Source organism: Vanacampus margaritifer, chromosome 4 (assembly GCF_051991255.1).
Source record: "Vanacampus margaritifer isolate UIUO_Vmar chromosome 4, RoL_Vmar_1.0, whole genome shotgun sequence".
Taxonomy (NCBI): domain Eukaryota; kingdom Metazoa; phylum Chordata; class Actinopteri; order Syngnathiformes; family Syngnathidae; genus Vanacampus; species Vanacampus margaritifer.
This window is the reverse complement of record NC_135435.1, coordinates 10,637,501-10,742,501: the sequence shown is the minus strand read 5'-3', so window position 1 is coordinate 10,742,501 and position 105,001 is coordinate 10,637,501. Positions and strand designations below refer to the sequence as shown.

At 39.1% G+C, this 105,001-nt stretch overlaps 4 protein-coding genes and 42 non-coding genes across 46 annotated transcripts in view; 44 read left to right on the top strand and 2 right to left on the bottom strand.

Moving 5' to 3' along the window:
• Positions 1-235: 235 nt before the first annotated feature.
• On the bottom strand, positions 236-18,149 carry nr1h3 (nuclear receptor subfamily 1, group H, member 3). Its single transcript, XM_077563661.1, has 11 exons — positions 17,985-18,149; positions 14,698-14,892; positions 11,841-11,921; positions 11,412-11,648; positions 9,717-9,983; positions 9,403-9,608; positions 6,981-7,160; positions 6,584-6,683; positions 4,555-4,668; positions 4,345-4,439; positions 236-2,857 (listed from the first exon to the last, which is right to left on the bottom strand). The coding sequence occupies exons 3-11, from the start codon at positions 11,881-11,883 to the stop codon at positions 2,711-2,713; spliced, it is 1,389 nt and encodes a 462-aa protein (XP_077419787.1). The 5' UTR covers positions 11,884-11,921; positions 14,698-14,892; positions 17,985-18,149; the 3' UTR covers positions 236-2,710.
• Positions 18,150-19,605: 1,456 nt separating this feature from the next.
• On the top strand, positions 19,606-23,347 carry arl14ep (ADP-ribosylation factor-like 14 effector protein). The gene is made up of 5 exons (XM_077562669.1): positions 19,606-19,783; positions 20,559-20,754; positions 20,839-20,973; positions 21,658-21,698; positions 22,619-23,347. Exons 1-5 carry the CDS (start codon positions 19,713-19,715, stop codon positions 22,845-22,847), a joined length of 672 nt encoding a protein of 223 aa, XP_077418795.1. The 5' UTR covers positions 19,606-19,712; the 3' UTR covers positions 22,848-23,347.
• A 3,653-nt stretch (positions 23,348-27,000) lies between these two features.
• Positions 27,001-27,073, top strand: trnaf-gaa (transfer RNA phenylalanine (anticodon GAA)). Its single transcript has one exon. It is a non-coding gene; the product is annotated as a tRNA-Phe (tRNA).
• A 559-nt stretch (positions 27,074-27,632) lies between these two features.
• On the top strand, positions 27,633-27,705 carry trnaf-gaa (transfer RNA phenylalanine (anticodon GAA)). Its single transcript has one exon. It is a non-coding gene; the product is annotated as a tRNA-Phe (tRNA).
• A 237-nt stretch (positions 27,706-27,942) lies between these two features.
• Positions 27,943-28,015, top strand: trnaf-gaa (transfer RNA phenylalanine (anticodon GAA)). The gene has a single exon. It is a non-coding gene; the product is annotated as a tRNA-Phe (tRNA).
• A 246-nt stretch (positions 28,016-28,261) lies between these two features.
• Positions 28,262-28,334, top strand: trnaf-gaa (transfer RNA phenylalanine (anticodon GAA)). Its single transcript has one exon. It is a non-coding gene; the product is annotated as a tRNA-Phe (tRNA).
• Positions 28,335-31,083: 2,749 nt separating this feature from the next.
• On the top strand, positions 31,084-31,156 carry trnay-gua (transfer RNA tyrosine (anticodon GUA)). Its single transcript has one exon. It is a non-coding gene; the product is annotated as a tRNA-Tyr (tRNA).
• A 3,944-nt stretch (positions 31,157-35,100) lies between these two features.
• On the top strand, positions 35,101-35,173 carry trnaf-gaa (transfer RNA phenylalanine (anticodon GAA)). The gene has a single exon. It is a non-coding gene; the product is annotated as a tRNA-Phe (tRNA).
• Positions 35,174-35,416: 243 nt separating this feature from the next.
• On the top strand, positions 35,417-35,489 carry trnaf-gaa (transfer RNA phenylalanine (anticodon GAA)). Its single transcript has one exon. It is a non-coding gene; the product is annotated as a tRNA-Phe (tRNA).
• Positions 35,490-35,701: 212 nt separating this feature from the next.
• trnaf-gaa (transfer RNA phenylalanine (anticodon GAA)) lies at positions 35,702-35,774 on the top strand. The gene has a single exon. It is a non-coding gene; the product is annotated as a tRNA-Phe (tRNA).
• An 8,051-nt stretch (positions 35,775-43,825) lies between these two features.
• trnaf-gaa (transfer RNA phenylalanine (anticodon GAA)) lies at positions 43,826-43,898 on the top strand. The gene has a single exon. It is a non-coding gene; the product is annotated as a tRNA-Phe (tRNA).
• Positions 43,899-44,114: 216 nt separating this feature from the next.
• On the top strand, positions 44,115-44,187 carry trnaf-gaa (transfer RNA phenylalanine (anticodon GAA)). Its single transcript has one exon. It is a non-coding gene; the product is annotated as a tRNA-Phe (tRNA).
• Positions 44,188-44,549: 362 nt separating this feature from the next.
• On the top strand, positions 44,550-44,622 carry trnaf-gaa (transfer RNA phenylalanine (anticodon GAA)). The gene has a single exon. It is a non-coding gene; the product is annotated as a tRNA-Phe (tRNA).
• Positions 44,623-44,838: 216 nt separating this feature from the next.
• On the top strand, positions 44,839-44,911 carry trnal-uaa (transfer RNA leucine (anticodon UAA)). The gene has a single exon. It is a non-coding gene; the product is annotated as a tRNA-Leu (tRNA).
• A 246-nt stretch (positions 44,912-45,157) lies between these two features.
• trnaf-gaa (transfer RNA phenylalanine (anticodon GAA)) lies at positions 45,158-45,230 on the top strand. Its single transcript has one exon. It is a non-coding gene; the product is annotated as a tRNA-Phe (tRNA).
• Positions 45,231-45,327: 97 nt separating this feature from the next.
• On the top strand, positions 45,328-45,400 carry trnaf-gaa (transfer RNA phenylalanine (anticodon GAA)). The gene has a single exon. It is a non-coding gene; the product is annotated as a tRNA-Phe (tRNA).
• Positions 45,401-45,500: 100 nt separating this feature from the next.
• trnaf-gaa (transfer RNA phenylalanine (anticodon GAA)) lies at positions 45,501-45,573 on the top strand. Its single transcript has one exon. It is a non-coding gene; the product is annotated as a tRNA-Phe (tRNA).
• Positions 45,574-45,673: 100 nt separating this feature from the next.
• Positions 45,674-45,746, top strand: trnaf-gaa (transfer RNA phenylalanine (anticodon GAA)). Its single transcript has one exon. It is a non-coding gene; the product is annotated as a tRNA-Phe (tRNA).
• A 950-nt stretch (positions 45,747-46,696) lies between these two features.
• trnaf-gaa (transfer RNA phenylalanine (anticodon GAA)) lies at positions 46,697-46,769 on the top strand. The gene has a single exon. It is a non-coding gene; the product is annotated as a tRNA-Phe (tRNA).
• A 216-nt stretch (positions 46,770-46,985) lies between these two features.
• trnaf-gaa (transfer RNA phenylalanine (anticodon GAA)) lies at positions 46,986-47,058 on the top strand. Its single transcript has one exon. It is a non-coding gene; the product is annotated as a tRNA-Phe (tRNA).
• Positions 47,059-47,303: 245 nt separating this feature from the next.
• trnaf-gaa (transfer RNA phenylalanine (anticodon GAA)) lies at positions 47,304-47,376 on the top strand. The gene has a single exon. It is a non-coding gene; the product is annotated as a tRNA-Phe (tRNA).
• A 216-nt stretch (positions 47,377-47,592) lies between these two features.
• Positions 47,593-47,665, top strand: trnaf-gaa (transfer RNA phenylalanine (anticodon GAA)). The gene has a single exon. It is a non-coding gene; the product is annotated as a tRNA-Phe (tRNA).
• Positions 47,666-48,578: 913 nt separating this feature from the next.
• trnaf-gaa (transfer RNA phenylalanine (anticodon GAA)) lies at positions 48,579-48,651 on the top strand. The gene has a single exon. It is a non-coding gene; the product is annotated as a tRNA-Phe (tRNA).
• A 245-nt stretch (positions 48,652-48,896) lies between these two features.
• trnaf-gaa (transfer RNA phenylalanine (anticodon GAA)) lies at positions 48,897-48,969 on the top strand. Its single transcript has one exon. It is a non-coding gene; the product is annotated as a tRNA-Phe (tRNA).
• A 216-nt stretch (positions 48,970-49,185) lies between these two features.
• Positions 49,186-49,258, top strand: trnaf-gaa (transfer RNA phenylalanine (anticodon GAA)). Its single transcript has one exon. It is a non-coding gene; the product is annotated as a tRNA-Phe (tRNA).
• Positions 49,259-49,503: 245 nt separating this feature from the next.
• Positions 49,504-49,576, top strand: trnaf-gaa (transfer RNA phenylalanine (anticodon GAA)). The gene has a single exon. It is a non-coding gene; the product is annotated as a tRNA-Phe (tRNA).
• A 216-nt stretch (positions 49,577-49,792) lies between these two features.
• Positions 49,793-49,865, top strand: trnaf-gaa (transfer RNA phenylalanine (anticodon GAA)). Its single transcript has one exon. It is a non-coding gene; the product is annotated as a tRNA-Phe (tRNA).
• Positions 49,866-50,778: 913 nt separating this feature from the next.
• trnaf-gaa (transfer RNA phenylalanine (anticodon GAA)) lies at positions 50,779-50,851 on the top strand. The gene has a single exon. It is a non-coding gene; the product is annotated as a tRNA-Phe (tRNA).
• A 216-nt stretch (positions 50,852-51,067) lies between these two features.
• Positions 51,068-51,140, top strand: trnaf-gaa (transfer RNA phenylalanine (anticodon GAA)). The gene has a single exon. It is a non-coding gene; the product is annotated as a tRNA-Phe (tRNA).
• A 245-nt stretch (positions 51,141-51,385) lies between these two features.
• On the top strand, positions 51,386-51,458 carry trnaf-gaa (transfer RNA phenylalanine (anticodon GAA)). Its single transcript has one exon. It is a non-coding gene; the product is annotated as a tRNA-Phe (tRNA).
• Positions 51,459-51,674: 216 nt separating this feature from the next.
• trnaf-gaa (transfer RNA phenylalanine (anticodon GAA)) lies at positions 51,675-51,747 on the top strand. The gene has a single exon. It is a non-coding gene; the product is annotated as a tRNA-Phe (tRNA).
• A 246-nt stretch (positions 51,748-51,993) lies between these two features.
• On the top strand, positions 51,994-52,066 carry trnaf-gaa (transfer RNA phenylalanine (anticodon GAA)). Its single transcript has one exon. It is a non-coding gene; the product is annotated as a tRNA-Phe (tRNA).
• A 245-nt stretch (positions 52,067-52,311) lies between these two features.
• Positions 52,312-52,384, top strand: trnaf-gaa (transfer RNA phenylalanine (anticodon GAA)). The gene has a single exon. It is a non-coding gene; the product is annotated as a tRNA-Phe (tRNA).
• A 216-nt stretch (positions 52,385-52,600) lies between these two features.
• On the top strand, positions 52,601-52,673 carry trnaf-gaa (transfer RNA phenylalanine (anticodon GAA)). Its single transcript has one exon. It is a non-coding gene; the product is annotated as a tRNA-Phe (tRNA).
• Positions 52,674-53,586: 913 nt separating this feature from the next.
• trnaf-gaa (transfer RNA phenylalanine (anticodon GAA)) lies at positions 53,587-53,659 on the top strand. The gene has a single exon. It is a non-coding gene; the product is annotated as a tRNA-Phe (tRNA).
• Positions 53,660-53,875: 216 nt separating this feature from the next.
• trnaf-gaa (transfer RNA phenylalanine (anticodon GAA)) lies at positions 53,876-53,948 on the top strand. The gene has a single exon. It is a non-coding gene; the product is annotated as a tRNA-Phe (tRNA).
• Positions 53,949-54,193: 245 nt separating this feature from the next.
• trnaf-gaa (transfer RNA phenylalanine (anticodon GAA)) lies at positions 54,194-54,266 on the top strand. Its single transcript has one exon. It is a non-coding gene; the product is annotated as a tRNA-Phe (tRNA).
• Positions 54,267-54,482: 216 nt separating this feature from the next.
• trnaf-gaa (transfer RNA phenylalanine (anticodon GAA)) lies at positions 54,483-54,555 on the top strand. Its single transcript has one exon. It is a non-coding gene; the product is annotated as a tRNA-Phe (tRNA).
• Positions 54,556-55,468: 913 nt separating this feature from the next.
• Positions 55,469-55,541, top strand: trnaf-gaa (transfer RNA phenylalanine (anticodon GAA)). The gene has a single exon. It is a non-coding gene; the product is annotated as a tRNA-Phe (tRNA).
• Positions 55,542-55,757: 216 nt separating this feature from the next.
• On the top strand, positions 55,758-55,830 carry trnaf-gaa (transfer RNA phenylalanine (anticodon GAA)). The gene has a single exon. It is a non-coding gene; the product is annotated as a tRNA-Phe (tRNA).
• A 245-nt stretch (positions 55,831-56,075) lies between these two features.
• On the top strand, positions 56,076-56,148 carry trnaf-gaa (transfer RNA phenylalanine (anticodon GAA)). The gene has a single exon. It is a non-coding gene; the product is annotated as a tRNA-Phe (tRNA).
• Positions 56,149-56,365: 217 nt separating this feature from the next.
• trnaf-gaa (transfer RNA phenylalanine (anticodon GAA)) lies at positions 56,366-56,438 on the top strand. The gene has a single exon. It is a non-coding gene; the product is annotated as a tRNA-Phe (tRNA).
• Positions 56,439-57,351: 913 nt separating this feature from the next.
• Positions 57,352-57,424, top strand: trnaf-gaa (transfer RNA phenylalanine (anticodon GAA)). Its single transcript has one exon. It is a non-coding gene; the product is annotated as a tRNA-Phe (tRNA).
• A 246-nt stretch (positions 57,425-57,670) lies between these two features.
• trnaf-gaa (transfer RNA phenylalanine (anticodon GAA)) lies at positions 57,671-57,743 on the top strand. Its single transcript has one exon. It is a non-coding gene; the product is annotated as a tRNA-Phe (tRNA).
• Positions 57,744-58,185: 442 nt separating this feature from the next.
• LOC144050303 (gonadotropin subunit beta-1-like) lies at positions 58,186-59,681 on the bottom strand. The gene is made up of 3 exons (XM_077563427.1): positions 59,596-59,681; positions 58,490-58,673; positions 58,186-58,380 (listed from the first exon to the last, which is right to left on the bottom strand). The coding sequence occupies exons 2-3, from the start codon at positions 58,646-58,648 to the stop codon at positions 58,186-58,188; spliced, it is 354 nt and encodes a 117-aa protein (XP_077419553.1). The 5' UTR covers positions 58,649-58,673; positions 59,596-59,681.
• A 12,336-nt stretch (positions 59,682-72,017) lies between these two features.
• Positions 72,018-105,001, top strand: part of kcna4 (potassium voltage-gated channel, shaker-related subfamily, member 4) — a 58,922-nt gene continuing 25,938 nt past the window's right edge. Inside the window, exons 1-2 of the mRNA XM_077564699.1 lie at positions 72,018-72,548; positions 72,708-76,214. Of these exons, the coding sequence (XP_077420825.1) occupies positions 73,140-75,215 (2,076 nt within the window). The 5' untranslated portion in view covers positions 72,018-72,548; positions 72,708-73,139 and the 3' untranslated portion in view covers positions 75,216-76,214. The remainder of the gene's footprint in view (positions 72,549-72,707; positions 76,215-105,001) is intronic.

The window sequence follows — 105,001 nt, the reverse complement described above, 5'->3', positions numbered from 1 at the left end:
GGGCCTACCATCGATCCTTCAAATGTCTCGAGTTAAAATAAGCAAAAACCTCAGCATTATCAAGTCATTGTTTTTATGGGGGGTTAGTCCACTTCAGTGTGTTGGACACAATATGTATCTGTACGAGACAAAATTTAGAGGTAACAGTACATGGAAAGGTTTCCTAATAATATAAGACAATACTGTACTTCATTAATTTGAAATGTATGATTACTATACCAAAAATGTGATTCAGTTCCAGATTCTTACTACACTTTTAATTTAATTTACATACAAAACAGACAATTCTCAGGTTTTACATGTATTAAAATATAATTGTGTATATGCAGGAGGTGCAAAAGTAGGTATAAAGTTGTACATATATGATGGATGTATTTTTTCCTGTTGATTTTTACTTTACATAAGCAAAATTAAGCATTCTACATGTTTTCTCTTTACGTAGCTGCATAACTACTTTTGCACCCCTCTGTATGTATATGTATTCTATATATATCTCTTTACAACCACATCTTTTGAAGACAGAAGAACCATTACAAGATTAGAGATGACATTTTTAAACAACACAATTTGCTATGCAGTGTCAGTACTTTAGCCAAACAGACGTGCTTTTGTGCGTACAATTGGGTCAATGTGTGCATACAGCACACAGACTAACTTGAAGACTACTTTAACACCCAAGACATCAGGAATTCAGCTATTCTTATCCACTGTCTTGAATCAAGCATTTGCTTATTTAATACAAGGATTTGTTTTACATATCAATTAAATGTCCATTACATCCTAGGAGGTTAAATCGACAGTGAATACTTTCACTTTCAAGTGTTATGTTAGTTAAGTAGTACTGCTAATTTCTTTTGATTTGTTTAGGTTTGCAGCACAAGAAACCCCCCCCCCCCCCCCCCCTCAGTAGTGGACAGATACAATTTAAGATCTTTATCATAGTCGGCTTGTGAAGTGCATTACTGCAAATGGAAAATTTGACTAAGCCACCTAAATTACATCGAATTACGATGCCTGTTTGCCTATGAACCTGAATAAAGCATAGCCATCAGTTTGTTTTTTAATTTATAATATTTGAAACATCTATGCTTTTCCCACTATGTAAGCACACGTCTATGGAAAAAAAGCTATAAACACATTTTAACCATCCAGGAGATCATTATAAAACAAACAAAAAAGTCATTCAAAAATCATGTTAATTGGCTTAATCACAAAGCCAAAGCAGGCCTGCCTGTTACATTTGAGAAATACAGTGCCTCTTTTACTGCAAGTGGTGCAATACATTATGTGCTTATGTGAAAAATGAATGTCTTTCTTTTTTCTTCCTTGAACATTTCCATCTGTACAGACGTTCCATCATTTAAAAATCGCCAGGAACTGTAGCTCTGTATTGCTGTTGTCGGGCCAAAACCTCATACGTCACCATTTGGTAACCCCCCCCCCCAAAAAAAAACAAAGTAAAAATAAATTACAAAATATATACTATTGCAACAGTGCAGTGAGATGATCTCCCGCTCAGTTTCCTGAAGCATGTGGAACTCATAATGTAAAAATGAACAAATGTTTAAATGTATAGGCTGTTATTTATTTTAATTTCAATTCTTTACTGCATTGGAGAAACAAAATACATGCAAGTCAGTATCTCTTCATTATTAAACATTCTAAACTAACTAAATTCCGGTTGTTGGCCACTGCTATCATGTCACACGGTTAATGAAGATCTTACCAGTAGGTGTTGACAATGTGTTAGTACATCAACCTTATTCTCAAGTATGTGGAATAAAATTTCAAAGTAAGTCTTAAGCCGGTTGCGTTCCTCTGTAAGGAAGTGGCATATCTCATTTTTGATGTGTGAAGTGGTAATTTAACTTTATTCTACACATGTCTTATGTTTTTACATTTATAAGGATGTTAACATAAAGTTAATTTTAGGCAGTAGTACCACCCATCCAACATATTGGGAGATCTTTTTCCACACCCTTGTTCCCTTAGACGACACCACTTACTGTATATGGATTGCTATTATTAAGGGTTAGTATTTATTTGTACAATCTTGTGGATACTTGTGCACTCCACACATGTCTTATGAAAATAAATAATTTGTGTGCATCATTCTTGATAAAAACGATCCCTTTGGGCACTCAAGTGATCTAAAAAAGGATGCCTCTAAATCACATTAGTTTACCTGAGTAACTACACCAACTTTGTTCTCTGCACTGTACGTCCTCAAAACATTTTCCATACCTGGATTCAGCAGTATGACCTAACAACGTAAACTGCAGCTGAAAGTCACGCCTAACCAAGTTTCCAATTCTCCTATGGCAAGACTACGGAATAAATTAATTTGAAAGCAAAGCAAGAATCATGACATGAAGCAATAGCAGCTATATGCCAAGAGCATTCAGAATGGAAAATAATAGAACTGCACTCAACTTTTAACACGTTGAATCAGAAAAATAATTCAAAACCATGAGCTCGCATTCCATCCATAAAAAAGGAAGAACAGGTCTAATGAGAAAAAAAAACTCCTCCTGAACACAAACCATTTCAGAGTCTGACAGCAAAAAGGCATTGAGACACTCCCACAAAAAGCCCAACAGCACAATGCTGGAAGTAGTCCATGAGCAGATGAGACCGGTTCAAGGCCATGCCTGATGCCGTGCCTGTCTTAAGATTCAACACGCTAAGGAGTGTGATATTGAGACTGCAGTCATTCAGTGACATCCCATATTTCAGAGAGCAGCGGGGGGAGCTTCTTGTCCTGAAGACGAAGGGCAAACACCTGTTCAGAGTGCACGCTGCTCAGTGTACGAAGGCTCACCAGCTTCATCAGCATGCGTGGAAACATCAAGTGATCCTGAGAAAATTAATCAAAAGGCACACTTTTACAACCAAAAAAAGTCAACAAAATCCCAACAAAAATCTTTGTGTAAAACCAAGAACTCAGCTATTATGTAGTGATGTAACGATAATGGCAATATCGTGATATTAAAACTGCCACAAAGTCATCAGCAGCGTCATGTCACGATATTAAAAGCAGCACATCTGTTAAAAAAAGTCAGGTTGATTTCCACTTGTGCAGTTCTACCACCCTCTGGTGGCAAGTTTTTTAGTGCAGTTTAATTTTCATAAGGTATGTTTTGGCCCGTCTATGTTTAAAATCCACGCTAATCGTCAGTTGAAGGGTAACGTAATATCGTTGTGAACAGAGTCAATATGTGGAGGAACTCAATGTGTGCACACAATAGCAAGGAAGTGCCTCAATATTAAGTGATTATTAGTATTAGAGATTGTAGGTGGTTTATATGCATTGTTGTTATGTACGAAGCACTTTTTTTGTATGAGCTAATTAAAAATATATATTGTAACCTTTTTTTTTTCTTTTCTTTTTTAATATTGCCAACCTCCCCACAATATCGTGATAATTATCGTATGGTGAGCTTCATATCTTGATAACATCATATCGTGATGTTTGGATATTGTTACATCCCTACTATTATGTAACTCATAAAACGGTTAGCTGTACTTTACACACAGTCATTAATAGCATACAGTATCTCAAATTCTGAAAATTTTTGGGTGAGGTGTGTGATAGGCCAACTAACTAACAATTAAAAATTGACATATTAGCTCCAGAGAGGATGCAGAATTTTCAGATTTACCACTATATCATACACTTGTTAATCACATTGTTAGGCACTTTACCACAATTGATAGGACTGTGGTAGAACATTAAAGGGAAAGTCGAGTAAAAAATTGTGTTACAATAATATTATCTATGCACGGTATTTTGATTTTATGTTTGTGGAATACAAACTAAGCAACAAAATGCACTCTTTTATATCCATCTCAAGTGGCGGCCATTTTGGCCATTTGATGTTGACCAAAAATGACATAACAGTACCTATGGACGCAGCTTGTGTCTGCCACATGACCAAACCCAGAAAACAGGTGAGCCATGACAGTGGTTACCTGAGCCTTCAAACCTTTATCTCACTGAGCGGCGCAGGCTTCTTGCGAGGGTGTGCGCAAGTAGCGAGTGTTGCTTTTTCGGCAGGCTTCTTTCAGTGTTGCAAAACATGGCAAAGCCACTTGCACACTTTCCCATACCGTTTTTCTCATCGCAATCACATTTTGAACATGTTTAAAATTTCGCCGCAAAATTTACTGTATTGCTTGTCTTTTGGTACAGTATGTTGATGTGTAAGAGAATATTTTATCCATCCAATGCAGCCAAAAGTTACCCCGGTCATGACCCAATGTGCTTGTGATGACAACAACAAGGTCATGTTGACACACTGTGGGTAACAAGAGAAGAGGTTACATAAACTAGTGGGCACTTACATTTGGTCTCTTTATCGTGATGTAAGAGCGCAAAGCGTCAACATAAGGTTGTTGCAGCCTCTCCACAAGATCATGATCTTGCACATTTGGACGATCTAAAAATTTGTAAAGCACAACAAACATGTCTTTAACAAAAGGGCAACAACATATCCAATGTCCTTTCAGTAACTTAAAGATTTACAATGTCTGCCAGACAGGATGAAATCTGACCTGCAGAAAATATGTTGATGGCAATAAGCAGAGCGTATTCAGCCTCGTCCAGCTGCAGGTCATTCATTCCTTTAGAAAACTCAAATATGGGATTAATGAACTCGAACTGGAGGCCTGTTGAGAACAGGGGGATATATGGAGATATACAAGTTGCAGCCTGCAGGCATGGTCAGATTTTTTGTATGAAATATTAAAATAACCTTATTAAATGTTTAGTCATACCCCAATCTACAATGCTGACATTAATAATAATGGACTTGAACAAAAAGAATGATAATATTGTCATTCACTCTTGAGCAAAAGTTGTTGATTTAAGAAAAAAAATCAGATTTCATGGGTGCAAAAGTATGTGAACTTCTCACTTAATCAGACATTGCACTTCCTTTTTCAATGAGAACTTCATCCAAACACTTTCTTTAGTGATTTATCAGTTTTTCACATCTACTTTAGGGAATTTTTTGCCACTCTTCCCTGCAAAATGCAGCCAATTAAGAGAGGTTGGGTGGGTGTCCCGCCACAGTATTTTTGAAAGAATTTAAGTCAGGATTTAGACTGGGCACATCCAGAACATGAATCTTGTTGTTCTTCAGACATTCCTTGGTTGTATTGCTGGAATGATTTGGATTATTGTCATGTTGCATGATCCATCGTCTACCAGGCTGTAACTTCACAAAGGAAGGCTTCAGGTTATGTCCTAGGATTTAACAATATTCCTCTGAATTCATGATTCTCTGGACTATGTGGAGTTGTCCAGGTCCTGAGGATGAAAAGCCAGCCCAGAACTTAACATTCTCACCACCCTGCTTCACTCTAGGGTGAAGGTTCTTTTGCTGGTATGCAGTGTTGACTTTTCACCAAACATGACTGTTTTAGTTGTGACCAAACAGTTTAATTTTGGACTCATCTGTCCACAGAAGGGACTTCCAAAAAGCTGGTTTGTCCAGGTAATCTCTGCAAAGTTGAGATGGGCAGCTTTGATCTTTTTTGTGAGCAGAGACTTCTACCTAGCAAACGTTCCATGAAAGCCTTGTCGATTGACTTTTCTTCTGATTGTTAAAGCATGCACGTGTCCCAGATGCAGCAAAAAAGGTCTGCAAATCCCTTGATGTGATGTTCGAGTTGTCTTTTTACCTGAATTATCATTTTTCTTGTGGTTATTGCTGATATTTTAGAAGGTCGTCCACTTTTAGGCAGGATTGTAGTAATTTTCTCTAGTTGTTCTCGAGTTGCAGATGATCTGCTTCACAGTGGAATGATTAAGGTCAATTTCTTTTAGATGACTTTATAGCTTTCCCCAGACAGATGTGCTGTCGCTACCTACTTCCTGAATTCCCGAGACGTCTCTTCCTCTCAGCATGACTGACCTCACCTGTATGGGTTCACCTGGGTGAGACTAAAGTGATGTGGTTTTGTCTCTGTTTCAGTCAGTGATGCACAATTTCTTTGCTAAACCTCTCATTTAATTGGTCCATTTCAGTGGTTAGTTTAGCTACCAATTTGTCCTACCTGATCCTACTTGACTGCTTACTTTAAGCAATGCTCAGGGTTCACTTACTTTTGCACCTACATGAATTGACCAAAACCTATTTTTAATTAAGTTTTGACTAAACAATTGATTAAAAAAAGAACAATGCTTTGAATTGATACACCTTCACGTGTTATTTCATATAAAATGTAATGGTTCAGATTGAACAACAAAATCAGGTTGAAACAATTGGAAAGTCCAAATTGCTCAAGAGGTTCACAAACTTTTGAGCAGCACTGTATATATATATATATATATAAAAAGAACCGTTGCTTACAATTACATATGCATGATATTAACATTTCTGGAGGGAAGCATCTGTCTGAGCGAAGTTACACAAAAGTCTATTAATTTGTATACTTTTCAAGTAATAGCTTAATTTACACTAGAACCTATTGCTATTTGCACTTTTCTTACATTATGAACTGTTTATGAGGGGAATGAAATCATAGACATAAAGACTAGCAATCATTCATTGTCCATAACAACCCATTTAAAAAGTACCTGCTTTTGCGAAATCCTCCTTATTATAGCTAAAATCCTTCAGAAATGTAATGCTGTCAATGGCAGGGTTGTATCGACGAGACGTCTCCAGCAGCATAATCTGATGAAGACAAACATCATTGTTAATTTCTTATTGTAATGAAGACAAACACAAAGTTAATATATTGGGAATAACACAGATTTCATAGCATAACTGAGCTCAACTACTATCCTATAAAAGCCTATGTATGTTTTGAAGTGCAGTGTGTTTCATATGTGTTTGTTAAAATCAGCAAATGATTATAATTGTGTATGAGAAACAAAGAGATGATTTAAAATAATGCTTTGTAGACCGAACAAAACAGACATTTCATAACTTGAGCCACAACAACAAATCTAAAATAGAAATATGACAAACTTCTATGGTTGAGGTCTTCAATAGAGCAATCTGGTCTTCTCTTGTCAACTCTAAAAATCCAGGAAGCTGCTTGGCAAAATCCACAATTTCCTGGACCGACATGATCGCCAGCTCAGTGAAGTGGGCGAAACGCTGCTGACGCACTTCTCGATTCTGTAGATCCTGATTCTGCGGCCATGGCTGTGGTTGTTTTGTTTTTTTAAAACACAGAGTCACAAATGATTAGTCATTTGCACACCCACCAGGCTGACACAATGGACCTCACATATTCGGGGGTACGGCACCCACGGATTCAGGTATTTTCATTTCAAAATAGTTAAATTTTTTGGGGGTGTTTACTTGGGTTTTGGGTTGCCCGCCCACATTCTCCCCATTTTTTGATGGGAAATACATATTGAATGCCTATGATTTTATTTTTTTCAAGAATTTGAGGGATTAAAAAAAAAAAAATCTATTATTATAACTACTATTATTATTTACCTCCTACCCCTACATGCATGTCAACAAGCATAAATTGCATGCAAATTTTCGCTGATCCGGTCCCTATCCACCGCAAATAGTGGGATCCACTGTACATAATACATTGTTTCTTCAGCATAAAATTTGGCATCCCCTTATACAGTATTACAGCTCAAATTTTGGTTGGACAGCAACAGTGTGATGCTCAGAGTATGACATTTTAATCAACTGAGATACATAAAGTTGAAGTACCACTGATTGTCACAAACTGTACTGTAAGTGGAAATAGTACTACTCGTCCAGGATGGGGTACTTTTTCTTAGACTGGAGACACATATCAGGTTAAGCCTCACTCACAATCTGACATAAGTGTTTTGGATTAACAGGTGTCGCAAAATTTGGTAGCCCATAGCTGCAATCACGATACACAGTGAACCCAGAGGAAAGTTGGATTTAAGAGTACTTGTCACATTTAGGTATCTTGCCTGACGCAAGGAAAAATAATCCATTAGTAGAGCTGCCAAACTATAGAAATTCCCTGCCAGTATTTTTCGCTCGGATTAACCATATGATGTTAAGGATTCGCTCTTTGAAGCGTTGTGTAAGGCCACTGGCCAGCGACAGATGCCTCACTTTGTGAAGGTCCACACCCGTACGATCAAAGTTTATTTATTAAGTTAATTTGCTAAAATGTATATTTACTTGTACATTTGTTTACAGAATTATTACACATTCATACATTTTAGTATTTTTTGTGTGCAAGTATATAAATTGATGTGTCCAATCTGCTGCTCTCCGTCATTCACTAGCATTTATCTTAAGTATACTAGCATCTGATTGGTTAGTGTTAGTCAGCTGATAGGGGATCAGGAAGTGTTGTCGCTCTAGCTGCGGTCAATGTCGAGTAAAGTTTAAATTTAAGAATGAATCAGTCTCCAGCCTGCCTTTTCATTTTCTAAACAGTGTCCCATTAATCACCAACAAATCCTCACATGATTAGACTATAGCTACGCCACGTGTATTTCTCGTACGTTTCTGTTTTTTTCTTGCAAATTTGCCACATTTGCAGTTTTCTTCTCAGAATATTGCCCCCGCCCTCTAAAAATATATATTTATACGTGGCCCTAATACACTGTTGTATTTTAGCAAAGATAAAATGATTTTATTTTTATTTATTTTTACTTCAAGAACATGCATTGTGCAGATCTCAAAAGTCAAAACCAAAACAACCATATTACATTACTGATACAGTATTATAAATACTAAATATACTACTATGTTAATATACATTTAAGCTTGTAGGTCACAGTAGCCACGTCTTGCAGCCATTCCGGAAGTTTGTTTGTTGTTTTCCCCGCTCGGAGGGCAAGTTGTACTGGTGATGTACAAGATTGGCACATGATGATGTATTACAAGCAAACCAAAAGAACACTTTGTGCCTATTCTCGTCTTGCAGTATCTGCCGGGAGAGGTCCAACTCCCTTAGTCGATGCATTGGTTTAATGACAGCCACTGTCTTCTCTTCTAAAACGCTAATAGGACGTTGTTCCCCAGAACACGATAGCGAGACATAATTCTATCATGGAGGCCACATAAATAGTACGAAATGTGAAGTACTTGAGTGTGACTCCTGTGGCACACCAATCATACGACGACCATGTCACCCATTCCCTTCTACGGTCAGATGAAAGCTCCTGTTAACCGTGCTGATACAAAAGGCGTAGGGTGCCATACGCATATTAGATTTGATGAATTTGCATGTGCAGAACCAACAGTCTGTCTCCACAGCCAGTCTGTGACCATCTACAGCGATGAAAACATGCAACTAAGTGTCACTATTTTTCCAAATTTTCCACGATACGCTCCACATAGAAACATGTATGGTGGGATGTGAGTGAAGCTTAAGGAAACAAAACAATAACAAATGGCATTGTTGCAATAAAATACTGAGATATGAACTTACCGTCACTTTTGGTCGATCAAGAAAGGATCTCTTGTTGCATTGCTTCTGCATGGCCACCAGCTTCTCAATCATTTCCTGCTGCTGTGGATCCAGTGAAGAGACTTCCTGTGGAGGAGTGGGAGTGACCACTGTGGACGAGTGCGCCGTTTCCTCATCATGCTGCTTCTTCATCTTCTTCAGACGGATTTGCTCTTCAGAAAGCACACCTGTGTGCCAAAAGGGACAGAGTTTGCAACTAATGCAAGGTCAAAAAGTGACTAACTACTATACTACATTGCTAATATACACAATACAGTGAGATTTCACACACTCACACTGCTCTAGCATGCCTGCCTCGCGGCACTTGCGCAGGCGGCACTGCTGGCACTTGCGTCGCATGTACATGTCCATTTCACAACGTCCATTGTTCTTGCAGGAGTACTGGGCACTTTTAATGACACTACGTCGAAAAAAGCCCTTGCAGCCCTCACAGCTTAGTACATTGTAATGGAATCCAGAGGCCTTGTCACCGCATACACTGCACACCTCATTTCCCAGCATCTTCGGGGCAGGACCCTTCTTTCTCTTCACTGGCTGTCCATCTACACAACATGTAAATACAAAAAAGAGGTGTTAAGGCAATTAAATGTCATTTTAACAAACAAAACATCTATTTTATGGGAAATTGAAAATTCCAGAAAAGAAAGAAACTCACCCCTCTTTCTCTTAGGTTCAACTGACAATAGTCATAACAAAAGACACTAATCAGAACGCCACAGAGCCTGTCGCTGTGACTTCTAAAACTTAACAGTATATTGGACATATGATATCAACAGTGTCAAAATACATGGTGGAGGAGAAACCGATCACGGCCATCGCAGATTCTGCTAAGATCACACACTGTACGATTAACAAACTCAATATTTAAAAACAAGAATGAGACCAGATACACTTATGTTTTTTCTGTTGCATTGCATTAGCAAAAACAATGTTTAAGTGAAGTGACTACTACTACTGCATCCAATCCACAAACCACAGATGCCACATTTAAAACAGGTCACAGACTCATTTTAACATGAATACAAATGGGGGAAAAGATAAGATTATAATTAGGGGTGTCAAAATTAGTGTGTTAATTTTGAGTTGATTTAAAGTTTATTCAACGGCAACGCCACAAATTTTTCAAACACACGATTAATGACCACCCCTTACCTGGAAAGCCAGTAATGGGGGAATTCCAGTCGCAATGCAGCATTTCATACATACATACATACATTTCCACGTCAAAAATTAGCAGCAATAAATTTAATAATAATGCATATATTTGGAGAGACTGGGGTCAAGTTGTATTTTACAATTTTAGAAATGTGCAGAATTTCAAAAGCTACTTCATGTTAAAGATTAGAAAGCTCTTAATATGAAAAGAAAAATACACTGAGCGGTCACAGACTTACAAAATGCAATTATGCCAGCTTGTGACCTCAACACAAATCAATATCACGCTCATTTTTTTATAGTACAGAAAATGTTTTTAATTTTAACTCAACTTTATAAATTATTATGAAATTACTGTATCAATGACTAAAAGATGCAGCCATATTTCCCACTTTTATGTTAACAAGAGTATGAAAACTTAGGATTTTTTTTTTTTTTTTACTGTACATTTATAATATAAAATTTGTGATTAATCATGAGTTAACTATTAAAGTCATGCGATTAATTACGACTAACATTTTTAATTACCTGACACCCCTAATCATAAAGTAAGGCCGGCCACCTTTAAATAATCCCTATGAAACAAAGGTAAGTCTTTTGTGAAGAACGTATTACTAATTTCACACTTCAGTGACATGACATATTAGACACTCCCATTTCACAGTACGAATACAGGTTAGCTATTCAATTCAATTAAAAAAAAAAGATAAAGGCTCTAAATTCAAATTAATGTCCAAAACAATCAAACTTGACCAAATATCGACTACACAAATAAAATCCGTATAGTGGAACTATTTTCTTAAGTTATCAGTCACCTGTGCCGTTGGATGTATCGCCGACATCGGGCTTGGTATCACTCAGCTCAACTGGTAAAGGGCTGCTCATCCCAGTGGCAGAAGGGCCATTATGAGGGGTGGCAGGGAAGTCATCTGGCTGGGACAGGTCACCAAGAGATAGTAGACTTTCTTGCTTCATTGTGGTGCTGCAGTTGCTCTCCTCCACCATGCAATTAAGTCGCAGCTCCGCAGCCCCGTCGAAAACTTTACTCTCGTCTGGCCAGTGGGACAAAACTGTCACTACTTTTCCACACATCAAATAACTAATTTTTATGTTTGAGCCTGTCAATTTAGGGAACCGTCATACTACATGTCTAGCATAATACAGTTAAATTAGGTTTAGAATGTTTTGAAAAAGACCATGATGACATTTGATCTTAGCCAAATAATTAAGGATAAACATCTTACCATGACCAACATCTGGGACATCAGTCACAGGCAGCGCTGACATCTTCTGTACAGCTGGTTGTCATAACGAAATCTATGTACCTATGTAAAAAAAAATATATATATAAAAATAAACAAGTAAAGAGGAGGTGCAAAAGGTGGCAAGACTCAATGATGATGGTAGTACAATGTATTGTGATAGTTGCTCAATGAGTTAAGTCATTTTCATTCTCTTTGTCATAAAAATAAATAAATAAATAAAAAGAAGTTCCATCATGATTAACAATTTTGTCAATGAGGTGAAATTTCTCCAGTCAACAGCAAGGTTATGTTGTCTTCACCATCGCCAAGCAAGCTACTTCCAAATTGAAACGCATTATAAATACTAGTTACTAGGGGTGTTAAAAAAAATAATAATCGATTTGCCGATATATTGCGATATTACAGTGTGCAATTCTTGTATCGATTCAATATGCGGCCGAATCGATGTTTGAACATCCATTTTTTATGTAAATATTCAACAAAACGTCTTACTTAGGCTTCACACTTAAAGCATGGAACAATGTTATATATAACATTAAGCCTTAATATTTTATTTCAATGCAGATTGCAACCTGTTTGTTAAATAGTGTCTCACAGTTTCAGATAAATAAATAATCGTACAGTGTATATGTACAAGTTTACAAATAAGCATTTTCTAAATTTTAGTAAATCGCAATCATCGACTTACTGATTCGTATCAGGATTAATCAGTATCGAATCCAATCGTGACCCATGAATCGTGGTACGGATGGAATCGTCAGGTACTTTGCAATTCACACCCCTACTAGTTACCATGTAGCCACATAAGACTATAAAGCCCGTATCTCACTGAGCGGCGCAGTCTTACGAGGGTGTGCGCACATAGCAAATGTTAATTTTTTGGCAGGCTTCCTTCAGTGTTGCAAAGACACTTGCCCGACACTTTCAAACTCTCTTTATACTCTCAAATCGTTTTCTTGTCGCCATCAACTTTTGAACATGTTCAAAATTTCTCTGCGACAAGAAAAACGGTTTGAGAGTATAATGAGAGTTTTTGAGAGTGCGTAACGACTGGTGAGTACCTTTGCAACGTTTTGCAACATTGAATCAATATCATTAGTTCCACTTTTCCATCCAAATGAATGGAGAGTACTGCATGCCTAGGTGGCGCTATTGAGTATTTTTTATTTTTTATTTTTTTTGCATTTTTCAATTGGATATCATTAGTTTTACTTTTTTTATCTAAATGAATAGAGGGTACTGCATGCCTAGGGGGCGCTATTGAGTGATTTTATTTTATTTTTTGCATTTTTCAATTGGATATCATTAGTTTCACTTCCATCTAAATGAATGGAGGGTACTTTCAGATGACACTTTTCCATATAAATTTCAACTTCAAAAATTGCCGCCTTCCGGGTTCAAGTGTTCTTTTTATTCATATATTTTCCAACTACAATTAATAATTTTCACATAATTTATCTTTCAATTTACTTTATAAGCATTCATCTTAGCAATCATCTATTAGCATTCAGCTATTAGCATTCCCATGCAATTTCTGCAGAAATCTCACTTATTCTAGTTACATTTGTTTTTTTCTGTTATTCTTGAATGTTTTTGGGGGGTGTTGAATTTTGCTGACCAACCTAGCTCAGTTGTGGTCAATAACGCACTAATGAGCTAGTTTGACAACCGACATTGACTCCTACACAAGAAGAAAGGAAACAAATGTGATGTCACTGTTTGACACCAGAGGCGGTGGGGTGGGGGATGATCACTAAGATTGTGTGAGAAGAGTTGGGTCTTCCGCTACTAAAAAAAGAAATTAAATTAAATATCAATAATATTATATGCAAATTGTCCGGTGGCTAGGGACCACTACACTAACCACAACCCAATTTTATATAATCTTTGACCACAATTATAAAAAGACATGCAGAAAAGCAGAAATGAAAGTTGGTCATGTGCCGCGTGTAGATGTTGTCAGGAAACCAGCAGACCCAGACATGATCTTTGCTTTGCTGAACCAAGCTTATAAGAATATGGGTTTAAAGTATCTTAAATTATAAACATGTTTAAATATTATGATAAGAATTACATTATAAACTGCATCTACGACATTTGCGTGATGGCCTCACATGAAATAATTTGGGTAGAAAGACACCTGAAAAATCTCCTTAAGAGTTCAGTTCATCTTAATTTCTATCACTTCCAAAAATTACACTAATAGGGCAGTTTTTAACATGCAAATCAATCTTGAAATAATATTACAATATAGACAGTCTTATTTGGAGGAATGGAAACAACTTTTTGCTGAATTAAAATCCATATTATGCAAGACTGCTTTTTTTTTTTTTAATTCACGGGCCTATGACGTCAAAGAAAATCATTTAAATATATACTGCTCGAATTCACTTGAAGGCTTCACAAAAGTCAACATTGTTGTCATTTCTATTCACAAAACTAAACAAATCTTCATAAGCAATAGGCCACATTAGAATTGCCGGTAGTCAAAAATGTCATTATTTAGATTAAAGCATGAATACCTGCTTTTATTTTTCATTTTATATTTACATTAAACATGTCAACATGATTTACCAGTGACGCCAGAAAGCAGAATACCTTTACAGCCATGATTAAAGTAAAAGTAAGCATGCAAATTGTGCTGTGAACCTCTTCATTCATAAAGTATTCGAGTTTACCATTCGGACAAAATAGCATCAACAACTATCAATTTAAGCGTCTAGTAAATTGTAGCAATACATCAAACTGTGATTTTGTAGGAAAAAAAAGAAAGTGTACATTTTGACAATCACAACACTTTTTGCTTAAGTTAGCAATGGCTCCAGACTAAGCTTACCTCTGATGCTGATATCTTATTTCTCGCCTCATGCATGCTAGTCCATCATGGTCTCAGTCTGCCAATATCATTGTGCCAATGGAGGAGCTGGTTGACTGATGAGGCTTGAGGGTGCCAATACTTTGTGACTTATTGGGCCCAAGTTTGCTGTCTTGGTAAGAGAAGGGGTGAAGATGAGTTCCTTCCTCCACAGCTCTGTGGGAGACAAGAGGGAAAACAGGGTAAAAGAAGGGGGAGGGAACACAAGAGGTCACTATTGGTCACTTGCACAGCTCTTCAATCCCCAGCAGTGCTCCAGTCCTTTCCTGTTCGAGCAGCTTATTTTACAAAGACACACAACATAGTAGACAACAAATGATGAGCACCCCCACGAACCCGCTCACAGCGAAATGAGTTCCACTGACACACGAAAACAAAGCTCACCTGCGTGAAAGCCGGTTCGCTCATAAAATGTCTGACAGTGCTAACTCTCACAACAACTAACCTCACTTGGATGTGATACATTTTAAAATATTGATAGTTCATGCACAATACCTATGTTAAAAAATAAATGAAGATCATTGGAAAAACCCTTGTTTTTGCTTATAAAAACCTTTCTACTGCCGTGACCTTATGTCATCCCCACCCTGATTTTTCTGTTCAAGTCCAATGTCCACTACATCTTATCGGTCAGTCACCTTTTGTTTTCATTGAGTGCTGGGAATTAAGCATTTAAAAATGAAAGAAATAAAAGACAGACTGGATTAAATGTCAAACATGACATTATTGTAATCTACTCTAGTCACTACAACCACAAATAACAGATTTTTAGTTTCAAATACTGGAGCATTATATCCAATCCACCAGTGTTCATTGGCAGTTGTTTTTGGGGGGTAACTGTCAGATTATTTTAGCACTTGTATCAACTGCAAATATTTAAACCATGTCCAAATTTTATATCCTGGAGTTAACATAAAGTATTTTTTATCACAATTGTAATGTTTTATTCAAAGAGATTTCTGCATTTTCTGAACACAATTAACAATGTCAAAATGGCAGAGGTATTTTGAGTAGGGTGTTGTCTCATCACTAAGTAAATTGGGCCAAACAGAGATAAAACAACCCGCAAATGTGTACAAAAACAACATATCCTTTCACTTTATGCATTGCCAACTACTACATCTTTTAAATTACATAATGCGGAACCTCAAAAGTTAAAACGCCTGAAAGCTCTTTAACTTAATTTTGCAGGATACAGACTAACTTTTTTTCACTAGGAGCACAAACTAAAATTTTAGAGGCACCCGTACACAATTTAGGGGCGCATACGCATACTAAGTCAACTTGTAAAGCAAATATTCACTTCACTTATTTTCAGAATTTAAAATATACATTAAGAAGAATTGTCGCACAGGAAAAAATTACTTGGCATCTCAAATATTAGCACTCACCGTAAAAGCCCAATTTTAATCGCCGTCAAAGCATTATGTGCATACATTTGGCATTTTGTAACACTTTTTTTCTGCAATCTGTAAGGGGGGGGGGGGTGTCAGGTCAACCAGCATCACAAGTCAATCAGTGTTTTTTGACATTAGCTGCTATACTAATTTTGCTTTGAAAATCGAGGATGCTCCGGAACTATCAATGACTCTGTGAAAAAAGTGTAAGTCTGCAAAAGAAAATTACAGTATTGCTATTTTTTTATGGTTTTGGCTGGCACACCCTTTGATGAAGCAAAAGTGGACAACCATACTCAGCAACATCTTGGTGCGAAAGCAAAGAATCAGGGCTTTCACAGGGAGGGGCTGTCAACAAAATAGTCAAAGTTCCCACAAATATGCCTGGAAGAAGAAGTGCATCGTTCTTACACACCATTTCACACACTCCTAAAACGTTTTCACTTCTCTGACCAGAAACAGAGGCTTGAGTAACAAACAAAATAATAACTTCAAATATTTCTGGATGATGATTCACTATCTAAATGAATATAGCAGTTTTAGGGAATTGTGACATTATGCTTCAAGTGACAAACTAGTACAAACACAAATAGGTACGAAATAAAAAATGGCTGTGCAGTCAGTTCAGACCAGAGGTGCAGGCCAGAATTTGGACAATCACAAGGACTGCAACCTGGCCAACAGACAAACCTTTTATGTGAGAGAATATTACTGGATAATTTTGAGTATGCAAAAATAATATAAAATGTAGATATGTAACCATCCACTTTGATATATATATATATTTTTTATTGAATTAAAGCTATACGTTAACAGTTAATATTTGTTTTTATTAAATCTACTGTGGCGTTGGTGTATAAAGTTAAATTCCAAATGCAGTACTGATAGACATAATTATACACAATTTACATAACAAATTACATCATTTTAATACATTTGTACAAAAAAACGTACTGAATGGCAAGCCAAGGTGATTCATTTGACAGTGACCTGGCTCTGTTTCTGTTCTGTTTATTATTGTATAGCAACGTATCTGTCTTGACCCAAATTTTACATTATTTGTTGTGCCTGACTGTTCGGGGTCAAAAATCAACATAATACTTGCCTGTGTGAGTAATTACAAAAGTTTTACGGAAAAAATAACTCCGCAAATCTTTTCAATATGGGGAGACGTATTGCTTCCATATTATTCAATTTAGCAGGTGCAAATTCTTATAAGGACCAAACTGATTCAAACTTAAACGGACCAAAGCATTTTGGGTCCAATTTAAGACAAGACTGTCGCTCGATTGTGCTGCAGTTATAAGTTGATTTAACAGTTATCCTACAGCCTCTTAGACAATATATTGTTTGGAACATAAGCGCTATTTCGCAATTGCGCAGAGGTAACCGTGCAGAGTGAGCGTAGGCCTTGGTAAATACAGTAGTTACCTGACAAAACTCCGACTAAGTTGTACGTGTTTTGAAGAGCTAGACAATGCTATAATATTCCCATACAACGTGTCGATCTTAGTGCGACCACATGTTGACAACTCTAGCAAAGTTAACAAGAAGTCATAACAGTAAACAAAAACACTGTATGGGCGTTAGCTTTAAATGTAGCGCAACTAAATGCTGACAAATATAATGACTGTCATAGGCGCTATAAAGAATTGTGACACTGGCCTTAAAACGCTCGATTATTTGTCTAAATGAGATACACAAAGCGAGCGAGTTTTGTTTGATGGGTAATCTAACCAACGCCAACATCTACATTAGCGAGCCGCATTCGAAATTAACTCTCTTGTAACACCTTTAACTTCGTGCTCCCAATACGACAAACCCGATTCAAGCGGAAATTTGTAAACTTGCCTGTTAGTTTGCGAATCTGTGGCCTATTTTACTGAGGTTGCGCTGGACGTTTATGTCTACTGACAGCGGTTTTGACAACCGAAGCGAGCTAGTTAGCATGCTAGCTAAACATCGTAGTTGCATCATATGATGCAGCAGAGGCCCCGGAGCCGACACAGGAAGTGCAGAAAACTCGTTCATATTCAACGGGTACAACAACAGAGAACACATGCTTCAACACCTGTTCGTATGAAAACAACTAATCTGAAAATATTTGAATATCGTGGAAATCGTAATTAAGGAGTTCAATTCAAAAAGTGAAACCTATAAAACTCCTAATGTAATGATAATTATCACGTAAAAGCCATATTGACAATATCACATAAACAATCAAAAGCATTTGCAATATGGACATTAGTTAGGATTTGGCCTTCTAAAATGTAGTTTTCTGTGTTTAATAAATGTGTATACATGAGTTTTATTCTGTGAATTGAACTACTGTAATAATAATTTGCTCAATACTCTAATTTAGTAAAATGTCATATACCAGTTAATGGATCCCACTTAAAAATGAATAAATAATACATCAAATGTTTTAAACCTGCTGTACATTATAGCCTACGATACAAATCCATCTGTCTTCACTGTTTCTTGAAACAATTAGCAATTTCCCATATACATATACAGTATAGACTTTTCAGTCATGGTAGAGTATTTGTTTGCCTGCCATGTTGTAGGTTAAGATCAGGAGGTTTTGCAAGGCTTCAACATCTTCGTCCAGTTGAGAGGACACCGCCCACACTCACGCAGCTGCTGATCAACCAGCTCCACTAATGATTGTCCAGACCCCAAGAAAGGGAGAATTTATTACTTTATTTCATTAGACACGCAATAAGTTCTGGACCAACACAATGTTTGTCCAGCATGGCGGCCACAGCCATATCCAGGTGTGCAGTGAGTGAACACAAGCAGGCACGTAGGTCTACGTGGGCAATTGGTACTGGTAATTAAGCACGTATATGGAATCCACATCACAGACAGTTCCCAGGTTTGGGAATCCAATCTGGGTTCCAGCCTTCTGAGGAGATTGCATGTTCTCCCAGACTCCCACTGTGTGGATTCATTTGGGTTAATATGGCTCCCTCCCACATAACAAAACATGCATTTTAGGTTAAAGTCTACATAGTACAGTATATGAAATGTCTATATGTGCACTGCGATTGACTGGTGTTCAGTTCAGGGTGAACCTCCTTGCTCTTTGACAACTGAGATTGGCTCCTCACAACTCACCTGCCATTCAGGAAGGGAAATGGACTGTGGTTGGTGGATGAATGAGCACAATTCAACTAATACGTGTTGAACTGTCAGCAGTAAGTAAAGTTTAGGATCAAGTTAATGACTACTTGCCAGAAGCTATCAGTAAGAAATATAAAAAAAATCTGGAATGACCACTAAATGAAGCGAGCTAGATAACAATGTTAATTATTACTTTGAGTTGGCATTAGAAATGAAAAGTACAGACAGTACAAGACTACAAGTACAAAACACTATACACAGGCCTACTGAGACAGATGGCAGACAAGTAAAAACGCCTCTAGAGGTCACTGTTGCATGGCTTACACACCTTTATTGCAGGCGGAAACAGGAAAAAAGCAACATCACTACTGGGTCATCCGGAGTTTTGAAAACACGAGTCTCTGTGCACAAACAAACCCGTTTGTTTGACATCGTTTAGTGTACAGCGAAACCATGCCCGTCACTTGTGCGTCATTGGGATGCAATAATAAGTTTGTGAAGGGATCGGACATACGATTTTATAGGTAAGTCTGTATCATGATATTAATGAGGTATTAATCGCACACATTGTTTCAACGTCAGCGTCGCTCCTATATAAAGGGGAATATCGGTCCATTGTCTTTTCACGTAATCACTTTGATTTTACTAGTTCCACCTGGGATGACACAGCTACGTAGCCATGTAAGGCTAACGTCAGTACGTGTTATCATAACAACGACGTACGTCATGATCTGGTCGTGTGTACATTGATTACAACTACAGGACTGCTTACATACGAACTTTATCCTATTTGTTTTGAATTGAGTAATCAACGTATGTGACAGACCTCAATGATAGTATCAATTTATGTTGCCCAACTGACGTTAAATGTCTTCCTGTGAAACAGGAGCATAGCTCAACTGTCCAAAAGGAATGTTACGTAAGATATTGTTTTTAACAAATTCAATATTGATCATGAAGATGATTGCCAGTTTTATCAGTACAGTATAGCTTATCTTCCTATATCTATCTTAAATTCAAGGTAATAATATATGACATATCTACTGAAATAAACATGCTAGATAACGGTTTCATGTAAGCACAAATTATTGTATTTTTTTTTTTAAACAATTATCAAAAGTAAAATTTTCACCATGTAGCTCATGAAATGATTGATAGAAATGATACAAATATTTTTAAATCGTGCTACCTGCGTAGGTTTGCTTCATTTCCCTGTTTTAATACAGTCTATTGAATCACAATCCCTGATGTAATGCTACAATATTCTTAAAACCACCTTTTCAATTTTCTTCCTATCAGGTTCCCATTGAGCAAACCTTCACTTTCTGCCAGATGGGTTCAAAGTCTAGGGTTGAGAAACTTCATCCCAACTGCCAACACCTGCCTGTGTTCAGAGCATTTTTCACCTGACTGCTTCAGGGACTACAATGGGAAACAGTTTCTGAGGGAGGATGCTGTGCCGTCCTTGTTCCCTCATGGGCAAGACTCTTCAAAGGTCTGGGTCCAATATGTTGTTTCCCCAAACAAGTCATCCTCTCTATTACGGTCAAATGAATGACCTCTTTAAAATGTTTGACAGATTGAACTACGGAAACGAGCAACATTGCCACTACCTAAGGATACCAGCGTCACAAATAACATAGGACCACAGGCAGAGAGGGACAAACTGAGAGAGATTGTTGGTCTACGCAGAGAAAAAAGAGGCGGCGGAAGAGTAAGTTTTCTATTTTGTTTACTGGTGCCATCTAGTTTTCTTTATTGCTGAGGCGAGGTCACTGGACCAAGAATTTGTCCCATATGGACCCAGGTTTACAGCCAAAACAGAAGATTTATTATTCAAAACCATGTCAGTGTGCTTTTATCTAAGTGTTGGAGATTTTTCGTCTATTAGAGATAGTGTGAGAAAGGGTGAGAAGCTCTGTCATCTAATGTCTGTAATATGGAGTATTGTCAAAATGTTCTAGCAATTGCAACTCTACAGCAACATTTTTTTCTCCTCTGCTGGATTTTGTTTTGGTTATTTATTTTTATTTTTTTAATATATCATCTTTGGTACAGGTGCTCTACTAGGCTCCCATGTAATTTATTACAATGCTCCCTAGTAGAGCCCGACTGTATGTATGTATGTATGTGTATATATGTGTATGTATATATATATATATATATATATATATATATATATATATATATAGGAATCATTTGGTAATTCCAACCCTTAATGTTGAGTGTCAAGCAGAGAGGCAAATGGGTCCCAATTTTAGAGTCTTTGGTATGACAGGTGTGCAGTGAGTGACCTCCCAGTTTCAGGGCGGACACTCTACCACGAGGCCTGTCTCGAGCCAAATGAGGGTCCTTTATTTCATGATTTCATGTTTAATGATACTTATTATTGTTCCAGGGTGGACGAGGTGGCCGCGGTGCCAAACATCTGTCTGACAGGTGAGACCCCTTGGGTTTAGATAATGCAACTATTGCCAAAACAGAATTGTTGTTGTTTTAAATACACTTCTCCTCATCAAAAAAAAATAGCTTTCTGAAATGTAAAAAAATAAAAATAAATGCCAATGTATTTTCTCCAATGACAATGTTTTCAGTTCAACTCACATAAAATGTGCCATTCTTTTGTTTATGAAGATTTCCCCAGGGGTTAACTAATTTTACCACCTGATCTGAAATCATCCCTTTAAAATGTTCAAATGTCTCCAACAAATACAGTCGCCTGATCCATGGTCAAACAATCATAAAACCAGTGTTAACTTTTAAAAGTCCATTTTGACGATTGCCCATAAGGATTCCCATTTTGTAATGCGCATACAAACATAAAAACGTAAGTTACATATCATAAGTAACATTTTTGTTTGATAATAGAATGTTTACTAAACTGCTATGTTATTGCATCACCGCTGTCGCTAAAGTATGAACTATCCAAGTCTAAATTCATATGTTTTTGAGCAATTCTGTGGTTTTTAAAACTACAATTTTTGCTACCACTTTGTGTAGTTTGAGTCTGTTGTGTGGGGAACATTGACAGAAATCTGTGTAATTCAGTTTAGCATACAAAAGTAGAAAAAGTTGAAGTAATTTCATTCATTTGTGGGCATTCTGGGTACACGCTGCCAGCCAATCACAGGACACACACAGACAATCATATATATATATATATATATATATATATATATATACTGTATATATTTTTATTGTTTGTTTTTTCTTGATCCTTTAGATAATATATTTTGTATTGTAGAAAGAGTGTTTGTAACTAAATTAATAGTACCGGTACTTTAGTTCAAAAGAGCAATCAAGAGGCTATATCACAGAGCCCGGTCCAGTTACTTATGTCTTTTCTATCTCTCATGTAGGCAGAGCTTCGGAGGCAAGAACAGAGTTTACGACAGCAAAGGTCGACTGTTGTCCAACGGCAAGGATATGTGCGACTGTTTGGATGTGGACTGCATGGGTTGTTTTTATCCCTGCCTCGACTGCAGCTCACGCAAGTGTGGATCTGAGTGCCGCTGTGACAGGAAGTGGCTTTATGAACAAATGGAGGTGGAGGGAGGAGAGATCATCCGCAACAAGTTTGCTTTTTAATAAAGCAAATTGAACTGTTTATACTGTACGACGCTAGTTGGCCACAATATAATGAGATCCAATGGAGCGTTATGAACAATTCTACACGTACAAAAAGTCATTATTTTCAAAGGCACAGAAAGAGAAGTATACACTGCATATGCTTAATGGCTGTGGCCTGCATTACATCATACAAAGGAGTTTTTACATTATTTAGCTACATGACAGGGCCGGCATTGGATCTCATTGATGGACTCATTCTGAAAGGCTACATCAAAGGATGCTCGGAACCAAATCACGTTCCTTTTACCAATGCAGCTTTTATCCACGTGGGAGTATGAAGGACTGTTTTTTTTAATACAACTTGACATGATACATCATGCCCAGGAAGGAAGCGTATTCATTATATAGTGAGAATTTTTATTCATTTGGGTTTGCCTTCTCTTACTTTTAAGCCTGTTTTGTTTACTGTCTATTGTGCCAATTCATGTCAATAAACTTTATCACCACTTTTAAAATAGTGATGGTGGCACTGTCCATTCTCTTAAGATGCTGAAATGATAACTTAAATAGATGAGAGGTGTCAATTACAAATCCAAACCACATCTGAGCTACCCTGGCTCTCTTGAATAGTGCTACAATATTATAGTATTGTAATCTAAGATCATAATAATAGAATTTGTAATAAGACTGTGACACAGGACAGTCCTCGATGTGGCAAATACTGTATAATTCAGCCATTTCAATGTACACCCGTGTTTCACAGTTGGGATGGTGTTCTCAGACTAAACAAGCTTCCCCCTTTTTCCTCCAATCAAAACAATGCTCTTTATGGCCAAAAAGTTCAATATTATTTTCGTCAGAGCATGCTTCATGTCTCCAAATACAGTACAGTATTATGGTCTTTGTCCCTGTGTGCTTTTGCACGCTAATCGTTATGTGTTTGGACCATCTCTTTCATAATTAGTATGATGGCTAGACAGTCCAGTCCCATGGTGTGTGCCTATACTTCTGTATAATTGTTGGAACAGATGAACGTACCCAAGGATGAAACAGACTCATGCAAGTCCACAGTTCTCTTCCTTGGACTTTCCCATGATGTTTCACAAACAGTGCGTTTCTTGATGCGTTTGCATATATCCACAGGTGTGTCTCTAATTAACTCAAAATGTTGCCACTTAACATGTCAGAAGCTTCCAAAGAGATGCTGTCATCTGGGTTTAGCATAGTCATATTCCTGTATGTGAACTCAAAACTGAACGAAGTAATCACAAAAATTCGAATAAAAATCCTTCTCGCATTAGTCTGGCATTCATGAGTCACAGCTAGTTTTCAGACAGGTATCAAATCTGGCATTGTAGTATTTCTGTCTGACATGAATTAAACAATGTAAATATAAGAGATGATAATGAAAAGCTGCTCCTTAGTTTGACCTGTTAAATGAATTCCCTATTTACGAGTATTGGTTGCTGTTGAAGATAAGGTAACTCGGTATGTTTGGGTCGTATGCCGATTACCTCAAAGAGTATGCAATAAAGTGCTGTCAAGTTTCCATAGCAGTCTGACATTTTCTACAAACTTTTCTGTCTCCCTCCAAAAGAAGCACTACAATTATAGATTTGTAAATACACCTGATTGAGTGTTTATCTAAATATTGACTGTTGCAGTCATTTGTGGGGAAAAGGAGCATAAATCTCATTGGAGACACATGATTTTTTACCAAGTCCGATGCGCTATTAATATAATGACACAAACACATTCAATCTACAGTATATGTATGAACCAGAGTGTGTACACATCCTTCTTGTACTGTATATGACATCTGTAATGTTCTTATTGTACGTCCAGTAATAATACTGTAGCAGACCTTTTGGAGTTAAAAAAAAGAAAAGAAAAAAAGTTTCACAGTGCATATGATGAGATTTACCCCACAACTCTCTTCACTCCTATGCAGCGCATAAAACAAAGCTTCCCCTAACTTTGACCAACACTAAATTTACTCTATAATAAATGTATGAACCCTCAACTGTGTAGCAGCTTTAGACTTATTTAATTGCTGAACGTGGACTATAATGTCCTTGCCAAGGTCGAACTGGCCTGAAGAAAGAGAAACAATCCATCAAAGAACAAGCACAGTGGGCCGATGGTCTTGCAGTTTCCTCATCTTCATCATTCTAAAGGTCAAGTAAAGGATAAACACATTCAAGTCTGTCTTCTACAAGGAAACAATAAGCAGCATCAGAATTGGCTGCTTTGAAAGTCTTAGATGAAATGGAACGTGAAAAGCAGGGAAATGGTTGTGTTTCCCTAAAAACAATCATTGCATCGCACATTGTTCTTAATATTAGATAAGGCTCTAGTTGCTCTGACCAGAATAACCAAAGTTCCCAAGACTTGAATCATCAGCAGTTGTTGCTGTCCATATAATTAAGCAACTAGTAAAGTAATTGGACACAAATGACCAGAAACTTTTACTGGTCGTTCTCAAAAGTTGTTCTTGGATATACTACAAAATGGCAGTACTGCATCCACCGTATCATGGGCTAGAGACCTATTGTCACTGTTGGGATTCTCATTCTTAAATTGCAAGAAATACTGGAACACCTGGCGATTGGTAGGAAGTTGAGAGCCCCTGATGCTGGAGCTGTGTTGCCCAGTGAGATACACATCACTAAATGACCTTGTGGCAGTGGTTGCCACCTTTCTTGTCTTCTCAGTTGGTTCATCCTGTTCACTTGTATCGTTGACCAATTTCCCGGAGCGTAGTTGTCTTCCAGGTGCCATGATTTCAGCAGTTCACAAATCTTAACAGATAATTCTTAAGTGATCATCTGTAGTGAAGAGATAAAACATTATTAGTGATATGTGATATGCAGTGGTACCTCGGCGTTTGAACATAATACGTTCCTGCAAAGTGTTCAAAGTCTGAATTGTTCAACTTCCGAATCATTTTATCCCCATATATCCTAATAATGTAAATGCAATTAATCTGTTCCCAAGCTCCAAAAACAGAAAATTCCTATTTTAATTTCTATTTATGTTTTTTTACATTCACAGTACAGTATTTAAACAAAAAATACCTTACCTTGTTGTGGTGTGATCATGGCATCAGTGGATTATAAATGCTATGTTAATGCTTGCTCTAGTTCAGTGCTGAGTTTGTGTATTTTACATTGGGCATATTGACTACTAAGCGGTCCTTGCGTGCGTGTTGTGATTTTTGTCCATTTTGATAGCAATATTAACCAACACCCTTCTCTATTCACCAGGGCAGTGCGAGCGGGCGGGGCAGAGCTGTTGGAGAGCAGGGCTCGTTCTGCACACCTACAAGTCATCATCAAACGCTCCACCTGTGCCAGACGATTTTTGCTCCACAGTGTGTTGTTTAACGTCAGGCACGTTGTTGAACAGCTAAGCTCGGGGGGGTCCTCGTGCCAGTATTTACAGAAGTAGTAACGGTAGTTACAACGTCGCGATAGTCTCCTTCCTAATTCCACTGTGGTTCGTAGAAATGTATGTTTTTCTTTGCTGCCACTGACAATGTTGTCTTTCTTTGAGCCCATAGCGAAGAAAATTTTCGTGGAAAAATCAAAATGCACTCGTGAGTATGGCGCACTTCTGGGAGTACCGTCACGATCTGACTGGAAATCAGCAGTGCATCGTCTCAACTACCACAGCGTGAGCATTGGGCATCGCCCAGCATCGCCCGGCATCGCTTCCAAGGTATGTTTGGCTTAGCTTGCTTTGCTTGGGTGTTCGAACTCCGAAAATGAGTTCAAACTCCGAGGCATTTTTTAAAACTTTTTTTTGTACCAGTTCCGAAACGTTCAAACTATGAGGTTCCACTGTATGTGCATTAAGAGTAACATTTTTAGATTAGGTTTTATGTACCATATGGTGTCATCTGCACTCCACATTGTCCATAGGTGTGATAGTGAGTGTGGATGGTTGAGGAAACATTGTGGGAGGCCCACAGCAGTCCTGACATGTCCCGCTGGTAACGAGCTTGCTCGGCCAACGCAGTGCCCAGAAGGCCGGAAAACACTCCAACTCACTAGTACACTGACTTTGTGATTTATACTTTAACAAAGTATTATCTGTAATCAACTCATACACAATTTCCCTGTTCCAGCCGTTTGTTGAGTGAGCCGCTCAGAACCAAATTTTCTCAGAAGCCGAAATATCTCAGTTGGGAGAGCGTTAGACTGAAGATCTAAAGGTCCCTGGTTCGATCCTGGGTTTCCGCAGATAAGAGCAGTGGTTTCACATGAAGCCTTAGTTCTATGCGAAGCCATTTAGACACTTGTTCCAGTTTATTTAATGTCTTTATAGTAGTAAGCTCTTCTTCCTAAATAGAAATACACTTCAGCTCACTAATACACTGACTTTGTCCTTTATACTTTAACAAAGTATTATCTGAAAATCAACTCATACGTAATTTCCCTGTTCTAGCCGTTGGTTAAGTGAGCCGCTCAGTGACAAATATTCTCAGAAGCCGAAATAGCTCAGTTGGGAGAGCGTTAGATTGAAGATCTAAAGGTCCCTGGTTCGGTTTGGGCAGCTAAAAGCAGTGGTTTCACATGAATCCTTACTTCTATGAAAAGCCATTTAGACGCTTGTTCCAGTTTGTTTAATGTCTATATAGTAGTAAGCACTTCTTCCTCAATAGAAAGACACTTCAGGTCACTTGAACAATGACTTTGTCCTTTATAATTTAACAAAATATTATCTGAAATCAACTCATACATGATTTCCCTGTTCCAGCCGTTTGTTGAGTGAGCCGCTCAGAACCAAAAATCCTCAGAAGCTGAAATAGCTCAGTTGGGAGAGCGTTACACTGAAGATCTGAAGGTCCCTGGTTCGATCCCGGGTTTCGGCAGATAAGAGCAGTGGTTTCACATGCAGCCTTAGTTCTATGTGAAGCCATTTAGACACTTGTTCCAGTTTGTTTAATATCAATATAGTCGTAAGGTCGTCTTCCTCCATAGAAAGACACTTCAGCTCACTAGTCCACTGACTTTGTCCTTCATATTTTAACAAAGTATTTTCTGAAATCAACACATACATAATTTCCCTGTTCCAGGCGTTGGATGAGTGAGCCGCTCTGAAACAAAAAGCTGAAATAGCTCAGTTGGGAGAGCGTTAGACTGAACATCTAAAGGTCCCTGATTCGATCCCGGGTTTAGGCAGATAAGAGCAGTGGTTTCACATGAAGCCTAAGTTCTATGCGAAGCCATTTAGACTCTTGTTCCAGTTTGTTTAATGTCAATATAGTAGTAAGCTCTTCTTCTTCAATAGAAAGACACTCCACCTCACTAGTCCACTGACTTTGTCCTTTATACTTTAACAAAGTATTATCTGTAATCAACTCATACACAATTTTCCTGTTCCAGCCGTTTGTTGAGTGAGCCGCTCAGAACCAAATAGCCTCAAAAGCCGAAATAGCTCAGTTGGGAGAGCGTTAGACTGAAGATCTAAAGCTCCCTGGTTCGATCCCGGGTTTCAGCAGATAATAACAGTGGTTTCACATGAAACCTTAGTTCTATGCAAAGCCATTTAGACACTTGTTCCATTTTATTTAATGTCTTTATAGTAGTAAGCTCTTCTTCCTAAATAGTGTTGACATTTAACTGTTTCAATTTATTTATTTATTTTTTTTTTTTTTTCTGGGGAGAGCTCAGTATTGATCATTTGACATGTCATCATCATTGTTCTCCCTTTTTTTTATATATTTTTTATTTTTATTTTTTATTTTTTTTGGTATGTGTGTGTGTGTGTGTGTGTGTGTGTGCGTGCGTGCGTGCGTGCAAAAAAAAGAATTCCCATACCGTTCACCTAAACCAAACACTTCAAAAATCCAGCCAGAGTCGTGGGGCCGCCAGGAGACCCGAAAAGGGACCAAAGAAAAGAAAGAAAAGCGAAGCCCAGCACCGACCAGACACCACCCACCGGGCCACTAACCAGAGTCCTTCACCAACCCCAGAGACATCTAAATTCCAACAAATCAGGGAGACCTCAAGGGCCCGAAGGAGAAACTGAGGAAAGGTAGAAAGGACAGACGAAGCCGAGTGAGATCCACAGACACCCGCCTCCACCGAATCAATGACCTGAGGGAGAAACAAATTGTGTCTGAGTTTCGATAGATGCTGGTGTGGTGGATCTGGCATGCATGAAAATCTCCACCAAAGAGGGGAGCCGTCGACCCCCGCCAGGACAGAGCAAGCGCAACACCTCAGGGCCCCCCAGGCCGCGGCAGCGCCAAAGGACGACCCCCGGGCCCCGCAGGGGCCACCGGCCGGAGAGCAAACCCAGGAGCAGGAGCGCCCCCCACCCCAACGCGGCCCGCGCCCCCAACCCAACGCAGCAGGACGGGGCACTGCAGGCCCACCAGGCACCCCACCGGCCCACAACTCCCACTCCCCCCACGACCCCCAGAGGGAAATGATATCCCCCTATGCTCCGATCCACCCGCCCCCCAGGCATGTCAAGGAGCGTATGTGATGCATTAAAATAAATTAATGGGGGGGCCTCGGGGGGGACAGGTGACCGCAGCACTGCTCCATGCTGCGGCCCGCCCCAACCGATGCCCCCCCCCCCCAGTTGTGTGGTGCATTAAAATTGGAGGGGAGCTGCAGGGCGGAGACGGTGTCTCCATCCTACCCCACTCCCCCCCAAAGTGTGTTATGTGCCCTAAAATGTATTGTGCAAAACTAGTGCCGTGAGTTAAGAGGAGCGACCAGCTGGGGTGGGGGGGCGCATCCGCCCACCAATCCCCCACCCACCCCACCGGAACCCCGGCGGGGCTCGCCCCCCGGATACCGGGGTCCGCCCGAAGTGCCCAGAGGTCCACCGGAGCGGGGCGGGTACAACACCGACCCCGCCCACTCCGAGACCCGGGCCACGGATGGCTGTTTCAATTTATATTTGAACTGTTTTAAATTTAGTTATACATGTGTAGATATAGATATTACTATGTTAATTCAATCATTAGATGTAAAAGGATGTGATAATGATTTCTTTAAACTTTGTTTGAACTCTGTCTTCTCTCTCTTTCCGTGAGAAAGGAATGTGTTAAAAGGTTTCTGTTGATTTATCGGAAGGGTATGTTAAAATACTGTTAGGGTTAGAGTTTCTGGTCATCAGGTCATCAGATAGTAAACTCTAAATCTCCAAGGATTAAGCCTGTCAACATTAATTCTCCAAAGTTTGGAAGTAACTCTGACAGAAACTTGTATGTGTTTTATATCACAAACTCTGCTAGGATTCAAAGGAGGGCGGGGACAAGCCACACAATGTGAAACCTTTACTATGAAGATGCTGAACATTCACTATTAAATACACACACTTGGAACTCGGATCATTTTCTTGAGTGAGCCTAATTCCGTGTCTTTTAGAAGCTTCTAAAATTAAAAAAAAACTTGCAAGAACTTTTTCCTCGATCTCATTTATGATTTATTTGAACACGCAAAAGATTACAAAAATACATGTAATCTATCAATAGAAATACACTTCAGCTCACTAGTACACTGACTTTGTCCTTTATACTTTAACAAAGTATTATCTAAAAATCAACTCATACGCAATTTCCCTGTTCTAGCGGTTGGTTAAGTGAGCCGCTCAGTGACCAATATTCTCAGAAGCCGAAATAGCTCAGTTGGGAGAGCGTTAGATTGAAGATCTAAAGGTCCCTGGTTCGGTTTGGGCAGATAAGAGCAGCGGTTTCAAATGAATCCTTAGCTCTATGAAAAGTCATTTAGACGTTTGTTTAATGTCTATATAGTAGTAAGCACTTCTTCCTCAATAGAAAGACACTTCAGGTCACTAGAACAATGACTTTGTCCTTTATAATTTCACAAAATATTATCTGAAATCAACTCATACATAATTTCCCTCTTCCAGCCGTTTGTTGAGTGAGCCGCTCAGAACCAAAAATCCTCAGAAGCCGAAATATTTCGCTCAGTTGGGAGAGCGTTAGACTGAAGATTTAAAGGTCCCTGATTCGATCCCGGGTTTCGTCAGATAAGAGCAGTGGTTTCACATGAAGCCTTAGTTCTATGTGAAGCCATTTAGACACTTGTTCCAGTTTGTTTAATGTCAATATAATAGTGAGCTCTTTTTCCTCAATAGAAAGACACTTCAGCTCACTAGTCCACTGACTTTGTCCTTCATATTTTAACAAAGAATTTTCTGAAATCAACTCATACATAATTTCCATGTTCCAGGTGTTGGTTGAGTGAGCCGCTCCAAAAAAATAAAAGCCGAAATAGCTCAGTTGGGAGAGTGTTAGACTGTAGATCTAAAGGTCCCTGGTTCGATCCTTGGTTTTTGCAGATAAGAGCAGTGGTTTCACATGAAGCATTAGTTCTATGCGAAGCCATTTAGACACTTGCTCACTTTATTTATTGTCTTTATATTAGAAAGCTCTTCTTCCTAAATAGAAAGACACTTCAGCTCACTAGTATACTGACTTTCTCCTTCATATTTTAACAAAGTATTTTCTGAAATCAACTCAGACATAATTTCCCTGTTCCAGGCGTTGTTTGAGTGAGCCGCTCAGAACCAAAAATCCTCAAAAGCCGAAATAGGTCAATTGGGAGAGCGTTAGACTGAAGATGCAAGGGAAGACACCACGTCAGTCATTAAAGCTTTGGTGAATCATTATATTCCGACACATGGTTTTCCTGCTTTAATCAGATCGGATAATGGGACACATTTTAACAACAAAGCAATGGCTAAAGTGGAGGCGCTGTTGGGGCTGAAGCATCGCTTTGGGTGTGTGTACCACCCCCAGAGCCAAGGCAAAGTTGAAAGGTTTAACAGGAATTTGAAAGAAAAATTGGCTAAGATCATGGCTCAAACAAAAATGACGTGGTTGCAAGCTTTGCCCCTAGCCCTGTTGGTCGTCCGCCAAACTGTTCACAAAATAACAGGTTTTGCGCCATTCGAACTGTTAACTGGTCGCCTAATGCCAGGGCCTGCCTCCACCTTGGTCCCGCCAGCTGACGTACCGACACCTGATTTATCAGACGCTGCATACTGGAAGTACAAACTTCATTCACTTGTATCCAGTGTGTCTGCGCAGGTCGCAGACAAGGCAGTTGCAGATTCGTCATCAGCATCACCGGAGTCGGACATCACTCCGTACGTCTACCTCCGGGTGCTTTCCCGGAAGTGGACTGAACCTCGCTGGAAAGGACCGTTTAGGGTTTTGGCTAGAACTTCACACGCCGTCCAATTGGAAACTAAAGGACAAAAGTGGTACCATTACTCACAGTTGCGCCCGGCCCCAGACTTTGTGCCTGCCAATGGTGAGCTTAAAGGTTGACCGCCCGGACGGGCAGGTCAAGAGAGGGAATGTGACGATGGCGAGAATTGGATCAAAGTCGGACTCGAAAGTGTCTGAACAAAGACGACGACGATGCAAATGTTTAACTTTATTGACTATTTTGCTTGCTGGCTTGTGCTTTGTGTGGACTATGTTGGCATTTGAACATATGGTGCGGGATGACAGAAGTGATGGAGCGAAAGGAGAACGAGTGATGGTGTATCATTCCTGTAATGGAACGGTATGGTATGAAGCAGAGCAAGATGGTGGTAAGACGCTGACACAGACACAACAACTACTGCTAAATCTGAAGTGTAAACAACCGACACAGGTGAACGCTTGGGTGACAATTTTCAACTGGACTCAACAATGGCTTGATTTGTTAGATAAATTGGACAATTATCAACCACGGTACCAGGACTGGCCCTTGGTACGCCCACAGGAACCTAGAAGGAGAAGAGAGGTAAAGTCAGAAAATGAGTGGGAGAAAAAGGGCTACCAGCCTTGGATAATAGGCTGGGCATACAATAATTCGGTGAGAGTAACAGTGGCCCCTAATACAACTACCCAAGTAAATATACCAATAAAGGCACTGAGAGGGTTTCGGGAAGCGTGGTATACATCAGTGGTGGCAGACATGTCAGTAGTAACTGGAGACATGTTCCCTGGTTATTGGTGGTATATAACAGGACATGTGACAATGTGGGGATGGGATTCCCTGGTTACCACACAGGCGGGTGATTATTGGACACCGTCAAAGAATAATATTGCTAAGTATTTCCATAATAAGATTCTCCTAAGAAAAGAAGGGGAGATATTGAAATTGACAATTGCAATGGGTAATAAGTCAATTGCGCCACCACACCAGGAAGTGTTAGTGCTAAACACATCATGTTGGGGGTTTAAGTTGTGGGCATATTCGTCTGGAAAAGATCCATATTTTCCAATTATCATTTGTGAGAATGGGACTATGACAAAAGGGGAAGCACCAGTGTTAAATAATTATACCCGTCAAACGGGTACCACGGCCAAAACAATGATGACAGTGGATGACTGGTTTATGATTCACACAGGTATTTCTATGGTCACTAATAATTGGCTCCTGATGGCTGAACAGGCCGCTAACAATACTAACGAGAATTGTTTGGTATGTTTAGGTGCAAGACCAGTTTTGAAAATCATGGCAGCAACTGCTGTATCCAAAACCTGTCTCTTTGGTTTCCTGTATAACAAGACTCTCCAAGGAGAGTGCAGCCAATTGGACTCGGCCTTTCCACTGACAGATATGGAAAAGAAAAAGCCCATTTTTGACACCCATGTTGCACAACAAAATTTCACCTGCTTAAAGTTAAATGGGACTGGCCCTGGGATTGGAAATATCCAGGAGTCATGGTGTAATGAAAATGTGTCTTTGCCAGCAGGAATCCCTCTCGCTCGTGCTGATGTTTGGCTGTGGTGTGGAGCGAAAGTGTTGTACGATAGGCTTCCCATTAATGCCTCAGGTAAGTGCGCCCTAGTAACGCTGATCATGCCAATTAGTGCGACAGCATTAGACATGGCCAGAATAAATTGGGAAGGCGTTGGACGGTGGGGAAGAATCCCCTTCCTTGTGAGGAAGAAAAGGGACATGCAAGAATGGTTGAATGCAGGAGACGTCGATGATCACCGTCGTCATCAATGCACTATTTTAGCGTTGGTCGATGCCTTTCGTCTTGTAAGTGTAGAGCTGCTTGCAAACGCTCGCCATTGCCCGTTCCCTCCTCCATCTAGCTCCATCTAACGTCTTCTACTGCCGCGTCAACCAACCACGGAGTCACCCTCATCTTCATCATCTATGATGATCATCGTCAACAATGTGCTTTTTCAGCGATGCTTTTGGTCTTTGAAAAAAACGTCTCGGGTGTGAGCTCCTCGCGACCGGCCGCCATTTTTCCTTTGTCTTCCATTCTCATCTCCTGCTCGACGCTCTAGCTCCGCCTCTACTGACGCCCACCCGATCTTGTCAAAAGAGAGTCATCGCTGCCCTCTAGGGGCCAAAAATAGTCATTAGGCACAACAGACAGACTTGAAACTTTCATCAGACATGCGGAAGGGTTTCCTCTACCCGTTTCAAAATAAAAAATAAAAATCATTGGATGACGTCTTTTGACGTCATTGGCAGTGAAGCGTAGGTTTTTACTTGACGTCTTTAAACGTCAGTGGCAGTGAAAGAGTTAAGATGTTGCTACATCCTGTGTATGAGAGTGTGAGACTGTAAAGTGCTGAGCGTGTGAATGGTGGTACAAAACAGGATGTGTGGTGCAAGGGTGTGCAAGAATGGAATGTTTCAGAACAAACGGTGCTAATCGCAAGGAGGATGCAGAGACGAGATAACCAACTGTGAGGAAACTACAACCAGGAGGAGCCAGCAAGCGATTCTGCAGGGGAAGAAAGACCAATGAGAGCAAGCTAAAGTTAACTGCAGTATACACATAGCCAATAGAATAATGCCAGGATGCCTTTGTTGCTGTGCCATTTGCATATTGTGTAGTATAACTCATGGCTGGGCAACTCGGATGTAGAGTACGTCGGCTGGTGGCAACAGAGGCGTACAGAGCTGTATTGAGAGGGACCCGAGACCCAGGTGCTTGTATTAGATCTGTGTGTTAGGAATAAATCCACTCGTGTGTGAAAATGCCGGCTTCCTGATACCTTTCTATTGCAGAACGAGCGCGCATATTGTTGGATGAGTGGCAGTTGGGTAAGGTCACAAATTGGAGTCAGATTACTAACTTGAGTTTATGTTGATTTAGAAATAAATTCCAACACTATTTAGTAGTAAGCTCTTCATCCTCAATAAAAAGACACTTCAACTCACTTTGTACTTTAACAAAGTATTATCTGTAATCAACTTATACACGTCCCCTGATCCAGGTTGAGTGAGCCGCTCAGAGCCAAAAATCCTCAAAAGCCGAAATAGCTCACTTGGTACAGCGTTAGACTGAAGATCTAAAGGTCCCTGGTTTGATCCCGAGTTTCGGCAGATCAGAGCAGTGGTTTCACACAAACCCTTCGTTTTATGCAAAGCCATTTAGACACTTGTTCCAGTTTTATTGTCGATATAGTAGTAAGCTTTTCTTCCTCAATAAAAAGACACTTCAGCTCACTAGTACACTGACTTTCTCCTTCATATTTTAACAAAGTATTTTCTGAAATCAACTCATACATAATTTCTCTGTTCCAGGCGTTGGTTGAGTGAGCTGTTCAGAGCCAAAATTCTTCAAAAGCCGAAATAACTCAGTTGGGAGAGCGTTACACTGAAGATCTAAAGGTCCCTGGTTCGATCCCGGTTTTCGGCAGATCAGAGCAGTGGTTTCACACAAAGCCTTTATATTATGCAAAGCCATTTAGACACTTGTTCCAGTTTGTTTATTGTCTATTTAGTAGTAAGCTCTTCTTCCTCAATAAAAAGACACTTCAACTTTGTACTTTAACAAAGTAATATCTGTAATCAACTTATACACGTTCCCTGATCCAGGTGTTGGTTGAGTGAGCCGCTCCAAAACAAAAAGCCAAAATAGCTCAGTTGAGAGAGCGTTAGACTGAAGATCTAAAGGTCCCTGGTTCGATCCCGGATTTCGGCAGGTAAGAGCAGTGGTTTCACATGAAGCATTCGTTCTACGCGAAGCCACTTAGACACTTGCTAAAAAAAAAAAAAAAATTCTTGGGGGGCCACTGGGCAAGTCAATGTCGACTGCAGCCACATGACCTCTGGAGGAGAGGCCGCGGGCAGCAAAGAGGGCGTGGGAGCCTCTATCAACAAGATGGTCGCCGCTCCTATCAACAATATTGTCACGACTTCTATCAACGGCGTGGGCGCGACAATTACTACTGACAGAGGGGGCACGGCTCACGTGCGTGAGCATTGTCACAACAATAACTGCCTTTTCCCCCCAATCAGCATTATCTGCTGCCACCTGCCAGACAAGAACAGTTCCTGCCGCCTCCTGACGAGCAGCAATACCTACCGCCATCTGATGAACAACATGGGTTCCTGGCGCCACCTGGTGGACAGTTTCCGCAATGACTGGACCCTACATGCACAGGTCTCGACGAACCTATGATTGACATTTCGGTATGTGGGACTTCCTTATCATTTATGGTAGATACTGGAGCTCGTCACTCTACCATTATGACACTGCCACCTGGAATATCCCTCACCACTGATGGCATTTCGCTGGTTGGATTTAAAGGAGAACAAGCTACTCTCAACTTAACATCTCCAGCACATACACAATGCTTTACCCAAACTTTCTTACATGCATTTGTGTACGCACCAAACTGTCCCGTGAATCTTATGGGAAGGGATCTTCTCGTAAAGACTGCTAATTAATCCAGTGTGGGGCGAAAGGACTCACGCTTCAATTCCCAGATGGACATACTTATCACTGCACGGGTAACTCCGCTTTCACCCAGTTTCCAGTGACACCTCAACAAGCTATGACGTGTGCCACTTCAGACGTCTACTGGGCAAAGATTGACACTGATTCCTCCGGCTGGAGGGATGCTGAAAAATTCTGGACAAAATGGACTACTTGGGTTCGTAACCTGCACTCATACAATATGGTATCTGACTGCATCCATTGTACTCTCTTTTATGACAGATGTGGTGATGAGGAGTTCCGTACAATTGTGGATAATGCCTGGGAGTTGCGTATAGGTCATCTGTTCGCAGGTGGGCCCGGTGTGGCTTTTTCTGTAAATTTGACTGAAGAGCAATCCCGGTGGTATAGGATGGCGGAGCCACCTGACAAATCCGTGCTGGCATGTTATCCTCATGTATCACTCACTGATGGTGTCATCCCGGCACACGGCGAAAGACTTGGGTCCATTTGTCCTGGCTTGCACAAAAGCTACTGATTGGCAAAACACTATACACACAGATTTACTATATTCCAAAACTCTTGATGCTTATTGGATTAAATCTGATATGTTTGCTTCCAATCAGCATTATCTGCCGCCACCTGCCGGACAAGAACAGTTCCTGCCGCCTCCTGACGAGCAGCAATACCTACCGCCATCTGATGAACAACATGGGTTCCTGGCGCCACCTGGTGGACAGTTTCCGCAATGACTGGACCCTACATGCACAGGTCTCGACGAACCTATGATTGACATTTCGGTATGTGGGACTTCCTTATCATTTATGGTAGATACTGGAGCTCGTCACTCTACCATTATGACACTGCCACCTGGAATATCCCTCACCACTGATGGCATTTCGCTGGTTGGATTTAAAGGAGAACAAGCTACTCTCAACTTAACATCTCCAGCACATACACAATGCTTTACCCAAACTTTCTTACATGCATTTGTGTACGCACCAAACTGTCCCGTGAATCTTATGGGAAGGGATCTTCTCGTAAAGACTGCTAATTAATCCAGTGTGGGGCGAAAGGACTCACGCTTCAATTCCCAGATGGACATACTTATCACTGCACGGGTAACTCCGCTTTCACCCAGTTTCCAGTGACACCTCAACAAGCTATGACGTGTGCCACTTCAGACGTCTACTGGGCAAAGATTGACACTGATTCCTCCGGCTGGAGGGATGCTGAAAAATTCTGGACAAAATGGACTACTTGGGTTCGTAACCTGCACTCATACAATATGGTATCTGACTGCATCCATTGTACTCTCTTTTATGACAGATGTGGTGATGAGGAGTTCCGTACAATTGTGGATAATGCCTGGGAGTTGCGTATAGGTCATCTGTTTGCAGGTGGGCCCGGTGTGGCTTTTTCTGTAAATTTGACTGAAGAGCAATCCCGGTGGTATAGGATGGCGGAGCCACCTGACAAATCCGTGCTGGCATGTTATCCTCATGTATCACTCACTGATGGTGTCATCCCGGCACACGGCGAAAGACTTGGGTCCATTTGTCCTGGCTTGCACAAAAGCTACTGATTGGCAAAACACTATACACACAGATTTACTATATTCCAAAACTCTTGATGCTTATTGGATTAAATCTGATATGTTTGCTTCCAATCAGCATTATCTGCCGCCACCTGCCGGACAAGAACAGTTCCTGCCGCCTCCTGACGAGCAGCAATACCTACCGCCATCTGATGAACAACATGGGTTCCTGGCGCCACCTGGTGGACAGTTTCCGCAATGACTGGACCCTACATGCACAGGTCTCGACGAACCTATGATTGACATTTCGGTATGTGGGACTTCCTTATCATTTATGGTAGATACTGGAGCTCGTCACTCTACCATTATGACACTGCCACCTGGAATATCCCTCACCACTGATGGCATTTCGCTGGTTGGATTTAAAGGAGAACAAGCTACTCTCAACTTAACATCTCCAGCACATACACAATGCTTTACCCAAACTTTCTTACATGCATTTGTGTACGCACCAAACTGTCCCGTGAATCTTATGGGAAGGGATCTTCTCGTAAAGACTGCTAATTAATCCAGTGTGGGGCGAAAGGACTCACGCTTCAATTCCCAGATGGACATACTTATCACTGCACGGGTAACTCCGCTTTCACCCAGTTTCCAGTGACACCTCAACAAGCTATGACGTGTGCCACTTCAGACGTCTACTGGGCAAAGATTGACACTGATTCCTCCGGCTGGAGGGATGCTGAAAAATTCTGGACAAAATGGACTACTTGGGTTCGTAACCTGCACTCATACAATATGGTATCTGACTGCATCCATTGTACTCTCTTTTATGACAGATGTGGTGATGAGGAGTTCCGTACAATTGTGGATAATGCCTGGGAGTTGCGTATAGGTCATCTGTTCGCAGGTGGGCCCGGTGTGGCTTTTTCTGTAAATTTGACTGAAGAGCAATCCCGGTGGTATAGGATGGCGGAGCCACCTGACAAATCCGTGCTGGCATGTTATCCTCATGTATCACTGATGGTGTCATCCCGGCACACGGCGAAAGACTTGGGTCCATTTGTCCTGGCTTGCACAAAAGCTACTGATTGGCAAAACACTATACACACAGATTTACTATATTCCAAAACTCTTGATGCTTATTGGATTAAATCTGATATGTTTGCTTCCATGTCAATTTTAGAACATCAGCTTTTGGACCGACACCATGGGAGGGAGACATCTGACAGCGACTTTGCTGATGACATATTAAAAACCTTGCCCGCTGCACTGTGGTCTGAGGACCCGACTGACGTGGGTTTGTGTACTGTTGCTCCAGTGACTTTTGAAATGAAACCCGACTCAGTTTGGGTGCCACAATACCGAATTAAGGATGAAGGCCGACTTGGCATCTCAACAACAATTGATGGTTTGCTAAAAGCGGGAGTTCTCTGTAAAATTGAGAGGACAAATTACAATACTCCCATTCTCCCAGTAGAAAAGAAAAATACTGGTAAATTTCATATGGTGCATGATCTCAGAGCTATTAATGCTAAAGTTTTGACACCTGCATTGCCGGTGCCAAATCCCCATTCTGCTCTGTCACAAATTACTCCGTTACATACGCATTTTACTTGCATTGACCTTGCAAATGCATTTTTTTGCATCCCTCTTCACACATCTATGCAAAAGTATTTTGCATTTATGTGGAATAATGAGTGTTACTCCTATACTCGACTGCCACAAGGGTTTGTGTTGTCTCCTGGTGTTTTCAATGCTTCCCTTCGACAGCTGCTGTCACCTCTCCAACTTCCTACTGATGTCCTTTTGGTGCAATATGTGGATGATCTACTCATAGCTGCACCGTCCGAGGAGTCCTGCCTGCAAGCTACACAGCTCATTTTGAGCCACCTGGCTTCGGTGGGCCTGAAATGCTCCAAGGACAAACTCCAAATTGCCCGACCTCAGGTTTCTTTCTTGGGACGACTTATATCAAAACATGGAACAGGTATTTCTCCGTCACACAAGGATGACGTCTTGCACCATCCCAAACCGACAAATGTAAAACAAATGTTGGCTTTTCTGGGTCTCTGCAACTATTCCAGGCACCATGTTCCAGACTTTGCAGAACTGACTTAGTCTCTCAGACAATTAGTGAAGGAAAAAGGAATGAGAAACCTGTCACATGTTCTTAATTGGACACAAGCTGCAGACAACTCTTTTGTTCTGCTGAAACAATTTTTGTCATCAGCTACGGCTCTTGTTGTCCCTAATTATAATTTTTTTTTTTTTTTAATGTGTCGGAGAAGCCTACCAGTGTGTCAGCTGTTCTTTTTCAAAAGGGGGGGAATAGTAATAGGCATGTTTGCCTGTACGTCTCAACACCTCTTGAAAAATATGAACAGCGACACCCTCTTTGTGCAGCTTTTGCTTCCGCACTAGCTCGCTTGATTCAAAAAACATCTCATATTGTATTACATCACCCACTGACAGTTCGCATGTCACACAGTACTGTGCAGTACGTAACTAGCCAAGCATTTACTATGACTGGTGGTCGACAGAGAAAAATTGAATCAGTCCTGACACAACCTCACATTTTGTTCATACATGAGGGAATTAACATGGCAGAAGGCATGTTGGAGGGCCAATCCCACTGCTGTACTCAGCGAATTGTGGAAGAGAACTCATTGAGAAATGACCTTTACGATACTCCACTAGATAACCCAGACTTGACGTTATTTACGGACGGATGTTGTTTTAAGGGAGATAAAGGACTCCAATCAGGTTTTGCTGTAACACAAATGACTGGAATAACTTTTGACCTGATAGTGGCAGATAGACTCACAGGGCCTCAGTCAGCTCAAAGAGCGGAGTTGGTAGCTGTAATAACTGCCTTGAAATTAGCAAAAGATAAGACTGTGAACATATACACTGACTCCGCTTATGTAATAGTAGTGATACACACGGCTATTAACGAATGGAAAAGAAATGACTACATGACTGCTTCAGGGACACCTATTAAACACCATCAAGACATCCTTGAGTTAAAAGACGCCATACTACTACCTAAGGCCGTAGCGGTGATTAAATGTAAAGGACATTCGAAAAATGATGATTTTGTGTCAGTAGGAAATGATCATGCTGACAAGGCCGCAAAACAAGCTGCAGACTACAGCTCAACACTACAACTGGTGGTGAGCGAAGGTGAATTGGAGGACGGACAAGAAATAACTTCAAAAACAATAAAACGGTGGTAGGAGAAGGCAAGTCCAGAAGAAAAGAGTGTGTGGATGAAAAAAGGGGGAAAAAAAGATGAAGCAGGTATTTGGCGAAAAGAAGGTAAATATATCCCATCCCAGAAACAATTAAAAATTCTAATTTCCGAAGCCCATGGAATATGCCATGTTGGTGTAGAAGAAGTAATCCATCCATCCTTATATGAGACAAGTGGTTAAACATGAACTGCGAGACTGCACTGTTTGTAATAAATTCAACAGTATGCCTACTTCGAAACCTTTTCCCGGCACTCATGATCCGGAAGTGACTGGTCCGGGACAAGTGATTTCAATGGATTTCACCGACATGATAAAGCCAGTGCAAGGATACAGATACTTGTTGGTGATAGTGGATTCCTTTTCCGGCTGGCCGGAGGCATATCACTGTAAATCTGAAACAGCAAAGACGGTGGTAAAACATTTGATTAATCATTACATACCATCACATGGGTTTCCCAGGAAAATTCGTTCTGACAACGGGTCTCACTTCAAAAACGTACATCTACAGGAAGTAGAAAAAGCATTGGGGCTAAAACATGCATTTGGTTCTGTATACCATCCTCAATCGCAAGGACAAGTTGAACGAATGAACAGAAATATTAAAGAAAAATTGGCTAAAGCACTCGCCTCATCAAAATTGAATTGTCTACAAGCTCTTCCGATTGCATTAATGAATGTGCGCATGTCATTAAATTCAGCTAAAGGCTGGACTCCATTTGAAGGTCACAAAAACAGACCAATTCCAGCTCCTAATGTGCCGCTGGGAGAGTCGCACATTGCAGGACCTCCCGTACTCAAAGAGATAGTATCTACGTTCTCTAAGTTAACAAATAAACAACCAGATGTACCTTTAAAAATGAATAATTGTGAATATGTGTGGTTAAAAGTCATTAAGCGTAAATGGTGTGCCCCCAGATGGACCGGACCCCACAAGGTGACAGAGAGGACAGCTTGTGCCGTGCGCTTGCATAACAAGGGAGACACCTGGTTTCACCTCTCATCCACAAGGCCTGCTGGATCTGGGCCAAAAAACCCCACCAACCAGTGACCTGACGAGCCAACTGAGAAACCAGTCAACTGCTTCCAGTGACCTGACGAGCCAACTGAGAAACCAGTCAACTGCTTCCAGTGTCCAGTTGACAAGCTGAGGACATCACTCAATGGAGATTGAGTTTCGTTGAGGACATCCCTCATTGAAAGAAGAAGAAGAGAATCAAACGATCTTCTTGGCAACAGCAAAATGTTCCCACCTACATTGATGCAATTGGAGTGCCAAGAGGTGTGCCAAATGAGTACAAATTGACTAATCAAATAACCTCGGGATTTAAATCCCTAATTTGTTGGTGGTGCACCATTAACAAAAACGTAGACAGAATTAATTATGTACATTACAATGTACAAAGACTAGGAAATTGGACTCAATCTGGTTTTGAGGCTGTACATGGCCAATTGGCTGCCACATCTTTGATGGCTTTTCAGAATCGAATTGCACTAGATATGTTATTGGCAGAAAAGGGAGGAGTTTGCTCAATGTTTGCAGATCAATGTTGTACCTTCATTCCTAATAATACTGCACCGGATGGAAGTTTAACTCTTGCAATTGAAGGACTCCGGACACTCAATAGAAAGATGAATGAACACTGTGGTATAGATACTTCAATATGGGATAATTGGATGACTGTATTTGGCCGCTACAAAACCTTAATTTCCACAATTTTGATATCTGTCGCTGTATTTACGGCTCTGTTAACAATATGCGGATGTTGTTGTATACCCTGTATTCGTTCACTTTGTGAAAGAATTATTTCTACCGCTATTGAAAAACAGGACGTACGAAATAAGTCTTCTTATATGATGATGGAGTCTGTTGCTTCCTCAGTCCGGCCTGCTGCAACATCCGATGCAGATCCTGCTGGAATCTTTGTGTAAAAATGTTTAAATGTTTAGTTATTGGGCTTTTTATTGCCCAAAGGGAGGACTGTTATACATTATTAACATTTTAATTCTTTATTTCATATATTAACCATGTTGAAATGTTTTATAGATGTGAAGTAGGTAAAGTAGTGTTGAACTCAGTATAATTTGACCTTAATCTAAGACACATTGTTTGGTCTAGAAGTTCCTTCTCTGTGCGAAAACACATTTTGTTTGTGAGATTTTTGTTATGGGAAAAAGTACGAGAAGTGCCTTGAAAGTACATTTTGTCTAGAGACGAATACAGCTGCAACTGTGTGCTGAGAATGCTGTTTTTTCTATTATATTATTCATGAGGGGAGGAGTAGGAGGCATTGTTCTTTCAATTTGATTGTAATAAAAGGTTGGTTCTTCGAAAGAGGAGGGGCATTATTGATCTGAAACTGTTTGAGTTTTATTCAATGATGTGACGGAGATCTCCGGAATAAATCATCCTGCGCAGGAACTCTGTTCATGTCTTATCTCATCATTTGATTTATTGGACATGCAAAAGTATGGATTTTTAACATACCCCCTTCACCGCTCAGAACCAAAAATCGACAGAAGCTGAAATAGCTCACTTGGGAGAGCGTTAGACTGAAGATCTAAAGGTCCCTGGTTCGATCCCGGGTTTCGGCAGATCAGAGCAGTGGTTTCACACAAACCCTTCATTTTATGCAAAGCCATTTAGACACTTGTTCCAGTTTGTTTATTGTCTATATAGTAGTAAGCTCTTCTTCCTCAATAAAAAGACACTTCAGCTGACTTTGTACTTTAACAAAGTAATATCTGTAATCAACTTATACACGTTCCCTGATCTAGGTGTTGGTTGAGTGAGCCGCTCCAAAACGAAAAGCCGAAATAGCTCAGTTGGGAGAGCGTTAGACTGAAGATCTAAAAGTCCCTGGTTCGATCCCGGGTTTCGGCAGATCAGAGCAGTGGTTTCACACAAACCCTTCATTTTATGCAAAGCCATTTCGACCCTTGTTCCAGTTTGTTTATTGTCTATATAGTAGTAAGCTCTTCTTCCTCAATAAAAAGACACTTCAACTCACTTTGTACTTTAACAAAGTATAATCTGTAATTAACTTATACACGTCCCCTGATCCATGTGTTGGTTGAATGACGTTCCAGTTTGTTTATTGTCTATATATAAGCTCTTCTTCCTCAATAAAAAGACACTTCAATTCACTTTGTACTTTAACAAAGTATTATCTGTAATTAACTTATACACGTCCCCTGATCCAGGTGTTAGTTGAGTGAGCCGCTCAGAACCAAAAATCCTCAGAAGCCGAAATAGCTCAGTTGGGACAGCGTTAGACTGAAGAGCTAAAGGTCCCTGGTTTGATCCCGGGTTTCGGCAGGTCAGAGCAGTGGTTTCACACAAAGCCTTTGTTTTATGCAAAACCATTTAGACACTTGTTCCAGTTTGTTTATTGTCTATTTAGTAGTAAGCTCTTCTTCCTCAATAAAAAGACACTTCAACTGACTTTGTACTTTAACAAAGTAATATCTGTAATCAACTTATACACGTTCCCTGATCCAGGTGTTGGTTGAGTGAGCCACTCCAAAACAAAAAGCTGAAATAGCTCAGTTGGGAGAGCCTTAGACTTAAGATCTAAAGGTCCCTGGTTCGATCCCGGGTTTTGGTACATAAGAGCAGTGGTTTCACATGAAGCCTTAGTTCCATGCGAAGCCATTTAGACACTTGCTCACTTTTTTTATTGTCTTTATAGTAGAAAGCTCTTCTTCCTAAATAGAAAGACACTTAAGCTCACCAGTACACTGACTTTCTCCTTCATATTTTAACAAAGTATTTTCTGAAATCAACTCATACATAAATTTCCCTGTTCCAGGCGTTGGTTGAGTGAGCCGCTCAGAACCAAAAACCCTCAGAAGCCGAAATAGCTCAGTTGGGAGAGTGTTAGACTGAAGATCTAAAGGTTCCTGGTTCGATCCCGGGTTTCGGCAGATCAGAGTTAAAGTATTTTCTGAAATCAACTCATACATAATTTCTCTGTTCCAGGCGTTGGTTGAGTGAGCCGCTCAGAACCAAAAACCCTCAGAAGCTGAAAAAGCTCAGTTGGGAGAGCGTTAGACTGAAGATTTAAAGGTTCCTGGTTCGATCCCGGGTTTCGTCAGATCAGAGTTAACAAAGTATTTTCTGAAATCAACTCATACATAATTTCTCTGTTCCAGGCGTTGGTTGAGTGAGCCGCTCAGAACCAAAAACCCTCAGAAGCTGAAAAAGCTCAGTTGGGAGAGCGTTAGACTGAAGATCTAAAGGTTCCTGGTTTGATCCCGGGTTTCGGCAGATCAGAGTTAACAAAGTATTTTCTGAAATCAACTCATACATAATTTCTCTGTTCCAGGCGTTGGTTGAGTGAGCCGCTCAGAACCAAAAACCCTCAGAAGCTGAAAAAGCTCAGTTGGGAGAGCGTTAGACTGAAGATCTAAAGGTTCCTGGTTTGATCCCGGGTTTCGGCAGATCAGAGTTAACAAAGTATTTTCTGAAATCAACTCATACATAATTTCTCTGTTCCAGGCGTTGGTTGAGTGAGCCGCTCAGAGCCAAAAATCCTCAAAAGACGAATAGCTCAGTTGGGCGAGCGTTAGACTGAAGATCTAAAGGTCCCTGGTTCGATCCTGGGTTTTGGCAGATCAGAGCAGTGGTTTCACACAAAGTCTTCGTTTTATGCAAAGCCATAAAAAAACAGAGAATCTCTGGACAGATAACAGCTTCCGATTTCATCACTTAAAGAACGTGGGATTTCAGAGCGTCAAATGTGCTCTTCTACGTGTACAATAGCTTCTTATAGTTAAAAAGACCTCCTCCTTTTCATTTATAGACTAAACATACTCTCTGGTACTTTTCCGTGAGCAGATGGCGTAAACAAGGTCAGGTGGATGTTTTTGAGACAGAATGTGTTATATAGTTGAAGGATTTTCCCATAGCAAAATCTCACAAACAAGTTGAACCAAATTTACGGTGGCCGTGACTGATGAAGAAAGTAAAGAGTATGTGTGTGTTATTTCAAAGCAAATTTTGTTTTCAAGACCGAAATGTGCGTGTACAAAGCGCTGAGAAGAAACTTTTTTAGACTAAATAATATGACCCAGTTTAGGTCAGATTATACCGAAATCAACACCATCTGCTCTGCACAGGACACAAAATATTTCTTATAGGTTAATCTGAAGAATTAAAATGTTCATAATGTGTAACAATAGTTGATATATGAAATTAGGTATTAAAAATGTGATAATATCTTTCAATAGTAGAAAGCTCTTCTTCCTAAATAGAAAGACACTTCAGCTCACTAGTACACTGACTTTGTCCTTCATATTTCAACAAAGAATTTTCTGAAATTAACTCATACATAATTTCCCTGTTCCAGGCGTTGGTTGAGTGAGCCGCTCAGAGCCAAAATTCTTCAAAAGCCGAAATAGCTCAGCTGGGAGAGCGTTAGACTGAAGATCTAAAGGTCCCTGGTTCGATCCCGGGTTTCGGCAGATCAGAGCAGTGGTTTCACACAAAGCCTTTGTTTTATGCAAAGCCATTTAGACACTTGTTCCAGTTTGTTTATTGTCTATTTAGTAGTAAGCTCTTCTTCCTCAATAAAAAGACACTTCAACTCACTTTGTACTTTAACAAAGTATTATCTGTAATCAACTTATACACGTCCCCTGATCCAGGTGTTGGTTAAGTGAGCCACTCCAAAACAAAAAGCAGAAATAGCTCAGTTGGGAGAGCGTTAGACTGAAGATCTAAAGGTCCCTTGTTCGATCCCGGGTTTTGGCAGATAAGAGCAGTGGTTTCACATGAAGCATCAGTTCTACGCGAAGCCATTTAGACACTTGCTCACTTTTTTTATTGTCTTTATAGTAGAAAGCTCTTCTTCCTAAATAGAAAGACACTTCAGCTCACTAGTACACTGACTTTGTTCTTCATATTTTAACAAAGTATTTTCTGAAATCAACTCATACATAATTTCCCTGTTCCAGGCATTGGTTGAGTGAGCCGCTCAGAGCAAAAAATCTTCAAAAGCCGAAATAGCTCAGTTGGGAGAGCGTTAGACTGAAGATCTCAAGGTCCCTGGTTCGATCCCGGGTTTCGGCAGATCAGAGCAGTGGTTTCACACAAATCCTTCCTTTTATGCAAAGCCATTTAGACACCTGTTCCAGTTTGTTTATTGTCTATTTAGTAGTAAGCTCTTCTTCCTCAATAAAAAGACACTTCAACTCCCTTTGTACTTTAACAAAGTATTATCTGCAATGAACTTATACACGTTCCCTGATCCAGGTGTTGGTTGAGTGAGCCGCTCCAAAACAAAAAGCCGAAATAGCTCAGTTGGGAGAGTGTTAGACTGAAGATCTAAAGGTCCCTGGTTCGATCCTGGGTTTCGGCAGATAAGAGCAGTGGTTTCACATGAATCCTTAGCTCTATGCGAAGCCATTTAGACACTTGCTCACTTTGTTTGTTGTCTTTATAGTGAAGAGGATTTTTGACGAATTTTGTCCTCTTTGCTTGTTCCAAAAATGAGGATAGATTTAATGTAAGAAAAATACACCTTTTGCAAGAATGATTTAATAAAAAAACAGAGAATCTCTGGACAGATAACAGCTTCCGATTTCATCACTTAAAGAACGTGGGATTTCAGAGCGTCAAATGTGCTCTTCTACGTGTACAATAGCTTCTTATAGTTAAAAAGACCTCCTCCTTTTCATTTATAGACTAAACATACTCTCTGGTACTTTTCCGTGAGCAGATGGCGTAAACAAGGTCAGGTGGATGTTTTTGAGACAGAATGTGTTATATAGTTGAAGGATTTTCCCATAGCAAAATCTCACAAACAAGTTGAACCAAATTTACGGTGGCCGTGACTGATGAAGAAAGTAAAGAGTATGTGTGTGTTATTTCAAAGCAAATTTTGTTTTCAAGACCGAAATGTGCGTGTACAAAGCGCTGAGAAGAAACTTTTTTAGACTAAATAATATGACCCAGTTTAGGTCAGATTATACCGAAATCAACACCATCTGCTCTGCACAGGACACAAAATATTTCTTATAGGTTAATCTGAATAATTAAAATGTTCATAATGTGTAACAATAGTTGATATATGAAATTAGGTATTAAAAATGTTATAATATCTTTCAATAGTAGAAAGCTCTTCTTCCTAAATAGAAAGACACTTCAGCTCACTAGTACACTGACTTTGTCCTTCATATTTTAACAAAGTATTTTCTGAAATCAACTCATACATAATTTCCCTGTTCCAGGCGTTGGTTGAGTGAGCCGCTCAGAGCCAAAATTCTTCAAAAGCCGAAATAGCTCAGTTGGGAGAACGATAGACTGAAGATCTAAAGGTCCCTGATTCGATCCCGGGTTTCGGCAGATAAGAGCAGTGGTTTCACATGAAGCCTTAGTTCTATGCGAAGCAATTTAGACACATGCTCACTTTGTTTATTGTCTTTATAATAGAAAGCTCTTCTTCCTAAATAGAAAGACACTTCAGCTCACTAGTACACTGACTTTGTCCTTCATATTTTAACAAAGTATTTTCTGAAATCAACTCATACATAATTTCCCTGTTCCAGGCGTTGGTTGAGTGAGCCGCTCAGAGCCAAAATTCTTCAAAAGCCGAAATAGCTCAGCTGTGAGAGTGTTAGACTGAAGATCTAAAGGTCCCTGGTTCGATCCCGGGTTTCGGCAGATCAGAGCAGTGGTTTCACACAAAGCCTTTGTTTTATGCAAAGCCATTTAGACACTTGTTGCAGTTTGTTTATTGTCTTTTTAGTAGTAAGCTCTTCTTCCTCAATAAAAAGACACTTCAACTGACTTTGTGCTTTAACAAAGTAATATCTGTAATCAACTTATACACGTTCCCTGATACAGGTGTTGGTTGAGTGAGCCGCTCCAAAGCAAAAAGCCGAAATAGCTCAGTTGGGAGAGCGTTAGACTGAAGATCTAAAGGTCCCTGGTTCGATCCTGGGTTTCGGCAGATAAGAGCAGTGGTTTCACATGAAGCCTTAGTTCTATGCGAAGCAATTTAGACACTTGCTCACTTTGTTTATTGTCTTTATAATAGAAAGCTCTTCTTCCTAAATAGAAAGACACTTCAGCTCACTAGTACACTGACTTTGTGCTTCATATTTTAACAAAGTATTTTCTGAAATCAACTCATACATAATTTCCCTGTTCCAGGCATTGGTTGAGTGAGCCGCTCAGAGCAAAAATTCTTCAAAAGCCGAAATAGCTCAGTTGGGAGAGCGTTAGACTGAAGATCTAAAGGTCCCTGGTTCGATCCCGGGTTTCGGCAGATCAGAGCAGTGGTTTCACACAAATCCTTCGTTTTATGCAAAGCCATTTAGACACTTGTTCCAGTTTGTTTATTGTCTATTTAGTAGTAAGCTCTTCTTCCTCAATAAAAAGACACTTCAACTCCCTTTGTACTTTAACAAAGTATTATCTGTAATCAACTTATACACGTTCCCTGATCCAGGTGTTGGTTGAGTGAGCCGCTCCAAAACAAAAAGCCGAAATAGCTCAGTTGGGAGAGTGTTAGACTGAAGATCTAAAGGTCCCTGGTTCGATCCTGGGTTTCGGCAGATAAGAGCAGTGGTTTCACATGAATCCTTAGTTCTATGCGAAGCCATTTAGACACTTGCTCACTTTGTTTGTTGTCTTTATAGTGAAGAGGATTTTTGACGAATTTTGTCCTCTTTGCTTGTTCCAAAAATGAGGATAGATTTAATGTAAGAAAAATACACCTTTTGCAAGAATGATTTAATAAAAAAACAGAGAATCTCTGGACAGATAACAGCTTCCGATTTCATCACTTAAAGAACGTGGGATTTCAGAGCGTCAAATGTGCTCTTCTACGTGTACAATAGCTTCTTATAGTTAAAAAGACCTCCTCCTTTTCATTTATAGACTAAACATACTCTCTGGTACTTTTCCGTGAGCAGATGGCGTAAACAAGGTCAGGTGGATGTTTTTGAGACAGAATGTGTTATATAGTTGAAGGATTTTCCCATAGCAAAATCTCACAAACAAGTTGAACCAAATTTACGGTGGCCGTGACTGATGAAGAAAGTAAAGAGTATGTGTGTGTTATTTCAAAGCAAATTTTGTTTTCAAGACCGAAATGTGCGTGTACAAAGCGCTGAGAAGAAACTTTTTTAGACTAAATAATATGACCCAGTTTAGGTCAGATTATACCGAAATCAACACCATCTGCTCTGCACAGGACACAAAATATTTCTTATAGGTTAATCTGAAGAATTAAAATGTTCATAATGTGTAACAATAGTTGATATATGAAATTAGGTATTAAAAATGTGATAATATCTTTCAATAGTAGAAAGCTCTTCTTCCTAAATAGAAAGACACTTCAGCTCACTAGTACACTGACTTTGTCCTTCATATTTCAACAAAGTATTTTCTGAAATCAACTCATACATAATTTCCCTGTTCCAGGCGTTGGTTGAGTGAGCCGCTCAGAGCCAAAATTCTTCAAAAGCCGAAATAGCTCAGCTGGGAGAGCGTTAGACTGAAGATCTAAAGGTCCCTGGTTCGATCCCGGGTTTCGGCAGATCAGAGCAGTGATTTCACACAAAGCCTTTGTTTTATGCAAAGCCATTTAGACACTTGTTGCAGTTTGTTTATTGTCTATTTAGTAGTAAGCTCTTCTTCCTCAATAAAAAGACACTTCAACTCACTTTGTACTTTAACAAAGTATTATCTGTAATCAACTTATACACGTCCCCTGATCCAGGTGTTGGTTAAGTGAGCCACTCCAAAACAAAAAGCAGAAATAGCTCAGTTGGGAGAGCGTTAGACTGAAGATCTAAAGGTCCCTTGTTCGATCCCGGGTTTTGGCAGATAAGAGCAGTGGTTTCACATGAAGCATCAGTTCTACGCGAAGCCATTTAGACACTTGCTCACTTTTTTTATTGTCTTTATAGTAGAAAGCTCTTCTTCCTAAATAGAAAGACACTTCAGCTCACTAGTACACTGACTTTGTTCTTCATATTTTAACAAAGTATTTTCTGAAATCAACTCATACATAATTTCCCTGTTCCAGGCATTGGTTGAGTGAGCCGCTCAGAGCAAAAAATCTTCAAAAGCTGAAATAGCTCAGTTGGGAGAGTGTTAGACTGAAGATCTAAAGGTCCCTGGTTCGATCCCGGGTTTTGGCAGATGAGAGCAGTGGTTTCACACAAATCCTTCGTTTTATGCAAAGCCATTTAGACACCTGTTCCAGTTTGTTTATTGTCTATTTAGTAGTAAGCTCTTCTTCCTCAATAAAAAGACACTTCAACTCCCTTTGTACTTTAACAAAGTATTATCTGCAATCAACTTATACACGTTCCCTGATCCAGGTGTTGGTTGAGTGAGCCGCTCCAAAGCAAAAAGCCGAAATAGCTCAGTTGGGAGAGCGTTAGACTGAAGATCTAAAGGTCCCTGGTTCGATCCTGGGTTTCGGCAGATAAGAGCAGTGGTTTCACATGAAGTCTTAGTTCTATGCGAAGCAATTTAGACACTTGCTCACTTTGTTTATTGTCTTTATAATAGAAAGCTCTTCTTCCTAAATAGAAAGACACTTCAGCTCACTAGTACACTGACTTTGTCCTTCATATTTTAACAAAGTATTTTCTGAAATCAACTCATACATAATTTCCCTGTTCCAGGCGTTGGTTGAGTGAGCCGCTCAGAGCTAAAAATTCTTCAAAAGCCGAAATAGCTCAGTTGGGAGAGCGTTAGACTGAAGATCTAAAGGTCCCTGGTTCGATCCCGGGTTTCGGCAGATAAGAGCAGTGGTTTCACATGAAGCCTTAGTTCTATGCGAAGCAATTTAGACACTTGCTCACTTTGTTTATTGTCTTTATAATAGAAAGCTCTTCTTCCTAAATAGAAAGACACTTCAGCTCACTAGTACACTGACTTTGTGCTTCATATTTTAACAAAGTATTTTCTGAAATCAACTCATACATAATTTCCCTGTTCCAGGCATTGGTTGAGTGAGCCGCTCAGAGCAAAAATTCTTCAAAAGCCGAAATAGCTCAGTTGGGAGAGCGTTAGACTGAAGATCTAAAGGTCCCTGGTTCGATCCCGGGTTTTGGCAGATCAGAGCAGTGGTTTCACACAAATCCTTCGTTTTATGCAAAGCCATTTAGACACTTGTTCCAGTTTGTTTATTGTCTATTTAGTAGTAAGCTCTTCTTCCTCAATAAAAAGACACTTCAACTCCCTTTGTACTTTAACAAAGTATTATCTGTAATCAACTTATACACGTTCCCTGATCCAGGTGTTGGTTGAGTGAGCCGCTCCAAAACAAAAAGCCGAAATAGCTCAGTTGGGAGAGTGTTAGACTGAAGATCTAAAGGTCCCTGGTTCGATCCTGGGTTTCGGCAGATAAGAGCAGTGGTTTCACATGAATCCTTAGTTCTATGCGAAGCCATTTAGACACTTGCTCACTTTGTTTGTTGTCTTTATAGTGAAGAGGATTTTTGACGAATTTTGTCCTCTTTGCTTGTTCCAAAAATGAGGATAGATTTAATGTAAGAAAAATACACCTTTTGCAAGAATGATTTAATAAAAAAACAGAGAATCTCTGGACAGATAACAGCTTCCGATTTCATCACTTAAAGAACGTGGGATTTCAGAGCGTCAAATGTGCTCTTCTACGTGTACAATAGCTTCTTATAGTTAAAAAGACCTCCTCCTTTTCATTTATAGACTAAACATACTCTCTGGTACTTTTCCGTGAGCAGATGGCGTAAACAAGGTCAGGTGGATGTTTTTGAGACAGAATGTGTTATATAGTTGAAGGATTTTCCCATAGCAAAATCTCACAAACAAGTTGAACCAAATTTACGGTGGCCGTGACTGATGAAGAAAGTAAAGAGTATGTGTGTGTTATTTCAAAGCAAATTTTGTTTTCAAGACCGAAATGTGCGTGTACAAAGCGCTGAGAAGAAACTTTTTTAGACTAAATAATATGACCCAGTTTAGGTCAGATTATACCGAAATCAACACCATCTGCTCTGCACAGGACACAAAATATTTCTTATAGGTTAATCTGAAGAATTAAAATGTTCATAATGTGTAACAATAGTTGATATATGAAATTAGGTATTAAAAATGTGATAATATCTTTCAATAGTAGAAAGCTCTTCTTCCTAAATAGAAAGACACTTCAGCTCACTAGTACACTGACTTTGTCCTTCATATTTCAACAAAGTATTTTCTGAAATCAACTCATACATAATTTCCCTGTTCCAGGCGTTGGTTGAGTGAGCCGCTCAGAGCCAAAATTCTTCAAAAGCCGAAATAGCTCAGCTGGGAGAGCGTTAGACTGAAGATCTAAAGGTCCCTGGTTCGATCCCGGGTTTTGGCAGATCAGAGCAGTGGTTTCACACAAAGCCTTTGTTTTATGCAAAGCCATTTAGACACTTGTTGCAGTTTGTTTATTGTCTTTTTAGTAGTAAGCTCTTCTTCCTCAATAAAAAGACACTTCAACTGACTTTGTGCTTTAACAAAGTAATATCTGTAATCAACTTATACACGTTCCCTGATACAGGTGTTGGTTGAGTGAGCCGCTCCAAAGCAAAAAGCTGAAATAGCTCAGTTGGGAGAGCGTTAGACTGAAGATCTAAAGGTCCCTGGTTCGATCCTGGGTTTCGGCAGATAAGAGCAGTGGTTTCACATGAAGCCTTAGTTCTATGCGAAGCAATTTAGACACTTGCTCACTTTGTTTATTGTCTTTATAATAGAAAGCTCTTCTTCCTAAATAGAAAGACACTTCAGCTCACTAGTACACTGACTTTGTGCTTCATATTTTAACAAAGTATTTTCTGAAATCAACTCATACATAATTTCCCTGTTCCAGGCATTGGTTGAGTGAGCCGCTCAGAGCAAAAATTCTTCAAAAGCCGAAATAGCTCAGTTGGGAGAGCGTTAGACTGAAGATCTAAAGGTCCCTGGTTCGATCCCGGGTTTCGGCAGATCAGAGCAGTGGTTTCACACAAATCCTTCGTTTTATGCAAAGCCATTTAGACACTTGTTCCAGTTTGTTTATTGTCTATTTAGTAGTAAGCTCTTCTTCCTCAATAAAAAGACACTTCAACTCCCTTTGTACTTTAACAAAGTATTATCTGTAATCAACTTATACACGTTCCCTGATCCAGGTGTTGGTTGAGTGAGCCGCTCCAAAACAAAAAGCCGAAATAGCTCAGTTGGGAGAGTGTTAGACTGAAGATCTAAAGGTCCCTGGCTCGATCCTGGGTTTCGGCAGATAAGAGCAGTGGTTTCACATGAATCCTTAGTTCTATGCGAAGCCATTTAGACACTTGCTCACTTTGTTTGTTGTCTTTATAGTGAAGAGGATTTTTGACGAATTTTGTCCTCTTTGCTTGTTCCAAAAATGAGGATAGATTTAATGTAAGAAAAATACACCTTTTGCAAGAATGATTTAATAAAAAAACAGAGAATCTCTGGACAGATAACAGCTTCCGATTTCATCACTTAAAGAACGTGGGATTTCAGAGCGTCAAATGTGCTCTTCTACGTGTACAATAGCTTCTTATAGTTAAAAAGACCTCCTCCTTTTCATTTATAGACTAAACATACTCTCTGGTACTTTTCCGTGAGCAGATGGCGTAAACAAGGTCAGGTGGATGTTTTTGAGACAGAATGTGTTATATAGTTGAAGGATTTTCCCATAGCAAAATCTCACAAACAAGTTGAACCAAATTTACGGTGGCCGTGACTGATGAAGAAAGTAAAGAGTATGTGTGTGTTATTTCAAAGCAAATTTTGTTTTCAAGACCGAAATGTGCGTGTACAAAGCGCTGAGAAGAAACTTTTTTAGACTAAATAATATGACCCAGTTTAGGTCAGATTATACCGAAATCAACACCATCTGCTCTGCACAGGACACAAAATATTTCTTATAGGTTAATCTGAAGAATTAAAATGTTCATAATGTGTAACAATAGTTGATATATGAAATTAGGTATTAAAAATGTGATAATATCTTTCAATAGTAGAAAGCTCTTCTTCCTAAATAGAAAGACACTTCAGCTCACTAGTACACTGACTTTGTCCTTCATATTTCAACAAAGTATTTTCTGAAATCAACTCATACATAATTTCCCTGTTCCAGGCGTTGGTTGAGTGAGCCGCTCAGAGCCAAAATTCTTCAAAAGCCGAAATAGCTCAGCTGGGAGAGCGTTAGACTGAAGATCTAAAGGTCCCTGGTTCGATCCCGGGTTTCGGCAGATCAGAGCAGTGGTTTCACACAAAGCCTTTGTTTTATGCAAAGCCATTTAGACACTTGTTGCAGTTTGTTTATTGTCTTTTTAGTAGTAAGCTCTTCTTCCTCAATAAAAAGACACTTCAACTGACTTTGTGCTTTAACAAAGTAATATCTGTAATCAACTTATACACGTTCCCTGATACAGGTGTTGGTTGAGTGAGCCGCTCCAAAGCAAAAAGCCGAAATAGCTCAGTTGGGAGAGCGTTAGACTGAAGATCTAAAGGTCCCTGGTTCGATCCTGGGTTTTGGCAGATAAGAGCAGTGGTTTCACATGAAGCCTTAGTTCTATGCGAAGCAATTTAGACACTTGCTCACTTTGTTTATTGTCTTTATAATAGAAAGCTCTTCTTCCTAAATAGAAAGACACTTCAGCTCACTAGTACACTGACTTTGTGCTTCATATTTTAACAAAGTATTTTCTGAAATCAACTCATACATAATTTCCCTGTTCCAGGCATTGGTTGAGTGAGCCGCTCAGAGCAAAAATTCTTCAAAAGCCGAAATAGCTCAGTTGGGAGAGCGTTAGACTGAAGATCTAAAGGTCCCTGGTTCGATCCCGGGTTTCGGCAGATCAGAGCAGTGGTTTCACACAAATCCTTCGTTTTATGCAAAGCCATTTAGACACTTGTTCCAGTTTGTTTATTGTCTATTTAGTAGTAAGCTCTTCTTCCTCAATAAAAAGACACTTCAACTCCCTTTGTACTTTAACAAAGTATTATCTGTAATCAACTTATACACGTTCCCTGATCCAGGTGTTGGTTGAGTGAGCCGCTCCAAAAACAAAAAGCCGAAATAGCTCAGTTGGGAGAGTGTTAGACTGAAGATCTAAAGGTCCCTGGTTCGATCCTGGGTTTCGGCAGATAAGAGCAGTGGTTTCACATGAATCCTTAGTTCTATGCGAAGCCATTTAGACACTTGCTCACTTTGTTTGTTGTCTTTATAGTGAAGAGGATTTTTGACGAATTTTGTCCTCTTTGCTTGTTCCAAAAATGAGGATAGATTTAATGTAAGAAAAATACACCTTTTGCAAGAATGATTTAATAAAAAAACAGAGAATCTCTGGACAGATAACAGCTTCCGATTTCATCACTTAAAGAACGTGGGATTTCAGAGCGTCAAATGTGCTCTTCTACGTGTACAATAGCTTCTTATAGTTAAAAAGACCTCCTCCTTTTCATTTATAGACTAAACATACTCTCTGGTACTTTTCCGTGAGCAGATGGCGTAAACAAGGTCAGGTGGATGTTTTTGAGACAGAATGTGTTATATAGTTGAAGGATTTTCCCATAGCAAAATCTCACAAACAAGTTGAACCAAATTTACGGTGGCCGTGACTGATGAAGAAAGTAAAGAGTATGTGTGTGTTATTTCAAAGCAAATTTTGTTTTCAAGACCGAAATGTGCGTGTACAAAGCGCTGAGAAGAAACTTTTTTAGACTAAATAATATGACCCAGTTTAGGTCAGATTATACCGAAATCAACACCATCTGCTCTGCACAGGACACAAAATATTTCTTATAGGTTAATCTGAAGAATTAAAATGTTCATAATGTGTAACAATAGTTGATATATGAAATTAGGTATTAAAAATGTGATAATATCTTTCAATAGTAGAAAGCTCTTCTTCCTAAATAGAAAGACACTTCAGCTCACTAGTACACTGACTTTGTCCTTCATATTTTAACAAAGTATTTTCTGAAATCAACTCATACATAATTTCCCTGTTCCAGGCGTTGGTTGAGTGAGCCGCTCAGAGCCAAAATTCTTCAAAAGCCGAAATAGCTCAGTTGGGAGAGCGATAGACTGAACATCTAAAGGTCCCTGGTTCGATCCCGGGTTTCGGCAGATAAGAGCAGTGGTTTCACATGAAGCCTTAGTTCTATGCGAAGCAATTTAGACACTTGCTCACTTTGTTTATTGTCTTTATAATAGAAAGCTCTTCTTCCTAAATAGAAAGACACTTCAGCTCACTAGTACACTGACTTTGTCCTTCATATTTTAACAAAGTTTTTTCTGATATCAACTCATACATAATTTCCCTGTTCCAGGCGTTGGTTGAGTGAGCCGCTCAGAGCTAAAAATTCTTCCAAAGCTGAAATAGCTCAGTTGGGAGAGCGTTAGACTGAAGATCTAAAGGTCCCTGGTTCGATCCCGGGTTTCGGCAGATCAGAGCAGTGGTTTCACACAAAGCCTTTGTTTTATGCAAAGCCATTTAGACACTTGTTCCAGTTTGTTTAATGTCTATATAGTAGTAAGCTCTTCTTCCTCATCGACCATCTAGTGGTGAATGAATGATATTACAGATTAAAATTATACATCAGAACCCCACTATTCGCCTGACCCACAAATTGTGAAAATCCGTGCATAATTGACCCTCATTGAAATGCACAGGAAACCCCAAAAAAATTCTCGAAAATCTAATCAACCTCTAATATTGTATACATTTTCCATGAAAAATGGGGGTAAATCTGATGTATGACTACAATTTACTGACATTTCTGTGATCATTTACACAATGAAACCAGTTGAAGTTTGATTTTTTTTTCACATTTAAATGCAGAAACATACTTTTTTTTTTCCTTTTCAAGACTCAAATGAAAAGAGTTTTAAAAACAGCTGATTGAAGAAACACGTCCACAGTCTGTGTTGTCTTCATCACATGAATTACACTTGCAGTCTTTGGCCACAGGGTAGCTAACACCCTCTGGACAACCGCTGATGTATTTCACTTCGTAGGTGGTCCACTTATCATTGCAGACTTTCTGTTCAGCCCGTTTCCCAGGGGACATGTAGACTGGATCCTGTGGACAGAACAGTATCTTACAGTTGTTTGTGATACTATGACAATTCTCTAAAATAAGCAATCAAGTTCACGCTTAACTGTCATTAACATTTAGAACTTGGCAATACCTCATTGTAGCAATATCCTTCACATATGGTGGTGTAGACCCATTCAGTTATGCCACAGCTCTCCACGGGGATGCTAACATTTTTCAGGGAGCAGCCGGAACTGCAATGCTTACTGGCACCTGCCAGCGCCAGCACTGTTGCCATGACAACTAGCTGCATCCTTCGATAAGTGCAGCACAGGCGTCTGCCATAAGAGGGGATCAGGCGTATGACATTAAAAGATGGCATGTAAGAACATCTCAGTGATAGCTAACAATTTTTGTAATCTGAAACAATGGGGGGAAATCGTTTAGAGCTGTTAATGTTTAGTCAGATAGCCTAATGCTTTTTTTTCCCACTGTAGAAACATCAAACATCCAAAGAATACACACATAACTGTAATGTCTTGTTTGCTCTAAATCCAGAATCCTGTTTTTAATGGTTTCTTGATTTGAGAAGCTTCAATCACAATTCCTGGCTCCTCATTGGCTCTTAGTTAATAATAAGGCTGGGTATTGATTCAATCTATATTTTTCCCGATTCAATCAAATTCACTGCAGTTCAATCCGATATCGATTAATTATGGAACATCTATTCTTCTTTAATGTCAAGGACATTGACATTCAGCAAGGATGAGATGAAAATATTTTCATAATTCAAATTGAATAATTGTAAATATAAATTTAAAATATTTTGAATTGTCTTAAAGGGAAATAATTCAGGTCTTTCACAAATTTAAGAAAATACTTTCCAAATCATGTGAACAGTAAATCTCAAGAAAACAGCCTTTAAAATTCTGATAGGATCTGAACAAAATAACGTCAGCATCTGTTGACTTTTCACGCATTCGCTTGCGTGTGATGACAAAACCAACCTTTGTTTTACAGTCAGCATGACCTAATACCAATTTACTTGAATTTTAAATATCTGGATGCATAAAAGATTTCAAATTCATTAAGATGTCCAAAAAACATGCAGAGTTTAATACACACATGGCACACACATTTAACATTCATAAAAAAAAGAAAAAGTACATTCTCCATGCGCTATTGAGATACCTGTTATTGCTCTGATTAAAATAATTATGTGATAATCAAATTTCACCACGAGTCTCACCAAAATCATACCTTTTGAAGTGGCTTTAGAAAGCGCTTAGAACGTCCTCCTGATGTCTAAATGTCTAAAACACGTATGGTCCTTTGGCTCTCCCCACACTCTTAAATAAGGCTGCCCTTAAAGTAAATTATCTTAATCTGGTCATCTTTAGCTCTGTGTTGTTTTTCCATTTGTTTCGTCCAAGCATTGACATGGTAAATCCTCCTTTTTTTCCATTACCACATCAGGTAAGGCCTTTCCTCCTACGTGTATGTAGGAGGAGTGGATCGTATCTCTTGGAAGGTTTGGACCAACCACAGAAAAACAAACTTGCCATCTGCTCCCACAGAAAATGGAAAACCCCAAGAATTCACTAGTAATCACTCAATGAGTTCTTATTCCTTTGTTTTGGTAATGTCATTAGGAACTCTTGATCCGTTGGCCATTTTTTCTCAACTGTGATCAACAAACACACTACTTTCCCACAGCAAGTTTACTTTTTATATTTCACAACAATGTGTTTTGGTGGTAGCATGGCGGATTACGTTATTAAGCACATTTTCCTTCTGAGGTTCTGGGTTTTCATGTTCTTCTTGTGCTGCTGGTGTGTGCTTTCTCCTTGCTTTTTGGCTGGCTCCCACATACTCTCCAAATATTGGCGGGAGTTAACCCCTCTTCTTTCCTAAAACATTAGCTTTAACTCACCTGAAACCCTCATGCGAATATGTGTTCAAGAAAATGGATGGGTGTTCTGTTTCTTTTCAGCTTAAACATGCTTGGTTATAGTTTAAGGTGTGCAATTTCTCTAGTCAGAACAGTAAGTTTGCAGTTATGAGCATGCCCCTTGTAAATTGTAGTGAGTTAAGCTATGAGCTATTCTTCATTCAATGTAGCTGAAGTTACTCACCAGGAACAAGCAAGCTACAGTCAAATGTCGGTAGCTAAATAAGGTTGACAATATTTTGATTTCCAAAAGAGAGGACACTGCCTGACCTCAAGACATTTAACTTAAAGAGAAAGTCAGCCTTAAACATTTCATGACAGTAATATGTTCTATGTGACCTCACTAGTTTAAACATGACATTCTGTTTGTTTTTTTATCCATCTCAGGTGGTGGCCATTTTGCCACTTACTGTCGACTGAAGATGACATCACAGTTGCTCAAGCCTCAGGTAACAACCAATCACAGCTCAGCTTCAGAAAACAGGTGAGCTGTGATTGGTTGTTGCCTGAGCGCTGAGCAACTTGTGTTAGTGAAATGTGCAGCAAAATCCAGCCATTTTATCAATATCAGAAGGCGGACATTTTGCCTCTTGCTGTCAAGTGAAAATGACATCACAGTTGCTGAAGTCTCAGGTAACAACCAATCACAGCTCAGCGTCAGAAAACAGGTGAGCTGTGATTGGTCGTTGTCTGAGCGCTGAGCAACTGTGACAGTAAGTGACAAAATGGCCACCACCTGAGATGGACAAAAACGGCTGGATTTTGCTGCACATTCCACTAACACAATATTAACCAAAATACCGTATTTAGACTAGTGGGGCAGCATAGAACAGATTATTGTAAAGAATGTTTCCCTTTAAATGATATACAAAAGTTTGCTCAAAGATGACACCAATTATCAATCAATCAAACTTTATTTATATAGCACTTTTTATACATTAAAACGCAACTCAAGGTGCTGAACAATTAAAACATCCATAATACAATAAATGGTTAACTACCATTGTGGGGAAACACCTGGGAAAAAGCACAAGACAAAAGCACGCACGCACGCGCACGCACGCACACACACCACAACAAGGAGGGGCCACGAAAAACCCTGTGAGGAAAGGCACCCAAGAGGGATGACAGCCAACGACCACAGGGAGCAATGTCATCCCAGAGAACCCCGGCCCAGATTGGCTGCGGCCCGCCAAGAGTGAAACGCATCCCAGTCCCTCTGGGCCAAGAGGCCCCCAGGACGACCATCCCTCCCAGTGCGCAGGGTCCCCCATGAGGAAACACTGGAGCTAAAAACTTAGTAACAACCAAATAAAAACAGTTCAATGCTAAAAGAAAACAGTTAAACACTAGAAGAAAACAGAATTAAAGGTAAAAACAAAGCTAAAAGACAAAATGCTTTAAAAAGAAAGAAAGAAAGAAAGAAAGGGGGTAAAAAAAGAAAAGAAAAGAAAAGATTATTTAAATGCCAAACCAAAAAGGTGAGTCTTGAGCCTCCTCTTGAAAACATCAATAGTCTTTGCGGACCTGATGCCCTCCGGCAGGCTATTCCATACTGTAGGTGAGGACCATAGTGGGAAAATGCAGCCTCACCGTGAGTTTTGGTCCTCATCCTAGGTACAGTTACTTTAAACCTCAGGAGCCGCGAGAAGTGATACCGTAAAAGCAGGTCAGATAAATAAGATGGCAAAAGACCATTAAGACATTTAAAAACTAAACTAAACTAAAAGCACCTTAAAATCAATCCTTTTTTTTTTTCTTTTTTTGTGTCTGAGTTTCGATAGATGCTGGTGTGGTGGATCTGACCTTAAAATCAATCCTGAAGCACACGGGGAGCCAATGCAGCGATTTTAAAACTGGTGTAATGTGCTCCCACCCTCTGGTCCCCATCAGCACATGTGCAGCTGAAGACTGAAATAGCTGTAGGCTTGAAATATTCTTTTTAGGAAGACCAGAGAGCAGGGCATTACAGTAATCTAAGCGACAGGAAATAAAAGCATGCATCAGCACCTCCATGTTGGCCTGCGAGAGAAACGGGCGGACTGTGGCAATATTCTTAAGATGGTAAAAAGCGATCTTGGCTACATTTTTAATATGAGAAATAAAACTAAGCTCAGAGTAAAAAATGACGCCCAAGTTCTTCACAAATTGTGAGGGTTTAAAATCTTGTAGTTTTGGTAAAAGTTTATCTCTCTGACCTTCAGGACCGATGATTAAAACCTCTGTTTTGTCCTGGTTGAGCTGCAGGAAATGTACTGCCATCCATGACTTAATATCTAAAATACAATTTAAAAGGGTGCCAATAGGCCCCAAGTCATCAGGAGACACGGCGATGTACAGCTGTGTATCGTCAGCGTAACTGTGAAAGTTGACACCGTGTCTCCTGATGACGTCCCCAAGGGAAAGCATGCAAAGATGAAAAAGTAATGGGCCTAAAATTGAACCTTGGGGAATCCCACATTTAATTCCACGGGTTCCAGAGGAACATATATCCATACCTACAAAGAAATATCTATCTTTGAGATTGGAATAAAAACAGTTAAAAGCAGTACCAGAGATGCCCACCAGGCTTCTAAGTCTGTTTAATCAAATGTGGCGATCTACCGTATCAAAAGCAGCACTTAAATCCAAGACTGTACGTTTTTCAGGTCTCCATTAAACCTGATATCATTTAAAATCTTTAACTCATTCACTGCCATTGACAGCTATAAACGTCAAAAATTAATTTGAACTATTTCTATTAGTTTAACATTTTTTTCCACTTTTGTTAACAAGAGTATGAAAACCTAGACATTTAATTTAAAATGATCTTTTTTTTTGTTTTGTTTTTTTAAAGAAAAGATTATTAAAAATTAGGGCGTCAGTCAAATTAATTCTTAAAAATTAGGGGCGTCAGACGATTACAATTGTAATTAATCGCATGACTTCAATAGACTCACGATTAATCACACATTTTACATCTGTCCTAAATGTACAGTAATTCTCTTCTAGGTTTTCATACTCTTGTTAACAAAAGTGAAAAAAAAAAAGTTAAACTAATAGAAATAGTTCAAATGAATTTTTGACGTCTATAGCCGCCAATCGCATTGAATGAGTTAAAAGGGCAGTCTCTGTAACTATGGTTCATCCTAAAACCAGACTGATGGTTCTCTAAAATTGTATTTGTATCTAAAAAAGTAATTTAATTGTATAAAAACATTTTTTTCCTCAAATCTTACTTAAAAACGGTACATTGGATACAGGTCGTAATTATTACAAATGCTGGAGTCCAAATTGCTTTTCTTCAGAAGGGGCTTCACCACCGCCGTTTTAAAGGCGGCAGGAAAGACACTTGTCTGAAGAGAGCAATTGACTATGTTTAAAATTTGTTCCTCAAAAAATCCATAAAATGTCCTTAAAAGTGATGTGGGGATTGATTATAAAAGGCAGGTTGTTGGGTTGACCTGGGAGAAAACTCGACCAAGTGTCCTTGCATCAACCAGGGCAAAACTTTCCAGTGTTTCCTCAGATAAAAGTAACTGTCCAGGTTTATTTAAACTTGTATTTTGATAAGCTAAAAGACAGGACCTAATGCCATCAATTTCACTTCTGAAGTGGTCTGTTAAACCCTCACAGAGAGCATTTGTTGGCGTCGGTGTTGCTTTTTAAAATCCGGATTGGAGGTGGAGAAAATACATTTAGTTTTTTTTTGTATTAACTGCCATTAGATTTGAGAAATATGATGTTCTTGCCTGTTTGACTGCTTAATTGTAGGATTTGAGTTGTTCACGTAATATTTCATAATGAACTGAAAGTTTACTTTTTCTCCACTTCCTTTCAGCACTTTCTTTTGGATTTTTTGATCTCATGATTTCTCCACGGGAGAATAGTCTTTAATTTTTTTTATAGTTTTGGTTAAAGTGGAGCTACTTCATCCAGAGTTGTTTTTAAAATCCTATTAAATTATCAACATAAAATCACATGGAGCAGGTAAAATGGCAGCAGGGATTCTTTTAAAATTCTCAATCAAATTTAGAGCCACCTCAGAAGTTAGGTAGTGTTTCCTCACTGTTCTCACCGGGGCCTCCTGATGACGTGGCAATGTTAAGAAAATACACAATAGTGGTCAGACACAGCCAAGTCAACGACAGAGGACACACCAACAGACAGGCCATAGGTTATGACCAAGTCCAAAGTGTGTCTGTCCTCTGTTGTGAGTCGGCTGTGTGACACGCTGCTTAAAATCAAGGCAGTTTAAAAGGTTTAAAAATTCTCTGGACAGTGGGTCCGAGATATTGTCGACGTGCACATTAAAATCGCCAGTTATTAAAATTATTTTGTAAGTACTATATAAAATTGATAAAAACTCTGAAAACTCACTAATAAAAGAAATGGAGTGATGGGGAGGTCTGTAAACTAAAACACAGACAATAGGAGGATTTCTAAAAACAAAGGCATGATATTCAAACGATAAATAACTTCTCTTGAAGCTAAAGTAACTATCAGAATGGATGCGGTCCCACCTCCACGTTTACCATCCCTGTTAGAAAATAAAAAGTTAAAATTTGATGGCCAAGCCTCGGTGAGAGCAACTGGGGCATCTGTGACGAGCCATGTCTTGATAAAAGAATACCTTCAAGGTTGTTGTCTAAAATCAGGTCATTTATAATAAAAGTTTCATTTAAAAGAGAGCGCACGTTCAGCGCAGCCAGTTTAATGTTTGTGCCGGACGGACGGACGGACGGACGTGCGCTCATGGTCACAAGTAAAAGAAGTGTTGACGTATAAAAGATTGTTACTGTTAAAAATGTTTTGTTTGTGTATGTGTGGGAAAAGCGTCTGCTTGTGAAGGTAAAAATCGGGAAACTGTACACCGAGGATGGTAGTGATTATTGTGGTCTGTAGGGGTTTCAGTGAGGGGGATATTGGTGAGTGCAATTGGTGTTGTGGGTGAAGAAGAGTAGTGTATACAGACGCTCCCCTACTTACGAACATTCGAGTTACGAACAACGGTACATACGAACATGTCTGCGCGCATGCGCGGATGTCAAAAAATGTTCGGAAAGAGATGCTGTAAGTTAGATTTTTTATTGCGCACCTTTTTCCGAGTACTGTAGTGCTTCTTTCCGCCGCTAATACCGACGCTTGGCGCTGTGAGAGCTCACCCAGCATTGGAGGCTCAGCAACGTGTCGATGAGGAGGAAGAAGAAGAAACGCCTGTCGCTCATAGATAAAGCCATTGCACTCTTCGAGCAGCAAGACCCAAATATTGAACGTTGCACAAAGGTTGCAAATCAATTGAATGATGCCATACAGTGCTACCGCATCATTTATGATGAAAAAAGAAGAAAACTGTGCAATCGTAGTTAGATCGCTTCTTTCGGCCAGTTTCTAGTAAATCCTCCAAGGAAGATACTCATCAACCCTCATCTTCTTCTCCGCGACCCTCAACTTCTTCCTACATTGAAGTTACGGAGGAGGAAGTAACTTTTGAAGCCGATTCCAGCGACGACGAAGAACCTCTCATGATATAAAATCCTCCTCTTCCTCCATCAAATCCTTAAGCATCGAGTACATCTTCCAAAAGTAAGTTAAACTTAATTTTATTTATCTTATTACGTACATGTACATACTGTGTGTGTCTCTCGCTCTCTCTCTCTAACATACTGTACGTAGTACAGTACTGTACATATTCTCTTTAAACATAAATTATAATACAAAATATAGCACTGAAGCAACTTACGAACAAATTCACCTTACGAACGATCGCTCGGAACGTAACTCGTTCGTAAGTTGGGGAGCGTCTGTATAACCAGGCTTGGGGAGTAACGGAATACATGTACCGCCGTTACGTAATCAGATTACAGGTACCTTTATTAACTCTTTTACTGCCAAAGACGTTAAATGACGTTCTGCAAAAACCTACGGAGGAGCGCCAAAGACGTTAAAAGACGTCCTCCCATTTATTTTTATTTTTTTTTGAAACGGGTGCTGGGAAGGCTTGCGGAGCTGTCCTGAAAGTTTTAAGCAGGTCTCGTGAGCCTAATGACTATTTTTGGCCCCTAGAGGGCAGCGATGACTCTCTTTTGACAAGATCGGGTGGGCGTCAGTAGAGGCGGAGCTAGAGCGTCGAGCAGGAGATCAGAATGGAAAACAAAGGAAAAATGGCGGCCGGTCGTGAGGAGCTCACGCCAGAGCCGTTTTTTTCAAAGACCAAAAGCATCGCTAAAAGAGCACATTGTTGACGACGATGATCATCATCGATGATGAAGATGATGGTGACTCCGTGGTTGGAAAGCATTGACGCGGCAGTAGAAGACGTTAGATGGAGCTAGATGGAGGAGGAAACGGGCAATGGCGAGCGTTTGCAAGCAGCGCTACACTTACAAGACAAAAGGCATCGACCAACGCCAAAAGAGTACATTGATGACGACGATGGTCATCATCGATGATGATGAAGGTGAATCCGAGCTTGACGGCGAAATTGGAACCGCTGACGCGGCGGCTATGACGGTGGCGTAACGCGGAGCGCAACCGAGCACGCACAGGCGGACGTTCGATCGGACGACGGAGAATGCCCCAAGTCCAATGCATATTCATCGGAGGAAGTGTGTACAGTCTGCTACTTGCTTTTCATTCCCCGGAAAAAAAGGCCGTCAAGAAAGTGTAACGTTTGCACGCAAAACGGACCAATGCGAAAGTGAAAGTAAACTGTGTGCGAGTCCTGGCATCTCCTTGTACGCAGGAGAGCGTTACAAAAAGAAAAACTGTATTTGAAACATCCACATAATTGTAAGTAGTACCACAGTTGCACACATTTGTAAATAGTTTGCGAAATTGTTTTGTCAAATTGTTACACTGTTGAATGGAAAAAAAAACATTTTTCAATCAAAAAACACTTTTTCATTGTTGGTGAAAGCGTTTTACAGAAGTAAAGCACTATTTAGGTGTTTGTGGCATCATTCATGGACAAAAAGAAGTGTACAATTCAATAGAGTGCATGAAATAACATCGTTTCACAAAAAGCTCTTTTTCTCCGTTTTTTGTTTCAAAAAAGAGAATTTCGATGAAAGTAACCATTTTCTATTGTTGATTACTGAAGAACGGAATAAGGTAGAAACTGATGAAAGATGAGAGATCAATCTTTCATTTGGTAGGATGTGTGTTTCCATAGTCCAAACACAACATTTTCTGTGGACCTTGAAAGATCACTCAAAATGCTTAAATCGGCTGGCACTGGCGACAACCCGTTTTTGAAAACGTCTGGCAGTCAAAGAGTTAAAAATAGGGATTACTTCGAGGGATTACAATTTCTACGGTGAGAGAGAGAGAGTGCGAAAGAGGGTGCGAGAGAGAGAGAGAGAGAGAGAAGGACAGAGTGAGAGAGAGCACGTGCACGCCTGCGCGAGTGGGACCGTTGCTCCATGTTGGGGAGGTGGGAACGAACGAACTGACTAGTCGTGTCCTCCACACGCGCGCAGTTTGAAAAAGCTTCACGGACGGGAGGAGGAAAGGAAATGGCGACAGGTATTCATTGGAACTTACTCAGAGCGAAAGTTTGAGCTGAGAGTCTAGCGGCATGCTACGCGCTGTAGCTTCTTGCTAGCTAGCCCACTAGCCTACAACCATAATGTGAGTTACACCTTCCAAACAAATCTTCCTCCCACCAATTCACTATTTAAACATCATGCACGACATACACACGGCTAAACTTGTGACTGGGATAAAAGTTCATTTTGCAGTTGATGTCACGCATAATTTTCATTCTATCTATCTATCTATCTATCTATCTATCTATCTATCTATCTATCTAGCTATCTATCTATCTAGCTATCTATCTATCTATCTATCTATCTATCTATCTATCTATCTATCAAGCTATCTATCTAGCTATCTAGCTATCAAACTGTGAGGTGTGGTTGCTTTCAGTGACAGTTCTAAAACAGCATATGGCCTTCAATGAATCAATGAATCAATCAACCAATCAATCAATCAATCAATCAATCAATAGCCTACATGCTTTTTAATTACACAATCATTTTTGCTATTTGTAGGCTGCCTGGGTCTCTATCACCCGCAATTAGCAGGGGCACATTGTATAGAATATATATTGTGGTGATATGTATTTTTATTTTGTCTTAATGAGCATACTCGATATTGGAGTAATCCTATAGTAATCCAGTTACATATTATGGTACTTGGATTACATTACTAACTACATTTTTTTAGCAGGTAACTTGTAACTGTAATGGATTACATTTTAAAAGTAACCCTCCCAACCCTGTATATAACTATATATGCCTCCTCGGTATGGGTTGAAAATAAAACAAAAGCATAACTTAAGTGAATAAATAATGTTCAAAATCAGCGGTGCTCAACCTTTTATTGCCCCAAGATCTACTTTTCAAGATACTGCCAGCGACGTCAAAGATTGACCCCGTGTTCCACTGTTTGGTAGCGCAGAGCGTTCCCGTGTCCTGGCAAAAGAGAACATTTGGTCAGCCTAGCTAAATAACTAAACTTGCTATCTACAAACTGTAGCTGAACTACATTAAAAATACTTCAGTTAGGGTGGGCCTCTTTATAGAAAAATGCATTTTAAAATATTTTAATTGTGCTATTGAGGTTTAACTGAACACTTTATTCTAAAGTCTTTTTGGAAAATCAATCAATGTCATAGTCTTTGACATTTTGTAGTAGGCCTATAAGCCATACTGCATCACAAACGGATCCAACTTGCAGGTCACAGCTAACCTATACAGAGCTGCAGGCTTGGAGCGGCTCTGTCTACCCTTGCAGCCTCCAGGGACTTCTGCTGAAATACCACCGAAACTTCAAGGACCTTTATGAAGTATCACCCATGTCCTCCTAAGAACTGTTACCTTTAAAGACTCAAACAGAATTCACCACCGCTTCACTGTTAATCATTTGTGCTTAGTTTAAGCAAGTGATGGTACTTGTCCTTTAATTCACAGATGTGATCACGAAAAAGCTCGTTTTATTCATTCACATTTTTTTACCGATTGTGACGGGTCGGGAATGTTAACGCTGTGAGTCTAAGATGTGTGATACATTATGCAAACAGCGCAATAAGTAAAACTGCTGGAAAACTGAGCAGCTATAGCCATGTTGACCACTTAAGAACCCCCAAAAAATGTTACACTGAAAACGTAATCAAATAACAGATTGCACAATGATACAGAACACATTTACAGCATATTTGTGAATGTAAATGATATTAAACATCACCTATTTTATATTTAAACAAGAGCTGGAAATGGTTATGATGACTTTAATATCTTTCTGAAGGATCCTTTTTTTGCTATGTTATTGTGGCAAATATATAAATTGTCAATTCACATGCACCTAAACTGTTAAACTGTAATTGTTGCTGCATGCTGTTTAAACAGTCAGTTGGCAGTAAGGAATGCACCTCATATGCAACTGAAAAGCTTTTGACATTTTGTAGTCCAAGTAATGATGAGGGAAAAAAACACATACTAATAGGCCTACAACATTTGATCTTGATTTTGGGTCTGATATAAATTATAACTATTGGCTAATTCTTTTGGCATTGAACTATAAAGTCAGAATTAATACTTGCAAACGGTGAATGGTTCGGCAACAATTCAAATGATAGAAGACTCTATCCACAACAAATCATTAAAAGATGATTAAAAAAAAGGTTGAGTCATTCCTAATGATAATTTGTGAGTGTTAATCTTCACACAGGCTGCAATATTGTTGACATTTATAGGAAATTACAATTATGAGGCAGAAGGCTTCCAATGAGGTGTCCCTGTTGATCAAACGTAGCTATATAATTTGAGTTGTGTTGTCCTCTATGCATCATGCAGACATACATTGTCAGCAACTTGCACCTGTTGAGCTGCTGGAGTGCACTCAAACATCCTCGGCACCTGTGCAGTTTCCACTCTGTCCACGTCTATCACTAGCGGCGTTACATCTCCCCCTTGTGCTAAGTTACAGTACTTGTTTGAATGTATTTCAATTGATATCATGATGAATATACTATGGTACCATTTGAGAGTGCGCTGGAAACCAAATGATCACTTTAAGAAGATTACAACTAGATGTTCCCCTTGAGAATGGCTCCTTAGGGGAATAGGGAAATTTTCTGGTGACTTTACAGTCAGCATTGACAAGCTGTTCTCGTTCTAATTAGTGTTTCAATCAGATTAATTGTACAATTCAGAGGGAATAGGCATCGTGGGCAACATACTGACTAAGTACCAGAGTGCTGCGCGCACCCACAGATTACCTGCACAACTGCATTAAACCTTGAAGTGCAATAAAGTAAGGAATTTACTGTCAACAGTGCATCTGAGAAGACTTTTTGTGCCCGCGGTGTGGATGAGATGCCTGTGCAAACTTCTCTTTAGTGAGTTGTTTTTATATATATATATATATATATATATATATATATATATAAACAACTCACTAAACAGTATATATATATATATATATATATATATATATATATATATATATATATATATATATATATATATATATATATATATATATATATATTAGGGGTGTGAATTGCAGAGTACCTGGCGACTCGATTCATATCACGATTCCTAGGTCACGATTCGATTCAATACCGATTAATCCCGATACAAATCTATAAATTCATTATTGCGATTTTTTTTTTACTCACATTTAGAAAACACAAATTAGACAAACTTGCACATGTGCACTGTAAGATTTGTATGAAAATGTATTTATCTGAAAATGCAGGCTTATAACTGAGGCACTGCATTAAACAAACAGGTTGCAGTCTGTTTCATGTTTGAACAGCACTGAAATAAAATATTAAGGCTTAAGGTTCCATTAATATAACATTCTTCCATGCTTAATGTGTGAATCCTAACCCTAATAAAGAAAAAAATTGATGTTTAAAAATCGATTCGGCCGCATATTGAAACGATTTGAGAATTTATATATATATATACAGTATATATATATATATATATATATATATATATATATATAGTATATATATATATATATATATATATATATATATAGTATATATATATATATATATATAGTATATATATATATATATATATATATATATATATATATTATCAGATAAATATTATTTCTGAAAAACAAAACAAAACAAAACAAAACAAAACACCCGTTTATGTCCATCTTGTCTAATTTTTTTCCAATTAAATTGATTGAAATAAAGTACATGCAGCAAATCCAAATATAGAAATGGTATACAACTTCCAAATTCACAAAACACACTAGGGACATTACAAGGGGCATAAAAAAACAAAACAAATAAAGATAAAATGCAAAAGAAAATACAGTGTTAACAAACGTAAACAACTATAAGGAAAATTCACGTGTTGCTAAACGACATGGAACAACTTCATTACTATTAATAGATGGGTAGACAGATCGCGCAGTAGATAGATAGATCCTAAGGGAAATTGAGCGCTCAGTTGTTCAGCTGCTCCACATACACTCTTGGGATCAAACATCATAAAGTGACATATACGGCTGACCTCACATTTCGCCTCCCTGCCACTTTTCATCCTTAATGAAGTGTTGGACACGACTAATTGATGACTTTCGAGTATAGGAAGAACAGAGGGTGCAGAGGTGTGAGACTGCAGCACGGTGGCAGTAACCTAGTGCATCCACTGGGGGAGGACCGAGCACTGCCTGCACGCTCTGCAGTAAGAGCGCCCCTGTCTCGCACCGAGAGGCTCTCCACGACACACACACGCACTCGCGTTCGCGCGCACACGGGGGGGAATACAGGAGGATAGGTAGGGATACAGCTGCAGACAGACAGATGTGTGATGCTCACACTCCGCCATGCAAGGGACCGTTTCCATTCAATGGGGTGAAGGTAAACTTTTGCCCATCCTCGCATGCATTCGCCTCAGCCGCGCGCGGCTGTCATCGATGTCACATCGCCGCTTGCACACCTTTTTAAACCTTTGCCTGCGCCTGCATTGAAGAGGGGTTGTGGCGATGGAGCCGACACAGTGGGCTGAAGTCGCAACAGATCCTGTTGAATTGAGACGTCGATACGCAGCCAAAAAGTGCCCTTCTCGGAGTGCGTCAGAGCTGCATGGATGTCGTGGATGAGGTGGTCGCTGCTCGGCTACGACAAGGGATTAGTCAGATTATATCCAAAACAGACACGGAGATTTGGGAAGTGCATCCTCACCTATAGCGCACCCAATCGCCCGCTGTCTGATACGTCTGGGAGGCGTTTGCTTCATTTTAACATGTGAGTATAAATGTTCGGAGCTATAAATAAGCAGCAAGAGGGAAAAGGCGCGTCGCATTGATTTATGAATACCTCAACCGCGAAAATAATACAACAACGAAGTTTCTTCACTGCACAATAATATCTGAACTGTACTAACGATTCGTTATTTTCTTGCAGCTCCAGACAGAGGATGTAGTCACCAGAGCCAGAATATAACAGCAATGATCCCTTTTTATTTTTTTTTAGTGTCTCTCATAAAATGGCAACCGGTAGTGACCAAGGCAAGGATGATCAAAAGACGCATGTGGTGGAATTAACCACCTGATGGAGACCACCAAAGATACTGTGTGTGACTCACATGCTGACCACATCAAGGCTGCTGCTTTAAGTGTGTGTGTAACAGGCCGGGCCCCCGCGGCCCTCACCTTTGCTGGGGAAATGATGTCATAAAATACTGGGGGCCTGTGTCTAAATAGTTATCATTAAGCGCACACGCAGTATGGATCTGACGGTGTGGGCTTTTGTTTTGATCCACATGTGATTGGTCCAGCTTTAACTTCTAACCACTGGCCTCCTTCCAGCTTCGGACCTATAACCTTCTGACTTAAAATGGAGTTTGCAATGGTGGGCGCAGACGGCGGGTGCAACAGCCACCTGCCATACGGGTATGCCCAAGCCCGCGCCCGGGAGAGGGAGCGAGAGAGGGAGCGTCAGGCGGCCCAGTCCAGAGCGGCGGCAGTGGCGGCAGCAGCCGAGAGCGGATCCGGAGCGGACGTGGGAGGCGTCAGCTCAGGGGGGTCCACCTCTTCATCCACGACCACAACCGCCTCATCAGGCGCGAATCTCCTTAACAACCGCCAGCATCCGTCTCGCGCCGCCTCCTCCAGCGCCAACATTAGCAGCGGCGGTACCGCCTCGCGCCCCTCCTCCTCCTCCTCCTCCTCCTCCTCCACCACCTCCTCTCAGGATCCCGAGAAGCAGAGACTCCTCAGAGAGCGCAAAAAGCAACACGGCGTCGGACGGTGGAGACGCAGCCGGACTACTCTCGGCGGGGACCTGCGCCACTCCGAACTGGCGTTGCTCGGATCCGAGGAGGACATCATGATCGAAGAGGAAGAGGGCGCCGAGGAAGAGGAGGAGGATGAGGAGGAGGAGCAGGGGACCAAGAGGTCCAGTTTTCTGTGCGACATGGATGATGATGCTGATGATGCTGATGATGACGAAACCGTCTCGATTACTGACAGACGTCCTCAGTCCGGATATGCGAATGTTTACGGCGAGTTGGGCTGCTGCGAGAGAGTTGTCATCAACGTGTCGGGCCTCAAGTTTGAAACTCAGCTCAAGACTCTTACCCAGTTTCCGGACACTCTCCTGGGGGACCCCGACAAGCGCATTCGGTACTTTGACCCGCTGAGGAACGAGTACTTCTTCGATCGGAACCGACCCAGTTTTGACGCTATTCTGTACTATTACCAGTCTGGGGGGCGCTTGAAAAGACCCGCTAACGTCCCGTTTGACATCTTCTCCGAGGAGGTAAAGTTTTATGAACTTGGAGAGGAGGCGATACTGAAGTTTCGAGAGGATGAGGGTTTTGTCAAAGAGGAGGAGAAGCCTCTCCCGGAGGACGAGTTCAAGCGCCAAATTTGGTTGCTATTCGAATATCCGGAGAGCTCCAGTCCGGCCAGGGGCATCGCGGTGGTGTCCGTGCTGGTTATTGTCATCTCCATCGTCATTTTCTGCCTGGAGACGCTGCCCGAGTTCAGGGATGACAAAGAGTTCTTGCAGGCCAGACACAACTCCACGCAGCCGGACCACGGATTTACCCCCTTCAACGACCCCTTTTTCATCGTGGAGACAGTGTGCATTATTTGGTTCTCCTTTGAGATTACAGTCCGCTTCTTTGCGTGTCCCAGCAAAACGGCTTTCTTTAAAAACATCATGAACTCCATTGACATTGTTTCCATTTTGCCTTACTTCATAACCCTCGGCACGGATCTGGCGCAGCACCAAGGCAACGGGCAGCAGGCGATGAGCTTCGCCATTTTGAGAATAATCCGCCTGGTCAGGGTCTTCCGCATCTTCAAGTTGTCCAGACACTCCAAGGGTCTGCAGATCCTGGGCCACACTCTGCGCGCCAGCATGAGGGAGCTGGCCCTGCTCATCTTCTTCCTGGTCATCGGCGTCATCCTCTTCTCCAGCGCAGTTTACTTCGCGGAGGCGGACGAGCCCACCTCGCAGTTCACCAGCATCCCGGACGCCTTCTGGTGGGCCGTGGTGACTATGACCACGGTGGGCTACGGGGACATGAAGCCCATCACCGTGGGTGGCAAGATAGTGGGCTCCCTGTGCGCTATAGCGGGCGTGTTAACCATCGCGCTACCGGTGCCGGTCATAGTGTCGAACTTCAACTATTTTTACCACCGTGAGACCGACAACAACGAAGACCAGGCGCAACCGGTGGTTGAGAGCATGCCGCCGGGATGCCCCTACTTCCCGGACTTTTTACGCAAATTTAAAGGCTCGCCATCCGGCTCCTCGCTGGGGGACAAAGCGGAGTACATGGAAATGGAAGAAGGGGTGACGGAGTCTCTGTGCGGACTGGACAAAAGTCCCAGTAAAGGCAACGGCACAGACATAAGCAGAAGGAACAGTACGAACTCCAAATCCATTCAGACTGACGTGTGATTACAAATATTTTTGCTTTATTTTTGTTTTCCCAAAGAAAATATAAATATATATTGTTTGTCACCAAACAAGTTTTACGCACGGGCTACGCAGAGCCCCCCCCCCCCCCCCCCCAATTGCCCTCCTCCCCTCTACAAGAGTTTAGAGGTCGCCATGGTTACCAGGTCTTACGATAGTTCCTTGCACATCTTTCCCACAACATTAGGGCCAATTTATGACAAATTAACGTACCTAACTTTTGCTGGCTTCCAAATTAGACATATAATGACATTATAGAAAAGATAGTTCTGCACTCGCACTTTATAAGTTTCAGCAGGAAGAGTATTGATGGTCAATTTGCTCTAATGCAGTAAAGTCACCTTTTGTTTGCACTCGAGGAATTTGTGGTAGATTGACATATTCTTATGGACAAAAATTGTGCAGGCAGACGTTATTTGATCATTCACAACATTAAAAAGAGTTGAAAATATTCGTAACCCTTTCCTATAAGAAAACCATAATACCCCAATTGGAACGTCATAAAAGTTCAGCATGAAAGTTGATTAACATTCTTAGAGCTCCAGTACATACTGTATATGAAGTGAAGCTCACTGAAAGGGCAGTGCATTTAGCAGTCATCACATAAACCAGGGCTAGAAATAATCGTGTTGTACTGTACATGTGCGCCAACTATGAGAGCTAAGTAAGCACAGGAATCACCGCATTTAAACACAGCTGGAGGAAGGACTTGTCCCTCCATGTTTTTAATGAACACATGACGTCAGTGTCCCCAAATACATTTACTGTAAGTCACCTCCAAATGATAATATCCCTTTACACGGACTCAAATGGAACACTGAAGCAAAAAAGACTCCATTGAGGAAACTCCTTGTGAGGAGGTTGCGAGCAACTTCCCCTTGTTAGTTGGACTAGGTGCACTTTTTTTTAATTATTATTATTATTTTTTAAATTCAAGAGGACTATTGCTTTCTCATCTGGATGTGATGGACGTCTTCCAAGGTAAGTAGCCTCATTGGGTTTCCCCTGATCTCTAGATTAATGATGATGATGACCAGCCAAATATTGACCTTGAGTTACAATAGCATCAGTTGCATTATGCATCCATTTTAATGCTTGAATGACCCCTGCTCCCATGAATGAAGCACAATTATGCATTTGCTTAACATGCATTGTACAATGATACACATCCCCATTGCGCATGCATTTTACCACTATCAAATAATATTTTAAACAAGTTTCATTACAAAAAAACTGGTTGTAAAATAACTGTTGTATCTCCTCAACTGCTGAATCAGGTGCTTTAAAAGTGAGTTGGAACAGCAAAATCTTCTGTCGGCTGTCTGAACTACATAAATATGTCGGACCAGTTGCTGATGTTTCATTTCAGATGCAGTAGATGGTTGTTAACTTTGATGTTTACAAGATAAAATGTGACAAATAAGCACATATCCAACACATTTCACCCCAAACTTTTTTTTTTATGACACAAATGGAAATTCACTCTGAATGATATTGGTATATAAGGATGATTTGGTTGAACTTGCCTGAGGCTCACTGCGGTGCTCAGAATTGTAACATACAATACAAAAGTATAAATGCAACATTTTAGTTCATGCTCATGTTTTTTTCTAAGTGAAGAAACATCTTCATAACCCATATATGGAAACTAAAAGCGTATTTATCTCAAGATTATTGACTAACTTTATGAGCAAGATAGGAATCCATCCAATTGGCTGGTAGCCTATACACGATAGTAATGAAGAACATCACAATTATGATTTAGATTGGCCACAATACAAGATGATAGGAAAGCAAACAAACATAAACTGAATTTGGAATGGAGACAGGTCGTGATTTCTCCCAGCCAATAAAGGAAGATAAATGATATTTATGAAAAAAATAATATTGCAAGAAAAGATGAAAAGCACATCATTAAAAATAAATTAAAAAGTTGTGTAATATAGTATACAGCATTTCAATATAACCTTAAAAATGAAAGCGAGAGAGAGAGAAAGAGAGAGAGTGAGAGAAAGAGAGAGAGAGACAGAGAAAGAGAAAGAGAGAGAGAGAGAGACCGTGGAGAATGTGTCAATGCAGTAACCTGACCAATTAAATGTGAAGATGAGCACTGTGTAAAGTTACACCAGGCAAGGTTTACACCTCTTTAAAAACGTGAAGCTTTAGTTGACCGCCTTAAGGTGTTTCTTAAACTGCGCGTTTGAGCGACTTTTCACTGTGACCAATCCAAAGCACCACTGAGCAATAATGATAGTTAATAGTCATTAGTTCACATCCAATCTACAATTTGGTTTGTAGATTGTATTACTCAACTGCCTTTCCATCTTGAGCTTACTTTAAATGACTATGGGTGACAAACTACACTCTAAAGCAGGTATGCCCGAACCAACCCCCACCCCCCTCCCCCCGAGTGTCACATACAGAAAAGTCGAAGGATACAAGGGCTACGTTGGAATTCTAGATTCAGAACCAAAACAGGACCAGTCTGTTGTAAGACCACCGTTTTTCAAGCAGTTGCTTGGGAATCATTCATGTGATAGCTTCACAATTTGGACCTTGACACAGTCACACAGCACAGATTTTTGCTTGTAAAAATTAATTATCTTTAGTCACCACAGTGTTATGAAGATAAATGTTTTCACTTGTTGTTGTTTACTAACTGTAAACCGTTTATTTGCATATTTAGAAAAGCTCTACAGTATATAAAACATTAGTTCCAGTAGTAGATGCAATTCTTAGTCTATGCTGCGGGCTGCTTAAAAATGGTTGGAGGTCCACAAATGCCCCCCATGCCATTGTTTGGACACCACTGCCTTAGAGTGACTAATTCAATTTGACAATAAGAACAAAAGTTTTGTATTTTGACTGAATGCATTGGACAAGGATGAGGCAATCTGTGTCAAGTTAAATTATTTATTTTTATTAAAGACCGATACCAGTACAAGTACGCAACTCTTGCGTAGTCACTGATATCGATACCAAGTACAAATACCACTAGACCTATATAACCCACTATAACATTTTCCTTTAAAATTGCATGAAATTAATGGCATTTTTTAATTCTTCTTATTTCAAATTTCTAGTTCTTGATTGTAAAATGGCCACAAGAGGGCCGTCACGAGTACCGATACCTTGAAATAATTTGCCCACTTTTAAGTGTTGTTAAACTTGTTAATTTTTGTTTTTATTTGCACTTTTTCAGAAAATGTGTTTTTTTTGTGCAAAAGTAAGCCATTGTTTTTATTTATATATTTAAAGTAAGGGGTACTTAAAAAAGAAGACAAAAGGCAATAATATTTTTTAACGTCCCATAAAAAAATAGAGTATAATTTTGAAATGTGAAGTAAAATCGAATATGTACATTGACAGCTCCTTGCAGCACACCGGCATTTATAGCCATAAAAGATTATGAGTGCAACACAAGCACCCAAACACTGCACCTTGTCACTCACTCAGCCAGCTCTCATCGACACATAATCACTGCCGCAGCATGTAATTACTTTTTGCTGTGTGTTTATATTCTCACAGGAACTATTCATACACGATATTTTCACTCAGACCCAAATGCAGGGACATCCCCGGCCTGGCACGTGGCCATCTTCACTTGGGGCCTCACACTTTATACTTACATAATGTGGCTTATGGCAAGATCGAGGCACAATCCCAAATATTTTTTAAGCAAAGTGTGTGGGTCAGGCATATTCTTAGTGCTGCGCTGCTGAGCCGAGTGTGAAAACAGCCTGTATCATCTCCAGCCACACAACAAAGCTGAATGGTTTTGATAGTGTCACATGCACGGACAGTGTTTGTAGTGCAGATTTAGACCATATGGTCCGGTCATGTGACAAACTGAGTTTTTTATGCTTATTTCTCAGAAGTTTTCCCATGCTTGTCAAAGGACATCCAAGGTGGCCAGCAAGTTTATATGTCACATTTATTGCCATACAAGGCAATGTTAAAAAGTGAGTTGATCATCACTATTACTCGAGTTAGTAATTTTTCCCAGTCAAAATTATCTGTGGTGAAGAAATGCTCTGCTATTTGGTTAGACTACATTTTAAATGGTTAAGAGGCTTACAGATTAATTAATTACATTATGTAGAAATTTACTTTTACTTTGCAAATAAAATGTTAGATAAAATTAATTGTGACTAATATAACAAATGTCCAAATCTATGTCCCTTACCTACTACTAATGAGGAAGACTAGTGCTCTGTCATTCAATCTGAAACTGACCACAAAATAGCCCTTAGAAGAAAGACAGATTTTTCTCAGTTTCCTTTTTCTTTATTTTTTTAAAGGGACATTCAGTGATCCCTAGCACCATCTAGTGGCGAACTAAAAATTCATTCATTTTGAATAACAACAGTCAATAATATCCCAAAAACATGTTGTATAGCATGAACATACATACATATACATATTCATTTACATATACATATACATATATATATATATAGATATAGATATAGATATAGATATAGATATAGATATAGATATAGATATAGATATAGATATAGATACATACGACTAACTTCCGCTAGCTGCTTTTGTTAGCTGCTAATTCCGCCTCACTCGGTCTTTCGGCGTCGCTTGCCGGGCTTCACAATGGCTGCCAAGTTGCCGTCACTCACCGAGATGCTCGTTTGCTCAAGCAAAATAAGAATTGGTGGTAGGCTTGCGAAATGTGGCCTCTCTGAGCCACCGTAGTGTGCGTGCTCCTGCCTGTGTGCTTCTAATGCTATTCTTTGACCAGTAGATGGCACTAAGGACTGCACACTGGGTCTTTTAACATTTTACAAAATAAGGCTCCCAATTTCCCCAAATATAATTGTTTAAAAAAGAGAGCAAAACTTCATGTGAGTTGATGAATTAAAACACAATTTGGTAAGGTATTTGATTAAAATCAATAGTCATTGATAAGTTGCTATAAAACAAATAAGATAAAGTGGTAAGATTACATATATCAATTGTATTGAATCAGTTATTTTGGAGTGAGAATCCCTGGAGGGTTTATTGTTCTTATAACCACTTAGGGCCCAATTCTCGTGACCAGAGCAAGTTTAACTGTGCATGTGAGTTGTGTTTTCTTTCTTTTGTCTTTTTCATAGATGAGTGCAGCTAGAAAGGTGCATTCACGCCATTGTGAGTTAACACAGCAGAGTTATTGTACTTCTAGGCCAAAGAAAGTGGCTCTTATTTCTTTTCAGTGCAATAGACGAGCGCGCACAGTCTTTGATATTGCGGAAGCAGACATAGACTAGCTGGAATTCCATGCAGAAAATGGAAGTGTGCAAAGTACATTTTTTAGGAACTGCAAGCAGAACTTCACTTGCGGAGGAGTGAGCACTTAAGAGAAGGCCCTCCACCCCGAATCGATCCCATTTTCTGGGATTGGTCACTTGACGTTCCAGGTATTGGCTGGCGACCAGACCAGTCCAGGGTGTGAGCTACTTAGTGCCCAAAGTCACCTGCACTCACAGAACTATTTCAAGCCTAATTTAAGATTAATGTATTTTTTTATATAACAAATTGCCATTTACTTCCTTAAAAAAAAAAAAAAATTAAAGATAATTTTAACACAAATCTACGGAATAAACTTTATATGATACATATTCATTAGTCTAACAAAGCCTATTTATTTAAAATGCATAATCCTCAGGTTTAGGTATTTAGCATTAACAAAATATAATTACTCTAAATGATTAATAATAGGAACATTTACTTGAAATACAAAAAGTATATTGTTTGAATTGCAGAATAATCAGGTTTGCATAATCCTCAGGTTTCGGTATTTAGCATTAACAAAATATAATTACTCTAAATTATTAATAATAGGAACATTTATTTGAAATACATAAAGTATATTGTTTGAATTGCAGAATAATCAGGTTACCAATAAATATACTGCTATGTGAAAAAGACTTATGTCTTACCCCCAATTTAGAGTTTTTTATGTTTTTGAGATGAAACTGAAAGCAGACATCCCAAAAACATGAAAAAAATGGGGGGAAAAGTAATTATGTTGTATTACCGGTAATACTGTAAATACACAAACCTGAAGATTATGTATTTCAAATAAATAGGCTTTTTTTTGACTAATAAATATGTATCATATAAGTTGTGTTTGGTATAGGTTTGTGTTAAAATTATCAAAAAAAAAATGTAAAAAAAAAAAATACATGAATTTTAAGTTAGTCTTGAAATATTTCTGTGCGTGTTAGGCTCCAGCTCACCAAGTGGTATAGAAAATGAAAGGATGTATGATGTGTCCTGCCTTTCATTGTGCACTGTAGAAATGTATTTATTTCTAAATATGAATTTCAGCTGTTGTGATGACTTTCTGAAACTGTAATGGCTTGTTCTGCAAAACAGATGCTAAACTGGGCTGACAACCAGTGCTAAAAGTCCTCACTGACCCCGCTGACAAATGTCCTATTTAGCTGTTGAGGAAAAAAGTCGTACCTGCAGCCAACACATCTATCCAAATACCTGCTCAGGGACACTGAGGGCTCAAGTCTGTCACCACAGCACATCCAAGCACATTAACACTTATGAGTCAATATCACCATAAGGTGCCTTTGAGACTTGGCGATTTCAGTCCCCCTAAGAATTAAGGTTTTCTATTAAACTCCATATTAATTGCATCAAATAGATATTATTCTGTAAAATAATGTAACTACAATCAGTGAATGCTAATGCAAACAGCAAAATGTGCGCTTGCTGAAAGTGTGGACTTTTTTGGTTCATGTTTGCTTTTAAATTTAAAAGCTTTGAGGACCACATGATTCATTTTGCAAGCCGACAGTGTACTGTTGGACAAATATATTTAGAATTTTACTATGTGTGGCTTGACAGCATGAAATTACACACATGATGAACATTACAAAACACAAGTGCAAATACTTATCCTGCAACAGTCCAGTATCAACATCCATTGGAGGAAATAAAAAAAATGTAATAAAACATTAAGAGAGTGGCAGTTATCCCATTATGACAGGCGCGCAAAACCGTTTTGTAATTTTGAGGAGCAATTTTTTGCCGGTTAATCCCAGGGACCTGGAGCAAGGGTTTCATTAAACAATGAAAATACTACGATGTAACTGGGGAGTTGTAGGGCTGTGGCTATTGAGTATTTTAGTATTTGAGTATCTTACCAAAAATTATATAGAATAATCAAATATTAAGAAGAAATTATTTTTTACTTGGTTAAAGAGCAAGTATGAATACAAAAGAGAAAATAAAACATTCACTTGATAACAAACGACCAATTGGTTTAATTTAAAAATATATATAATCAACAGTTTGTGTTTCTTAAGTTCACATTGTGGATAGCAGCCGAGGCTGGACTGGCACAAAAAAAATCGGCCCTGACATTTTGACTTACAGCGGCTGGATCGCCGCAGGCACACATGCATTCGTGCATGTCAAATTATATCTAAAAAGTAGAACAAAAATCTCTTAATTCTTCACAATTTTAAATGATGTTTTTTTTTACTTAGGTTTGTTCCTGCTTATATTATGAATTTGTTGAGCAAGGTTCTGGATGTGTGTGTTTTATTTGATGAAACCATGACTACGGATGTAATAATAATCAATGACTTCTCGTCCATGCTTGCTTTGGTTTTGAAAATAATTATAATAATAATAATAATAATAATTAAAAGTGTTCAGATATGATTCATGACCACCCCTGGCTACCATGTAGCTTTGCCACTGATGTTGATCAATCCAGCTTGTTGTTTATATTGTAAATGGGTTGGGTTGGTCCCTCTCAATTGTAAGCCCGTCTTTTGAAGTAAAATGGTGGAAAATAATAATTAATTAAATAGCACCACATCTGCTCCAAAAGACGCAGGCCCACCGGGCATCTTCCCTGTATGACAGATGGTCAGTCCAACCTTGATAATACATTTCACTTACACTCTAAAAACAGTTGGGTCAAAAGTAACCCAATTATAGATAAAAAATGGACCGATCCACTTCAGGGGTTAATTTGACCCAACTTTCTAAGTTGTTTTATTCAATATGACCCATTTTTTTGACCCAAGTAAATAATCTGGCCAATATTTGCAAGTTGTTTTACACTAAAAGTTGGGTTAAACAGACCCAAGTAGAGGATCGGTCTATTTTTTTGTCCCATAGTTGGGTTATTTTTGATCCAACTGTTTTTAGAGTGAATTCTAAAAAAACAGTTGGGTCCAAAGTAACCCAATTATGGATCAAAAATGGACCGATCAACTTTATGGGTCATTTTGACCCAACATTCTGGGATGTTTTATGCAAAATTATCCAATTCATTTTACCCAAGTAAAGGATCTGACCAATATTTATGCATTATTTTACACTAAAAGACCCATTTCTTGACTCAAAGTTGGCTCAAATGTAGGTAAATTTGACTTAACATTCTGGGTTGTTTTATACAAAATGACCCAATTTTTTGACCCAAGTAAAGGATCTGAACAATATTTATGAGTTGCTTTACGCTAAAAGATCAATTTCTTGATGCAAAGTTGGGTCAAATAAACTCAAGTAAAGGATCGGTCCATTTTTAACCCAAGTGTTTTTAGAGTGCACTCTAAAAACACTTGGGTCAAAAATAACCCAACTATGGATCAAAAAAGGACCAATCAACTTTATGGGTTAATTTGACCCACATTCTGTGTTGTTTTTATACAAAATGACCCAATTTATTGACCCAAGTAAAGGATCCGATCAATATTTATGAGTTGTTTTACACTAAAAGACCAATTTCTTGACTCAAAGTTGGGTCAAATTGACCCAAGTAGAGAATCAATCAATTTTTTACCTATAGTTGGGTTATTTTTGACCCAAGTGTTTTTTATAGTGCATTTCAATCTACTCTCATTTGCACCAAGCTTTTTTAGAGGTACTGTACACAAAATTGTTGATGGTTGAGCTGTGCTCAGAATTGACAGCACGCAGTGCCTGCAACATTAGCATGCAGGTTACAGTCGTGCCATCCTTCACCTGCACAAATGTGCTTTTTAATCAGATAAAATGGAAAGCAAAGACGGTTGGCCATGTGGGGAGGTGGATAATAAATAAATAAACCATCCAAGACTTGTTTGGAGAGACAGTTGTTCGATTGCCAATTTCTTCCGTTATCAGGGAAGAAACTTTTGCAATCTAAAGGTCTTGTTTGTTTTTTAACTGGTGATGGTGTTCCTCAGGTATTAGTGCTGTTGTTAGCATATAAAGACCGCTATTACACATTCACCCAAAGCGGAAGTACCATTAACGAGATATCGAATCCTCACTTGTTCCTGATGCTAGGGAATGAGTATGTGAATAAAGCAATTACACATTCCTTAATCAATTAATTAATCAGGAAATGTACCAAATGTCGCATTTCCCTTGAATCTCAATTCTTCAGCTTACACAAACTTTGTTGAAACAGTTTGGGGACAAACCTTTTCTGTTCCAACATGCCCCAGTACAAACCTGACCTGTGCTCAATCAAACACTTGGGATGAACTTAAACTGTAATGGTGAGCAGATCAATGGCGTACAAACATCTACACTGAAAAAATAATAATAAAAAATCATCAAAAAACAGTAATTTTCCGGCAGCTGGGGTGCCAGAAAATACTGTGAAATAACCGAAAATTACCTTCTTGTAAAACACATTTTGTCCCCATAAATAAAGTAAGTTTTTTGTCTGTAATTTTAACAAGATTGTATGTAATTTAACAGTATATGACCAAAAAAATTTTTGATTAATCTTTCAAAACATGGCCAACTGTTGAAAAACTAGATATTGGGTTTAAAATTGCAACAGTTTACTGTTAGGGTAATTCATTTATAAAGCATTCTTTTTCCCCTTACGAGGCTCTCAAACCTCTTCACATTTTGATTAGTCATTCACCTTCTGATGACACAGCATTAGGAGTTCAGTATTTTGCTCAAGGATACTTGAACATGTTAACCAAGGGGATTGAACCCACAACCTCAGGGATACCAGACGACCACTCTACCACTGATGTTTATGATTTTAGATCTCATGAAATGTATAGTGGGTGCTTCAGAGGCAGCATCCGAATTGTTTGCCTTGTGTCAAATTAAAGCTATCAAGCTTTCCTCTGTTATATTGTATGCCAAAATGAACCCTGAAACCAAAGATTTTAGGCACCCAAATTTTGTTACTAAATTGAATCACCCCCCACATACACACACACAACATTGTCATTTGCTGAATGTGCCGGCAATGTCTCATTTGCCCTAAATAGCCACTGAGGCTGATGTAACACGACCACAAGAGCAAATAATAATCTCAGAAAATGATTGCTTTGGAGATGCTGTTTGATTGCTTGTGATTGGGACCATGTGCGCATAAGTGATCATATATGTTGTGAAAAAGGCCCGCTGACCCCAATAGTTATAAGCTCAGTTTTTATTTTCACAGCAGCAGATCCATAAAAGAATGAATGATAACGATTTCATAGAAAAGTCTAATCAAACCATCAGGCATAGTCCTGAAAGCATCCCAATGCCTCAGAAGATTGTATAATATTTTGCATAATTACTTATGGATGAGCTGTCATGGCTCACTGATCCAATCTTTTGCTTGGAGGTAACCAAAGCAACCCAAAAAGAAAACATCTCAAAACAGAACGAAATGTCACAAAGCTGAAAAGTCCCATTTAAGTGTCTTGCTAGTACATTAATCAGGCCTGATAAAGGTTTGCTAGTGGACATTTCCATTTGTGGAAGTATTTGCGATCGGTGTTGTTCAAAGCTTTCTCTTTTCACCGTGGGATTAACTCTGTTTAACCCCCATGTTAGAGTCGACTGAGTAATGAATCCATGTGTAAGTATCTGTAAAAAGCAAATTAGAGGAAAATCGAGATCAGTGGTTCTTAACATGGGTTCAATCGACCCCCAGGGGTTCGGTGGAGGTCTAAACACACACGCGTCTCAAATGTGTCGTGATGATACACCCCACTTGACCTTCATGGCTGCAGGTGATCATACTTGTCCTGTGCTTTAGAGAATTTGGTGCGCTCAGTAATCGACTTGTGGCTGTTGTGATGGTATGTCGTCTGATTGCTTTATTATTGCAATCCATTTTTTCCCCCTATGTTGACCAAAAAAAAAGAAAAAAGAAAGTGGTTTTCTGAATATGTGCATTACGAATTCACATGTATAACGAAACATATGTGTTCCACAGAGTTAAATTCTGGGGTCTCTGTTGCTTTCATTATATTTGCTGCCCCCTGAGTTCCAGGAGTGGTTGTTTTAAAGTGCTCGATTGAGTGATGGGAGTCCTAACTGCGTGATTTGAAAATGCCAACTTGTCATTAGGGATGGGCAAGGACAGATACCAGGATTGGTATCGGGCCGATACCTGGCCAGTATTAGGCGCCCTCTTGTGGCTGTTGTAGGATTAGGAACTAAGAATTAAAAGAATGGAAAATTGCTTTTAATTTCATTCAATTTGAAGGGAAAAAATGTTATATTGAGCTATAGAGGTCTTCTTTAAAAATATTTTTTAAAGAAGTTTTAGTTGTTGTTTTTTTGGGTGGGGGTCGGGGGGATTCGGTGTATCAAAAGAATCAGTAGCATTGGTACTTCTTATCGGCATCGGAGACTCCTCAAGAGTTGACTACTTGTACTGGTATTGGTCTGAAAAAAAAGCATCCAACATCTCTACTAGTTATAACCTACATCCAATACAAAAGCTGCATCAAACATGATTTAATAAAGTAATATTTCTCAGGTATGAATGACCCTGTCAGTATTCATTTAAACTATACTTTGCAGCATTATTGTAATGCGTATAGCTTGCAGTGCAGTGGTATACAAGTGCATCATACTGAGTGTCATTTTAATTAGAAACAGTTCTCAGTATGATGGATTGCAGTGTGTGTACATTTAAGTGCTAGTTGTTTTACATAGCAGTAAAATAACATATTAAATCATCCTAAAGTGAAACTAGACTTCAGCTTGTGCATTGATCATTTACAGCAAGGCTGCGAGCAATTATCACTCTCTATTTCTCACCAGCTCACCAACACCTTTAATTAAAACAGAACATTACAATGACAATGAAGGCATGAAGACCTATTGCTGTCTCGGTGAACTGCTTTTATGTGATGAGGAATTCAAACGGAGGAAAAATACATACAACGAATAATACAGTATATCTTTGTTTTATTTAGTCTCCCAAAATCTATTCCCATTGAGACCAGCAAAAAAGACCAAAATGCCCCTCAACTGCTCCAGGGTAACTTTTTAATTGTCTCTGGCCACCGAGAACTTCATAAACATTATTTGTCACTCTCCCCTTACCAACGTTAACTCACTGCTCAAAGCTCATTGTGACAGGAGGAGTTATCAACGTACGCTTTCGATTACAAGCCCAGTGTCAATTTAAACCATCTTGTAGCTACTTGCTAGTGGTTACGCAATGTTACTCTATTGAAGGGGAGCAACCCGAGTCATTTCTCCTCTTCCGTGTCCCCTCTTTCCAATTGGCTGCATTAATCTGACAATATCCTCGGCTTCATTAGGTTACTTCATCCTAGACGTGTACATTGCACTGCTAATTAAACATCTGCCTGGGTGTCATGTTGCCCAATCCCCATCCGCAGAAATGATTCTATGATGTAATGGGTTGGGCTCCAGAACCTGTAGTTTAAATTGTGATTTTTTTTGTATCAGTGCTGTCAATTTCTTTTTTTGATAAAAAGCCTTTTTAATGAAGTGATTAATTGTGTTAATCAAAACTATAAAATGTGATTAATCTGATTTAAAAAATTCATATTTAAAAAAAATTGACAGCTCTACTTTGTATGGAAATAAACAAAGACAAACATTTACCAGACTTATCAGCTTTACCTCCCATATCGTTACCACAAAAAAACAAAAAAAAAAAAACAAGTGTAACAGTGCTGACGTTTTTTATTACAAAAAAAAAACCTGAACCGTGTCCAAAATCTTAGCAGGGTGTATTTTGGACTCTCAAAAAGCATCCATCAAATCCAATCATTTTCAACATCACTTACACTGTTCAGGGTCGCAGGGAGCTGGAGAATATCCCAGTTGATTTAAAAATATTCTTTCCATAGAAATTTATATTTCTACTGCTACTCCTGTATCAGTGCTTCATTTCAATTCATTTGGTTTGCTTTCAGTTCCTGAAGAATCCAGACAAGACTTGCTATTATTGGATGTTTATGTATATTCAGAAGATGAAAATGTATACACGAACATGGTTATGCAAATTAGCAGAACATTTTCATAATCTTTTTCTATAAATCTTCCCATAATAATCCAGATATTTGGAACAAATCAGGTAAAGACAATCCATTCAGCAGCGTGTGTGCCAATTGAACAGTTGAGCAATGGCGTCATATCCTACAAGTGTCTATCCTGTTTGTTTTTACAGGTCTTAATTTGGTCAGGGTTTTCTGTTGAGATCTACCGTAATTCCTAATCAGAAAATTTTCATACCACAAAAAAAAAAATAATACTCCAAAATGATGACGACAGAGTTGGTCATGATATTCCTGTCATGCAGTAACTATTGCAGCATTAAGTGTGAAATGAACTTATTATGAAGAAGCACTGTTAGAAATAGCTGAGATGCAAATGTTGTCTCTATGTACTGTAGTTGAAGATACTTCTCATCTTTTTAATTCATATTCATCTTAAGCTCTCAAAAAGTGTGGAAACCTTATTTCAATCAATTATTTTTTTCTCCTTAGTTCAAGGGTTGCCGGGTTTACAGATCCGTTTCTAGGACAGCAACATAACCTGAATTTGTCTATCACTAACCCACCGTGTACTGAAGCAATAGTAAAGTCATAATTACAGTCAATATTTATATGAAAACAGCTCTAGGTCATTCAAAAATGAATGATGTGAGTAATTACGGAAGTAATTGAGCCTGCTCTTTGTGCCACATGATAATGTATTATTACTGGTTCACTGTGAGCCGTTCATAACCTTGAAACGTCATAAGTTGGTACCAACATAAATCATGAATCCCTTTTATTACAATTGTTATGCTTCATATTGTTGGTAAACCTTATAGGCACCTTTACAATGACGTAAAACAACACAGCCGGGACACTGTGATTTCCTGGCAATGTTGTAGATGGAATCATTTGAAAATGTAAACACTTGCGTATTTATAGATCTACTGTCAAGTGTTATTGTTAGAAATCATTAAATTGATCAGTGTCTTCACATACATAAATGTCATCAATGTTCAGTAATAACACAATTAAAAGTAATTTCAGCACATTTGTTATTTCAGAAGTCTGTCAAACTGGTGGAAGCTTTTCACATTAATCAGCAAACAGGATGTAGCTGTCAGTTTCCAAAAGATTGGGAAGCCCTGTGCACGTGTAACAACCACAAATACCTTCACCGACCTTCATTCAACAACTCCTGGTGGAATACTGAGATGCCATCCAACAGCAAAATATGATTGGCTGGTGATGCTTAAGGCTTCAGGCTGTTGTGGTTTCCACATGCTACTCTGATTGAGTGAAATGATAGGTATTGTTTTTAATTTTAGCGTGGGAGAAGGCGATCATCCAGTTGCATGGAAAATCTTCCAGGCCATTTGGTCCATTTTGCACGGCTACTCACACAATGTGTTTGTCATTGCACGGAATCGCGGTCCTCACAAGATGCTATGGTGACAACAATATAATAAAACTCCAATTGGTGTTATTAAAGCGGAGAAACAAAGGAATAAAACAGCATTTCCAAAGTTTTCGTCCGAGTTTATATCTGATCAAACTTATTATCAGCCATGCTGTCTCACCGGATTTATCTGATCAATTGTACTAGATAACATCACTGTTCTTTTTTGTATTTATTTGGGTCAATAAAGGTTGAGAAGAGAATGATACATTTTAGTCAAAACACTTGAAAAGGTCCAGGTTTAAAAAGAAATGGAAACTATTACGTTTTGTTGGAAAACTAACATGGGGTCATAATGTCATATTTGGCTATGATTAACTTGTGCAACAGAATGACTATAGGACTACTTGCTTGAATGAATGACATTTTATCCACTGTATGATAGGCCCTCATTACCTGCAATCTTCAAAATATTTGTGGCCAAACTGCTCCTTCACTTGAGTTTGGGTCAGCATGTGTGTACGGGGCCTTGTCTCCGTGCCAATAATACACAGACAGCCAGACAGGAGTATCATTATTTATTTTTATAGAGAAAATGTTGTATGTTCAATTTTGTTCATCTCTATAATTTATTTTTATATTATTTTTATTTTATAATTTTTAGGTTTATGAGCATTTTTCAACTTTTTTGACTGACTTCAATTTGACATCACTCAACAATAGAGACACAGAATGTGAATCGCAAAACATAATTGACACAATTTACAACATCTTTATGTATTATGTCTTTAACTTAATTATCTGAAATTAGTAACTTTGCGTAACTCAACGTGATTTGGACTGACTACGTTAACCAGAACAATAAACATTTTATCGTAATCAGCCATCTTTGTTGTTTACGTTTGCCTCGTGAAAGGAAGCTCTCTGCTCATTGAAAAACATTGGACTTTGGATCGTTGTCATTTGATTAGTGAGGATTATTTTCATTTCAAAATGTGATGAGATGCAGTTTGACTACTAGAACAATCTGACTGGTTTGTATGCTAGTCACAGCCCAGGCAAAAGCAATAGTTTGTTTTCATGGCGTAATGAGCAGAAATATAAAAAATGCTCGGATGTTCAGAATTGTCAAAACCGGTGTTAAGTGCTTGGGTGATCAAGTACACCTTTCACAGAAGTCTGGCTGAAATTGCCCGCATTGAAGCGGAGAACATCGAACTACAGGTAAATAATTTTTTTTATTTTCCCTTATTTTCGACATTAACCCGGAAGAGATAAACTCAAAAGTAGGGATGTAACGATATCCAAACACACACAATACGTAAACGATATTATCACGATATAAAGCTCACAATACGCTAATTATCACGATATTGTGGGGAAGCCACAATATTGTAAAAAAAAATGTGCTCATACTAAAAAAACAACACATTATTGTGCTTTTGTACATAACAGTAATGCATATAATCCACCTACAATCTCTGCTAACACTTAATATTGAGGCACTTACTTGCTAAAGCACGCACACATTGAGTTCCTCCACATATTCACAAGCATATTACGTTCCCCCTCATCTGACCAGTAGCATGGATTTTAAACATAGAAGGGCTAAAACATCCCTTATCAAACTTAAACTAGGTGATATTGTGGCAGTTTTAATATTGCGATATCACGATAATGCCGTTATCGTTACACCCATAATCAAAAGTATATTCATATTTATATTATATCCATCCATTCATTTTTTAACCGCTTATTCCTCACAAGGGTCGCTGGAGCCTATCGCAGCTGGCGTCGGGCAGTAGGCGGGTGCATCCTGAACTGGTTGTCAGCCAATCCAGGGATTTATATTATAATAACAGTATTTTTTTTATTTATTTACAATAGAGTCCTGTTTAATATTGACTTTTGAGGCCTGCATAATAAATGCTCTCGAAATACATTACAGTAGAGATTGTCTGTTTTTCTAAATGCCCCGCTCCAAATTTTTCTCGACAAGGAAAGTCAGTTTGTACCATGCATCATGTGAATTTAATTCAGAAATACAAACTGTTGTTGACTGTTGAAACTGTTGATTAAATAAACAAGAAAATCAATTGTTCATTCCTTATGTTATGCCATTTCTCCAAGGCAAGGGGATAGGTTCTTACCTAATCACTTTGTTGATTGGTGAAAGTCACAAAGTGTATATGTCATCGACTTTAGCCTTCAAACTTTTGTCTTGATTGCAGATGTAATATGAAGACATGTCCATAATGTACATGTTGGTACACTGTCCATAAGCACTTTAATTAATCATAATTTTATTGTTTTGGAAAACTCACAAATCGTTAAACAGTGAGTTTTTCTGGGCAGTGTGACTTTCATGCCCGCCAAATGCTGATAGGTAATATGTGGTTACGTAAGTGTCACGTGTGCAGTCAACATCTATTACAGTCATATGGCCTTAGGTTTCAGCCCATGTTCAAGACTGGGTCGGTGTAGACACGGGAGACACAAATCCAACATGAGCCCGGATCAGGGGCGTCTCCTCCTGTATCGATCACTGTTACGCAAACTTGACTCTCCAACGTGAAGACTTCCTCACTTTTCTTTTTTGGAAAATGGCCGCCATGACCAGACCTCCACAGACCTTGTCTCCCACTTGTTCTCTGCTCCCCTGCTTTGGAGTGACTAGATGCTTTTATGTGGAGTGACTAATGCTTGCTCTAAAGGGCCTCGGGTGCATCTCGCTGTGTGTGCATGTGCGCGCATTTATTTGTGCACGAGGACGCTGTACTCGACCAATCGGCGCGCCGAGGCTTGACTATCTTACATGGAGATGAGTCACTTTCATGGTCGGCCAAGACCGAGATCCCCCACACACACTTCATCTCGATCCCTGCAAATGCTTTGACTTGTAATTGTGCACGGGAGTTGCTGTGAATCTTAACGCTGTAGTGCCAATTCCTGTGCATGTGCGGCTTGGACGCTGGATGAGCCTTACAGCCAGAACAGGAGGTCAGAGGTCAGACTGATGCAGAAGCATTGCCATAAACAATAACATTTGCTGTGACTGGTTTACACTCGAACGGTCAAAATCTATTACTGGGTCTTTGCCCACTTATGATGATGAGCATGAGGAAGATGAGTGGAAATGCTCGGAATTCTTAACTTTGTCTGTTGGGAAATGGATTGTTTGTGCTTGTTTGCTCCACTGGTATCAGATTTATAGATAGATTACGACAGTTTGCTCGTCGGAACTATATTTCTCATCAACACCAGCTTCTTGTGCTGTACGTATAGAAGCATGAAACGGATTTATGTTTGCCATAAACAAATAGGCGAGTGAAATGTTGGTAGTAAAAGAGATTTCTCGTGTGTTTCTTTGGATGCTTGCTTCTTTCGTTTACGTTTACGTAGTGAAGATGGATGCAGTGCATATAGTGTGCAAACTGTCCCATTGCTGTACTCTTGGGATCAAACGCTCATCTCAATAGCAAACAAACAAACAAACAAACAAAAATTACATCATCTGAATATTATTAGTAACATAAGAGCTTTGTCAGAACAGCAAGTTCACGCAACAAAGCTCACGCATTTCATTTGATTTTTAACATTAAACAGTGTTAAAATGCAATTTAAATAAATACGCATATATAGCATTTAGGGGGCCATACAGTGGACGAGGGCTTCCCATGTCTGCATCACAGTTGACGGGTTTGTATTTTGGCTCTGGCTGTCTGTATGAAGTTTGGTGCTAAAAAGGCGCTAAATGTACACCTTAAAGGTTCCAATGGCTTGTCACGGCGGCAGTACCCTTGAGGGTAAGACCTATTGTATTCTTTAACAGGTTACAAATTGTACCCTTATTAATATTATATATTTACAAATACAGTATGTAGAACAGGGTACATTCTATATGTACTTTAGGATACATACAATGTACCCTTTATAGGTTACTGTCTATCTCTGGTCTAGATTACCATAAAATCCCATGAATAAAATACATTATAAGATGATTAAAATCATCCTACCATATTATATACAGTTATACAAAATGCCTGCACCAGTAACTAGATATTGTAAAAAAAAAAAAAAAAAGAAGAAGAAGCTAACTTTCATTCCAACATGATATTTAATGTCTAATGTTAGAAATTTGTGTAATTTAAAGTACATCGTTTCGTAAAATTGCTCACGTGTAAACCATGAGCAGCTATCTATGACAGAACACAGAGAGGCCAACTTCAAAATCAAATATTTCAAAATAAAATAATAAACTGACATCAGTACCTTGGTATGCTTTTATTTTGAAGTTGCTCCTGGCAGCATGTTGCAGCATAACTGACTTGTTTTTCGAGTCACTGTAGTTAATTGCGTTTCTGTAACAGTTGATATCGACGTCAACAACACAATGTCTTCTTGAAATCAAAGTCAAATTCATTTTGATTAAAGACACCAAAAAAAAACTACCTAATTATGCTGACATTGTATTATATGCCGCCTGTTGCCACAATTTAGCGGCAACTCCAGTGTTAGCGGCTAGCTAGCGCATAAAGGCTGGCGAGAGCTGTCAGGTTACTTTCCAAAGGCAGATGCAGTTTAATAAATGAAAATAACTTGCACACATTCTTACTCATCTCTTTTTAACAAACCAAGCTTACTCAAATAGCTGTTTGAGCTGTTAAAGCTGGCAAAATCGCTACTGTGGTTCCGACGTCACGAGAGATTTGTCTAAAATCTCACTGACTAATGTTTCTCTGGTCAGCTGCTAAGCACAATTGCAATTTAAGTAAAAAAATGTTTATTATCTAAAAATAAAAAACTGTTGGTTGTTCATTATTTCGCAAAACATGAGTTTTAAAATGCTTTGAAATTTTATAATTGGTATGGGAAAATAGCATAGTTTTTTGAATCTTCATTCATTCATATTATTCACTCTGATAACACTGATCAACAAACATTTTGGTGCCAAGAAAGATGCAACGGTTTAAGTGTATTTGGATGGAGCTGAATCTGAAAATGACATATTGAGATATGAAATATCCCATGTTTTTTTTTTTAAACAAAAATGCTAAAAAATATGCAAATTTTTACATAAGTATTCTCTTTAAGATACACCTTCAGGTCTTTTCAAGCATTTACATACAGTATTCTTTCACACATATATATATATACAGTATCGTGAAAGGTGACAATCACTGTCACAGAAAGCAAAACTTCAGAATATTATGTAATATTAGCAGTAAACATCAAGTTTGTTTCACTTTTATTAGAGAATAAACGGCAAGCATTGTTTATATCCCCAAATAAATATCATCAATCAATGAATTGTCAAAAATATCCATACCTCCAACTCTGACTCAGTTGCCCAGAATTACAGACGCTCCCCACCTTACGAACGAGTTACGTTCCGGACGATCGTTCGTAAGGTGAATTTGTTCGTAAGTTGCTTCAGTGCTATATTTTGTATTATAATTTATGTTTAAAGCCTATATAAGTATATTGAAGGTTTATATAAGTATGTTTAAGGCTTGTACAAGTAACCTGCATTGGTTTGTACTGAAAAAAACGTAATAAAATGGAGAGAATACGTACAGTACTGTACTGTACTACGTATGTTAGAGAGAGAGAGCGAGACACACACACACAGTATGTACATGTACGTAATAAGATAAATAAAATGAAGTTTAACTTACTTTTGGAAGATGTACTCGATGCTTAAGGAGATGATGGAGGAGGAGGAAGAGGAGGATTTTATATCATGAGAGATTCTTTGTCGTCGCTGGAATCGGCTTCAAAAGTTATTTCTTGCTTCATGGGGACCGGCGTTTTCTTCCTCCTCCTCCTCGCCACGTTGCTCAGCTTCCAATGAGCTCTCACAGCGCCAATCGTCGGTATTAGCGGCGGAAAGAAGCACTACGCGCAATACAAAATCTAATTTACAGCATTTCTTTCCAAACATTTTTCGACATACTGTACGCGCAGAAATGTTCGTATGTACCGTTGTTCGCAACTCGAATGTTCGTAAGTAGGGGAGCGTCTGTACTCAGAAATCATTAAAATATATTTTGGCACTCGAAAAAAAAAATTGGCCAGTGTATTAAAGGACACCCACAAATCAGGGCAACGTATTATACGCAAGTACAGAGGGGGAAAAAACCACCCTGCTTTAAGGTAATTTTTTTGCATGGGATTTTCCGGTGCTATTCTTACTGTTAATTTCTTTAAACTGTATTCCTTACAACGGTGAGTTCTTTTGAAAGGCGTTCAATATCGACCTAGCACTTGTTTGTACCCTTACATGCATGAGTTACTTTTGGTACCTGATCTGATAACAGCTTCTTTAAATCAGGTCGATGTATTCGTAGGTTATTCATTAAGTCAACTGGGATTGGCTCCAGGTTCTGTGACCCTGAACAAGACAATAGGTATAGAAAATTTATTTTGTCTTTTTGGGTGTGTCTGGCCTCAAAGGTAGTTCCATTATGAACACTGTCTTAAGTTGCCAAAAAGGGTTCTGTTGCTACTGGGAAAAGCAGAAATATGCCATCCCAAACTAACGTTGACATTTTGCCAACGACAACAATGTAGCGCAAGATCAGGACGAAGAGTAGCAACAGTGGCCTTCAGTCGAAGCTCACTTCAGCTTGCCAATTTTGCTTGCACATCCTCATATTCAGCAAATAAACGGGATGAGCCACAGCGCTTGACTGTGTCCCTCTGTGCTACTGCCTCGCTCCCCACTTGTACTCACATCCTCCCACTGGCTCCCACAATTTACTTTATTTCTTTGACTGCAGCAGGAAGCTTTTAATTATTCATGCTCCAATAGCTCTCATTCAGATCGTTTGTTATCTTGCCCTTCTGCCCCTTGTCTCTCTCGCCAATTCTACAATTCCATCCTATTAACTTCTATAATTGTGCTCTTTACGTTATGTAAGTCAACAACCTCCTTGTTACTACATCAGCCATGTTTCATCACATGCGGGCCCACTATTTTGCCTGTCAATTAAAATTGCTTGAAACAATGACATCTTTTAAAAAGCGGTTATGCAAAACATAGGGCTTTTTGTCATTGGCAGTGAATGGCTTTGAATGAGCATATGGAGAAATGACATTGTTTAGTTTGGTCATTAGCCCACATCGCGAAAGACTCCATTTTCATGTTTAGTGGTTGACCTGACAAATGCAATGACATCTTATTAAAATCACCAAATGGAAATACATCTGGGAAAACTGCAGCCGGTCTTGGCTATTCTCTTACTGTACCTCTCGGGTGAAAAACATCTTTATGTCCAGGCGACTTTGTAGTTTCTTTTTCTTTGGTCCAGCCCATGCTGCTATTTTGGAAAACTTTCATTGGCGTCTGTTGGATTATGGAAAGAAGAACCACACCATCCTCTTTTAGGATTTTTGTTTTACTTCTCAGGCCACTAACAGTAAATCCGTTCTCCATCCAGCCAACTCCTGGCCTTATGCAATCATGGCTTTTTTTACCTCTTCGTTAGACAGACTTGGCAGGTTGGAGTCGCTGCCTCAGCACTGATGGAAAGTTCCATATAATTTTACATGGCTAACAAATGGCTGATTTGTCAAGTTTTCCCTCAGCCTCAGTATCTCTTTGTGTGAACCATAAATCTTCCACACTCACAAAAATGACAAGAAACTGGACTGATAGAGAATAATTGGAAGACTAGAATACTAAAATGTTACTGATGCATAAGGCATGTTAACACTCCCTTCTGTTTCATCATTTTAAACTGGAACAAATCATCCTTCTTTGTATCTTTAAGTATACATGTTCCCCGATTGGCTGATGAGTCAGTTGGGATAAGCGCCATGCTTGCCTGTGACCCGAAACAGTTCAGAAAAGGGACACGTATGACTCGACGCTTCTGAATTTCCCACCCCAATTATCCAGATTAAATTTACACTGAGATAATGCAGGTAATGTCATATCTATAATTTTTTTTCTCATTCATTTCCCCTTCCTCAAATGATGTCGAAATAAAAGCATGACATCATTGTTTGAAGGAATGGCGCTGATTTGGCCGTGAAGGACAAAGCAGATGAGCTGTCAGTCAAATTAAAACTCGGATCACTCACATTATAAACTGACCTCAGTATGCGCAGCCATCAAATCAAACGTCATTAGCAGATAGGAACATTTCTTGGTAGAAACACCCTGGATTGGTCGCCAGTCAATCACAGGGTGCATACAATAGACCACCATTCACACACATTCACATTATCACTCCCTGTACAAAAATCAGGCCAGTGAACCACTACACAGACATCACTAGTACTTTATATGCACAAAATAAAAAAAGTATAAAAAAACCCAAATCATTTTAAAGAAACATTTATATATCTCAATTTGGCATTTTTCGTTAAAATTGCATGAATTTATGGCAATTTCCTATTTTTCTAATTTCTAGTTCCTTATCATAAAATGGCCGCAAGAGGGCAGCTGGTACGGTATCAGCAGCCGTCACGGTTACCAATACCTTGAAATAAGCTTGGGTATCAGCTCGATACGATTCATGGTATTGGTATTCAACCATCCTTACTAAAAAAGAGTGAAAAAGAGGACATTTTTAAATAAAAAGTAATAACTTGTGAAATTATTCATTTAAGAATGCATTAATGCAGAAGCTAAATCCAGTTAGTATTTGACAGTGTTTTGAAAATTTGGCCGAAAAAGTACTCAACTTTAGTAAATTAGAATTTGGTTTTACAAATAAACCTTGTAATTTTAGTCATGGATTTCTGAGATTAATATTTCCTAACGTGCATGATTCTAGCAGTAAAACAGCCTCTTGAAGTGCAATAAATATATCTTCGTGTCCACCGGTATTGATCATTTTTGTGGATTGCCTTTCATTGTGCATTGTGCTCAGGCGGCTGGACAATCTCCAATTCTGAAAAAGAATGTAATGCTCAAAATCTTTTATTAGTTTTATGAGAACTGTGTTGAGCTGGCAATGAATTTATGAAACCGAATTGCAAAAAGTCTATTTGCAATGAGCCTGAAAAGAAGGTCAGAATGGAAAAAGTAAATGGAGGAGTAAGTGGATGTCCATGAATGAAATGTTGACATGAATGAAGGAACAAGTTTAAGGACATATTGAATAGTCAAAAATAAGACAAATATATAAAGATGGAAAACGAATGAAGAAAGGCTTTGTGTTTGTTTCTCCAACCTTTTATAAAATGGTGCGTTCACAAAACTACTAACCGCAAGCAGTAATTTAGATAAACGAGTCAATTTTCATAATTGTGTTTCTTTAGACCTCCACAAGGGATTTGAGACATGAGCCTCAAATTGAGCCAAGGAAAAACAGTAAAATTGCTTTTCAGACATTTAAAATCATCCCATCGAATATATTTGTTGAAGCCTTGACTGAATACTGGATGAAACGCAATGCAGTCAGTACATTATGAATATTTTCAGGCTTTGTACATGTAACATTCAAAAGACGGAAAAAAGACGGTTGCTATTTCTACTAATCTGATTTTTAAAAAAATACAACAAAAGCCAAGATCTTTCGAGAGAATTTAAGAATGTTTATTCCTCTTCCTCCTGGTGCAGTGTGTCAGCATGTGAGGAAAGACTTACTATGAGCCATCTTTTCTTTTCTTTTTCTTTTTTGTCTCTGTGGGTTTCCTGTGAGCTAATTGGAACCCTCCCGTGTGTCCCTGCTGAAAAAAGTGCATGTTTGTGGTTAAAAATAGGTACAGCATTTCCTGCACTGACTGGCTGGTTACTGCAGAGCCACATCATTCATGAAGCTGACATTTTGATCAAAACCATTTTGTATTGTTAACAGAGAGAGGGGAAAAAAAGCTCCCCAAAACCTACAGTATGTCAACATGTGTTTAAAAGCGTTTCATTCTTTCACCCTTGAATCATGTCAAATTACATAATGCGGTGACTAAGAACGCAATCAGCCAGTTTAGGAAGCTACATGTGAGATGAAATGAAAAAAGCCAAGTCTGTGCTTTGTCTCTGTCCTTGAACAGACAAATGAGGAACCGAAGGGAAGTCGTGAAGAAATGTGTGCAGTAACAATGAATTCAGATGCATTGCATGCATGGTACAGTGAAGCAATTAACATCCAATCATGTTGTGCAAAGTCAAATCTAAGTTTATCTTGATTGTGTTTGAAGATGCCAGAAGAAAAGGAAACTTTTGCTGATGTAACTATTAAAATCATTTAACTCATTCACTGCCATTGACGCCAATAAACGTCAAAAATTCATTTAAACTATTTCTATTAGTTTAACTTTTTTTCCCACTTTTGTTAACAAGAGTATGAAAACCTAGACATTTTTTTAATCCTCTTTTTTTTTTTAAATAAAAGATTAATAAAAATTAGCAGCGTCGGGCGATTCAAATTTTTTATTGTAAATAATCACATGACTTCAATAGTTAACTCACAATTAATCACAAATGTTATATCTGTTCTAAATGTACAATAATTCTTTTCTAGGTTTTCATACTCTTGTTAACAAAAGTAGAAAAACATGTTCAACCAATAGAAATGAATTTTTGACGTCTATAGCCGTCAATGGCAGTGAATGAGTTAAAATGACCTCCCTATTTTGATTCATTGCATTTCAATATTCTGCAGGCTTAAAGTTCAGATGTAAATGATGACATCATGACACTGAAAAAAATGAAAAGCAAGGTTATATATGTGAGACTAAATCAGTGACAGCTATGGTGTGTCCAGATTGAATTTTGCTCACATTTTTGTTTTAATTCATGGCTGTCAAAATGTGCTCCCTGTGCCCCCCGCCCCCATCCTGCCTGTCACACTTGATCAATTGCTTTCATTTAATGTTGTTTGAGGGTTACGTTCCCATCTATTATGTTGAAAACTCTCCTCAAGCAAAGATGAATATTTCATTTCCTTTTATGGGGAAGGCAATCTCAAATAGTACTTACTTATTGGCTGCATACTGAAATGTAATGCTTGAATAACATTGATATACTGTACATAACGTACCGATATTTATTGATGGAAATTAAGTGCTTCTTTCTTCAGCGGCAGCATAGATGCAGATTTTTTACAATTTATAGAGACATGCCATCATAATGATCTTCAGTGTTATATTCCACAAAACACTTACGGACCAGCTTTATACATTGAAGTGAGATGAAGTCAAGTAGCTGTGCGCATATAAATATTTTTTTGTATTGCACTGCTTGCAATCATTTACATTAAAATGAGAGAAGCTGCTTTCAGTATTTTACATCTGGCTTCAATAGCCCTGCAGTAGATATCATTAGCCTGAAAGTGTAGTTAAGTGGTGCATTGAGGTACGAGTGACTCGACTTTTGGGCTTTTCCAAGTACGAATGTCGTTTGGACAACTTTTTTTCTTCGATTTGAGAGGGAAAAAATGATGATTCGAGTTCCATGGTGGCATTGAATGCAACTTACCTCACTTCGCAGCAAGCAGTTTGTAATTTGACACATAGTGAATTTTTCTTCCAAAAAGTGCCTTACAGCTGTTTTTTCGCCACTTCCGGTTGGCTTTTACTGTCAAATTACACACAAAACAAAGATAATTTTTCTGCCAGTTTAGCTTCAGGCTGCCACGCATTATCAAATGCTATACAAGCGCTAACAAATTGCATCTGTGTCATGGTGCTATAACCCTTTATGGGTACTTGAACACACATGGTGGAGCAACATGTGTAGACTGACTAGCTTACTGAGTCAGTTTTGAAACTCTTCTTGCTGTGTTTCTCTAGAACTGTATAAGGGGTGTCCTGATCTGATATTGATATCGGATATCGGTCTGGTATCATCCAAAAACAAAAAACATATTGGATTATATTGGTCTTCATCCAAAATCTCCAATATTAGCAGTGATATTAAAGCAGTCCATTCCTGCTCTTCTAGGTTCTCTTCTTGAGGTTAAATTTACAGTATGTTTGGAAAATGGGTGGTATGTTCTCATATTCATTGTTGCTGACTATTGCTCTTTGTTTGAATATGATCACTTGATCAAGTCTCTTGTAACATTTTCTACTAATAAATAAATAAAAGCATGTATCATTTCTGCTGATATCATATCGTATCAATACCGGTATCAGACCGTACTCTAGGCTGCAATAATCTATTTAATTATTAATTTCTGTGCTTTCATAAAGTAGAATTTATTATTTCTAATTGAAACACACATTGCATTTTTTTACAAGGCTGGAACAGATTATTGGTATTTTCATTCATTCCGCCAGGGAAAGATAATTTTGAGTTATGAGCATGGTCACAGAACAAATTCAACTCATATCTAAAGGCATTACTTAGTTGAGAAATTTGTCCAAGGATATATACTGTATATGTTCATTTATGTTTTTTGCGTGATATTATTTTAAATTAAAACAATTTATACACATTGCTTAGATACATTTAAAATCACATTAAAGGTCAATTTCTATCTTCACTATCACATTTTTTTGAGGAGTGCAAATCTCGGAAGGGAACTTCATTACTGCCCTTAGCCATGTTCCCAAAGTAAGAGTGAAGAGGCGCCGTGTTGTTACAAATGTTTGAGGTAAACATAATCATCGCCATGGCAACAAAAACTGGAATCCATGATATGAGCTATTTTCCAGTGGAAAACTCTACCATGAGTAGTGACCGAGTGAGTAGATTCTTAAAAAAAAAAAAAAAAAAACTCTTTAAGACTTTCTTTGCTGAGAAAGAACAGTTTCCCCCCAATTTGGCAAACGGGGAGACACAGATGATAAATAATAAGAGTGTTTCCCTCTGTGGCTAAGTCTGTTCAGCTATGCAGAACCATAACATTGTGCTTTGAGTTGCTGAGCAGGAGCTTGGCTGTCGTACTACACAGTGTGACTATGTAACAGCTGGGGAGCAGCGTTTAAGGCACAGTGGTGGTCTGAATTATGCATTATGCCGTGAATGTTACACCATGTCTGTTTCATTTAAATGCAGACCCTGTACAGCCGCTCGGCCGTACAACCGGAAAAAGTAACATTGGAGGGAAGAAAATACGGTTCAATATGCTGATTCCTTCCAGGACCTGTCATCATTTCTTTCATGTGATTGTTATTAAAAGCAACATAAGCTCTATCTTGGTTGACTGGTGTGTTGTAGGTTGTTGTAGTTTGAGTATTTAAAAACCTTTGTTTTATACAGATCTCATTTTTCAATCATAATCCTGGCAGATTCTTGGTTGTGTTTTTAATGCGAATGTCCTATTAAATGAGTTAGACAGCCATAAGCATGGCTCATGTCCCTTTATGAGGCCATCATTGAAATAGTTAGAAGTGCAGCCATTCGGAGTCTATTTTTAGTGCCTTTTAGTGAAACATGTTTAACTTTTGTGGCTTTTCATCATTGTATATATTTGAATAGTGTTATCATTATTGTTATGCTGATTGGTTGGGGGCGGCGGGGGGGGGGGGGGGTATATCTTCTTAATGAAGTGTGTAAGATTATTTTTGGACCTTCACCAATCTTACGAAATATGGCTCCATGCCAGAAAAAGTATTATTGCTCACAATGCTCAGTATCATTTTAACTACGGACATTACTCGGTTTTGTTTTCGAGTTTGTTTTTGCGGCAAACTTTTTTGATAGCTGTGCATGTGTTGGGCCGCTTACCTCTGTCCTGAACCCGTCCTGAACTCAACTCTTGTGCTTTGAGTCATGCATATGAGTCCGTACTTTGGTTTGTGATAATACTGTAGCCCTGAGCGGCTTATACACTGTCAGTTATTATTAGCCTGTGAAGTTTATTTCAAACTGAGTACTTCACAGCAAAAGTCAAACATGATCTGAAAGTTTGTAATACCAGCAAGCACCTGAGTGTGATTATTGTGATACCACAACTTTACACAGCAAGTCCTAAATGTTTTGTTTTTGTAGCAATGACCCAATATCACCGTGCTTATATTTACTGAACACCTGGAACAAAACTGTACATATGCAAAACCAGGTGGCAAATCCAGGTCCAGACAGTAAAAACTTTGCCACAGTTTGGCTTTAGCCTCAGGTGCTAGCTAGCTAGCAGGTAAACGAGCACGATGGGAGCGAGTTAGGGAGATAGCTAGCTAGCTAGCACCTGGGGCTAAAGCCAACTGTGGCAGGGTTTTTACTTTCCCGACCTGGAATTGCCACCCCTGTGCAAAACTTTTTATTTTTCATTTGCTTTAGTATTGATTTACAAACTATGTTGATATCCAAAGTGTCTGGTCGCTCTGCATGTAAGATTTCAGATTCACTTTTGATTTTTCGTCCACATATCACTGAGGCCTGATTCAGATCTATGGATATCAGATTCAAGGTGTTAACTAACTGTCATCCACAAAGCAGTGAAATTAAATACCATGTTTTCTAAGATGGAACAGAGGGGCAGCAAATATAATGAAAACAGCAGGGACTCCAAAATGCAGCCCTGTGGAGCGGAACTCAGAGAAAGAAAGGCAAATGGATGCTGCAATAATTTATGTTCTCGCAGAATTTTCTTGTTGAATATGAACAGTGAGAGGAGTTTCGTGCATTTTCATTTGGTAATGCTGTTCGTGCTCCCCCCTTTCCTATGACAAAACGAAAGACAAGATGTCAAAAATGTGCAAAGATGCCGCATCGTCCAATCAGCTCGAAGTATTTTATAGCAAGTACCGCCTTTCCCGAACGGGTCTGCCTATTGAAGTACCAGATTGATAATGTGAAGAACTCCCTCGAGTGCATCACAACCATCAATCAGGCTGGCGAGGTTAATTAAAGAGGACAAACCATTTACTCAATATCGTTCTGAAATTATTTAAAAAATGTTTCAATGTTGAAACTTTAATTTAGTTTAGTGTTTTACTGTGTTTTTAGAATGACATTAGTTAATAATAAAAAATAATTCCATGTTTAGAATATGCTCAAACAAAAACATGCAGTGTGCATTTTCAAGGATATTCAATACAATTAATCAAACTCAAATAGTGAGATGAAAAAGAAAACGGGTTGTGGCACAGGCTGTGTACATATTGAACATTTTTAAGCTTTGAGAAATCGTATAAAATCTATATCCATGGTAGAAGTATGGTAAATTATTTTGTTTTATTATATTGTCCCTTGTGTTTTTCCCATTGTATATACCCTATTTTTATTTTGTATTTTTTAGAATATTTAT

Excerpts from the sequence above, each read along its gene's own strand:
- nr1h3 (XM_077563661.1), bottom strand. The coding sequence starts at position 11,883 with ATGTCAGCGCTGCCTGTGACTGATGTCCCAGATGTTGGTCATG. Across the intron at positions 9,984-11,411 it reads CGATACATCCAACGGCACAG|ATGGACAGCCAGTGAAGAGA; the intron begins GTGACTGATAAC and ends CATGTTGTGTAG. Across the intron at positions 4,440-4,554 it reads CATCAACATATTTTCTGCAG|ATCGTCCAAATGTGCAAGAT; the intron begins GTCAGATTTCAT and ends ACAAATTTTTAG.
- arl14ep (XM_077562669.1), top strand. The coding sequence starts at position 19,713 with ATGCCCGTCACTTGTGCGTCATTGGGATGCAATAATAAGTTTGTGAAG. Across the intron at positions 19,784-20,558 it reads TCGGACATACGATTTTATAG|GTTCCCATTGAGCAAACCTT; the intron begins GTAAGTCTGTAT and ends TCTTCCTATCAG. Across the intron at positions 20,755-20,838 it reads ATGGGCAAGACTCTTCAAAG|ATTGAACTACGGAAACGAGC; the intron begins GTCTGGGTCCAA and ends AATGTTTGACAG.
- LOC144050303 (XM_077563427.1), bottom strand. The coding sequence starts at position 58,648 with ATGCAGCTAGTTGTCATGGCAACAGTGCTGGCGCTGGCAGGTGCCAGT. Across the intron at positions 58,381-58,489 it reads AAGGATATTGCTACAATGAG|GATCCAGTCTACATGTCCCC; the intron begins GTATTGCCAAGT and ends TTCTGTCCACAG.